The sequence below is a fragment of the Thamnophis elegans genome, chromosome 5, assembly GCF_009769535.1.
Source record: "Thamnophis elegans isolate rThaEle1 chromosome 5, rThaEle1.pri, whole genome shotgun sequence".
Taxonomy (NCBI): Eukaryota; Metazoa; Chordata; class Lepidosauria; order Squamata; family Colubridae; genus Thamnophis; species Thamnophis elegans.
In genome coordinates, this window is record NC_045545.1 from 67,161,247 (window position 1) to 67,300,051 (window position 138,805).

The 138,805-nt window shown below is 39.1% G+C and overlaps 1 protein-coding gene across 1 annotated transcript; it reads right to left on the reverse strand.

Annotated features, from left to right (window-relative positions):
- Nucleotides 1–14,036: 14,036 nt before the first annotated feature.
- Nucleotides 14,037–114,325, reverse strand: NECAB3 (N-terminal EF-hand calcium binding protein 3). Its single transcript, XM_032219119.1, has 13 exons — nucleotides 114,209–114,325; nucleotides 77,983–78,007; nucleotides 73,594–73,702; nucleotides 58,495–58,520; nucleotides 56,815–56,912; nucleotides 22,572–22,710; nucleotides 21,368–21,505; nucleotides 19,733–19,812; nucleotides 18,440–18,493; nucleotides 17,235–17,347; nucleotides 14,816–14,893; nucleotides 14,500–14,591; nucleotides 14,037–14,065 (listed from the first exon to the last, which is right to left on the reverse strand). The coding sequence occupies exons 1-13, from the start codon at nucleotides 114,323–114,325 to the stop codon at nucleotides 14,037–14,039; spliced, it is 1,098 nt and encodes a 365-aa protein (XP_032075010.1).
- Nucleotides 114,326–138,805: the final 24,480 nt, after the last annotated feature.

Genomic DNA, 138,805 nt, shown 5'->3' on the forward strand with positions numbered 1-138,805 from the left:
CAGCCACAACTTACCCACATTTCATTCCCTCAGGAGTCATGGCTACTGGATTTTGGACTCATTCTGTAAGTCAGCTCATTTGAGGTACCTTGATTCAAAAAGTGTTTCCCTATAAAGCACCATTTCACCAGTTAAAGGTCATAACAATGAGAATTTTAATGGTACACAGATGTCAGGGGAGTTGTTGGAGTAGAGCTGCAAGAAGGCAGTAAATTAGTCAGAAGTAGGAAACTACATGGGTAAGCAGTTGTAGAACTTAATGATGTGGGAAATAATAAAGGTCTAAAATAGGGAGACTGCTTAGAAGCTGAATTAATTCTTTATGTCTGATGGGAGTTGATCCAAACATAAGGGAACCAATTTGTGTTAATCTTTTTTTAGAACTTCAGACACAGACTAAAACATTTGTGAAAGATAAAAGTTTTCACATGTATATATTAATTTAATATATCAAATTTGTTATGGATACCCACTCCATTAGATTCCAGGAGGCTTACAAAATCCAAATATTAAAAATATATTACATATATTACCTTCAATTTCTGCAGTAGTATCTCTTAACAAAAATACCTGAGAAAAAGAATGGATTTGAGTCTGTATGAATGGATCACTTGATTAGTCACTGTGGACATAATTCTCAGACTAGATAGGATTTTAATCTGATTATCATGGTTTTTCTTATGATCTTCCACACTGCAGCTGGAAAGGAATGTTAGAATATCATTTCCAATAAAGAAGATGGCACAAGGCCACAATATTGTCACACATAAGTAATGCAAATTTGGCTGGCTTGGAGCTCTTTTTATCTTCCTTCCTTATTTATTTTTTAAAAACATGTAGAAGTATATATGTGAATCAGCCTGGAAGCAGGATAGAAAAAAAAAACAATCTAGAATGGTCTGTAAACTTCTTTATTATATAATCAATTGCTAGTCTATTTCCAGACTCAGTTCATAATTATGTGTTTGGCCTCTACAAGCCTAAAATGGTTTATGACCAGCCTACCTGAAGTAGCAGCTTCTCCAGGGTGTATCTACCTGGAGTTTAAGATGATTTAATGAGAGCAGTTCACAAAGAGGTTGAACCACACTAGCAGCATTTTGGTACCATGTGAAGACTTTTCTTTTTTCCCATGAAATGCAATTGCATTTTCAATTGCATTTTAGTTCATATTGCTTTAGTTTTGCAATGATTGCTTTGCAGCTGCTTAATTTTATATAATGGCTACATTTTATATCTATGAGTTCTTATTCAAATTGTATATTTTAGTGTATTATTTAATTGCCCAGGTTGTGTCAGCTATTTGGCTGTTTAAAAACTTAAATAAATAATACTTGCAACATTGCAGCTCTAAGCGGATAGGAAAAACACACTCTTTCTCTATATATTAGCTTTTAAGGAAGTAATAAAACAGCTGGTTGTCCTCCAGATGTTGCTGAATTGACTGATAAGGCTGCTGGGAACTGTGTTTCAGAAATTCTGGAGAACAGTGCCCCTATTTTTAGCAGACGGGCTCAAAATAAAAGAACTGTCAATATCATGTCTGAAATAGTTTGGCAGTCTGGAAATTGGTGCAGCTACCAAGCTATTTCTCTTTTTCACTTTCACTCCGTTCATAGTATACTTCCTCCCCCTAATTAGATGCACCTGATTTTTTTTCTTTGCAGTTTTGACGTTGTTCAAGCATCTTCCTCTGTTGGCCCTACCAATGTAAGTTTCCTTCAGTTATGTCACAGGCAAATCAAATGGTTTTACATTAAACTGCATTCATGATATAATGAACCCTGCATGACATTCTAATACCATAGTAACAGATCATGGGAATTGAGAATCTGATGAAAAGGACCTGGATACACTGACTGAAACTTTTATACTCAGTTACTAAACTCCTCACTACTTTGGTGCCACTGAGTTATTTTGGGGCTGCCAATAATATGTTGACTGAACATTGTGGGGGGGGGGGGTGTTTCCAACACAATTGCAGGACATTAGGATGCAGCAAATTGCCCTAGAAGAAGAATTATTCTACTTGCATTTTTACATATTTTCGACCTGCTAGGTTGGCAGAAGCTGGGAGAAGTAATGCCAGCTCACTCCATTATACAGCACTAGGGCTTTTAACTGCCAAACTGCCAACCTTTCTGATCGACAAACTCAGCATCTTAGCCACTGAGCCACTGCATCCCTCAGGTTCTTATACAGTTTTTTTCTTAAATATGGGATTCCTTTCTCTTTTTGATTCTAATTAGAAACTATCATACGTTCCAGGTGCAGAAGCTCCATGACTACATCAATGATGTTTACACAAACAGGTTTCTACCAGTTATGAATGGTAAGGACAGACTACAGTAAAAGATGACTTCATTTGAGCCTTTTCCTGTTGCTTTATTCTGTCTCGGGTTATCAGGATGGTGATTAGGTTTTCTATAGTTTTCTACAGACCATCAAAGGAGTCCTTTCTAGGCATGCCCTTCCTCCTTAAAAAAAAACACCAGCACTCCTTGTCAAAGGACCAATTTGGAGAAGTCATAATGTAGCCTTCAGTACAGATGATAAAAGAGCTTTTTGCACATATGGCTTTTTGCCATGGACCAGAGTAGTTCACCCAATCAGGTGTGATATAGTGTTTAATTGTTGGACTAGAACAGGAAGATCCAGGTGACATTAAAAGGAGCCCCCAACTGGGCACCCCCTCCCCCAGGCAATGATGATCTGTTGTCACTGTTCAATGTTCAATGTCACTGTTCGATCTTTTCTGACACAACTGTAGTAGTACTAGTCAGAGAGGCAATATTGGGCAATTTATTTAATACACTGTAGAAAATGGACTAAACATCAATTTATTTTATAGATTAGAGGAAAGATTTATCTTCCACCTCATACGCCTTTCCCATATGCCTCCTGACATGCTCTGCAAGATTAATCATGACCACTCATTTCATACTGTATGATTTCCCAATATAAATGAAAATAAAACCAGGATAGTTAGATGAGTTTCAGTTTAAGAAAATAATATGGCTCATCCTAACTTGGTTTAACTTGGTCCCCAATCATCTGGAGGATTTCAATATAATTTTTAACGTATTTAGAACTAGTTAGCAAAGTAAAACCCAGTTCATTCTGAAAACTGGTTATTTTATTTTTTAGGAATGCTTCGCAGAGGGATTGTATTGCCTTGTGTTCTAAATATCAAATGTACAAAACTCAATATTGCCCTTTCCGAGGTAAGTATGTACACATCCATTCTCCATTGACACAGAAGTAGTCATCTTAGTGTTGCAGATATAACATATTTCTAAGAGGAGGAAGTGATTGCTCTTGACATACATTATGTATGTCACACTTACTTCTGTTAATCAAATTCCATGTATGCCATCAGGGTGAAACAGAGTATGCCATAAAATTGCACATATACCTATGACTTTTCTTTTGTAGGGTGGCATGGTGATATCAATGTGATCAATCCAATGAAACTGCATCATCAGTAGCAGTAATCCAGTAATCAGAAGACATTAAAAGAGATCAAAATTCATGTTGATAATAATGGTAACTCATAGCATATTGTCATTTTTCAGCTTCTGATCTTTAGAAAGGTAAGGCTCTTAATGCAGACTGTTGTAATTGCATTTCCAGTATATCGTAATAGATTGTTCCTATGATTCCCAAATATTCAAAAATTGAGATCTTCACCTCTTGGTGGGAGAGTCATCTTTAAAATATCTTGTTGCTTGTATGAAATGCTATTTTATCATTGAGGTTTTGTATGTAAAGAAACAAGTCAAGTAGGCAATGTACATACCAAACTGAATACTGAAAATTACACAGTCAGGTTTAAATTACGGGTCTGAATGTTGTTGGAGTGTATCCATCTAGGGATGGCTGTGCTTTAACCATATTACCTGGTTTATGGCAACATGAAACCTGTAGGTTGAAAACATCCATGATTGTGTGATGCAAAGTACGTCCACCCATTGTTCCTGTTTGAATTGGAAACTTTTATATTCCCTTTTTCTATACATGCATCTGTATGTATAAATTTGCATATGAAATACTGTTTTTATTATGAATTATAGCAGTGATGATGATTGACAGTGATCAGTAGCCTCTAATTATAAGTCTAAAAGCAACGTCTGTTGTTATTATTACTAGATTTTAATGTCTGTCTGTCTGTCAGTCTGTCTGTCTGTCTATCTATCTATCTATCTATCTATCTATCTATCTATCTATCTCTCTATCTATCTATCTATCTATCATCTATCCATCCATCAGTCCATCTAACTATCTATCTTCTATCTATATGTCTCAAGGGTCAAACCAGAGGTGGTATTCAGCAGGTTCTGACCAGTTCTGGAGAACCCGTGCAGAATTTTTGAGTAGTTTGGAGAACCAGTAAATACCATCTCTGACTGGCCCCACCCCCTCTCTTCTCTGCCTCCCGAATCCCAGCTGATCAGAAGGAAATGTGGATTTTGCAGTAACCTTCCCCTGGAGTGGGGTGGAAATGGAGATTTTACAGTATTCTTCCCCTGCCATGCCCACCAAGCCATGCCCACAGAACCGATAGTAAAAAGTTCGAATCCCACCACTGGGGCAAACCTATCTAATATTCCTGCCTCTAGTTTACCCACAACAACAGTGAAGTGGGTCAAGCTGAGAGAGACAATGATTCACCCAAAGTCCCCTAGCTCAGTGATCCCCAACCCCCGGTCCGCGGACCGGTGCCGGGCCGTGGAGTACCTGGCACCGGGCTGCGCAGCGGCCGGGGGCCATGATCGCTGCAGCGGCCGGGGGCCATGATCCCTGCTGCCTCTTCACCCACACGCGCAGCCTGAGATCAACCCCGGGACTCGAACCTGAGAGCCGCCTCTCCGGTCCAAACCCCACTCCCACCCCGGCCGCCCGCCCGGCCGCCTTGGTAGCCCGTGGAGACGGAGCGCGTTCGGTTCGCCGCTACCTGGGGGCGCCGTCCCCATGACATCACCGCGGAGTCCTTGCCTCCTTCCCTGGCGAGGCTTTCTCCCCGCCAGCCAATCAGAGGCCAGTCCCCGGGCAAGCGGGGACAAGTTGCTGGCCGGCCGAAGCAGAAGCGGGAGATTGGAGGGAGGGGAGAGAGAGAGAGAGAGAGAGAGCGCTGGGTGGGTGGCAGCGCGTTCCACAGCGGACTAGGCGTGCCGCGGGCTGCCAACCCCCCCCCCCCACACACACGTACACACACTGCCTCTCTGGCAATTGGCTGCCCAGGAAGGGAGCGGGGAGCTTTCACAGATAGGAACGTGATGGGGTTTGTTTTCTTCCCCCACTCCTGAGCCCCCCCTTTTTTTTTGCTTGCCTTCTGGGGTCTCCGCCGTGGAGCAGCCGAGGTCAGATGGGGAGGTGGAGAGAGAGAGAGAGAGAGAGAGATGGGCGGGTGGCAGCTGTCTGTGAAACATCTTCCCCTCCCCACCTCCTGGGCAGCCAATTGCCAGAGAGGCACGGTGGGGGTGGTGGGGGTGGAAGGAAATAAAAAGAGAAGTTGCCCTTTCATTTTGCAATCTCTCTCTACGACCTTGTTTCATTCTCTTCCCTTTTGTTTCGTCCTCATTTCTCAATCTCAGCAACTTTAACACTTTTGGACTTCAACTCCCCAAATTGCCCAGCCAGCTAGAATAGATAGATAGATGGTGGATAGGTGATTGATAGATAGAGAGGGATGGATGGATGGATGGATAAATAGATAAATAGATAGATAGATGATAGATAGATAGAGGATATATACACATACATGCATACACACATACATACACAGAGAGAGACAGAGACAGACATGGATGGATAGATATCACAGAAGTGAGTACACCCCCTCACATTTTATCAATATTTAAGTATATCTTGCAGCAGTTTAGACATTAATGGCTGGGGGCCATGATCGCTGCAGAACAACGCCTCCCCACCCCTGCGCGCGCTCAGCGGGCCACGGTAAAATTATCAAAGGCTGACTGGTCCGCGGCGATAAAAAGGTTGGGGACCACTGCCCTAGCTGACCTTCTTGTCTAAGGGAGGTCTAGAATTCACAGCTTCCTGGTTTCACAGCTGGCATCTCAACCATTATACCAAACTGGGTCTCAGATCTCAATTCTGTTGCTCCATATACATAATCTCACCAACTTCCTTTATGTTTGGAATTTGAATTCAAGATTCTGTTTATCTAATACTCCGATTAGTGCCAGGGTCTAATGGCAGTGCATTACCGAGTTTCTAGAGTTGTTTGACTTCACCATGAATCAGTAACCCAGACTGATAAGCACTGTGACATGTGTTGCTTATTAAACATGCCAAATATTTTCCCCATCATCTCTGAATTGACATTTTGCCCTAATGTTAAGCTGAGAGAAAGAAGGGAGCAGCTCCCTATAGTCTCAGGTGAAGGCTTGGTTTATTTATTATTCAAAGGACATAACAAGATTTGTAGAGTGAGAGAAAAGTGTCAAGCTCACAACACAGAGAAGCAGTAAGACTTTCTTTACTTGGGTTTCCTCCCTTTCCCTGCTGTGAGCATCTGTGACCTAACTTTGTTTGGCTGTAGAGTCAGAAACCAGGGATTTAAATAAAGAGATATGTAGATTTATGTGAACATAATGCTAATAAAGGCTCAAAGAAGGAGTTGCAAAGGAATTAGCTAAATCAGTGTTTCCCAAACTTGGCAACTTTAAGACTTGTGGACTTCAACTCCCAGAGTTCTCCAGCCAGAAGAGCTAGCTGGAGAATTCTGGGAGTTGAAGTCCACAAGTCTTAAAAGTTGCCAAGTTTGGGAACCACTGAGCTAAATCATCAGATCAGAAAGCAGTCTGGCATATGAAATCCATGCTCCACTGAAATAATAATGCCAGGTACTGTTAATATAGAAACGGTAAACCTATAGGAAAGATGTTTACCTATGGATAGACCTAATTTATTAATTAGCTGAATTGCCCGGGTATGCCCAAGATATTGAACTATAAACACATGATGGGTTCACAGAAAACAATAGGCTGAAATGTGGTTCCCTAGGTTGTAATTCAATGTATAATCAGAGGTGGTAGTCAGGAGGTTCTGAGCAGTTCTGGAGAACTGGTAGTGGAAATTTTGAGTTATTCAGAGAACTGGTAAATACCATCGCTGACTGGCTCTGCCCCCATCTATTCAGTGCCTCCCGAGTCCCAGCTGATTGGGAGGGAATGGGGATTTTGCAGTATCCTTCCCCTGGAGTTGGGAGGGAATGAGATTTTACAGTATCCTCCCCCTGCCATGCCCACCAAGCCACGCCCACAGAAGTGATAGTAAAAAAATTTGAACCCCACCACTGGGGCAAACCTGTCTAATACTCCTGCCTTTAGTTTACCCACAACAAAAGTGAAGTGGGTCAGGCTGAGAGAGACAGTGTTCCCTAGCTGACCTTCTTGTCTAAGGGAGGCCTAGAATTCACAGCCTCGTGGTTTCACAGCTGGCATCTCAACCATTATTCCAAACTGGGGCTCAGATCTCAATTCTCTTGCTCCATATACATAATCTCAACAACTTCCTTTATATTGGGTACTGTATATACTCGAGTATAAGCCTAGTTTTTCAGCCCACTTTTTGGGCTGAAAAAAGCTGCCTCGGCTTATACTCGAGTCAGTGAAAAATTTGCCCGAAATGGAGGAGAAAAAGGGGCGGGGCCATGCCGCTGGGTGACACTCGTGAATGGCCCAGTGCCCCTGTGAGTTTCCCCTCCCTCTGTGTCAGTTTGCCGCGCAGCGCGCACCGCACCATCCCCCCTCCTCACGTTCTAATGTAATGCAGGGCTGTCTTACGATTCCCCTTCCTCCCCCTCCTGCCGCTCTGCAACGATGTCCCACCTCCTCCTTGTTATGGCAAGCAGCCACATAGCGATGTCCCACCTCCTCTGGTACAGTGATCCAATGATAGGAATCACTGTGCCGTGTGTCATAGGAGGCGGGACATCGCTCCCGCGGCTGCACGGGACATCATCATCACAGCGGGACATCAGCATCATGAGGTGAGTGAAGTATTTCATTGAATACACCACTAGTTTACTGTTTTTCTTTGAAATAAATATTCAAAAACATTATTGGTATCTATTTTTATTTTTGAAATTTACCGGTAGCTGCTGCATTTCCCACCCTAGGCTTATACTCGAGTCAATAACTTTTCCAGTTTTTTGTGGTAAAATTAGGTGCCTCGGCTTATATTCGGGTCGGCCTATACTCGAGTATATACGGTATTTGAATTCAAGATTCTGTTTATCTAATGCTTCGATTAGTTCTAGGGTTTAATGGCAGGGACTGGAAAAATCAGGCTCCTCGACTATGTAGGGAACTGTAGTGGACAAAGTTCTTCATCTTGGTTTTTGTTATCCATATACATGGATTATGAGCCACAAAGAACTGTATTGGAATCTTCTGGAACATACAAGATTATTTCGTGAGGGCACCCAGTCTCTCTCGTCCGCCTCTCTCCCATGGTAAGCCCTTTCCATTTGTTTTGGGACAGTATGTTAGCACATTTGTCTTTGAAATGGCTTTGTTTTGCTTTATGAAAATATTTTATTTTATTATTTTATTTCATCTTCACTCATCTTCTTTGAAAGGACACCATTTTTGCTTTGCTATGGTGTAGAGGTTAAGATGCTATATGAAACTCACTGGGTGACTTTGGACCAGTCATTCTATTTCAACCCCCGCACCCCCCACCTACCTCATAGGGATTTTCCTGAGGGAGAAAAACAGAAAGAGGGAGAACTACAACAGACCTACACAGGCTCCTATACAAAGGACACGGTATTTACCAGTAACGGTATAGTAATCAATCACATTCTGTCCTTTCTGCCTCTGAAGGGCATCGGTTCAGCTGTTCAAAAAATAGCTATCTATAAATGAAAACTGCATTTATCAACAATGGTCCTCATCAATCCCACTGAAACAACCTAGGCTTGGTTGTTATGCTTAATTTGTATGACTGTCAACTCACCAAGTGCATAATAACATTAAAAATTAATCAAATAAAAATAAAAGCCATTTTTCAAAAAAATAATAGAACAAGAAAACATGTAAACAACCTGCAGTCAAAATTTATCTCATGTATATTAATTATATATTGATTGCTCATGCAACAGCCTAACCCAATGCCTAAGGGAAGAGCCATGTGTCCTGGATCTTCCTAAAGGTCAGCAGAATCAAAGCCACTTGAGGGAATGCTGTTCCACCGGGAAGGACAGTAACAGCAAACGTGTTTGTTGAGTTCTTCAAATGGCACTGTTTCATAAATAGGACCTGGATTATGTAAAGTCTCTCTGATCTTTTAAGGTGGGCAGAGACAGTCTCTCAAATATCCTAGCCCCATGCTACAAAGGGCTTTGTAAATGACCACCAGTGCCTTGATTTCTACCTGGAAGCTCCTCAGCAACTAGTGCACACATAACTACACATTCTACTGTATTCTGGACCAGCAGGAGCTTCTGAATAGTTTTCAAGAGCAGCCCAAAATATAGTTCACTGCAGTAAATCAAATGAGATATCTTCAAAGTATGATTCAAGATGGTTCTTAGCCCTAATACAAGCTCAATCTAGTTTCCACTCTTTCCTGGTACCTAGTCACAAGTGTTTTCAGCACGTTAAGGTTAGACACACTTGGATTGCCTTTGCCACTGCTGTACCACCAATGTCATCACCATCACAATGAGCCTGGTAAGCTCACTTCCATCTCTACCAAGCGGCTGATCTTTATTGCTGCCATTGATCCACAACTGATCTGTGTACCAGATTGGCAAGATCTGCAGGCTCTTCCGCTCTGTGCAAGGAACTCCCATAATGGTTTAGAGCAGGGTTGTCATACAGAGGTGGGTTTCTATACCAGTCGGTACCAGTACGCTGCACATGCTGGCGCATGTGCAGTTGACTAAATATTGTTCTGGCATGTGCAGAAACATGCCAGCAATGGCATAAGAGATCAGGGAACCGGTTTGGGGGCATTGCAGGCCTGGGTGACTGCTAGTTCTGTGATCCAGGCCACAATTCCACTATTCTAGAGCAACCCAACTCTGGTGTCATACTCATGTCATGGAGGCCGGGCGTGGGCATGGGCAGCATGTGACACATCCAGCCTGTGGGCTGGGAGTTTGACAGCCCTGGTCTAAAGCCAGAGTCCTTGAATTCACAGATGACTGCTTGAAGAATTGCTATTCAAGATAGGTAACATGTTCTTCAGCACAATAGCTTCTCACCTTCAGATGTTTTGGGACTGTAATTCTTAGTTACTCCAACTTTATGTGCTAGTAATAGAAAGGCAATTTTAGCAGACCTGGAGGGAGTTAAACTGCAGGTCTACTTTATAAGCACTTATTATTGCCACTCTGGCATTGAGTAATACACTGGAGTTATTGAACTCCAAAGTTCCTTCCACCTGGAATTCAGAGTTTAAAAAAATTCAGAATCTAAGCTTTCACATGTGCTGCTAGATCACTGTTCAGTTTATCAACCCAAATCCATTTTCTTGCTGCAAATTTGCAAATCAATGTGGGTTGATTTTTCTTGCAATACAAAAAAAAAGTCCCTTTCTACAGTTGCCATAGGAATTCTGGAAAGATATAGGGATGTGTTGATAACTGGACAGCCTACTTCTGACTTTGTGTATAGCACTTGAGAGCTTGAGGATGAAGCATTGTTTGACGGCCTTATCTCATGAAGAATGACTGCACAGAAGCATCCTAGTCTAACCAGGCAGATCCCAGAGGACAGATGATGGATGTTAATTTAATAGCCATTGATTTTTCTACCTGTCTTAGAACCAGAACACAGAACAGACAATGCATCTCCTAAAAAGATAAAGCTCAGGTGGTATTTAATTGCAAACATTGGTGCTACTAAGTTGTAGAACCACAGATTCACTATGGTTGATAAGAAAAAATCATTTGTCAATGAGAGAATGTTTCAGGGTCAAATAGAAGGGGATATTCCTTTCTATGTTCCCTAGTAAATTTGGCATAATGTATTAATGGTATATTGTAATATGGTTTGTAAAACAATCTTTTGTAAGAGTCTTCAATTCTCCTACCTAATCCTAGGATATTGGAGAACATTTTTTTGACTGTCTTGTGGTGGAGATTTGTAATTTATTATTATTGGCGCTGTTGGAGTGTGCTACTATTGTTCCCCAATGGGAGAAAATGTGTCACAATAATTTCTCTTTGATTTAATTAGTGTGTGGGAAATCTGATAAGTGAACACAGTTTGAAGGATGTTTGCCCACAGAAACATAAAGTTCTATTAACAGAGTAGACAGCACCTATTTAATTCATCAACAAACTTAAATATTGAAGATTGGTTGGAATCAGAGGTGGTATTCAGCCAGTTCCGACAGGTTCTGGAGAACCGGTAGCAGAAATTTTGAGTAGTTTGGAGAACCAGCAAATAGGCTGGCCCCGCCCCCCGCTCTCTCCCAGCTGACCTTCTTTTGTTGCCATGAACAGGAGAACTGAGTTGGAAAGCAAGTTAGTGGGATGGGGAAGAAATGGATATTTTGCAGTAACCTTCCCCCAGGAGTAGGGAGGGAATGGGTATTTTGAAGTATCCTTTCCCTGCCACACCCACAATGCCACCCACAAAGCAATGTCATGCCCACAAAGCCATGCCCACAGAACTGGTAGTAAAAAAATTTGAATCCCACCACTGGTTGGAATGAAAATGTTTTGTGCAGATCTTAAGAAATCAAAAGCAACATGAGAAAAGCAATATGTTTTCAAGAGAAATAGTTTACAAAAATAAAATTTAAAAAAACAACCCTCAAGCACATCAGCCTTTATTACATAATATGAAACAGCATTTTTTGGGGGGGTGGGGGGAATTTCATGAGACTTTCTCTAGCTGCTATTTTCACATGAAGATATTTAGGAAGATCAATCAAAAGGAACAGACTAAAATTTAGCCAGTCTATAGCAGGAGTACAGAATTGTTTATTAAGAGACAAGAAAAATGGAGGATACAACTGTGTTTTGATCACCAATTACCTATGCACAAAAGTAAGGTTAAATAATCAGGACTTTATTATTTTTACAAAACTGTTTTATGTCCTTGAATTGCAACTTATTTTGTTTGAAAATGAACAATGTCTCTATTCTTACAGGAGAAACACGCATATGATATAAAACCATTTACAAATGGCACAGCATCCAAGTACCATATCTGAGAAAGCAAGTACTTTTTTTTTTAGATAGCGTGCACATTTCTTATGTTTAGTTCCATTTTATTTATAATAAATAAATAATATAATAAACTATTTATAATAGTACAGGTGGTGCTTGATTGCACATTTCAAAGATCAGGCAGTCTGAGATTATGAGCATATTCCACAAAATGAATCTCTCTCTCCCAACTTTACCTAGACATTAAAATTTAAAGCAGGTCCTGGATATTTTGTTGGAGACTCATAATTTCATCTCAAAAAGATGAAATCTGTTTTAATCTGTGCAAGGCTGCTTGCTTGTGAAATTCTTACCTGGTTTATTCCTTCAAATTTATAATATTCCATGTTATATTTCTTTAAATTTCCATTTATATATCTCAGCTAATATTTGGTGTACAAAAATATGTAACATAATATTATTCTGCTTATCATGCTCAGCCAGACTGCTCTGTCAGACTGTAAAATGAAAGCATTCCTACATTCAGCCTACATTTTTGTTCATTACAATTGCTTTTGTTTTTATTTTATTTATTAAATTTATTCGCTGCCCATTTCCCCAATGAGACTCTGGGAGGCTTAGAGATCATAAAAAGATAAATAGAAAAGCAGTTACCATTAAATACTATGCCAATTAAAACTTTTAAACTGGGGGGCGGGGAACCCCAGCAACCAAGAGGAGTTGCTTTTAAAGATAAACTGGAAAATGGAAAAGATTTTGAATCTAGAATTCACATCTGGACTGCAAAACTTGCAGACTAACACTGCACCAGGGGATCTACCTTCAAACATCATTACTGAAACTTATTGTTTGCTTTGCTTCTGAATTCATACACATTTCTAAATTCAAATTCTGAATTTTGGAACTTGTACCAACCCAACTATAGCATCTAGAATTCAAATCTGATAAGAGATCTGGAAAAATTCAAGTTCCAGACAGGATTATTTAGGCGCTACATTAACCAATGGCTCCATTTCTAATGAAATTCATTGACGTGAGAAGTAGATCCTGCTATATCGTCTTGTGATGCCAAAAACACAAAATGATGTATGCTCAGTAGAAGACTTCCTCCTTCAGCCTTTACAATTACCATGCCCAATATTTTCTAAGTTTGTTCCCTTTGTGCACCAGCACTTGCGGCCAATCAATTGTTGCATCACTATCATGCTTTAGGGATAAAGGTAAAAGTTCCCCTCACACATATGTGCTAGTTGTTCCTGACTCTAGGGGGTGGTGCTCATCTCCGTTTCAAAGCCAAAGAGCCAGTGCTGTCCGAAGATGTCTCTGTGGTCATGTGACTGGCATGACTAAATGCTGAAGGTGCACGGAATGCTGTTACCTTCCCACCAAAAATGGTTCATATTTTTCTACTTGCATTTTTACATACTTTCAAACTGCTAGGTTGACAGAAGTTGGGACAAGTAACAGGAGCTCATTCCGTTACACAGTGCTAGGGATTCAAACCGCTGAACTGCTGACCTTTCTGATTGACAAGCTCTGTATCTTAGCCACTGAGCCACTGCATCTCTGCTTTAGGGATAATCTCTTCTTATAGCCGAAAAGGCAAAAAGGGCTACAATACAGGTCTGAATAAAAGGGCTATAACACAGGTCTATATGTTAGAATGAAAGAAGGGTGTAAATCATGTTCAGGAAAGATGACAAGGCCATCTTGTTTGCACATCTGCAGTAGAAAGGAAGCATTCCACATTTATACAGAAAAAGAAAACAACATTGCAGAGGGTAGGACGAGAATGGGCACCTCTGGAAGGAAAGCTGTATTGGAAAGATGGTGCTTGATCCATCACATGCTGGTCCCATTGAGATAATATTATGGAGAGCTCTCAGTTGTTATTCATAATCCACCAAGAAGCTAAAGAAAGAAATGAAAACATTTACAAACTTTAAAGAGGCAAACCAGATTACACAAATGTTGTAAAACATGATTCTTGACCTCATAATCTACAGGTTTTAGATGTAAGGTAAGCCTTATTCCACATAGGTACAATGTGCTAAGCTTAACATGGCTTAATAATTATGTTTTACAATCTGGCTGTATTTTTTTTAGTTGTTACATCAAAGGTATAAAATTGCACAATTGTGACCATAGCCTGAAAATGTTGCTAATTCTTAAAATGTGGGTATCAAACTGAAAACTGTCACAGTGTCGAAACTTGTGTTTTGCTCACCAGAAGAAACAGAAAATCAGCTGTCTATTAAGCATTTCCTGGAAAAAAATCTATCTATGTGATTGCTAAGAGTTGACATGGACATGGGCACATAATCAATCACTAAGCTTTATCTTACCTGGGAACAGCATAGTAGTCAAGAGCTCTGGAGCATCCAAAACATCAGTAATGGCATGCTGGAACTTCTTACTATTATCTGACTGTAGATGGCTAGAAACAAAAAAAAAAGATTAAAAAAGAAAAATTGGAACAGAATGACGGGCACTTCTAACAGCAACAAGTAATTTTGTATATTTGAATGTCTGAATTTTGCTACACCCAACAGGAATCTTTCACACGCACATCATCCCATTTTGCTCATAAAAATGCAAATCACTTTTGTGGAATTGTACTTTTAGCCTTGATATAAGTTGTTGATAATTTTTAGGAATCACCTTCTCCAAGATGCTACATCTTGCCATAATTCATAGAGGATGAAGGAAGTATCACTTGCCAGTTTATGGGCAGACACGCTGCAAGCAAAAAAGGGAAGATATTAGGAAAAAATATTATTACTATATATCATAAACCATGCTGTGTATATAAATAGGATGGCAGTGTCTACAATCAGCTGGCTCTTCCATCTTAAAGCCTCCCCCTAAATGATTCATGAATGAATTTCTTCTACTGCCCTCAAAGAAAAGACAATTATTTTCATTTTTTATTATGCATTGTTTTTCAATTGTATTTCATTATTAATTATTTCTTTTTAAAGGAACATAAAATGGTGGTGAAGTTAGTTACCCAGTCTATATACAATGGAGCTCCCTTCCTCACCACCACCATTTCATAGCCTTCAGAATCCAGCCCATGCAAACCTGTTCTTCCTAATGCTACCATTATAAGAGCTGCTCAGGAGTATTCTTAGTAATTAGAATAGAATAGAATAGAATAACAGAGTTGGAAGGGACCTTGGAGGTCTTCTAGTCCAACCCCCTGCCTAGGCAGGAAACCTAGACCACCTCAGACAAATGGTTATCAACATCCTAAAAATTTCCAGTGTTGGAGCATTCACAACTTCTGGAGGCAAGTTGTTCCACTGATTAATTGTTCTGTCAGGAAATTTCTCCTTAGTTCTAAGTTGCTTCTCTCCTTGATTAGTTTCCACCCATTGCTTCTTGTTCTACCCTCAGGTGCTTTGGAGAATAGCTATCGTGTCTCCCCTAGTCCTTCTTTTCATTAAACTAGACATACGCAATTCCTGCAACTGTTCTTCAGATGTTTTAGCCTCCAGTCCCCTAGTCATCTTTGTTGCTCTTCTCTGCACTTTCTAGAACCTCAACATCTGTTTTACATCGTGGTGACCAAAACTGAATGCAGCATTCAATATACTGCATCAATTAATGCAGCAATTGAAACATGCTACTAACTGCCTGAAATGTAGCTGCAAATAGAGTGTGACCTTACAAAAATAAAGCAAGAAAGAATCAACCTTAATTATGCATCATTTAGTACCATTTAAACACACACACACACACACACACACACACACAATGAAGAAAATCTGATTTCAAACTGGAATAGTATCCCATCTTTATAGTTCATTCGAATATTCAGACTACAGTTAGCCACTGTAGGACAAAATACATTCTGGAACTCAGAGTCTCTATGCATTCAGAAGAAACTAAATTAAATGCTGAATTTCACTCAGTATGGAAATGGTGAATAAAAATAAAATTTATTATGCATGATGTTTGCTTTGTTGTTGGACTGCTATCTTATGATTATTTTGAGTGTTTTCTGTGCTTGTTTTTGGTTCAATTTGTGTATGCTGTGAGCCACCCAGAGACAGCTGGAGTGAAGCAGCACTCCAACTGAATAAATAAATAAAATGTATAACTTCCACGGCAGAGTTACATCTGCGCCCAACATTAAACTACTGCACAAAACACCAGCTCAGTATCATATTCTGTCCCCTCAATCTTTTCCCGTGTTGGGTACATTTGCCAGTCTCCTGGGGGCATCAAAGTAGGCATTTCTACAAATCACTCTTTGCCAGTCTCTAGGACACTATAAGAAAAATGGCTAAACATTATCAGGAGACGGGAGGCGATGGGGGCAATGTAATGGGTAGCATTTTTAGCAGCAGTCTTGGGATAAATATAACAACTGTGATCCATTTGTTTAATGGGTCATACTAAGTTAAGTTTCAGAATAATATATTACTGTTAATGAAGAATATTATTATATGTATTCATTTTCTTAGAGACCAAGTGAAGGGCAGCCTTTCAGATAAATCTTCAGATTCTGTTGCTTATCACACCTTTGTATCATGACCTGGATATCTGAGAATCTCCATAGACACACCTCTGTATCCGTTTCATGCCCCCATCATTCCATGCCATCCCATCCCACGCTGATTTCTTTCTGGTTCAGTTATGGTGAAAGGGAAACTGCTCCAGTGTGAGTTTTAAAGCAGAAGACTTGAAGTTCTATGTTCCAAAGGCAACTGCAGTGAGGACAAATTATGGGCTGGGACTGAATTCAAAGCCACATGAGCACACCCTAATGAACCATACATTTTTTTCGCCGAGTTTTTATTTCAACTCTACAGAAGAAGTAAGAGTCCATCTTTGTAAAGAGTCTGCCTCTTGTATTTCAGTATCCTTCTATTTTATGCAGCTGTTTGCTGGAAAGTGAACTTCATGATATCAGGGTTAGCATATAAAACAACACTCCATAAATAGTTTCCTTCAAACTACTGAGAGAAAAGTAAGGTTCATAATGCTGAAGAAAGGGAGCTATGCTATTTTTTTTCCTACATACACATCTCATCCAAGCAACCTATTAAAAAATCAGTGTCTTGAGACTTACTGTAGGCAACTGCTCTGTCCAGCTGTAGTTTCTGTGTAGGTTTGAAGAATTTGGCAAAATGCCACTAATCCACTTTCTGCCACCGAGATTTGTCTCTGTGCCACCAAGATGTGCTGCCAAAATGGGAAACGAGAATCAGCCAAAGGAGAAAAAATTTGCAATTTCTATTAATATGGACTTAGAAATGCTCTGTAAGTCAGAGATAACTCTAAAGACACAGCCACTAAAAGTATGTATTCGTGACCCACAATCATAGTTTACTAGTATCATCTCTGGCTGCCAATTGGCCAGTTATTTCACCCTCTCCTCAAAATTCCAGCGGAAGACTCAAAAGAGTGGAATCACACTTAGAATTCTCCCCCTTTGCCCAATCTACTGGATTACCTTAAAGGGGTGGGGGAATAGAATATATCCATGCTGGATATATCAGAACTATTAATAGAATTAATCAGGAATGTTGTGGCGGAGGGGGAGAACTAAGACAGCTAGAGCTGAGATAGGGGGAAAAAATGGCAGGCACAGTACATAGGACGAGGTGGAAACCCTAGCCAATTGGCAACCATTTGTTCTGCACTTCCAAAATAAATGCAGTGAAAAAGGCATTAGGGTCAGGAGTCAGGACTCGTGGACAAAATGGTTAGCGTTTTGAAGGTTAGGATAGAATGCATCAGTGGTGGGTTGCTAACTGGTTTACTACCAGTTCGTTTGTGCTCACACATGCGCTTGCATGCACGCACAACACTTCTGCGCATTCACAGAAGTGTCTGGGCAGTTGGGTGGTGCCTCCCGCCACCGCCACTACCAGTTCAGCCAAACCGGGCTGAACCAGGAGCAACCCACCTCTAGAATACACATTTCCCCATTTTTGTCAAACTGCTATACAACAAGTTTCAGCTTTCAAAATTCCTGCACTATGGTGAACTAATCTATAGTAGCTTTTCTTTTCTTTTATTCTCAAATGTTGCTGAATTTTTCCTTTATAGCCACTAAATACTATCTATCTATCTATCTATCTATCTATCTATCTATCTATCTATCTATCATCTATCTATCTATCTATCTATCTATCTATCTATCTATCTATCTGCTATCTCTGTCTATCATTATTTCTACTAATAGAGTTCTAATATATGAATTGGCTTGTTTCTAGTGCCACCAGCACAATGCACAATAAAATAAACACAAAGCACAGTCCAGAAACTCACGGAATCTGTTCCTTTGCAGACCATATTATATTTCAGAGGTTCCAGCCTTGGATTCTAAGTGGTCAGAAATGCAGAATTATTATAAAAGGAAATATGTTACAGAGTGGTTGAGATATATAATTGATTCAGTGGTGGGATTCAAATAATTTAACAACCAGTTGTCTGACCTAATGACCAGCTGGATAGGTGTGGCTCGGTGGTCATGTGACTGGGTGGGCATGGCCAACTCAATGTTACTCACATCGATGGGCGCTTCGCCTTAGCTGTTACAATATAATAAGGGTTAACAGGAGAGGCAGTTTCTGTAAGCATGGCAATAAAAATTAAGCTAGAAACAACACCAGAATGTTTCCTTCCTGCCTTCCTTACAGGATTAGTCCTGTAAAGGAGAAAAAAACGAAATGGAATTTCTTCCAACAACCAGTTCTTCCAACTGCTTAGAAAGTTAACAACCGGTTCTCCCGAATAGGTGTGGGCTGGCTGAATCCCACCACTGAATTGATTTCACATAACTATCCTCTTCACTAGGAATTCACAATCATTTCATTATTTCTTATTTCACACTGAATACACTGTACTGTTTATACATTACAACTGATGAAGAGCTACATAAATTATTCTGTACTCTGCAAGCAACATTTCTTCACTCATGGACAATTCTGGCAATTGAAGAAAAAGCCATTTTGATACAACCTGATTTTAAATTTTCATTCCCAGTTCTCCTTAAAACATACAGTTCTCTACCTGACTTCTTTATGTACAGTATACAATATCTCTTGCATATCTCAGAAATTATGTCTGAACATACTGAACATACTAGCCATACACAGATGTTTGAAACTCCTCTGGTTAATTTTGGTTGCTCCTGAGCCTATTTGAAAACTTGAGTTCATGAGCATTTCTTTGTAACCTAGCCTTTTGCAGGATTGAAGGTAAAAAATTGATTGAAATAGGACATTAAATTCTAGTTAAGAACAGAAACTCAGTACAAGAACTAATAAAAGTGTCAAGAATCTCTGAGGAGTTTTTAGGTTGCACAGTAGTGAGAAAATTTATAACATAAAGCTAGGCAAGTGTCACTAGAGACAATCTTACTACATTTGATGCTCAAAGGCCCCTTTGGTATATCAAGAGAAAATCAGGAGTGGAAAAATGAGAGAAGTGCACGTTAACTATGTTGTAAGTTTTTTAGTTCGTTTAGATCCAATTTCAAACACTTTAAACAATAATCAGTGTCATGGGAAAATGCTTCAAGATAAAGTTTCCATTTTATCATTTTATTTGCTGGCCCACCTTACATTCCAGTTTGCTGATGAGTTGTTGAAGCTGGGTAATTTCAGATGGCCATTGGTTATCAGTTTCCACACAAACACCTGAATGTAATGCCAACAGAAAGAAGACTCAGCCAAAATCATAGACAAGTAGCTTTCCCAGACAAGTGACATGTAGAAAAAACAACAACATTCTAGTAGGATTGAGTCAGTTTTTGTACAGTATAGCAGTTAAGGCATCAGGCTAGAAACTAGGAGACTTTGAGTTCTAATTCTGACTTAGGAACAAAACCATATTGTTAATCTCAGCTGAGTAGTTTCTCTCAGTCTTAGGAAGGAGGAAATGGCAAATTACTTTCGAAAAATCTTGCCAAGAAAGCTGCAGGGACTCCAGTCAATCTTCAAGAATCAACATGATTGAATTAGAAGAAAAAGGACTGAAAGTGAAGTATCAAACATGACAAATTGTCATTCTCTTTGTCACAGATATATCTATATTTCACTTCTCTTCAACTCTTTGACCATTCTATTCCACAAAGGAACATGATACTACATTTTATTTGTTACTACTGCATAATATTTGTTTTAACAACAAATATTAAATAATTTCCTGCTTTACATAACAGAAACCAAGACCTAGATTGGAAAGTGCTAAACTGTTATAGGCATTATATTATCATTAGTGAGCATCCTTTCCCATGTCACTCTTGTGATGAAAACAATAACATGGGAAATCCTTGGCATGTTGCTTATTCACAAATCAGAAATGCTGCTCTTTCAAACTGTTCTCAAGAACCTAGTTAAACCTGTGTAGTTAGATGTGGTGGGGAACAAATGGTTAATCAGGTGTCCCTCAGTGTGTTCCTTGATAAAGGACATCTCATTTCTTTACTTAAAAAAAATCATCCCAAACATTTTTAGGAGTAAAAGTCTAAGGGGCCTTACATTACTACAGCTGTGCAGAACTTTAAGAAAACATTTCCTTCAATAAAACCTTAGTAAAAGGGATCCCTCAAAGTGTTGAAGTGTGGCAGTCCTTCACTACATGGAGTAAAGTTGAATCAATTTTATCAGTTTCAGTATCAGTGTCTCAATGGGATGGGAAAACTTTCTAGAAGTGAATCACTTCCAATTTACAAAATATAATAAAGTCCTATATAACAAGATTAAAAATAAAATCAAGCCACGCCCATCAACGGTTAAAAGTATTAGAGCTTGAACCTTCATGCTTATACTTTTCAGAGGTCCAATATTGTTCTATGTACAATCCTTGTTTTATTGATTCCATGTAATATTCTAATATTCTGAGATGGTGAATTTGGGGTTTTCATGAGCTGTAAGCCATAATCATCACAATTATAACAAATCATGGCTTGAACTATCTTGCCTTGCATGTAATGAGTCTTATCTCATATATTAGTTTCACCTTTTAAGTTGCATTACTGAAATAAATGAACTTTTGCACGGTATTCTAATTTTTTGAGTTTCACCTGTATGTAAACTAGCTATGATGTTCATTGCATTATTTGTGTAAGTCATTAGGTTACTGTTCTCTATTCAAACATTGTTGAGCTTATTTTTTACAGTTAATTCCCTTAGCAAAGCTTACTCACATTAATGTAAATCCGGGAATCAGAATGATGAAAATTGCCAATACCTTTGGTCAGCATCCCAGAATATGGATCTGTAGGGGAATAGCAGATGTTCTTCTGAATTCTTCGAGCACATCTTTTTGTAGCGTGTTGACCAATTGAAGTTTCTGATTTGTTCATATTATTCCTAAGAAGCATAACATCAAGACAGTACATACGCTAAGAATAATCACTAGCTGGTCTGCTTCTGCTTCCATGATTCCTCAATTTTCATGATAACAATACAAAATAAGAAATAAAAGGCATGATTTAAACATATATGTAAGCTAAAATATGTGGGGCTTTCATTCATCTTCCTTTGTTTTTAACTGTTTAATTCTCCAGCCATACAAAACATTACTGCAGAAATATTGCCAGCTGAGGTTTTACTTCAGGGAGATTGATCAGGGGTATTAAGGTTCAGTTCTAATGATATTCTACTTACCTGTTTCCGCCCCCCCCCCAAGCTAAATTAACAAGTTGTACAATTAACAAGGCAGGATTCCTACTGATGATTTACAGCATTTTCTACTGCAGTGTTGGAAACCTTTCTGGCACTGAGTACCAAATTGGGAGTATGAGCATGTGCACGGGGGAGTGTCTGAAACCGAAAGAACAGTTCTCCGGTGCACATCCACCATGTGCATGTGTGCCAGTCACCTGGTCTTCCAGTTTCTGGCACAAATGTGCACACGAAGACCAGCTAGCCAGTGCGCTTGTGTGCGCCAGAGCCCGGAAGAGCACAGAGTGACGGTTGGCGTGTCCAGAGAGATAGCTCTGTGTGCCACTTGTGACACGAGTGCCATAGGTTCTCCATCACGGTTCTAGTGCATTCCAACATTATTGAGTCAATACAACTATAATGAGGACAAGCTTTATATCTTCAACTGTGCACTCATCTGGAGAATGCTTATTTTCTGATTAATAAAGAAGGCCACACAAACAAGCAACAGGCAGAAACGCTCCCCACCCTAAAATTGTAGATATGGTAGAACTGACCTTTATAGATTAGAATCAGTGGTCTCCAACCTTGGCAACTTTAAGAACAGTGGACTTCAACTTCCAGAGTTCCTCAGCCAGCTTTGCTGGGAGTTGAAGTCCACAAGTCTTAAAGTTGCCAAGGTTGGAGACCACTGGATTAGATGAAAAGACTTAGAAAATAATAAAAAAACAACCCCACTCTTAATTTTTTTGGCTTCTCTTTTGCCTCTGCTTATATTGCACAGTTTTACCTTTCCCGGCCACTCTGTTCTTCAATAGTATCTGCAGCACACTCCAGGGAGACTTGCAGCGACTGTATCTGGTTCATCGTTTCCCTCAGAAGGAAACGGGTCACAAACTGTTCCATCTTGGAGGAACTCTCATAGGCCTGTAGGAGTTAAAGAGGCAGCTGAGTACTAATATATTACTTTTCCCAGGGTTGCTAGAGTAGGGAAAGAGAATATTTTTAGGTCAGTGGGAACAATTCAGTTATTTAATAAGTATAGCTGGTACTGTCACAAAATGGCTACTGTGGTGTGGGAAGTTATCATCCAGCCCTCTCCCAGAAAAATGAAATATCCTAGGAAATATTGAAAAGGCAGAATATTTCTCTGGATGTGAAAAGAAAGAAACATGTTTTAAGAGACAGAATAGTTGCCGGTAGCTTCCTGCCCATCCCCACTTTGTCAATGGGCCATTGAGAAGGCCAGGCTAGTCACTTTACATAATAAAGCAGCTTCACCAGCAGCTACAGCAGTAGAGGCATGATAATGTTGGAACTTTACTCAACTGGCCACATGGCATCTGAGAACTCATCCATACCTGGATTCAAAACACAGCCTAGAGAGTAGCCCCTGCATGGCCCCATGGGATTGTGACAACCAATCAGAATACATTTCTTACACAGGAACAGAGAGGTGGGACTAAATGTAAAGCCTAGCAAGCCCCTCCTTCAGCCTTCTCTTCTTCTCCACCAACATTGAAGCATGTGATCACCTTTTCTGTTCAGGGCTCAAGTCATGTGGCCCTGTCCAACAATAAACCATCTTTTCAAGCAGCCTCCATATCTCCAGTGTCTTCTTCCCCACTTGGAGCTGAACTCAGAAGGACATTTCTTTCAACAATGGCAGAGGAAGGAGATGGTTTTTTTTTAAATTACAAGATAACTGCCTGTTAAAATGATGTTAATCACTCACAAAACACCCAAATTCCAGAAAGCAAACTGGTGATACTGCATCCTGCCAACTCTTCTAGGTTTCCAGTGTGTCCGCTAGATCAATTCCAGCTTGTTTTCTGGATAAACAGGCATACCTCTAAACAAGACTGGGTTGCAGCCACTACTACTTTTATTTTCTAATTTTTTTATATAAAGTTTTTTTCATTTTTTTCATTTTCATAACATATAAATCACATGTATACTATTACATAGCCAACATCGTATTGTATTATTAAATGTTTACATCAATTCATCTTACCATCAACTCCCAAAAACAGTTATTGGCTCTTCTGCTCTCCATATACCATATTAGTACTTATCCATCAATTTCTTCTCCCTCTCTCCTCCCCCTCCCTACCTCCTTTCTTCCCTCTGCCATCCTTCTCTTCTCTACTTCCCCTTCCTCTCTCCTTCTCCTCTCTCCCCTTTCCACTCCTCCTTTCTCTCCTCCTCTTCCCCCCTGCCCTCTCTCCAATCCCTCTCTTCTTCCCTTACCTCTCTCCTCTACTTCACACTCTTCATTTCATTTGCTGTATTTCAACTTCTGAGCAAACTCCATTTTATGTTGATGGTATTTATAATTCCTTTTCAAAATACATATTTAATTTTAACATATATCTTCCTCCTCCTTTTTTCAAAAAATCGAACCAAAAAAGTTACATACATAGTTGTTGTGCTTTTAAACACCACCACCACCCAGCCTAATTTTGGCCAAGATGTAGACCTGGTTGCAATTCCCAGCTATTATTTTCTAATCTTTGAGGGGGACCAACAGATATACTTGGAAATAAAGATGATGCCAGACTTTGATGTTTCACTTGGTAAAATGTTTTTTTTTTAAATATAGTCTTTTAAAGGCAACACCCAGCTCCCAACAGGCAGGTGGAACAAGGCCCTTTGGTGGTTTCCCCAGAAGTGTAAGTAGGTGTATTGGTACCCACAGGAACTATGTTGAATATCTCTGTATAGTATCTCTGACTCAGCTTCAAAATTCTAACCGTTTTTTAAAAAATAGAACACATAGGAACTCTACCCTTATGTTGACATATATTTAAATATTTCATCTATTTTTCCAAGCAAAGCAATAATGCCTTTCCGCCTCATCTTGGACAACCCTACAGCTGTCGTAGTACACAACTATCATAATCCAGAATAAGAAATAACTGTCCGTATTATAATAAATAACAAACAGGGTTTAAAAATAGTAGTCTCCTAAATGTTTGCAGCTGGGAAAAGAAGTGTGTGGTTTAAAGAGTTGAAGACAAGAATTATGTTTAGATCCTTGCATATTCAGAAATACTTATCACATATGAACTGTGGTGACGCAGTGGTTAGAATGCAGTACTGCAGGCTACTTCTGCTGCCTGCTGCTTGCCTGCAATTTGGCAGTTGAAATCTCACCAGGCTCAAGGTTCACTCAGCCTTCTATCCTTCCGAAGTGGGTAAAATGAGGATCCAGATTGTTGGGGGGCAATATGCTGACTCACTTAGAGAGGGCTGTAAAGCATTGTGAAGTGGTATATAAGTCTAAGCGCTATTGCTATTGCCTAGCCCTTGTGCACTAAGGATGCAGTCCTGTATACATCTACTTGGAAATAAGAAGAATATACTTAAACTTTTATAGGTTCTACACTTTATATAATTTAGTTCAGATCCGATTTAATGATTAAATAAAAAGATGCCTTTATATATTTATCCAGTATGGTTCTATATAGTTGAAAATAAAGGGGATTATTTTGTTTTTTAAAAATAAATTTGATCTAGATTTATTTACATACAGTTAACATGGATAATTTAAGTTCTACTTTTTCCACTCTAAATAGGGCTATTTTATTCCACTCAACAAAGGACCAACAGTGCAGGCAAGAAGGTTTTGGAGACTGAATGAAAATTTATTTAGATATGAAAACTATATTAATGATTGTAAAAAATTACTATCTGAATATTTTGTTTTGAATATGAATAAGGGTACATCTATGGAATTTGTATGGGATGCAAGCAAAGCGTATATGAGAGGAGTTTTGATGAATATAAATAAAACACATAGAAATAAGCAAGGGTTAAAACGAACAGAACTGGAAGAGGAAATTAAGAGAAAAGAGCTGGAGTTAACAAGGAAACCAGACGATACAAAGGTTAAGGAAGCTATTAACATATTAAAATCTCAATTTGACATGTTGATCTCTGACCAGGTAGCTACTAATTTATTATATGCAAAACACAATACTTTTTGTAATGCAAACAAACCTGGCAGATGGTTAGCTTATCAGATTAGGAAAAAAAGGAAAACTCGAAATATATCTAAACTGATTTACAGAGGGAAGGAGGTGTTCCAACAGGAAGAGATTCAAAAGGCTTTCTGGGAATTTTTTACAGAACTGTATAAAGGGGATAAAATTAATGGTTTAGACATAGACAAATATTTAGACAAGGAGAAAATACCTTCAGTTAGAGAAGAACACAGGCAAAAATTGAATCAACCAATAACCTCGGGGGAAATCCTGCAGGTAATTAAGCAATTAAAGCCAGGGAAAGCACCAGGTACAGATGGCTTGACAGCGGTTTACTACAAAAACTTACAGTTAGAAATGGTAGAACCTCTTAGAGAATTATTTAATATGATTCAAACGGAAGGTAAAGTCCCTCCATCTTGGAAGACAGCGTTTATATCTTTGATACCCAAAGAAGATCAAGATACTACTCAACCCAAAAATTATAGACCCATTTCATTACTGAATGTAGATTATAAAATTTTTACTAAAATATTAGCAAATAGGTTAATGTTGGTCATTCAACAATTGATACATACGGACCAAACAGGTTTTATACAAGGGAGACAGATGAAAAGTAATGTTAGATTAATTATTAATGCATTAGAATATTTGGGAAAGAACAACCAGATCCCTGCTGCGTTTATATTTTTGGATGCTGAGAAGGCCTTTGATCGAGTTAATTGGCAATTTCTGTTGAAGATACTGCAAAAAATGCAGATAGGAGATAATTTTTTACAGTCAATTAAAGCAATATACCAACAGCAAACAGCACAAATCATAGTCAATGGAAGTCTAACAGACTCTTTTCAAATTGGAAAAGGTACAAGACAGGGCTGTCCTTTGTCCCCATTATTGTTTATTATAACTTTGGAAGTATTGTTGAATAAAATACGGGGCTTGGATGGTTTAAAAGGGATCAAGATTAGGCAGCAAGAATATAGAGTCCGCGCTTTTGCGGATGATTTGGTCATAATATTGGAACAACCGCAGGAATCCAGTATGGTTTTAATGAATATGATTAATCAATATGGTCAAGTGTCGGGCTTTAAAATAAACTTAGGAAAAACCAAAATATTAGCTATAAATATGAATATTAAACAAAAGGAAGAATTAGGAGTGATGCTAGGATGTGAGGTAGTTAAAAAAGTCAAATATCTTGGAGTTAACATTTTAACTTCAAATGGGAAATTATATAAGCATAATTATGAACCACTTTGGCATAGCATACAGACAGAGATGAAAAAATGGGAGAAATTGCACTTATCTTTGCTGGGTAGGATAGCGGCAGTGAAAATGAACATTTTACCAAAATTTTTATTTCTCTTCCAAATGTTACCTATACTTAAAAAAGATGCGAACCTTTTAGAATGGCAGAAGGGTATCAACAAATTTGTGTGGGCAGGAAAGAAGCCGAGGGTAAAGATGAAAATAATGCAAGATGTACGTGAGAGAGGAGGATTGAAACTACCTAATTTAAAACTATATTATGATGCAGTGGCATTATCTGCAATTAGTGATTGGATTCATTTAACCAATGATAGAATATTGAACATTGAGGGACACGATCTGGTATTTGGTTGGCATGCTTACCTGTTATTCAACAAAAAATTGGATAAGACCTTTAAAAGTCATATTTTAAGAAATGCTTTATTGCGGGTCTGGAAGAAATATCAATATAAATTAAATGACAAGATACCCATGTGGGCAATTCCTAGACACGAAATTGAAAATATGAATACAGCACAAAGACAGGACAGAATTACTTACAGACAGCTTCTTACCTCGGAAAGGGGGGTATTACAATTAAAATGTTTAGAGGTATTAAAAGAGGAGAAGGTAGTTCAAACATGGTTCCAGTATGGGCAATTACAGGCTAGGTGGAAAATAGATCAAAAAATTGGTTTTATTCAAGTTGAGGATAATCTGTTTAAACAAATAAGAGATCAAAGCTTAATGCATATAAAGAGGATATATAATGTATTAATACAGATGGATTCGGAAACAGAATTAGTTAAAGATTGTATGATAAAATGGGCTCAAAATATTGAGGAACCAATAATGTTGGATACATGGGAAAGAATCTGGGTAAGAAATGTGAAATTTACACAAGCTCAAAATCTGAGAGAAAATTTTTACAAGATGTTCTATAGATGGCATTTAGATCCTAAAAAGTTGGCTTCTATGTATCCGAATGTACAGCCTAAATGTTGGAGGTGTGGTTCTCTCGATGCTACATATTATCATATATGGTGGACCTGCCAAAAGGTTAAGGCATTTTGGATAAAAATATGGTGGGTCATGCAAAATGTTTTTAAAAGAAGGATAAAGTTTAGTCCTCAGTTATTTTTACTAGGTATATGTACTGATTTTACAGTGGTAGAGACCAACTTGACTCTGCACCTGATAACTGCAGCAAGACTGTTGGTGGCGCAATATTGGAAGAAGGAAGACTTGCCTACAATCCAAGAATGGACATTGAAAGTAACAAACTTAGCTGAAATGGCTAAAATATCGGCATATCTCAAAGATCATTCAAATGAGAGATATAAACGAGACTGGAAAAAATGGATTGACTATATACAAAATAAATACGGGACTAAGAAATTCCAGTTAGCCTATGCTTAAGATCAGAAATGATTTAAACTGTTAAAAGTCAGTTCAGTAAGAAGAAGCTAAGGTCAATCTAGAATGTCATTAATTTCTTTATTTCTTTTTTCTCAATAGATTTTAGACTGTGTTAGTTAAAAATCCATACCGTGTACGGGTTCTGGGAAGTCGGGGGGGGGGGGGAAGGAGGAGGGGGGGTGGGGGGGTGGAGGGAGGGAGGGATACACACAACAAAAAAAAATTGTACTTTAATGTCTTAATGATTGACAAATGATGACATATTTGTGTTTTTTTTTTTTTTAAAGAAAAATAAAAATAAAAAAGTTGAACAAAGGACCAACAGTTACTGTAAAAGTACTACATTCTTTTGTTAGCTTTGTTGCAAAAGACTAACATATTCTGCCTTTGAAATTTTTTGAAAGAACTTTACAGGCAGATTTCGTGTGCTATAAACTGTGCTCATATTATGAAGTACCTAAATATCACTTGGCAATTTGTTATATTGACTTCTTCTTTTTTACTGCAGTGAGATGGTGCACATAAAAGTACTTAACACTGAGCTATGCCATAAGCAAAGAGCCATTACTTTCATGAAGATTGAAATAAAATATCTTTTTAAACAATGCAACCACAACCCAGGCAATAATATACAGGAATGGTGGGATGTTTTTCTGCTGCCCTGCTTTTCTGCACTATGAATCAGCAACAAGGATGATCTGTATAAAACAGTTGCTTCAATTTTCATCCATTCAGATAAATTACTACCGTATCATAAGTCTAGACATAATAGACTTGGCCTGATTGTATAACTATGGATCAACTTATCTAGAGTTACTATTTCTGTCCTGAAATCATCCATACAATCTAGCTGTATGTTTAATAAAATATAACAATATAAACCTTTTGTTAATAGAATCTCTTGGAAGATGCAAATTGAAATATTGCTAAAATCTGCTTCAGAACAACTTAAAATGTTAACCAAAGTTTAAAATATGGTTATATCTTCACACTTGGCCCAAAATCTGGGGATAAGTAGTGTGAAAAGCACAAAGTCTCAGTTTCAATAAAATGAGAATCTGCTTTACGAAAGATTGATGCAATTGTAGTGAAAAGGGTCAGATCTTCACATACAGGTAAAAACCTCATTTGAAGTTTAGTAGTAGTAGTAGTAGTAGTAGTAGTAGTAGTAGTAATAGTAGTGGTGGTGGTGGTATCACTACTATTTAGTGATAATTGCATGTTATATAAACATCTACATTGGCCTGGTTTCAATTTGCTTTCCCGCTCTCTCCCTCCATTTGCAAGCCAGGTAAAAGAAAATGCACACAACTTAATACTCCAGAAGATAGGCTTAAGATACAGAAGGATCGTGACAAACTTGAACATTGGGCACTATCTAATAAAATCAAATTCAGTGGTGAAAAGAGTAAGGTTCTACATTTAGGCACAAAAAACAAAATTCACAGGTACAATATAGGTGGCACCTTGCTCAATAGTAGTAACTGTGAGAGGGATCTTGGAGTCCTAGTGGACAACCATTTAAATATGAGCCAGCAGTGTGCAGCAGCTGCCAAAATAAGCAACACAGTTCTAGGCTGCATAAACAGAGGGATAGAATCAAGATCATGTATATAAAGTACTACTTTATAATGCCTTGGTAAGGCCATACTTGGAATACTGCATTCAGTTTTGATCGCCACGATGTAGAAAAGATGTGGAGACTCTAGAAAGAGTGCAGAGAAGAGCAACAAAGATAATTAGGGGACTAGAGACTAAAACATATGAAGAACGGTTGCAGGAACTGGGTTTGTCTAGTTTAATGAAAAGAAGGACTAGGGGAGACATGATAGCAGTGTTCCAATATCTCAGGGGTTGCCACAAAGAAGAGGGAGTCAAACTATTCTCCAAGGCACCTGAGGGTAGAACAAGGAGCAATGGGTGGAAACTAATCAAGGAGGGAAGCAACTTAGAACTGAGGAGAAATTTCCTGACAGAACAATTAATCAGTGGAACAGCTTGCCTCCAGAAGTTGTGAATGCCCCAACACTGGAAGTCTTTAAGAAGATGTTGGATAGCTATTTGACTGAAAAGGTATAGGATTTCCTGCCTAGGCAGGTGATTGGACTAGAAGACCTCCAAGGTCCCTTCCAACTCTGCTATTGTATTATATTAATACTAGTGGCCCATTACTAAAAACTAAATTATTTTTTGCAGCTACTGAAGGACATGCAAATTTGTTCAAAGTTTAATAAACCAAAAGTACCTCTCATTCTTAGAAGAAAAAATATCTAGAACATTTATAATAGTGTTTCCTATCCCAGGAATCTTCAGATCTGTTGAAGTCCTATCTGTCTACTTATTTGAGTGATTACACTCAGGTTAAAACTTTCCAAAACAGCAAAAATAAAATATAGCCTATGCAAGGCTAATCTCATTCAAAGGCAGTCAAAATCTTATTCACAACTTTCCTAATTCCCAGTCAGGTTGAAGAATCCTAATTATGGAAACAAACTAAAATCAAAGATAACACCCAAAATAAACAGTTGTCCTTTTAATATTTCTTGGAATTAGTTTTTTTTAGATTGAAATAAATAATAGTAGTTGATTAATCTAGAAATTGTTTACATTTCTAATTTAGGACTCTAATTCATCAAAAATCTTTTGATGACTTATCTTCCCTAATTCATGAACATTATAATAGTAATAAATAGACAACAATGTACCCAGCTATATTTTTCCTACATGATTAAACTTTTTATTTGCGGCTTCCTGGGGGCGTGGCCTGTTGCCGAGGAGGGCTCCACCGAGCTCCTCAGAGATCTGGTCTGTATATCTAAATAAAATCATAGATAGCACCCCTTTTTGGCTAAGAAAGGGGCAGGGAGGATAGCTCTGTAGACTAGGGTCTATTCGTAAGCCACAGCCTTCTTCTTTTTTTGGCTGTGGAAGAGATTAGATCCAGCCGAAGCGGAGCTTTTATCTCCGGCCATTTCTTCTCAGCTGCCTTTTTTTTTTTTTGGCAGCCCCAGACAGGCTAGCCCCCCCCAGGACAAAACAAAGTTTTTTCAAGCTAGATTTGATACGGGAGGGTACCACCCCTGTGAGATTTATGCTTTTATTACTATCTTAAATACCAGCACCATTTGTCTTAAAGACTTCTTTGTTTAAATAGACTTCAAAATGGCGATTTCTCTCCGTGGATGATTACTGGATGTACTTAGCCGGGTTTATCTTCCTGCAGACCGCTCCTTAACAAAATAAACTCTTTATCTTTGGAAATAGAGGGGAGTGAAGCGCTGCTTACTTGTTTATTTATTATGGCACCCAGATCAAACTTTTTATTTGCTATTTTCTATTCATGAAGATATAATATAAATCTTAATGTCTAATTAAATAGGAAGAGCAATTTTTTCAGTTATTAAATGGAATACATATTAATGTAATAGAAATTTGCCATATGCTCAGAATTTTAAGGAGTTATATTATGTAAGTCACAGAACATGGGAAAAACCATAAATCACAGGATCGGTTCTTAACAATTAAATTAATTCATCTAAACAAGACCACAATGCATTCATCTCCTAAACTGATATTAATAACTGTGTTCTGTAAAAAGATACTGAGATAATAATGAGTTCTTACAACTCAATTGAGAAAGAATGAGAATGTCATCCAGGAGACTCAGTTTTTAATTTTATCTCTGCCAAAGTATGTGTTTTGCTTTGGATTAATCATGAACTATGAGGCACATTTTGCATTTGTAATTTGGTCAGGATCCATAAAGCTACTTAGTGTCTACAACAAAATTACAAAATGGTTGTTGCTTGCCCTTACAGTAAGTCAACTATACAATAATAACAATAAGGATTGATTGTAATTAATAAAAAATAATAGAAAAAAGGACATGGTCCATTATCATAATATTGTGAATATATTATTAGTTCTACTAATTTTCATCACTGAAGCAAAAGGAGGAAGAAAAAGTCCAGTCAATGAACATAGTATATTAACTGAAATTATAACAAACAAGGCAATTAATGACCATGACTCATGTTTTTCATCTAAGAAGTGATGTTGACTGGCTCTGCTTTGTACAAAAAAAGGGAAGGGGGCTACTTTGAGTAAATCAAAATGTAGAAGAAGAGAAATATAAATTGAATTATTATATCAGGCAAAGTATGGAATCACTGCTGGTGCATGTTGCAAAGAAAATGTAATAAAGAACCAAGAGTTTACAAAACAGAAGCAACTGAAAACTGAATTAATGCCAGAAACTCAGACCAAAATATACATATGGAAAAGCACCTAGAACACTGCTAGATATCCTGATATCCAATGGTTGACATCTATCTTGGTGAAAAATATTATAATACAACCTGGACAAGAGCTGGCAGAGTTTGGAGGAGAGCATTTTGGAAAGGGAAGGCAACAGTGTGAAGTGAGTAATACTGTGGTTGTCACATGCAAACTGAGATGTGATGTGAAAGAGGAACTAAAGTTACTGAATCTTGGGAGAAAATGTTCTTCCAAAGGATAGAAGCAGCAACAGAGGGATCATGATTTTTCAGTTTTTATCAAGACTTTTCACCACTGTACTATTTCAGCTCTCAATCATGTCAGACTAAAATATATTGATCATGCCATCAGCCTATGCAAATGTCTAGAATAAAAGTAGTTGGCTATGTAAACTGGCTGCCCTCTAATTTCACGGCTGCCATTCATGATTGACAATCAGTATCTTTAGAAAATACTACAGTTAAGGATGATAATAATAAAATGGAAATAACAATTGGACCTAATAGAAATTAAGGAGGTTCCAAATGCTCCCACATAACTGCTGGTGAGGAAGTTAAACTCTATGATTTTATTTATGCAACATAGCAATTCTACCATTGTTGTCTTTCTTTTTGCCACAATAGCCATTCTTAATTTTTTAAGATGCTATAAAACAAGAGCTTTGCTGTATATTAAGCTTAAGAATGAATAAGTGGCAAGACAGCAACAATGAATGTAATATAGACAGCATGCTGTAATTAGAATTAAACATTCCCTAAATATCAGCCACCTAGTCAAAGTTTTAGAATACTTATTAGCAAAAGTTAATTGATTACTTTACTTTTCAGAGTATAAGATGCACCTTCCCCCCCATGGAAATATTGGTGTGTCTTATACACTGAATTTAGACAATTTTGGCCTCCTGAAACTCCGCCCCCACCTCTCATTTTTGCGAAAACTGACTCATTTTTCACAAAAACTGAGGCATTTTTGTCTTCCCACAACCCCCAGAAGCACTCTGCAGGCTTCAGCAGGGCTGGGGAAAGACAAAAATGCCCCCATTTTCTGCCTGTTTTTCACAAAAATGGGGGCGTATTTGCCTTCTCCCAGCCCTGCTGAAGCCTGCAGAGTGCTCCTGGGAGCCAGGGAGGACAAAAACATTTTTTTCTTAACTTACCTCTTCAAAAACTTGGTGAGGCTTATATACCAGTGCGCTTTATAGTCTGAAAAATAGGGTAACTAGAAGCAACCGCAAGACCTGAAACCAAATCTAAATCAAGTGTATGTATGTGTGGGTGTGGGTATTTGTTTGTTTGTATTCCACTAGTATTACTCTTACAGGTAACTCAAGGGATGAACATATTCAACATATTTCCTTCCTTCCTGTGGTCCCCACAACAACTGTGTGAGCTGAATTGTGCTGACAGAGAGTGACTGGTCCAAGGTCACCCAGCTGGCTTTCATGTGTAATAAGCGACTTGAACTCATGCACTCTCTTTTTATTCTGTGTACTGAAAACAAACGTTGATTGCAGGAATAATCGGGAAGTCCAAACATAGGAGGTAACATACCTGCATGAAAGGTGTGTGTGTGTGCATGTGTGTATAAATATGAATATGAATAAAGAAGATAAGGACCAGATGAATTATGAGATACCAAAAAGTATTCTGAGTTAACGAATGGAGAAATTGTCAAAGCATTCACAATGAATTTTAAGAAGGAGAAAGGGAGGCATTTCCACAAAGGAATTTTGCCCCATGTAATTTCTTTGAAGATCTTCATCAATCATTAGCCTTTACCTGTTAATTGTTCTGAACTCCTTTATATTCAGTGGAAAAGGAGAGCTAGAGAAGGAAGATACCTCTTGATTTATTTAAAGGCAATGCACTGCCAAGCAGCAAACGGCTAGCTCCAGCATACTTCAACTGTGACCACAGGAGCTTTCCGTCCTGCTATTTTTAGCCTTATAAATATGCTAATTGATCCTTTCTTCCACCTTCTCTCTGCTTTCAGAATTCTATTTGTTGGAAATATGATAAACATACATTCCAGCAATGGATACATAATCCTAAATCACAGAAGCAGTTATGAAATTGCTGCTTATTTTTCTCATTGCTGGTGGTTAAGAAATGGAGAAAGCCAGGGAAGTTAATAAAAAAATCAAGAAACACAGAAAATGTTATGTGAATACATATGACAGAATGTGGGTGTCTGGAAAAGTGGTATTTTACATAGATATTGAATAGGCTGGGGGTAGGTGCTGTGGGCAGACACCGTGGAGTAAGGAGGGCAAAGTAAACGAGTGGAAGAAGCAATTTCCAATTTTCTTGTGGTTTTCCAATTGGCTTGGCTTTATTGGAAATCACAATCACGTGACCTCATCTCACTGTGGTGTTGTAATTGCGAACCAGGCAGCAAATGCCAAGTTCGTAATCACATGATCCTGGGAATGCTGTGATGGCTGGAATTCCAAGCCTGATCATAACCCCCCCCCCCCGGTTCCATGCTGTTGAAACTTTGAATGGTTCTGAATAACTGGTCATAACCCAAGGACAATCTGCACCATATATTTTAGTAGGTGGTGTATAATATCCTAAATCAACTTTTTAAATTTTAACACACAGTTTTGTATGGTGGGTACCACTGAAAAATGAAAATTGAAGACAAATGTCTAAAAAAATCTCACTTTTAAATATTTGACAGGCAACAGACCCATTTGGAGATGTCAAAGTGCCACATTACAAAATTATGTACCGTATTTTTCGCAGTATAAGATGCACCAAACTATAAGATGCATCAAGGTTTTGAAGAGGCTAATTTTAAAAAAAAAGTTTTTTCATTCTGCAAACCTCCCAAAAATGGCCCGTTTTTCATGAAAATGGGCCCCCCTTTTTTAAAAAAAGGGCATGAATAGCCCTTAGAAGGCTTGTAGCGTGTTCCTGGGGGGGGGAGCAAAAAAGGGCATTAGGAAGCTTATAGAGTGCTCCTGGGGGCTGGAGGGGCAAAACTTAGCAAAAATGGCCCATTTGTTTGCTCATTTCTGCCTTCCCCAGCCCCTAGGAGCTCTCTAAAAGCCTCTTACAAGCAATACACGGCCATTTTGGTGAAGGGGCAAGGCTTCGGGAGGCAAAAAAATGCTGTCTTCAGTGTATAAGACGCACCCAGCTTTTCAGCCTCTTTTTTGAGAGGAAAAGGTGCGTTGTACTCCCCAAAATACAGTATATCGTTAAAATGCAAGAGACCCCCCCCTCTCTCTGTATGTATGTGTGTGTGTGTGTGTATGTGTTTGTGTGTGTGTGTGCGCGCTCCTTAATAACGGCCAGGTTGACTGGAATGGCTAAGAACTGAAATGTAGCAATATTTTTAGGTTTATAGCGTATCCATTTCTAGTGTGTGATCCATAACATTAAGCCCAGAACTGATACTCACCCTCAGGGTGTTTTCTGCTATTAGTTATAATTAGCAATATTTCTATCAAATCCAGCTTGCAAAAATCCAGATGACTATTAGATCAATTGCTTTATTTGTGAATGTATCCATTAAGACATTTGATTTATTAACCACTACATAACCTATGACCATTGGGTCATGCTTTCAGACATATTTCCTTGCTAGATTCTTCGATGCCTTCAAACGATGACAGAAATTCTAATTTACTGCATTAACTGGAAAAGTTAGGATACATTCAGAGATGCATCTGCCTTGAATATAGCTCATGTTGCACTGCACAGCACACTCAAACATCAACACAGGGAATGTTTTATGACATTTTGTATTATGTCATAAACTGGTTTATGATAACTTTTACGTCATAAAATATTTTTTTATGTAAAAATTGCCAAAATTTCAATTCCAGGACTCATTCTGTAAGTTAGCCCATTTGAGGTACCTTGGTTCAAAAATGGTTTCCCTATGATGCACCATTTTGCCAAGTTAAAGTTTATGGGAACAAGATTTTTAGTAGTTACAGATTAATAAATTGGATTATGAGGGTGAAGGTTCATTCTCTGAGCTCATGGGTTGGTTTCTGAATATTTCATTACCAGGCTAGGTAACATCTTTGGTGCAGTTTAGGGGGTGTCGGTGTCCCTGTTCTTCTGTTTATAAGCGTTTCATGTGCCCTTCTAAATATCCAATAAAACTTTTAAATCATCTTAACTAACTGTGTAAAGTGTGATATTTTCTACACATCAGCAATTGATGTATATTGAAGACTTAAATATTCTGATAGGAATAGCTTTCCTCAACTCTAAACTTAACAATACATCAAAATGTCATCATAGTATTAGCCTTTTAAATTAGTGGAGCCAGGCTATCACAGAACATCAAATAAAAACATCATATAGGAATAGAGCTTTCAGTTGCTGGGAATATGAAGGTTAGAAATGGAATGAAACACTGTTCCTTATTTTAATTTGTAAAATGTGGAGGATTGGCTTGATATTGTTGTTGTTTCTTTCTAAATTATCCAGCTTTTTGCTGCTGTTCAACAAAAAGGAACTTTCCCCAGCTTCCAGATACTTGGGACTCTAGGTTTATTATTTATAGGCCGCCCTTTTCCCTGAGGGGACTCAGGGCGGCTTACAGTTCATAGGGAGGGGAATACCAGACAGCGAGACATAAAACACTACATAATTAAAAATAGAACACAACATTCATCATTCGGGTGGGGGCGGATTGCAATCTTTAACCCCAGGCCTGACGGGATAGCCAGGTCTTGAGGGGTCTGCGGAAGGTCTGGACGGTGGTGAGGGTACGAATCTCCACGGGGAGATCGTTCCAAAGGGTCGGAGCTACTACTGAAAAGGCTCTCCTCCGCGTAGTTGCCAGTCGGCACTGACTGGTGGATGGAACTCGGAGGAGGCCTAATCTGTGCGATCTAATAGGTCGCGAGGAGGTAATTGGCAGGAGGCGGTCTCTCAACTATCATGTTGGGAAGGCCATTTAGCATAGTTTACCTATGATTACAGCCTTAAAAGTGCTTGGTAATATATACCTCAACCATTGTAAGATCATCTAGTGAAGTTGCATGACATCATAATTGTTCCTGGTGTTAGAGCATCTGGTTCAGATAGAGCTGCTAGCAACATTGCTACAATTGCTTCCCAAGGAGGAAAGACCACTATTTGGTGGTAGGATGGGAAATAACACCTCCCACAGGAATTTTAAAAGACCTAAGACTGAAAAGAACACAGACCAAGAAAAAAACAAAGAAAAAAGAGGGCTTCTAGTTTTCCTTAAAAAAGACCAGGCCACTGTAAGTACTAGCTGACCTATTTATTTAGTGTTCTTTGGACTTGTTATTTCTAGGTTCCCATAACTTCCTCACAAGTCAGCCTTACCTGTATGCCCTACATTTTAGATACATGGATCTCAATTCCCAGAACTCCCCAACCAAAGATGTCTGTACTGAGAATTCTGAAAGGTGAAGTCTTTAGTTCTAGTCCTGCACCTTGAGAAAGCATTGTAATATTGGCCTAATCAGAGCAGAGAATTATTACTACTGTCGGAGGTGATGTGGGTGGGTACTGTGGCTGACAACTTCTTAGTAATGACCAAAAATCTCCATCAGACATATACTTAGTTGGATAGGAAAGTACATTTTTCCAAGCTATTTAGACTGTGCCTAAAGATTTGGGCCTATGACTGATTGATGCAACAGAAATACAGAAAACTCTATGCTGCCATCTAGCCATTGTCCAGAATGTTACAGCCATGTTTTGTGGCCCTAGTCTGGATTGATTTTTAATCTTTCTAATTATTTGCACTTGGCTTGTAAGTTTTGTTGCCTTTTGCATTTCATGACTCTTATCTATACTTAATTTTTTTGAGACTGACCTTTCTCTTGGAAGTTTCAGTAGAATAGGATATGCAAAATAAACAATTGCCGTGTTTCCCTGAAAATAAGACAGGGTCCTATTTTCTTTTGGCCCTCGAAATAAATGCTTGGCCTTATTTTCGGGGAGGTCATTATTTTTGAGGTGCAGGAGATGGTGAGCATGGTCACCTCATGGCTGTTGCTGTGTTGCAATATTTTGGGGGAGAGCTTATTTTCAGGGGAGGGCTCATTTTAGCACATGAGCTCAAAAGCCTGATTGGGCTTATTATCCGGGGAGGTTGTTATTTTCAGGGAAATAGGGTAAGATGTGCATTTGTGCTGTTCAGATAATGAGATAAGCGCAGATCATTTTTGACTCAACAAAGCATCCATACTGTAACTTCTGCAAAACAACTTATCTTTGTCTTGATCAAGGCACTTGTGATGTGGAAGCCATTCAATTCATCCTTCCTAAGTGAAGGAGGTGTAAGATTGAACAAAGAAGCAATATTGTTGTTTATGTTACCTTTACACCATGCCTGGCATTTCCAGTAATTGGAAGCAACAGAGGATTCTTCTCTGCTTTTATAAGTACATATGGAGAAGTCTCTTTGGGCTACTGGAACTGCTAGAGAAAGGCCTCAAGCGAAGCAGTGTAGCCACTTTGCTTTTAAACAAAGAAGCACATTGCTTTTGAAACATCTTCAAAATAGAGGGTTTTGCCAGAGCAATGCAGCATATTTTACAATGCAAGCCTTCCCCAAGTGCAACAAGCTTATTCCTTTAATGAAAGCCCAAAAAGAAACACTGTAATAGCACAGAAAGACCTTGCAATATTTAGCATTCTCTTTTGCCTAGGTCTCTTCCAACATGTAAAAAAAGGCAGTTTCTAAATAGCAGTTGTTAATAATATATTTCAATGTTCAATATCATTTTAGTTTGTAAGCATTACCTAAGATTTCATACTCTGTTTCCAAAACACAAAACAAAACATTTATAAATCAGAAGAAAAAAGAATAAACTTTGAAACAGCATCACTAGTACATCATGTAGCAAAGGAATAGCTATCAATTTGAATATTTAAAAAAAACTATGAAACACAATCTAGACAAGATTAAGTAAGAATGAAAATACTGAAGATGAAAAAATATTGATTATTGGAAGGCAACACAGAATGAGGCAGCTGTATTTATTTATATGAAAATGTATAGAAAAATAGTATTTAGGCAGGGCTGGGCTTGAAAAATTTTAGCAAGGGGTTCTCTACTTGATTGCTGGGTGTGTGTGGCCATGGTGGGTGTGGCCTAGTCAGCCTCCTGCATAATGGGGGTGGTGGTTTTGCCCACCTCAGGCTCCGGAGGCCTTCCTCAAGCCTCTGGGAGGGCGAAAACGGCCTCCCCAGACTCCGGAGGCTCTCTGGAGACTGGAAATGGGCCCGTTTCTGGCCTTTCTGAACTTCCAGTAGGCCCATTTATTGCCCTCCCTGAGCCTCCACACGCACCCTGCACTTACCTGCATCCAAAATGGGCTGTGTGGGGACTCCTGGACCAGGCAGGATGGGCTAGGCCAGCCAGAAGTGGGATTTTGAGTTCCTCCAAACTGCACAGAATGTTAGCTAAAGGTTCTCCTGAATCCCTGCGAACCCTAATGGTGAATTGGCCCCCAAAAGTATGCAATGATGTTTCTGGCTTGAAAATTAGTATTGCATAAAATACAATGCTTAACCTACTTAAAACATTACAATGATCACAACAGGACTTTTACGTGTCTTGTTCACTGGCACAATTTTCATGGATAGTGAGTGAGTAGCTCAAATGATCTTACAAAAGTAGCTGCAAAGTTTCTGGCAGGATTAGAGAAAAGTGTTTGAAAGCCTACAATATTCTAAAATCTGGCGGCTCAGCAAACAATATACAACACAAACTATATCTGTAGCATGATATAGTTAAGGCGTATGTTTCATATGTATCGACAAAACCAAAGATGCCTGAAAGGCCACATGGTATGGTAATCAAATAGCAGTGAAACACTATTCAGTTGTTTGTTTTTTCTGCCTGATTTTAGTTGTTTGCATAAAGAAGCTTTTTCTGTTCACCAATACGGTAGAGAAAGATTAGCTCAAGTGCTCCACTTTTACATCAATCTTTCATACTTTCCCTGCTTTTGTCAATTTCATACACAAATTAATAATCTTAATAGAAAACTCTCCAGATTGATTCAATATGCATCTTTCTGTAGAGGTTTTCCAAATTATAGAAGTGCTTGGAATAGTATTTGCTCAGAGCAACCCAAGATCACAAACACGCTCCTTTCAAGTCATACTAAAAGTAAGAAAGGAGACAAGTAGAGGTTGAATAGAAAATACTGTCTGGAGAATGGGCTAAAGCATGAGTTCTGTTCTATGGGTGCAACTCTTTAATATAATGTCCATCTAGATTTTTATATCTAGGAACAGTTAAATGGCATCTTAATACTTTATACTCATACTATGGAGACCTAAAAGAATAGGTTAGGGATAGATTATATATCCATCCATCCATCCATCCATCCATCTACCCATCCATCCATTGGTTAGGTCTAGTGGTTAAGACATCTGGCTAGAAAACAGGAGACTATGAGGTCAAGTTCTTCCTTAGCATGAAAGCCTGCTAGGTCGCTTTGGATCAATCATTCTTTCTCAGCCCAACCCACCTCACAGGGTTATTGTTGGGGAAATATGAGGAGGAAGGTACTTTGGTTATGTCTGCTGCCTTGAGTTATTTGTAAAAATAGGAAAGATGAGATATAAATAAAATAAAAATAAAATAAAAAATTGCTAGGAATTAAAAACTTTATCGCATATAATCAATCAAACTCATGCTATCAAATCATATCTTACCAATTGCTTAAACCTGTTTTCTTGTGTTACATTCCTGATTTCCTGCAATAGAGATCTATAGGCTCTTTACCTAGACTCCCCCATTATAACAAAAAGTTTGTCCAGATTTGCATTACAGATTCTGTCATCCTATATCTGCACTGCTTTATTCTTCCTATACATTATTTTATACTTCCTTTATAAAGCCATTCTAAACATTCTCTACAAATTCCTACCTCAACACTCCCTAATTTTCTCTGAATCACAGTAGCATTTAGCTTACCTTAGTTAATTCCCAAAAAGTTAAATAGGGTTGGATCTGGATTACAGAGATCCCATGGCTGCAAACTAATTGGGAAGTAAAAAATATCCAAGAAAAAGCAATGATAAAACATTTCCATAAATCTAACAATAAATCCAGCTGAAACACCAAGTCATCAAGATTAAAGCTCAATTTAAGGAATCATTTGTTCTGAGTCAGCCTTAGCAGAAACAAGAAATAGACTCCTTGTCCCCAAAAAACCCTCTTTATTTATCTCCTGTGAATTAGTGACATTTACATACCGAAAAGTCCAGGAAATAATCCTTCAGTCTCTGAGGCACAAAACACGATGAGCCAAATCTTCCGAAATCCAAATGATTGTCTTCTACAACCACCACTCTCCTTTCCTTCTATTTATTCTCCAGACAGGGAGGGGCCATTCAGCATCTACATGTGCTTTGCTTTCAAATCGATCCCTTGTCCTCAGTTGTCTCCTAATAGCTCTGCATATACATGCATCTGGAACAGGCCCCAGCTGTTCTTCCTCCCCACTTATCCCAGCCTCCAGAGGAAGCTGCCTCTCGAGGAGCTGGGAAATGTTGGACGGCCCTGGCTCTATCTCTGCTTTCAATGCTGAGCATCCATCAGATTCCAGAACTGGCCCAAGTTCTTCCCCAACCTCCTCATCATCTGACTCTGCCACCAACTCCGATGGCAGCTGGCGGGCCACAACATCCTTATCTTTTTACTGTATGTATGACCAGTAACTAGAACTAAATTACTGGTTTTTTTAAAAAATGCAGATGAGATATAAAAATGCCTCCCAATTTCTAGGATCAGATTATAGTGCAAACTAGTGATTTAAAGAAGGAATTAAATATTGTATGGAATTTCATGCAGCAGAAACAATTTATTGCTTCACCAAGTCATCTTTTGGAGATGAGCCATGTATATGCATAAATCCACACCTGTGATCCTGCCGATTACAGATTAATCCGATGCATGTGTAAATAAAGGTCTGTTGGTAAAACAACCATAAATCAGACTGTAGATTATAATGTACCTTCTGCCTACCTCTGTCCTAAATCTTCTAATTATTTCAGATAATTTTAATTATCTGAATTATTAATCAGAGCAACCAGATGTTAATCAGAGTATTTTCCCCTTCAAAAAATGTTAAAGTAGTATGTTAGGAAAAAAAAAGTTAGACCGGATGTGTGTGTGTGTGTGTGTGTCAAACTTGATTTCAATGAAGGCCTCATTAGGGTTGTATTTGTCCTCAGGGGGGCCAGGGTGGGCATGGCCAGCTTGACATCATTTGTGTCATGAGCTCCTGTGGTACCCTGAATGCTCTGCCAGTGAAAAAGGTCTCCCGAGTTCTGTTTTCAGCTGTGATAGCTTCCTCTGTCAGCAAAAATGGAGCTTGAGAGGGCCATCTGCAGCTCTCCTGAGCTCTGTTTTTGCTGGAAGAGGCACCACGGGCAAGTCTTTCACTGTCTCCAGGGCAGCCCCGCTTGCTAGATCTAAGCACCCTCCACCCTCAAGGGCCTTGAGTTTGAGACCCTGGGTTAGACTCTACCTACAGCAAAAAAAGTGCCCAGTCCAAGCTGTAGCAAAGGATCAGAGAGGCTCATGACATCTGGGAAAAGAAGGCCACCATTTATTAGGAAGATTCTGTTTTGTTTACAGGTCAAGGTAGTGCTGCTGCCTCCTCTTGGAAAACTGGCTCATGGTTCAAAAGTCCTCCCCCTGTTCTCCTTTCCCCTGGGAAACAGGGTAAATATTTACAGCCGACCAGAGCTGAGGGGCTGCCGTGGAGACAAAACCAGCCCCTCATTGCCATTTCCTTCAGCAGCCCGACGAGGAGGAGGAGACTGTGAAATGCGGAAGATGCAGAAACTTCTTACTTTGTTCTTCTTGGTTGAAGCGGAGAAATCAACCGCAGATGGAGATTCGGCGATTGCCAAGAATAAAATCAAACATTGGTACACCATACATCCAATAGGCATGAGGGGACAACCTGGCCTGTGAATGAACATCTGATGTTGCCGAATCAATGGCTGGAAATGAAAACCTCCAAAACATGGGAAGGCAATAAACCATCTTGAGCAACTCAAAACTTTTGTCATATTTTGTATGGTCTTAAAGGGGTGCATAGATTTTTTTAAAAAGCATGGGATTTTTTTCCCCTCACATGCATAAATTCCTGTATTTTGTTAACAGTTAATAGTAAGGTGACATAACATTCATTGTGGTCACTGGTGCACTGCAATATAACAAACAAAAACTGAAAGGGAAGAAAACTGAATCTCTTACTGCAACTACGTAGTCATATATTAGAGATATTAAAGATACTAAAGGTTAAATTGATAGCGCACTGATTGAGGTTATGGTTCAAAGGGGTACATTTTGTAGGTTCCTCTTTGTTGCAGTGAAAAGGCCTCAGTTCAGTTAACACTCTTAGAGATAAACAGCTGGTGACAAAAGCTGGAAAATTCTTGAGAATTATATTTCCTTTAGGTCCCTTCATATTGGATTTTATATTGAGAGGTCCTTGGTGCTCTCTGAGCTGGGTTGTTTTCTTGCAGATATTTTATTATCGAACTAGGTAGCATCATGAGCGCTAAAAGGGTGTGTAATTTGCTCTCATGTACTTCTGGCTTGTCCTGTCACTGTTGGTGGGAGTGGTCTTGGTGGTTCTTTGTTAGTCTGTTGTTTACTATTAGCTTGTTTGCCTGCATTGGTAGCTTTTTTGTTGAGGTATTGAGGACTTCTCTTCGCAACTTGTTGCTTTTTACATATCTTGTAAAATCTCAAGATCCTCCATCAAATTCTTTAATCAGCTTATCTTTTGTTATCAGTAGTGCTTTTGTCAAAGTTTCTCTCCTTGAATCCATCAATTCTTCTCTTTCTTCTTCTTCTATACCTTGAAATCTGGGGTAGAGTTCCTTTCCATCTATCTTCCCTTTCCATGTTCCACTCTTTCCATCTCCAACCACACTCAGTTCACTGTCAGTATCCACAATTATCTTGCCTCATTGTTCATTTCTCCCCTGGATTTTAGGACTCTAACCTCCACTTTTTCCATTTGCTGAATATCTTCAACTCTTCCATCGAATTTCACTGCATTACAATCTAAATTTTCCAATCTCTTCTCAATTCTCTCTGTTGTTTCTATTAATTTTTGAATTTTAAACATAATCTGTTGTAATGTTATGGTTTCTTTTTGGAGCTGTGCCATTCATCCAACTAGTAAACACTGCCACTCTAGTTTCAAAACAAGGTTTTGTTTTCACTTCTTTCCAGCTGCCAAAGAAGCATCCAAAAAGCACCAGCATAAACAACTCATGCTCTTCTCATCTCTTCTGTAAACAAGCTGAAGCCTTTGAAGCTGAAACAAGCTGAAGCCTTCTCTGAGTGCTGTCGACCGGACAATGCCGGCTGGCGGCCCCTCGGGGGAGGTCCGTCTCTGTAGCTACTCCGGCCCTGTGGAATGATCTACCCATAGAGATCTGGACCCTTCCCACTCTCTCGGCCTTCCGAAAACCCACTAAAACCTGGCTGTTCCGGCAGGCCTGGGGCTGTTGAACAAGCCCCTCTTAAAAGGAATGTATGGTGTGTTGTTTTTTTAAATTGTATCTCTCTGTATTTTTAATTTTTATTTTTATCTTTCTGTAAGCCGCCCAGAGTCCTACGGGATTGGGCGGCATACAAATTTATTAAATTGCTAAAATTGCTAAATTTGAAGTGCAAAGTCAAAATCATCAAAGAGAAAAAAAAAGAAAGCAATATTTCCAGGACTCAACCTCCAACCTCCAAGTGGCAGGGCAACTTCTTTTCCCTCTGATACCACTACCCTCTTTATATTACTTTTATATCTTCTTTTATTCCAGACTTAAAAGAAATAAAATTCTTAAATGGAGCAAAATAAAGAGGGGAAAAAAAACCCATCCAAACCAATATTATAAAAATAAAGAAAATGATTTAATCCATAGATAAAAAAAGAAATAGAAGAAAAACCAATTTTTTGATATATTTTTTTATTGTTCTTTTATAACAATAAAATTTCCTCACCAGATGGACACACGTTCTCTTTCTGCTTTCTTCCCATTGCGGAGCTATCCCAACTTCAGCACCTTTTGGCTGCGCTTTTGTTGTCAGCAAGAAGAGCGTCTCTTGGATCAATCAGGGACTTTGCAATGTCCCAGAGAGGTACTCTTCCCTGTCAATGTCTCTTCAGGGCAGTTTAGGTCCAAAAGGACCATCCAGCGGCAAAAAAACCCAACTGCAATCTCAGAGCTCCGAGATCACACATCGTACGGTTGCGATGTCAGCTCCTGTCTCCTGTCCTGTTCTCACACTTATGACCATTGCAGAATCCCTATGGTCACATGATTTATATTCGGATGCTTGACAACTGACTCATATTTATGATGGTTGCAGTGTCCTGGGGTCATGTGATCACCTTTTGCAAACTTCTGACAAGCAAAGTCAATGGGGAAAACCAGATTCACTTAACAACCATGTTACTAATTTAACAACTGCAGTGATTCCCTTAACAAATATGATAAGAAAAGTTATAAAATGGGGCAAAACTCACTTAACAAATTTCCCACTTAACAATGTACATTTGGGGCTCAATGTGGCCGTAAGTCAAGGACTACCTGTACAGAGATTTAACATTTCAATAAATATCTAAACTATCTAACACACAAATTCACATTTCAAACCACTTTGTGCAGAGGTGGGTTTCTGCCGGTTCACCCCGAATCGGGTGAATCAGTAGTGGCGGTGGCAGGAGGCTCCACTCACCCACCTAGATGCTCCTGTACACGAGCGAACCAGTAGTAAAATAAATTGAAACCCACCACTGACTTTGTGACTGGAGGATTCTTACATTTTATTTCAGTTTTTGTAAGAACAGCTAAGCAATTTGAAATTGATTTGTAAATTTATATATTCTAGATATATAATTTGTAGTTGTTAGGTACAAAGAACAGGGGATGATTAAGAGATTGTGCCTTACTTGAAATTTTGGAATCCGGAGCATTTTATACCTACCTGGATTAATCCATCTCAGATATATTGTGTTGAGCACAATTCTTTTACAATAGTTTTTATATAAAACTCTCAATTTTATGCAGTAGGAGGTGAATCTGAAGATGCCAGCATGTGTTTTATAATCTAGACCCTGAGCAGAGAATTGGACTAGAAGACCTCCAAGGTCCCTTCTGACTTTGTTATACTGTTACTACCACTGAGAGATTTCCCGTGGCCTAAACAATAGCCAATAGATTCCATCAACTGATGAAGGTCTTTTCTGTGGTTAAGGCTCAGCTGAGACATTTTGCTGCCTGAGGCACAGTAGAAAATGTTATCTTGTTCTCCCCCAAGTTAAGATGCTCATGATCCTAAATTAGGCACACATGGGAACCCTACCTCAAAATATAATTTTCTATTTCTATCAGCAAAAACCTAGCACTAAAAATATTGTAGATAACAATTTGTTGTCCTTCCATGACATTCAATATCTGCCTTTCTAGGCAACTGTCTCGCTCGCTTAATTGTAACACCAGGCCTGATCAATGCATGAGCGTCTCTATTCATTTTTAACTGTTTTTGCATCTAATGCCAATTTTACAAGCACCACCTTTTTTTCTAGAAATCTCCTCACATCTGCAGTGAAAGGACAGACCAGAAATAATGATTGTGAGGAAACCATTCTGCAGAAATTATGTGACAAAGAGAAGACAGGGGGAAATTGTTTATACAGACGGATGTACTTATCTATGTGCATTTTTGTGAAAAAGAGAGAAAGATAGGCAGGTATATGCTGAGGGAAAAAGACATCAGTATCTCTTCCAGAAGGGAAAGTATATATTTCAAAATGGCAATGCGTATATGTGTAATATGTATAAAGGGTAACAGTATACTTGCCTGACTCAATGTACTGCTGAACCTATTTGTGCCTTCCTTTTTCCCATACATTTTATTAGCCAACCATCAACAAGGATCCTCAGCCCAAAAAAATATGCCTACCTATGCCATAAACTTCTCAAGATTCATGGCTATAGCTACATAGCTATACACACTGTACATCTGACATTAACATGATTGAGTGGCTTCAGGGGTATTTCTCCTCTACTCACAATAGAATTCCCTATGCCACCAGACTTGAAACTTTGGGCTTGGACAATCTGGAACTGCACCACCTGTGCTCCAATCTAAGCTTAGTACACAGAAGTGTCTGCTATAACATCTTGCCTGTCAACGACATCTTTAGCTTCAACCACAATAATACACGGGCAAACAATTGATACAAACGGAAGGTAAACCACTTCAAACTCGATTGCAGAAAATACGATTTCAGCAACAGAGTGGTCAATGCCTGGAATGCTTTACCCAACTCTATTGTTACAGCCTCAAACCCTCACAGCTTCAATCTCATACTGTCTATCATAGATCTCACCTCATTCTTAAGAGGTCCATAAAGGGACCATGCATAAGCACACTAGCATGCCTACCGTCTCTGTCTTACTGTTCCCACCTATCTGTATTTACTTCCTTTGTCCATGTTTATGTTCATACCTATACTTGTTATCCTGTACATGTTTGACAAACAAACAAACAAACAAACAATATACTTTGATCTCACCTAGGACTTTGCAAGAACTGGTACATGGAGGCTGGGCCACTAAAAATTTTCATAAGGCCTCTGATGATATTTTTGTGTGGATAACATGAGCTAAAGAGTACTGTGGTCCAGAATATTTGCAAGTGTTTGAAAATTGTGCTTGTTAAAGATGCTGCATCATCTTAGAGTGAAGTATCAATTAAAGTCCTGCAGGGCTCCATTGGCAGCCTGTGCTAGTCAACAAGTTTATAAATTATAAAGATAGAATGGGATGGGATGGGATGGAATGGATACTTATTATATTTGCAAGTTGATATTAAAACAAGGTGATCAGCTAGCAATTTAGAGGGTAAAATCTTGATTTCAAATGATCTGGCAGGTTTGAATGCTGGGCCAAGTTCAGCAGGATGATGTTCAATGGTGACCATGGTGACAATACACTGTCTTGACCTATAAGATTCCTTTCCAACTCATACATCTATCTCCCTCCCTCTCTTCTGCCCTGCCTCCCTCTCTCTCTAACACAATTGTCAAGCTTTTCCTTCTGACTGAAGTTCACTGCATTATGGGCTGCTCCTATACAATTTATAAGGGGATGGAAATAAATAAGGAAGTAGTGGGGACCAGTTTATGGAATGCCAACTATGACACAAGGAAGCCTTTTTTCTTACTTGCTGAGACATTTCATTATTTGTAACCAGTTTCATGCTAATATTTAGATTATACTGTTAATATTGCCACCTTCTATTTACAATATGATTGAATATATTATATTTGATTTGATTTGATTTGTTTATTATTTATAGGCCGCCCTTTTCCCTGAGGGGACTCAGGGCGGCTTACAATTTGTGGGGAGGGGAATACAAGACAAGACATGAGACAATACATAAGTAAAAATAGAACACAACATTCATTCATCATTCGGGTGGGGACGGATTAGAATCTTTATCCCCAGGCCTGACGGGATAGCCAGGCCTTGAGGGCTGTGCGGAAGGTCTGGACGGTGGTGAGGGTGCGAATCTCCACGGGCAGATCGTTCCAAAGGGTCGGAGCTACTACTGAAAAGGCTCTCCTCCGCGTAGTTGCCAGTCGACACTGACTGGCGGATGGAACTCGGAGGAGGCCTAATCTGTGTGATCTAATAGGTCGTAGGGAGGTAATTGGCAGGAGGCGGTCTCTATTATACCTGGCTTTTTAAACATAAAAAATCTGAATACACATTATGAAATATTAAGATGTTTGAATGTTTGTTTGAATGTTTATTAACATTTGTAGGCCGCCCTTTTCCCTGAGGGGACTCAGGGCGGCTCACATAAAAGTCAGGAAGGGGAATACAAACAATGACGTAGACACATATAGTAAAAAATAATAAGCAACATTCATTCATCATTCGGGAGGGGCGGCTATCTTTGTCCCCAGGCCTGACGGGCTAGCCAGTTCTTAAGGGCTGTGCGGAAGGCCTGGACGGTGGTGAGGGTACGAATCTCCACGGGGAGCTCGTTCCAAAGGGTCGGGGCTACTACTGAGAAGGCCCTCCTCCTTGTAGTTGCCAGCCGGCACTGGCTGGCCGATGGAATTCGGAGGAGGCCCAATCTATGAGATCTAATTGGTCGCAGGGAGGTAATTGGCAGAAGGCGGTCTCTCAAGTACGCAGATCCACTACCATGCAGGGCTTTATGGGTGACTAGTAGCACCTTGAAGCGCATCCGGAGATCGACAGGTAGCCAGCGCAGCTCGCGGAGGATAGGTGTTATGTGGGTGAACCGAGGTGCACCCACAATCACTCGCGCGGCCCCGTTCTGGACTAGCTGAAGTCGCCGGATGCTCTTCAAGGGCAGCCCCATGTAGAGCACATTGCAGTATTCCAGCCTAGAGGTCACAAGGGCCCGAGTGACTGTTGTGAGAGCCTCCCGATTCAGGTAGGGTCGCAACTGGCGCACCAGGCGAACCTGGGCGAATGCCCCCCTGGTCACAGCCGTCAGGTGGTGGTCAAAAGATAGCTGTGGATCCAGGAGGGCTCCCAAGTTGCGAACCCTCTCTGAGGGGTGTAAAATTTGACCCCCCAGCCTGAGTGATGGAATATTGGTCGAATCTTTGGGAGGGAAGCACAACAGCCACTCGGTCTTTTCTGGGTTGAGTACAAGCTTGTTAGCCCTCATCCAGTCCATAACGGCCTCAAGGCCTCGGTTCATCACGTCTGCCGCTTCATTGAGTTGGCACGGGGCGGACAGATACAACTGGGTATCGTCCGCATATTGATGGTATCTTATCCCGTGCCTTCGGATGATCTCTCCCAGCGGTTTCATGTAGATGTTGAATAGTAGGGGGGATAAGACCGAACCCTGAGGCACCCCATATGTTAGGGGCCTAGGGGACGATCTCTGCCCCCCCACTAACACCGACTGCGACCTGTCCGAGAGGTAGGAGGAGAACCACCACAACACGGTGCCTCCCACTCCCACCTCCCGCAGTCGTCGCAGAAGGATACCATGGTCGATGGTATCGAACGCCGCTGAGAGGTCAAGGAGAACCAGGATGGAGGGATGTCCTCCATCTCTGGCTCTCCAAAGATTGGAACTAAAAATTGGATATATTTTATATCCAAACTTTCCATTAAAAACTCAAGTTTGCATAGATACCAAACTTCTGCATTTTTCCCCATAACAAGAAATCTGTGGAATAAGTTGGGCTGAGATAGAGAAACTGGCCAAGGATTCACTCACTGAATTCTTGACTGAGGATGAATTTGAATCTAAATCTCTGCTTTCCTAGTCTAGCTACTTCATCACTTGGTTCGTGCTAGTTTCTGAATAGGAGTCTACCTGGAAATCCCAAGAAAAACGTTCTTTGGAGAGAAAAGATAGGGAGCAAACTAGTTGGATAAAAATAAAAAACACTGTTGAGCCAGATATCAAACAGAATTAATACTTTTGAAATATATATGAAGAGAGGGGAAAGAAGGCATTATAGAATCTGATGACATCATAAAAGTGAATTCTTCTTGGGTGAAAAATTCAGTGGAATCTGAGAATTCCTAGCAAGCTTGAATATCTTCATCCATCAACTACTGATTCTCAATTTGGCCAACATCTCTCCTAAGGTTCTTTTACTTAGAGGTTTCCAGAAGTGTTGTTAAAGGTTAGTGAACAGATTTCATGGGTCAGAACAGATTCCATCCCTTATCAATCACTACATTATAATTGCAGTGAAAATAATTGAGGTTGTTGGATATTAAGAGATAATAATATTAACAATATTAAGAAAGAGAATGAGAGTAAAGAGATTGGCTGAGAGTGTGAATATATAAATCTGTTCAAACAAGGATGCTCTAGATTCTAGAAAGATACAATAAAACTCTGTTCATGTATCAAAGGTATAATACAATACAACAGATGTAAACAAGTTTTGTGGAATCTCAAGGAAAAAGATTCCTTGTAAGAAATTAACGCTGAGAGTTCTGGAGGTCAGGTAGGATGAAAAATTGTTTCCAGAAATCCTAGTTACCTGTTATGTCTACTTGTATATTCCAGTGGTTAAATCTCTCCTAAACTTAGATGCTTCTAATCAGACCTTCCCTGGCTTGAAGAACGTATCAGTCCCAAACAATCTGGCTTCATAATCTAGATCTCCTGAACTGTATATGCTTGCCCCTCCTCTACATGGTGCCAATAACCTCCATGTGGATTTAGAGGTAAATCTGAGGTAAGTTTGTTTAAGCCCCACATTAAACCTCAGAAAAACCTCAGAACCTCAGAAAAAGAGGCCTCATAGACTCCACTTTCTCAGATTCTGATTGTGACAAAACAGTGCAAATAGGATGGCATGCTGTTAGAGTGCCATAGGAGACTTTACTTTTCCACAAATAACACAAGAGTTGTTTATCTCACAAAAATATCTGGATGGAAATTCAGGATGCAAGACACATAATGTGTGAGATGCCATCTGCATTTTTGCAGATCTCCTGGGCATCTGGGAAGTAGTATGCAGGATTCTTGACATGAGTTTCCCTACATATTCTCTGCAAACCATAAAACATTCTAAGTGTATTAAGGACTATGTCATGGAGTATAGTGATATTACAGTATATCATTAATATAAAATGAGAGCACATTTCTCTGGATTCCTTGCAGTGTTAGAAAGGCTTCTGTGGCATGTCCAGGGGTGAAATCCAGCAGGTTCTGGCAGGTTCTGGGGAACCGGTAGCAGAAATTTTGAGTAGTTTGGAGAACCGGCAAATACCACCTCTGGCTGGCCCCAGAGTGTGTGTGTGTGGAGATTTTACTATATCCTTCCCCCAGGAGTGGGGTGGGAATGCAAGTTTTGCAGTATCTTTCGCCTGCCATGCTCACCAAGTCACACCCACAGAACCAGTAGTAAAAAAATTTGAATTTCACCACTGGACATATCCCTCACACATAAAGCATTAGGTGTTGAATCAATAACTTATAAAAATTGTATTATAGCTGTAATTTATTCCAAAGGTAAATTTACCTGAAAACTTGAAATATGAACTATATTTTCAACTAGTGATTTGAATAAACATCCCATTTTGTGAAAAAAAACCTAACATAAAGGACCAAAAAATCCTCATAATTTTGCTAAGAATTATCAATCTCTAAACTCTGATGGGGATATTACACATTATGAACAATGCTGACAAATATTATGTCAGTTAATGTTTCTTTGGTCCATACAGAAGCATATCACTTTACATTAAAAAAACTTTTGTGCTGTTATATTTGAAATGACAATTTACTATTCTTTTATTTATATCATTTTACCTCACTTTCCAGCAAAAGTATTTCCAAAGCAGGTTCTGCTTTATTTATCTACCACATAAAAACAATCCCAATCTGGGGAGGGGGAGGTTAAAAACAATTTCCCTCTTTTTCTTCAACACTGAATGTTGAGTATTTCTTCTGTAGGATTGATCTCTTAGTCAACTATACTTAGTCTTTTTCTCAATCAAATAGTGATTAAAAGCACAGCAGTTTCCAGATAATAAATGCATTTTTATTTGAGACAACAAATGCATTTTTAAAAGTTTGACTTCTTTTCTCTTTCTTTTATTTTCCAGTTATTTTCTCATCTGGGAAATCAAGAAAGAGGCATAGTGCAAGATTATGGAGAAAGTCGCCCTTGTAATAGACAACGGCAGCAGTTTCTGTCGATCAGGCTTTGCAGGTGAAGAAAAGCCAAGAATTGTGATGAAAACTGCATCTCTTCCTCCTATCTATCATCCTGCCTGTTCTCTCAGTGGTGAAAAATTGCAAACTCAACCGCTAAAGCATGGCATTATAATAGATTGGCAAGCCATGGAAAATTTATGGAGCCATCTCTTCTACTGTGGGTTGCAAGTTTCCACTGAGGACCACCCCATATTGACAAGTGATTCCCCTTCCTGTCCAACCACAAACAGAGAGAAGATGGCAGAGGTGTTTTTTGAAGGGTTTAGTGTCCCTGCTTTGTATGTGGCCAATACAGGGTTCCTCTCACTCTGTTATTGTGGTAGAGTTACTGGACTGGCTGTAGAAGCTGGGGCAGGGATTTCCCATGTTACTCCGATATACTCCGGACAAACATGTATGGAAGGGATCTATCGATTGGATGTGGCTGGAAATGGTCTCTGCAAATACATGCATAACTTGCTGCTCAGTAGCTCTAACAATGTATATCTTCTTAGCACCTTGAACAAAAAGATGGTTACACAACTTAAAAAAAAATACTGCTATCTGTCCATGGACTACAAAAGGGATCTGCAAGAAAAAACTTGCCATAAATCTGTGAGCATTGAGACCCCTGATGGGCACTTGTTAACAATAGACAAAGAACGTTTTTGCTGCCCAGAGCCCTTGTTCAAACCCCATCTGCTCAGCCAAAGCTCTCCAGGGCTTCATCATTTGGTTTTCCAAAGTCTACAGAAGGTTCCAGATGAGATCAAAGGAGAAATCATTAATAATGTTGTGTTATCCGGAGGTTCTTCGTTGTTTCCTGGTTTTCCGGAGAGGATGTGCTTGGAATTGAATGCTTTATTCCATGGGAGAGAGTATTTTATTAAAATTCTCACTTCCCCCAAAAGAAGTACAGCAGTCTGGCTTGGGGGTTCCTTGGCAGCTTCGCTCAGCTCTTTTCAAAGCTTGTGGATGAGAAAACAAGACTATCAAGAGCATGGAGCAGCATATGTGCACAAGAAATTTAAATAGGTTAAGATAGGTTCAGTGATATTCAGACTATCATCCCATTCATTAAAATGGAGCTATAGCAAGACATGAATGGGGAAGAGAAAAAGACCAGAGTTTGTTTTCTGCTTGTGATTGTTTTTTCTATTCAACCAAAATTCTGTTGATTATAATTCTAAATATGAAATTGAGAAGAGAGAAATCTATGGACAAAAGTAACTTCTATGATATTAATATTCAGAGAAGTACAATTTATTACAATATTACTGTGTTAATAAATTCTAAAGTCAAGGTAGAGCCATACATTATATTTTCATAACTGTTTTCTGAAAGTTGAAGAAGTATCCTGCAAGAAACAAACTATTAACCCAAAAGCTACCTAAACATAATTATCTTTTATAAAAGCTGGGAAGATCTGTAGTCCTTCAAGAGAAGACTCTTAGCTAGCTTCATATTTGAATGGAGATTCCTCAGATACAAAGTGTAAATATTAAATATATAAAGTTATAGCCCATTCTCATTATTTCAAAAAGAAAAAAAATCAATAAAATTATGTGAAATCATATATTGACACAGAACTAATGTAAACATAGGATATAGATTTAGCTTCATTTAAACATTTCTTATTATATGGTAGTTTAAGTTCCAGAGCAACAATATTCAGCTACTGCAATCAAGATACATTGGATAACAATTCAAACAATATCTAGCTATTCTTTAGGCCACTGAATATCAGGGTTTGGGAAACACTGTTTTAGCCTTCATTCTGTTTATAGTCTATTTAAAAGTTTGTTTTCAAAACAACAGGATATTACTTCATACATGTAGTCCTTAATTAGATCAAATAAACAAATATCCTACTCAAATAGAAAGGACTTTATTCAGATATGACTTTTGTGTCATGCTTATTTTATAGAGGAATTTTATCAGAAAAAACTTCAAGAATTATTATGTATTATTCTTTCCTCTCCAATATATTTTGAGACTATCTGAAACAATATTATTGGAATTGTATCATCTTCCTTTTGAGTTGATCTGTGATCCAGAGAAGAGAAGGAATGTTAAACAATCAGATAATCAGACAAAATAATCTTCCGTCAAAGTTTGAATATATATCACTGTCATTTTTAGAGCATAATACAATGGTTATTTAATTGGTCCTTTAAAGCAGGCCCACCATAACATTTTTCAATTCCCAGAAGCTTCTCTGAGAAGACAGCTTCTGAACTCTTAAGATGCCTAGGAAAATAGAAACCTAGAAAATTGAAATTTTGGCCCCATCTTCTTTGGAAACACAACCTTCAGCTCACTGTGCAAAATCTAGTGTGATCCATTAGCAACAAATGCAATGTATGTGCTGTAAATTATGAACATTTTTCCTACTCCATTTACCAAATAAAACTGCTGTTGGCAATGGATAAAAAGTGAGACCATTAATATTCCACAGTTTTCTTTCTTTTTTTCTTTCATTATGACTGGTTTCTGTTTTTCGTGGTCAAGACTTTATTTGGACTTTGAATCATGCGTCAGTATCTGCAGCAAAAACGTGGCAAGGCCCAAGGAAAAAAAAATTGTATGGGACTCAAACCTAAAACTGATTTAATTTGAACAACTGAAAACTGCCAACATAATTGCTCTTCATTTATGAAAAAAATTCATTTTTCCATTACATTATAAATTAAGACTCAGTGGCAACATTTAGAGGAATTGTGGAATTTATACCAACAGATTTGGAAACCACATAGAGTTCTGAATTCATAGGTGGTACATTCTTGTTCCAGGTCCATCTGAAAGATCAAATTTGTGGTAAGCTAACATTCTACAATAACTCTCCATTTGGATTCCATAACTATTCAGTATGTGTTATTGCTGTCTTATTGAGCCAGGTTATTTTTTTCATTGAATAGAAACTATCTGGAACCCACACACCTATCTTTTTCTATTATTAGTAACCCCCTACAAGCATTCTGAATGCCATTCTCTCTCTTCTGCTGTCCAATTCATGTTTCTGAAATAAGACTATACCTTAGTAGTTATGCTTAGGATTACAAAAAGAAACCTGGGCATTATGTGTATGAGAGAAATATAAAATTGAAACATTATCCATTTTATATACTTATAAAACTATAGATATTGTAAATGACCCAAAGTGGTTTAGCTAATTGCTTTTGTGAAGCCCTGTCCCAGGCTGGAACTGATTAAACTAATTTTCCCTTGATTGATTTCTGGAATACACATTCCCATGAATGCAATGAAGACTTGGAATATATCTTAGTTTGATGTCCATTACATTGCACCAAGTATATTCAAAAGAAGGTAAAGGAAGCTAAGGAAAGCGATCTATAAGAATAATAAATGAACACACACTTACCAGTTTGGTTTTATCCATAGCTGATAAGACAGCGATGTTGAGTTGCTCCAGGGCAGACAAAACATTTCTGTATTCTCCAAGATGTTCTGTGAAATAATCTGCAGCCGAAAGGAGGAAAGTGCTTTTGTTACTGTATTCTACCACACAACCCTCCATTCCACTTGCAAGTCCTTCTCAAAATATTTTAAATACAACCTATAGTTTTCTTACTCCATCCTCCCAGCTCAGGAAAATTTGGAACTTCCAGGGAGCACCTTCAGGCAATCAGTGCAATGCTGAGTTTAGCCAATAGCTGAGCACTGAGAAATGACAGCCAAGGCTCCCTTCATTTTCCTCTTGGGAGATTTTCCCAGGGTCCTGTGCATTAACAAACAATCCAGCTCACTTCATGAAAAAAGAAGCAAGAAGTTTCTCTTCAGCATAGCATAAATTTAGCCCACTCTATGACAGGGGTATCAAACTCAAGGCCCAGGAGCCGGAGCCGGCCCACAGGGTACTTAGATCTGGCCCATGGGGCCATCCTGGAAACAGCAAAGGACCGGCCCGTGGTGCTTGTGCTAATGAAAATGGGCTCCCAAGCTCTGTTTTCAGCTGCCATGGCCTCCTGCAACCCTTTGCTAATGAAAATGGAGCTCCATTTTCACTGGCAGAGGGTTGCAGGAGGCCGTGTGAGCCAAAAACGGAACTCCAGGAGCCTGTTTTCTCTGGCAGAGTGCTTGGGCCACCACAGGCACCCCCGACAGGAGTGACGTCAAGCTGGCCATGCCACCATGCCTGTATTGCATTCCTGGGTATTTTATGGCCTACAGGCCACATTCTTGAGCTGTCCCAGAGTGTTGTTGTCCCATGGTGTTGGTATTGGTGTTGGCAGGGAGTAGGATGTTGAGTGCAGGGCTATGGCAGCAGCCCTCCATAACAGTCCCAGTTTCTCATGTGGCCCATGAGATTTTCTCATTGGGAACATCAATTTCCCACCTCTGCTCTATTATCCTATAATCTGTGTTTCGTGATCACAATCAATTTCTGTGGCATTAGAGAATAGCTCAGGTCAGGGTCATAAATATGGCACTTTTTAAATATCTAGAACCATGATGTGGCATGTGGCGTGCCAGAGGTGGCACGCAGAACCCTCTCTGCTGGCACATGACCAGTGGCTCCAGTTCAGCTCCAATGTGCATGCGTGCATACCTCCCACTGGCCAGCTGGCCTTCGAGTCTCTACCGTGCATGTGTGTGTGTATGTGTGTGTATGTGTGTGTGTGGGAGGGGTTACGTGCACATGCATGGGGGTGGGGCACATGTACGGTGGTTGCCATGCATGCATGTGGAGGTCATGTATGCATGCACATAGTGGGGTGCATGTGGGGGGTTGTGCGTGCATACACAGCAGGTGGGGCACATGCACAGGGGTGCATTGCATTTTGGGAGGTTCAGGTGCACTTTGAGCACTTGGTCCGGAAAAGGTTCGCCATCACTGATCTAGAATAACTTGACAATTTTGACAGCAATGGTCCAAGCACATCTCTAGAGCACCATGCTGGAGGAAAGAGCAAGCTTTTGTCCAATGTGGTATTCTGGGAAGAAAAATAGATCACATCCAAGAAGGGGGCAAAAAACCCCACCCCCAAATATATCAAGGAAAGTATATATTCCACAGCAAGAGTAGTTATTGAGTACTTACCACACAACTTTTCCGTCTCTAAATTGCTGCAGAAACACACATAAAAAGGGAAAAATATTTGTATGAGATGATTAATAAGAACTTGAGGGAGACAGTTGCAGAAGGAAGCAAAATGGAAATGATCAATTGCTGACTTACCTTCATTTCAAGATTATAGTTACTAGCATTATTTGAGGCTTTTCAAAACATATCATGTTTTAGGCTTAGGTATTGTTTAAATCTATAAAAATCTGCTCTATATAATTTTAAACATTGGTCTTATGGAGGTGCTATTCAGACAATGTATCTTGCAATTATTATATTGCACTACAAAATATGATAACTCTGAATAGGCCATATGGAAGCCCTGTTGTTATGTTATCTGACTCAACTTTTTCTCTGCCAATCAGAATTGTGGTCCAGAGTTCTGAGGTGAGAAGTGACAGGGGAACATATGAGCAGAGGTCCTGCTTTTATAAGGGAGATGGGTATTAAAAAATATGAATGAGAAAGAGACAAGAGAGGGGGGAGAGGGGGAGAAAGAGAGGGGAGGGGGAGAGGAGAGAGAGACAGAGAGAAAGAGATAGTAGAAGGAGAGCATCTGCAGGTATTGCTTGGCACACAGTCTTTAGGCCATGTTGCTCTAATGTTAATGATTTTCCATCACCAGATTCTAGTATTTCTGTGTAAATAAGATGGGATCAGTAGATAGAAGGGAGATAGGAAGGAAGCCAAACAAATGAGGCTTGCTGTCATGTTGGAATTCCTTTTTCTAAACACATAGGACAGGTTTTCCTCAGCCTTCTCATGATAGGGAAACTTTGCCTGTAAAACACATGCTCTGTTGGGGAACTATGTACTCAAAGGAAAGTTCATTGAGTTCTCTGAGGGGTGGGTTTTTGGGGGGTCTGTAAGTAAATAGAGGATTCCATACGATATTCTCTTTTTCTTATTTTGCATACTGTTTTCAGAGTTCTCTAAGTTTTCAGTGGCCACATTGTAAGTTTCCCACAGCGTCACATTTGGCTTTCTGTCCCAGTAATAACCATGTGCCATCTGTTTCACTGAAAATAGATGCTTCTCATGCTTTAAAAAAAGGAAAATGGTTAAAAAGAATATGAGACAGGAATTATATTTCAGTGCCTTTGGCAAAAAAAAACCAAGAAATAATGGGCAAACCAAGATGGCAACTACTTCTAGCTCAACCTGACACCCCAAAATATACTCAAGGACAAGAAAAGAACCCAGATCAGCCCCCTGCAACATTACTGGAACCTAATTTTAAATCTAATAAGGCACAAAAACAGATGAGAATCGACTCTTACTTCCCCATCACCGAAACAACTAAAATGTGAGCAAAGGATCCACAGTCCCAGGAACCCTTTCACCTCCAAAGACCGTAATAATGCAGCACCCATATATTCAAATACATTTCACTTCCTCAACTCTCCAAAGACTCTGCCTGGAACAGGGAGATAACCTCCTGGAGCAAGCTCCTGGTGTCCCCCCAAAATAATTATATCACTAAACCTTCCCAGGAGGATTGCCTTCTGCCTGCTGAAACGTTAATTTTTATAGTATAATAATTAAATAAAATTGCAGCCAAGGTAGACAGCCTCCAGCAAGCCTTGAATCTACAAATCCCCCACAGCAATCTGGGGATTGACATGACATGGGGATGTCATGATGAAGTCAGCCACACCAGCACTTGACAAGTCATATCTCCAGATATCTGGAAACAGTTAACTAACCACCATTGTGTTCTCCAACCACAATTGTACCCTAATAAAAAGTCTTTACCTGATATACACTGAAAATAGGTTAATTGCAGGCCATGGCTACAATCTAATGCACAGTCACCTGAGAGTAAGTTCCCTTGAATAATGTGGTTATTGCAAAGAAGGATCAATTCAGTTGTGCTGTTATGCTTAGTTTGATTGCATTAGAACATGGAAAGCCACTATGATTAAGGAAATTAGCTGGTTTAAAGCAGGTAGTGATAGACAGAGACTGAAGTGAGATCTAGTAATTAGTTTCTGGATGGTTTTTCATGTGGCTTTTGAATACACTATTATTTTTTTAACATTAGATGCTAAGCTTTCAGGATTTATGACACCATTTTAATAAAAGCAATTAAGATATTTGATGTCTACAGCTAAAGATCTGTATGTGTGTGAATAAGCACACTGCATAAAAACATATTGCTTCCTGTTTCCACAAGGAAGCCAACTGCATTTTTGTACTTAGTGAGCCCTTTTTATCTTCTGAATTTGTAACAAACATTAACCAATTAATAATTAAAATGCTGAATAATTTATTGCAAAAGCAAACCTCAAGAAAACCCAAGCTGCTAAGATGCTGTAAAACAGAATGCTGACTGCGTAGATTGCAGAAAAGAAATATTATGCTTTAATTGTTCTTTGAGTAATAAATTACAGTGGTATGCTGCTTATGCAAAGTGCTTTATGGTGTATTAACTCTCCTCAGCCAAATTTTCACTGGACAACTCTGAGAGCAAATACAAAAAGAATGTAAAGGCACTAGTCATTTTCAAGCATCAAATTGTGCTTCTTTTAACCTCTCGAAGACATGGCAGTACACAGTGGGATAATGGTACTAGTCATCATTATGATGCTTATGATACTTTAGCAGTCATACAAAATACTGTTCAAAATTCTTCAAGAAAATGTTATTCCTTGCTTTTTATTCTTGCATTTCCAATGAAAGGCTGTAAGACTGAATGGCATTGACTGGATAAGATCACTGTGAACTGGGGCAAGATGTGAATCATGGACCTTGTGAATTGTAGGATTAGCAGCAATATATTTACCCCCTGCCATCTGCCCTATACCATCAGGTGCCCTGGAAGGATTCCAGAACAGGGGCAGGAGGTAAGCAAAAGTAACACTCACATCAGTCCACAACAGAGGGTCTCCTCCTGGCCCTTGTGTTGTGTAAGTCCCTCCCTCCCCCCCCCCGCCTCGGGCTTGCTTTTTTATAGGAAAACTGGCAGGTCAGACAAAATGGGCATTTCCCATGAAGTTAAATGGTCTTTTGAGCTGAGGTTTGCAGAAATACATTTTAGTGTTTAAAGGTAATTTGGAACATTTTCCAAAGAAAATGTACAATACTTTCATTAAATGTTCCAATAGTTGCATTTATTTTTGTCTGCTACAGAGTGATAATCAGAAAAAGAGAGCAGGATTAAGAAATTCAATTAGTGTATTTTGCGATGTGTGCATTGAATTAGTAACACATGAATCTTTGTTGTATTGATTCCATTTATCTCCCATGCTTCCTCTATGGAACCAAAGAAGGTATAATTGTTTCTCCTTGCGGTTTACCTTCTCACTCAGCATAGGATAATGAGAATGTATACTGTAAATAATCTCAGAAAGTTGTGACCATGGTATAGAACCATCTTGTTCATGAATTACCATGGTGTCTGTGGATAACTACAAAACATATATTTTCCAACAAATTGCCCAAAAGGCAGAGATGTAATTACTGGTCAAGTGGACACATTTCTAAAAGAAAATATTGCTTAAAACGAATGCATATAAAACACAAATGAGCCCTAGAGATTCTTATAAATAAAAATGATGCTAGAAGCTGATAGTTTGCTCTGCAGGATACTATCTTCCTATATATTTATTTTTAGTTAAAAATATTTAAAAATTAAGTCAGGTGAGAAAATGTGGTGCATATTAATGACGACTCAGTGGGCTTTCAGTGAGAGCTTGGGATATTTTCTGAAGATCTAATGGGCAGTTCAGTTGAGGGGTTAGTCACTGCCAGGAATGGGTAGATGTATGGGGCCTTTGCTCATATTGCCCTTGTATGTGCATGGATTGGGGGCACCATTTTATGATGCTTATCTTCCTTTCCTTAGAGCTGGTTTTCCGTTGATGTTGGTTGAGGGGTAGGTAGCTCCCTAGCCCCCCCCCCTCTGTGGGTGCTACGTCATTCTACTCTGTCTCACAAATTTTCAACTTCTACAATAAATCCTTGGATGAAGTTATCTGCTGGTTTGATGATACTCTGTTATATATTTCTACAGTGGGCTAGTCAAGTTAGACAATTGCCTGGAGCCTGTGTGGCTTTGGATGGGAAGGAATCATCTCCAGCTCACTCCTAAGAAAACTGAATGGCTCAAAACTGAACAAAAATGAACAACTTCATCTGGTACATCTGTTGCTCCCTCTCCTAGATGGAGGGGCCTTTCAGACAGAATGTTCATGTAACACCTCTGCTTTGCAAGCTGCACTAGTTGCCAGTTTCTGAATGTAATTCAAGGTTTAGATCAGTGGTGGGATTCAAATAATGTAACAGCCGGATCTCTGTCCTAATGACCAGCTGGGTAGGCATGGCTCAGTGGTCATGTGACCATGTGAGTGTGGTCAACTCAACATCCCTCACGTTGATGGGCGCTTCGCCTTAGCTGTCACAATGTCATAAGGGTTAACCAGAGAGGCAGTTTCTGTAAGGAGGGAAATAAAGATTAGGCTAGAAACAACACCAGAATGTTTCCTTCCTGCCTTCCTTACAGGATTAGCCCTGTAAAGTGGTGGGGGGGGGGGACAAAATAAAATTTCTTCCAACAACCGGTTGTCCAAACTGCTTAGAAAGTTAACAACCAGTTCTCCCGAATAGGTGCGAACTGGCTGAATCCTACCACTGGTTTAGATATTACTTATTAATCCCTACATGACATATGGCTGGGTTATTTGAGGGATACCCTATTTCCTGTAGCATCTGAGTGATTTGATCCTGCAAACTTGGTACATTCTGTTATGTATTAGAACTCTGGAAGCATGCCCTCCCTATAGCAGCCTCTCACCTCTCAAATGATGTTTCACATGTTGATTGGATGTTCCCCATCCTGCTGTTTAGAATGGCCTTCGAAAGCCTGGTTTTTCACTCAGTCCTTTGGCAAGGAGAGTGAAATCCCTTTGCTTTCTTCTTGTCAGGTGTGTTGTTCTTATCATGCATTATTATTTAAAACTAGTTATTATTGTATTTTCATTGTTTCAGTTATGGGGGGCAGCTCAAAACCATTGAAATTTCATCAGTGCAAAAACTACATTTAATAACATCATCAATAATAATAATAATAATAATAATAATAATAATAATACTCAGCTGCTGTAAAAAAATTGTGCAGACTGATTATAAATTGCAGCACAATTTAGTAGCACAAATGATCCATTGGAATTTGTGCAAAAATTATAATATTAAAACAGCAACAAATTGGTGGGAACATCAGCCTGAAAAAGTCACCGAAAATCAGATGGTCAAGATCTTGTGGGATTTTTGCATACAAAAGGACAAAATACTGGCGCATAATACATCAGACATCACACTGGTTGAGAAAAACAAGGTCACAATCATAGACATTGCAATACCAGGTGATAGCAGGGTCGATGAGAAGGAACATGAAAAAAATCGCAAAATACCAGGACTTAAAAATCAAAATTCAACGATTATGGCACAAAACAGCAGTGGTAATTCCAGTGATAATTGGCACACTGGGTGCTATTCCAAAAGCACTGGAATTACATTTAAAACAATTAAAAATTGACAAAATCACTATCAGACAAATGCAAAAAGCCGCACTGCTTGGATCTGCATGCATATTACGAAAATAAGTTACGATGTCCTAGGCCCCTGGGTGGGGCCCGACTAGTAATCAATGCCAAATCCAGTGAAACAACTGGCCGCTGTGATACAATTCTGTTGTTGCGATAATAATAATAATGGATAGTAGATGTGGCAGTGCCTGAGACAGCAGAATAGAAGAGAAAGAACTGGAGAAACTAACAAAATACAAAGACCTACAAATAAAAATAGAATGACTACAGCAAAGGCAAGAAAGGCTAGTACCAATAGTAATATTAGCAATGGGTGCAATCTCAAAACAACTGGAGCACCCTTGAAAACCACAGGCATTGACAAATTTGTCCTCAGTCAATTGCAGAAGGCAGCTTTACTTGGAACAGCTTCCATTTGCGATGATATCTGTAATACCGTCAAACATCCAGGTTTGATTATCCCAAGTCCTTTGTATGGGCTCGATAGGTAGACAAAAATGCCAAACCAGTCTGAACATCTGGCTGACTGTGCAACAATTAACAAGGACAACAACAATAATAATAGGAAATGATGCATACAAACATTGGTGGCCCTGGTATCATGTTTCACTATTGAGTAAAATTAAAGAGTATATCTCTTCAGCTCTGATCAAGGGCATTCTTTCTAGGACACACTTTAATAACAAATCAGAAATATATTCTGGGGGCAGATTCAGAATATAAATTGGCATATTTTTCTACTTGATAAAATCTATTTACTTAGAATATTCAGTCAGCAATCATCACTGTGGGATTAAAGCAAAGATGGAAGGTGTATGTCTCTGCGGGGGCGTGAATGAAGGAAATATTATGAATAGGCAGTCTAAAATATTTATCTTCCCAGATGTCAGCCTTTTCCCCAAAGAATTGGAGACACACTGGAAAGTATGAGACTCAGCCTTTCCATAATAATCTCAATGTCACAATTTACTCTTTGTGTCCCATTGTTTAGCCAAAGTTCTTGCTATGTCTCAAAACAAATCAGCAGTTGGCATTTCTTGAAAGCCAATCTCCTACTGAAAATGAAACCAGCATGCTATTTTTCTTATTTTTCATTCATATTACAAACATCATACTAAATTAGAATGTATTCTATTTGGAGACACTGCTTTTATTTATTTATGTATTTTTCAAATTTATATGTTCACCTATTTTACCAGATGTAACTCTCACTGGTGTACAACAATCAAATAAAACAACAGTATAACAATCATTATAAAAGCAATAAATTATGGGTAATCATTATTAAAAATTACAATATTAATAACCAATTTTGTTGTATTTATTTTGTACAATCAATAAAGACTATACTATATTATTTAAAAAATTAGAATACCGTATGAACACTACAAATTGAGAGAGTAAACATAGCAACCACTATAGAGGAGGCACCTTAAAATATCATCGGTTCCCTGGGACTCCCAGGCCTGGTGTTATAACCAGATCTTGAGGCACTTCCTAATCTGATTAACAGAGATGGAACTAACTTTTGGAGGGAGAGGGTGACAAGTGCCATGAAAATCAGGAGATCCAGGCAATTCAAAAAGTATAAAGATTTATTATAAGCTTGAGCTCTCTACAAGAATTCATAGCAATCAAGGAAAATCAGCAGGAGATAAGAGTAGAAGGAATTCAAGGTGGGCTGGACCTAGATCCCTTGTGGGTGCAAAGGAACTCATGACGGATGATGTGTTTGGCCCCACCCTCAGGCTCAGCCTGGCAATTTCCTACAGCGGGTCACAGAATGTCTCCTCAGGTAGGCTTCATGGCAGAGAAGAGACAATGCTTGGGACCCATCAATAGCAGTAGACTTATATACCGCTTCATAGGGCTTTCAGCCCTCTCTAAGCGGTTTACAGAGTGTCAGCATATTGCCCCCAACAATCTGGGTCCTCATTTTACCCACCTCGGAAGGATGGAAGGCTGAGTCAACCCTGAGCCGGTGGGATTTGAACCGCTGAACTGCTGATCTAGCAGTAGCCTGCAGTGCTGCATTTAACCACTGCGCCACCTCGGCTCTTGTACACCATTCACAGATGGTGCATAGCATGTTTCCTGTGCCAGATCTTTTTGAGTTAAAATCATTTTCTTAATATGATAAATGAGACATAAAAATATATAATCTATCCTTTTTTCGGGGTAAGCTATGTAATGTAGAATACAGAAAAGGAATAAGAAACAAATAAGCAAAGGAATGGAAGCCATGAAATGAGACAATCATCCCTAAAGTCTCACTTCTCTTTTTCAGGATTTCATCAATTCCATTCAGCCATGACTTCCTCAGTCTTACACTTCCTCTCAGCCTATTCATTCTCCCTTCATATATGGGTAGTCCTTGACTTATGACCACAACTGAGACCAGAATTTCCATTTCTAAGCAAGGTTGTTGTGAGTGAGTATGCACAAATACTTTAATTAATCAAGTAGACATTTTATATCCACAGCTTATAGTACGCTTGGGGTTGAATGCTCAGCTATGCTTTTCACTTATTTTGAATGGATGATTTACATCATCATAAACAGCTATCACATTTAGCAATTAACCTTCAAGACTACATTTATACAAAATATTCCATAATGCAAGCCTATTTCTTTCATAATATGCATTATCCATATTATTAAATATTATCAAATATTATATAGGAAACATGTATATGTTCAGTGTCTAGCAACAGAGCAAAAATTTGGTCTGTATGCCCTTGTCCAGCATAAAACACACACTTTCCAACTCTATTTCCACCTCTTATACCTCTTCAGTTAGAATTCAGTTCCTAATCACTAGGTAAAGCTCCCTTGATCTTTTGGCAGGGATGAAATTCAGCAGGTTCTGACAGGTTCTGGAGAACCGGTAATGGAAATTTTGAGTAGTTCAGAGAGCCAGCAAATACAACCTCTGTCTGGCCCCAGAGTGGGGTGGGAATAGAGATTTTGCAGTGTCCTTCCCCTGCCATGTCCACCAAGCCACGCCCACAGAACCGGTAGTAAAAAAATAGAATTTCCCCACTGTCTTTCAGTCACCTGGAGAATTAAGAGGCTCTTGAACCAATAGTTTGAATGCTCAGGAATTGTATGCATATGCTCATATATTCATACACATAATATCCAATATTAATATCCAAGGTGAGACAGCAGCTCCCAATTCTAGACAGTAAAGTGACTAACCGTGAGAGACATGAATGAAAGAATGAAAATTCTCCTTCGTTCAGTTCTCCATAGGCAACAACAGTAAAAAGTCACTCAGTCACAATAGCTTGTTTTTCTAGGGACATCTGCACCCTGTCAGCACCAAGATTGGGAACAATCTTATTACGCTAATATAAGTGAATGCTCTTTAACTCTCAGACTGGCAACAACTCTAACCTGGAGTCAGCATAATACCTTTATTTGTTTTTCAGATGATCACTGCTTGTTGCAAGAGATTGAGGTTAATTTAATCGCTTTTGTAGAAGTTTCATCAAGCCAAGATTAAAGAATCATTAAGGGAAAGCTATGCTACTGCTCAGTGGGATGTGATGTTTCATAAGATAAAGCACATTATATTGGAGTTGACACCATTGACAGAAAAATCCAGCTCTCAGGTATGCATGGAAGATATACTGTTTTGAAAAGCCACATCCCTATGAACTATTAAATAGATGCTGAATTTTTAGAGATGTCTATTTTCTTTTTCCATTCACCAGAAAAAGTACATTGCTCCTAGGTGCTGCTATGACACCTAAATTTAGATCTGTATTATGACAGGCAAGTATATTTTTGCCCCATCATTCAACTTCTCTCAAGTTCCTCTGTCATTCCGTTTCATCATATATATTTTTTTACTTTTCTGAGGTCAGGCTATTCTAGGATGCTTCCAGATTGGTGGGGAGGATTAAGAAGGAGGGGATAGATATGTTATCTTTGACCTATAATAATATTGGGTTTTTAAAAAATTCTTTCTTCTTATCACATATACATTCAAAAGCCATCAGAAAGAGAAAGATGCAATAGCTGCAAAATTATTTCTGAGTGTAACCTTATAAATTGCCTCACTAGTAAACAGAAATGTTGTCTTTGCACAATGCTGTATGTGTTGTGGGAGGAGGGGGCAGTGAGTTGTAGATGACACAAGCTAAGGTTCAGATATATTTTTTAAAAAGCCCTGAATTGTGTTGAGTTAATCTTATTTTGGAATTTGTTATAGAATTTATAGCTTTCCCAATTCAAAATGGTAGGAAACAATGTTATCAATGTTATGTTACCCAAAAAGGCTGTTACCGCAATCTCTGCAGTGCCCACATCACCTGCCCTTTCTCGGGCAGTTCCAGGCAGCAGAGATTGCAGTAACAGAATTTTCGGGTGGCAGTGCAGTGATCTTGGCTACCTGGAACCGTCTGAGAAATGGCAGGTGAAGCGGGTGCTATATGAGAGGTGTAAGGTCTCCCCCTTCTCAGGCAACCCAGTCAGAGGGCAGTCGGCTTCTGCTCCTAGCCCGGAAGACGGATTTGGCCAGGAGGAATGCACACTCCATTTTTGCAATTGGGGAGGAAAAAGTGTGTTTCAGGCGGCGGGCGGTTCCAGGCTGCAGGGATCACCCGCTGCCTGAAACGCTCTTTTTTCATCCCCGATTGCAAAAATGGGGCATGCATTTCTCCTGGCCAGATCTGTCTCCCAGGCCAGGAGCAGAAGTTGACCACCTCCGACTGGGTTGTCTGGAGAAGCAGGAGTCCGAGCGGTGAGCCACCGTGTATTACATCTCCTGCGCAGTGCCCGCTTCACCTGCGCCTTCTCCAGACAACACAGGCAGCTACATTTGGAGTATAAGATGCACCCAGATTTTCACCCTCTTTTTGGAGGAAAAAAGGTGCATCTTATACTCCAAAAAATATGATAATTTACATCTGACACCCAGGAAAGTAGCCATTCCTTCTAATGACTTTCCTGCTAATTATTGCATGATTGAAATAGAGAGTGAATATTTGGTAAACTGACTTGCCAGGGCCTGCCTCATTGTTTTCAAAGTATAGGTGGTTTGAAATCCCTTGATAGCAATCTCCCTTATATTGCTGGCTGGGGTTGATAGGACTTATACAGCACAAGAGTGCTTGAATCCTTAATTCAAATTGAATTCAGACATGACATGGATTGTTCATTTCTGGAATAACAGAACAAAAGTTTTCAAATGGCAAACTTAGAGAGTTCTCAAACTTAGAGAGCTTTCATATTACCAACATTCTAAAAGACTAAAATAGTGTCTGTAATTCAATAATTCGGCAGATTTTAAAGCATTGAAATACCTTTTGATTATTTATTTTCTACATTTCACACACTTTAGTATCTAAATGTTGCTCCCCTAAACATGAATGATCTATAAAACCACATATGATATAACCTCCTCCTAATGTTTCATTTTTAAAAAAATAACAAGGGAAGCAAACAATAATGCATCAAATATCACTATAAGTTGTTTTTAGGCCACTTGTTTAAATATAGAGCAGTTGGCCAATACCATCTTAAAAGAGGCATTCCTTTAAGTGAGAAACCAAGAATGCATCTTTTCTCATATTTTTAGTCAAACATCAACAAATATATTTACTTTTTTATTTTGGAAAACAAAACTGTTCCTCCACATTTACAAACATCTGCCTGCAGTTGATACATGGATCAACCTATCATTGAAATTCCACTATGTTAGAACTATACAATTAGCCGATGAACATATATTTAATTGAAGAAGAAGGTTGCTATGTTTTCTAGAATTGACTCCTTGATAGGCTAATAGAACTGAACTGCTCTAATTCTTGTGATCATTGTGATCATCTGGATTTTTGCAGCCAGGATCTATTAGCCCTGCCACTTAATAAAGAGAAAAGTCACTGGAACTTAGAGAGAGAATTCCAGCCTTAATGTTACAATTCCCAAACACAGGAATGCTGCTGCCAGCCAATATAGAGAAGACAGTATTGGACTTTCAATGGCTACTAGACATAATGGCTTAATATGTACTCTGGAATGAAAGTCATGTTGCTGGGAATATGAATATATGAAGGAGAATTCTAATGTCCTGGTTTTCTACAGATGAGCATCTGGCTGACCATGCAGTTACAGTACTATATTGGCCTGATCAAATATGGTTTTCCTTATTTGATATTGACTTGGAATGGGCAGTGTTTACTGATTCTTACTTCCCAGCTGAATTTTAGTATGATTCAGTGAGAAAGGATAAATAAATTTTCTGATGTGAATTGAATAAAGGAAACTCAAAAAAAACCACCCTTCTGTTTCCTAAGTCAAAAGGGAAGGTTTAAATTGCAAACCACTGTGTTTACAGGCATTAATGAAGGTCATATATGATTGTTCAGCAAAACAATTGCTCTCTTCAGAAGTATTAGCAATGTCTTCCCTCAAGGCAGTAACAACTAACCGAATGATTTCAAATAATGTTTGCAATGTATAGACACCAAAGTTAAACAAGTCAGTTCTGTGGATGGGCTTTCCACAACAACAGATACCCAAGAGACAAAACTGCTTGTTATTACAGTATAGCAGCCAGTAAGGTTGATATCAAGGAGATGGCTGAATTCACCCTGAATCTGAGAATTTACCAGAAACCTATATGGAGCTATATAGGTTTCAGGTAAAATGATATATCTTTATATACTCTAAAGGCCAGCTTTATATTAACTCTGCAGGATGTAATAATTTTGGAGAAGCTGTTTGATAAGTGATAAAAATTTTAAAAAAATCTTTTGAGTTGTGCACCTTAAAAATCCAATGAATAAATAAAATGTGAGAGGGGAAGGGGGAAAATTCTTTACATATTGAAAACAGTCTTTTGTATTCTAGTCAGGCTGTAATTTTTCAGATCTTTGAATCTGAGACATCTCTGATTTTGGTAATTATACATGTCTCCTTCTTTTTTCTTTTCAGACAGAAGGATTTGAAAGCTTTAAAAAAATTAAACTGATCAGATCAGAGACAACAAAAGTGTGCAGTTGCAGCTTGAGAGTTTTTGTAAAAAATAATGGAATAACATGCAATAGAATATTTAAGGTTATCCTAAACCAGTTTTTTTCAACTTTTTCTCAACTCACAAAATTCCTCAAAGTGTATGGCCAGCTGGGGAATTCTGGGAGTTGAAGCCCACATAGCATAAAGTGGCCAAGGTTGACAAACATTGCCCTAAACCAACCTGTGTTCTCCAGATTTGTTGGATTACAGGCCCCTCATTCCCAACAATTTTATAACAGGCCATAAGAAGGAGTGGGAGTGGAGCAAGCATCTCTCTCACCCATGCAAAAAAGAGCAAGAAGGCATGGTTTTTCACTTTGTTTCAATACTAACAAATGGAAGATTGCTATATCATTAAACAAATATATAATCTGGCTGTTAACTGCTACACTAGTATGAGATGTAAGTTTGGTACAGCAACTGCTTTTCTTTTGAAATGATGATGGTGGTAATACACCCAATCATAAATGAACCATACCAAACAAACAGCAAGAAAAGAAATGAAAAGAGAGAAGCATACAAGACAAGGCAATGCCCTTGTTGAGAACTTGACTGTTTATTAATTATGTAAATATACATTTCATATTGAAAATGTGTTTTCCCCTCTAAATGTGGCTACTGTTTTGCTGCCTTGGGCATCCTACTTCCCTTTTCTTTCTTTATTGGTGATGCTTTTTCAGGAGGCAACTGGACTTTCTTGTTTTTTTCTTTTGAAGATATTTTGCTTCTCATACAAGAAGCTTCTTCAGCTCTAACCGCATAGTGGGAAATGGGAGGATTTATATTCCTTGCAGACAGGTGGCAATGTGCATCTTTTTAGAGGGTCCTTGAAACACTTGGAGCTTAATCTCTGTCCTTAGGGTCACCTGAGTGGTGCTCTTGGTTCCTGTAGTCTGCAATTTTTCCTCTGGAAATCCATTCCTATTGGGAATTCTAATACCAAGTTAAAGCTAAACTATAATCTATCTATAGAGTTTGGGATGGGAGATGAGACTCTGTTTCTTTTCCCCCTTCTATCTATTAAGCATGCTCAGTCATTTGCAGAGGTTTATTTGCACCCAGGCTACCCAGATAAATAACTGCATTTATAGTTGTTGTATATAATAATCAACCAACAGAAGCTCATATTATTTTCCATTCGGCTTTGCAAATATAAGATGTTGTTTAATGCAGGCCTTTGATCTATGTGGCTGAGTATTGTTGACTTTATGCTGACTGACATTAGCTTTCCTCTTTCCTTTTCTGATATATGTCAAAAAGATCTTCTGGGTGTGTGTACATAAAATTTTAAAAGATAAAAATAGGAATACATTGCCAAAATCAAATTGAAATAAAAAAAACCAGAAAAATTTTCCAGAAAAGAATAAAGAGACTACATAGATGGAGAAACAAGGCATAAGAAAACAATCACCATTGAGAAGGATCAAAACACAATTTTAAAAAACCAACTCTAAGAATGGGTTAATTTACCTTCAATCTCTTGATCTGCCAGAGAAATGCCTTTAATTTTCTCAATTATTGTCTACAATAAAAGTAAATATATATTGCTGGAAAGCCTAGTGGCTAGGCTACTGTGAATTAGACAGTTCTTAATTCAGGTCTTACTTCTGCTCTGAACTCAGTAGATGTTACTGGCTCTCCGTTTTATCTTAAAATCCTCATATGCAATATGGGACATACTGAGGTTGATTAAATCATTTGTTATGCGATAGCTGTGATAGGTAGAATTACATTGCTTGTGTATCCCATAGATAATTTACATATTATTTTAATGTGCCCTTGGACTAAAATAGCAAATCTGATTTTGATTCATGGAATTCAGCCATACTGCTGTGGAGTTAACATACTATTTTACTTATGATCAGCTTGGACTATTCTTAAAACAGCATTAATTTTCAAGTCCACCTTCCTCAAAATCAGTAGTGCTTCTTTTTTCACATAGAGCAGCCATATAAATTCTTTAGACAAAATATATTGCAGGTTTGTTGAATTATTAAATCGTACCATTATAAATTTGATGGAAAGAGAAGGTCATTGAGCATAAAACTTGAGTCCAAACTAAAAGCATATTTTGGTGAATATATACTGTATTTTGGAATTTTAAAAAGGCAAGATGAAATAAAACCATACCAACTAAAATACAACGAAAACATTGTGTGAAGCATGAGATGCAAAACCATCAGTTCATCATAAAATACTTGCATTTCTGCTAACTACATACATTGTTTGCTTAAGGATTCTTCTAGCAACCAAAAGCAATCCAGGGAAAAATTCTATCCATAAAATTTACATCCTCTTTCTTTTTCGTAAATGGCAGCTGCTTTTTAGAATTTCAAATAGGTATCTTTGCAATCCTTCTGGGAATGCAAATGATTAAGGCAAGACTTTTTTGCATGAAAAAATATGTGATCTGCTATAAAGCTATGGCTGTTTCCAAGGAGGAGATTGGTTAAGTACACATGTCATTTTTTAAAGCTTCTAGATTATCCATCCCATTACTTACCCTGAATGATGCCTGTCAATATCATTGAACAGTTTCCACAATTCCTCAGAGTTGAGGATGCCATCAGCACAACAGTTCTTAAACTCTTCAAATGACAGCTTCCCATCATCTACGTTTAAATAAAGATGTGGAATAATTACATTTTTCTGAAAAGACAACAGGATGGCCTTTCTACCTAGTATGCTTTATATGATTTAATACAACATATTCTATATCAGGAAAACATTATGAAACCCTGGGTAAGGTAAGAATTGATAAGACTCTGTTCAGCAACAATGATTGGGGCGTAGTATCTTTACTTCAGGGTGACTGAGGGGTCCCAAGTCAAACTGCAGATCACATCATGACCAGCTATAAACTGAGGACATACAGTATATCAGTCTAGTGTCTGATTTCTTTTAATACAGGTAGTCCTCAACCTATGACCATAATTGAGCCCAAAATTTCTCTTGCTAAGTGAGACATTTGTTAAGTGAATTTTGCCCCATTCTACAACCATTCTTGTTACAGTTGCTAAGTGAGTCACTGCAATTGTTAATTTAATAACCCAATTGTTAGGGGAATCTGGTTTCTCCATTGACTTTGCTAGTCAGAAAGTCACAAAAGGAGATCAAATGACCCCGAGATCCTGTGATGGTCATAAATATGAGCCAGTTGTTCAGCATCCAAATTTTGATCACATGACCATGGGGATACTGCAACAGTCATAAGTGTGAAAAAAGATCATAATTTACTTCAGTGGTGATGTAACTCTGAATGGCCACTAAATTAAATGATCTGAGTCAAGGGCTACATGTATAAGCAATACTACACTTCAGCTATTAGATGGCACACCAAGACATTGGTATTGGATCATAAATCTTTTAAATATTTATATATATTTTTAGGTTCTACTGATCTAGTTGAAATGTTAATATATATTGCTAGTCCAGTGGTAGTCAACCTGGTCCCTACTGCCCACTAGTGGGCGTTCCAGCTTTCATGGTGGGCAGTAGGGGTTTGCTGGAACTCTGCTTTATAAATTTTATAAAGTAAAGTTACTTCCCTACTTTATAAATCACCATTACTGTGGAACCAGTGGGCGGTTAGAAAATTTTACTACTAACAGAGATACAAAAGTGGGCGGTAGGTATAAAAAGGTTGACTACCCCTGTGCTAGTCCATGTATGATATGCCATACACTAAATAAATAATAAATAGCAACAAAGATCCATTTGGAAATGTCAGTGATTCTACATCATAATGTATGAGAGTGGAAATCATTCATACCGCAGCTGTCAAACTTGTGCCCTGGGGGCCGAATGTGTCACACACTGGCCAGGCCCATGCCCGGTTTAGCAAAGGGGGAAAAAGTCACAATATGTTACATGACACTGCTGTGACGCTGTGAGTTTGACACCCCTGATTCATGCCAACAATGGCAGTAGCACATTTGGTGATTCAGGAAGAGCAAAATCAATTAGATTGCTATTCTGAAGCACTACTCTGGAAAGAGTCTTGAATCGGGAGAAAAATTCATTTGGTTTGTGCTTTGGGACTACTCCGTGAACTTGAGCATAGTTGAGGTTCTCTTTCGATGTTTACATTTCTGAAAATGTTGCTGCATTGCTTACAACAAATGCAGATAAAATGTACCGTAAATGTAAGCTACCATCTGCTTTATATGTGCATTTCAGTTTACAACAAAAGAACATTCTGAACAAGAGTACTTGACAGAATTTTTTTAAATACTTATATTATAATATAATACTTATATTATATTATTTTTGCTTACAAAAATGAACCACATTTTTTGTACAAACTGGTGCAGGAATAACAAGAAACACTGTTAACTTTAGTTTACTTTGAGGTGCATACTTGTTTAATGTAGCTAGAAACTTGCATTTAAAAGCTAGTACTTTTAAATTTTCTAACTGAGCTAAACTTGGAAGGTGGGGAGGAGTATGCATGTACATTTCCCATGTATTGGTGCCTATTCGCAATCACACATTCAAACTGTACAATCTAGAAAGGGATTGTTAATACATTAACTAAACCTGCTTATACAATTCCTGCAAGAGATCATTAACGAAGCCAAGTTCTGATAGAAATACTCTGTAAGGGCACTGAGACCAGTTTACAGAATTATCCTCATTTCATGACCATAATTGGGACCTAACTCTAACCCTAACCTATTAATCTACTCACATTTGCATGCTTTCAAACTGCTAGGTGGACAGATGCAAAAATAAAAAATCAGTGTAAACCAGTGGTGGGATTCAGCCAGTTCTCACCTATTCGGGAGAACCAGTTGTTAACTTTCTAAGCAGTTTAGAGAACCAGTTGTTGGAAGAAATCTCCTTTTGTTTTTTCCCACTTTCCAGGGCTAATCTTGTAAGGAAAGCAGGAAGGAAACATTCTGGTGTTGTTTCTAGACTAATCTGTATTGCTCTGCTTACAGAAACTGCCTCTCCGGTTAACCCTTATTACTTTGTAACAGCTCAGGCGAAGTGCCCATCGACCTGAGTAATATTGAGTTGGTCACGCCCACACAGTCACATGACCACCGAACCACACCTACCCAGCTGGTCATTAGGGCAGAGAACCGGTTGTTAAATTATTTGAATCCCACCACTGGTGTAAACACTACTTTTTAAAAATACATCTTGGTAATAGGCTGATTACAGTGCATCCAGAGGTGTCTATAGAGAGGTGAGTTGGAGCAAATGTCGATATGTACATCATGATATCATCACAACAATCATGGGACTTATGTACTTGCATCAGACATCATGTCACATGTACTAATGTCATTTTGAGTTCCTTGTAGCTTATTACTGATTTTCTTGAGTTTGGTCTGCTGTCTTCTTAAGGTGGAACTTCTTGTTTATAAACAAGTAGGTCCAACACAGGATCATGAACCATAGGTTAAAATTCACTCCTGAACATGTTAAATAAGGTTGGCTTCAGTTTTTCATTTTAAAATTGGGGATATCAAGACAAGTGTTGTGTGAAACAGAATGGAAAAGGAAACTAAATTTAAAATGAAGCAAGCAAGAATTGTGAAATGTATTTCATCAAAATCAACTTTACATAAAACAACATATAAGTCATAAAGTTCTGAGCAATTTCTTGGAAGTGAGAGGGATGAAAATATAGGGAGTCTAAAGACTAGAGAAGAAACCTAATGCCAGCAGAAGATAAATGTAATGAGTGGATTGACTGAAGTAGAAAGAATGATTGACAGACAAGACATCATATTCTTATGAATAAGTGATATGATACGAGCAAGTGCCATTGTGATAAGCAGTAGAGAAATGCATGAAAAAAATCTAGGAATTAAAAGTCCACCACGGGTTACCCATCCCATAGGCTGGAGTTTGTTTATTATTAACAAATTTAGGCACCTGTGAAACTTAGTTTTCATATATGACAAAGCTTCTAGCCTTGAACACTGGAGAGAAAACTTTGGAAGTTGTAAGGATTAGTGTAAGACATAATTCTGGGATCTTAAAAAAAGAAATATTCAGATCCCCATAAAACTACATCTAGTCTTATGACCATTTGTTTATGACAGCACTGGACTGACTGGTTCTCACACTAACCTATATGGTCACAAGATCAAATTTCAGGGGCTTGGTATTTACGACAGATGTACCATCCCAAAGTCATGTGATCATCATTTGCGACCTTCCCAGGAGCCTTCCCACAAATCAATGGGGAAAGACTGATTTCCTTAATGGCCACATGACTCACTTAACAACCATGGCAAAAAGTCCACAAAATTGGTCATGACTCATTTAATGACTTCATTGCTGAGCGATGAACGTTGCATTCCCCATTGTGATCGTAAATCAAGCGCTACCCGTGTTGCATTTTCTGGATCATTTTCAGCCACTTACTGTCTCTCAGCCTAATCTTGGGATGAGAGAAAATTGGGGTGTGAAGGAGAATTGTATCTGTCAGCTTGAGTTTCTTAGAGGAGACTTGAAATAGAACTGTGGATTTTTTTTCCTATTCTGTTTTTAACAGGATATTTTAGAGATCCCAGCATTCTATTAGATGACTTGATTGCCCATCTCTAGTCTTTGAAATAGGAAAGGCTGCATCCCGGAGTCCCCGGGGGGTCTCTGAGCTTAGTTGTTTGCTTGCTGACATTTCATTACTTATCCTCACCAACCCCTCCCCTCCCCACCAATACTGGCAGTACAAGTTACTTATATAAATAGGCGGCAAACCCAACACGCATAGCACTTGTTGGGTAATAAAACTTTTGCAAGCAAATAACCAAGCTCAGAGAGCACAAATACTTTACTATTCTAACCTGAGCTATATATATTCTCTCCTATTCAAAAGGCTGTATAAACAAGTGGCATTGTTTAAAAAACAGTCACGTACTCATTCACTTACCGTTCTTGTCAGCTCTTCGAAAAATCTGAAAAGAAAAACATGTTTTCAAAACAAGCTTTATGGGTAATCCTTCGTCTGTATATTCATATCACTGTGTGCATGTCTGTGAATCAAAATCCATCCATATTCAAGATACAATAGCATGTGCAGAGTAGACCAATTCCATCAATGTGAACAGTACATATAAAGCCAAGAGACCATGTGTCCTTTTTAAAGAAGACACCCCCCTATTTAAACCTGCTCTGTAGATTAACGACTGTCTAATCTGAGTCTAATTTAGAGGTAAGATCTTGAAGTTGCCCATTAGTGCTTAGCCAACAGAACTGGAAACACTCATATCATTTCATCACACTCTTTTCTGTTCCTTTGATCAGTTTGGCACCTAAATATCTCCAGATTAAATATCCCTAACAAGACCATTTAGAAGACTTAATTTCAATGGAGTGGATAATTCTGAATCTGATATCTCCATGAAAGGAAACGGAGCACTATTTGTTGGCTCACAATCCCAGATGTACATCAAAGGTCTCATAGTTTTATTACAGTTCAGTTAATATGTAACAGTTTTCATTTGTGCTCAAAATCTCAAAGTCATTAAAATGAAAATGTAAATGAAGACAAGTTAATATAATTTTTTAAAAATCAAAATGATAGCATATTATTACTCTATACAGTCATTAAAAGTAGTTCATAGTAAAAGAAATGCTGAACATACAATGCTTTTGTCATCTCTTGTAATCCATGGATTACTGAAATTCATTTTACACAGGTCAGCCCTTGATAACGTTTGTAATTTACAGTTGATCCAGATTGCAGCAACTTGATTAGTACCAGATTCAGCTTGCCTTGCCCCTGTGACACTGATACTTTATAAGTTTTCATGCCTTAGGACCTGGGCATTTTCAAAACCATCTTCTCCAAGTAGAACCTGCCTATCTAGTTAGGTCTAGCTAGAAAAGCTTGTCATGGGCCCTGAACTCTTGGGAAATCTGCTACCAGGTAGCCATGGATGAACCATTTCTGGGGCAGACCCTTCCTTCAGAATAGCATATACACAGAGATCAAGGTAGCCAATTCTTGCTTGTGTCCCACACAGTAGTTAAGAACTTGCAGTTCAGCTTTTCAAGATAATGGGAATTTTTGATTCACTGCTGAAAAAGTAGCACTACATTATTCAGTCTATGATAAGGATTTTTTTTTTGTCTTGGTCATTGTTATGTTTTTGATTATTATTTATTTTAATCTGAGTACAGTACTGTAATGTGGAGTATAAGGCACAGAATCAGTTTCAATTGGAATGGCATATAAATCCTAGAAAATAAACAAACAATTCATTGGAAGGAATACTCATATTGTGAACCTATCATGCTAAGATATAATAACAAGAAATGGTGCTATCTCTATTTATCCAAATTAAGATGGATTTTCCTGACTTTGTTTCCCTTCTATCAGACTAAATATCAGCAGCTGGTAGAAAATATCACTAATCACTTTCCTTGACATGGATTGGGCAGGGGCTGGGATGGAAGAGATTTTGTCATATAGCTACACTATATAGCCACCTATATACTCAGTCTGATTTTAAACAAATGTTTTACTGAGTTCAAATTCTAAATAACTTTAAACAAAGAAGAGTTAGTTTCAAATATATCATAATAAAAGTTGACCTGCACTAACAGCTATATTTTTCTACCAACTGGGGAAAAAATCCTTGAATCTGACAGTAGAAATGCAATTTCACTTCTACGTAAATTCATTGACTACAAACAAATCAGGAAAACCTTCTTACTCCATTTTAAAAATCAACAATTCTATAATGGCATAGTTTTGCAGAGAGATCTGCAGATGTGTGTTAACCCTCCCCCTCCAAGATGACACCTTATTATACAGTTCTGTATAAGGTTGTGACTTTTTATGACATCCCTTTGTGGAAATACCTACAGTTTTCTTTCCCAGATGGAAAAAAGAGGCAAGCTTCTAGCATCCAAATTTTCACAATTGACAGTCAATGCCAAACATTGAATTTTCTCTGCAATTACCCATTCTTTGTTACCAAGAACCAAATTCTTTTGAGTAAAGATACTACATATTTGAATTATATACAGTGCTGGCAATGCAATTGTTATAGTGTTAATCTCATCAGTGTGCAAAAGGATTAGGATTATAATCTCTGGCACCATAGAGTTCATGAATGTGTGTTTCATTTCACTGTACTGAATTAAAGGCTAGCAATGCCTTTAATTCAGTACAGCACAGGATTGTCTTCTGGAAATAAGGGAAGCTGAATGCTGATAACAGTTAAGCATGATATACTGTAAGAACTTACATACATAGCTGTTGTGGCCCAGCAGGAGCCATTGGAGCTGCAAACAGACTCCGATAGCGAGGGACCCTATGAGTCAGCTCTGAAAGATGTGGAGGACCCTGGACAGGATTCAGACTTCGAGCAGGGACCAGAGAGGCTGGTTGGCCACCAGGAGGCACCTGAGGCATAGAGCAGCAGTGAAAGCCAAAGGGGGTTCATCCCTGACGTCAGGACCTGGAGCAGTGAAGATGTCAGCCCGTGGAGCAGTGGGAAGGAGCTAAGGGAGTTGGTCCCGGACGCCAGGCAAAGACGAGCAGATAAGCGCCCGCAGCAACTACGGAGATATAGAAGATAATTGGGGCCAGGTGGTTGTGATTAGGCTCCCCCCAAGAGAGTATATAAGAAGAGACTTTGGGAGGAGACCTTTTGCAGGACACAACCGTTATACTAAAGCTGGAGAAGCTCTTGTGTGTATTTCTTATCTGTGGAAGTCTGGGTTGCTGCCAAAGACTTGTCTGTATGTTAATTACTGTAAATAAATTGGCTAGCAGTAATCTTGTGTCAGTGTGACTCACCGTACGGGGGGGTAAGAACACGTAGCCATCATATATACATTTTTCTGCACAAACAGTGGCATGTACAATGAAGGCAAGGAATAGGAAATAGCAAAACAAGGACATGAAATACATGATATAAGAAAAGGCAAGAAACTTAACCAGGGATGGTGAACCTTTTTGGCACAAAGTGCCCAAACCAAAACATGTGTACATGTGCATGCGCCGCAGCACCAAAAACCCAAAGATTAGCTGGCCAGCACGCACATGCCTGTTTTTTGGCTGTTTTTCTGGCTGTTTTCAGGGTCATTTCAGATTGTTTTTCTGGCTGGTTTTGGGGTCATATTCAGGCCCCAAACAGCTCTAAAACAGACTGTTTTTTTGGCTATTTTGAGGGCCATTTTCAGGCCATTTTCCAGCGCTCCAGCACCCGTGAAGACCAGCTGTGCATATGCGCACTGGAAATCAGAAGAGCATCTGGCAATGGCATGCGTGTCCACAGAGAGGGCTCTGCGTGCCACCTCTGGCACGCGTGACATAGGTTCGCCATCACGGTGTCAGGCCTGCAGTCATATTCCTTTTCGGATGTTTGGCCTGCCACACTCTCTATTATTTTACTATGCTGTTTCATTAGTGGGGTAATTGGTAGGGGGAATAGTAAGGAGGAGAATGTGTTGTTGTCAAAATAAAACATTCCTTTCTAGAAGCCCAAGATCATTCTTTGTCTCTGCACCTCTGCACCTGACCGGAAGTGGATGGGTGGAGATGGCAGCATGGAAATGGAAGATTGGACCATGTGATGGACTTGTGGGTGTGGGGGCAAGATCATTAACTTTCAACTGGGTGGAAACCCGAGGAAGTTTTCAGATTCGGGTTTCCACAGATGTGCCAACATGTCTCTCTTATTAAATTGGAACTTTGAAGAAAACTCTCCCTGGATTCTGATTTAATTTTGGATGATATTTGGAATGCTGACACACGGAACTAGACTATTGGTAAGTCTAGTTCTTACCAATCCCATTCCCAATGCCTTTCCGTGCTTTTCTATCCCTGCATATCATCCTTGCAAATATCCATATATACCACTTCTCACTTCTTTCTTTTGGAGAATAGTTTAACTCTCTTGTTTAACCTACTTCATCCACTTCAAAAATGCTGTATTTCTCTCTCTCTCTCTCTCTCTCTCTCTCTCTCACACACACACACACACACACACACACACACACACACACACACACACATACACATATACACACACACACACACACACACACACACATATATATATATATATATATATATGTTTTCTGAGGTTTTCGCGGGTGTTAGTATGTAGGTCTCTAGTTGTTCGGGTTTTCTCCCGCGTAGAATTGGAGATGTCTTGGCGACGTTTCGACGAAGTCACATTCGTCATCTTCAGGCTGCTGCTGACTACTTCAGGTTTGGTGTTTCCAGGAAACTACTTCCACTACTCCTGGAAACACCAAACCTGAAGTAGTCAGCAGCAGCCTGAAGATGACGAATGTGACTTCGTCGAAACGTCGCCAAGACATCTCCAATTCTACGCGGGAGAAAACCCGAACAACTAGAGACCTACATATATATATATATATATATATATATATATATATATATATATGCATTTCCTTTGTCTCTTTTAACAGTTCCTTGCTATCTTTGGTTACATTCTTTGCAGCAATCTTTTTATCTGTATAAGCATTGCACAATGCCTTTCTCTCTTTTTCACTTCTGGAACAGTCGCTTTCTTACCTGCATTATCCAGAGCCTTTTTTATTTCAGTGTTCTACAAAAATCAGATTTCATAATTTCCGTAGGGCAACTCTGCACACTTCTGTGCATAATTCTTTCAATCTGGTGCAAGCAGTTTTCCTAGCCTCTTTCCATACATCCACTTTCTACTTATTCTGTTGAGCAATCAATCTATTTTTATGCTGTTCCATATAAAACTCCTATTTTCTATTTCTGTGGTAGTTGTATTTTAATTTCTTTCAGTGTTTTCCTTTTTTCTACATAATTGCTGCACAAATCTACCCTTTCCACTACCCAATCATGATTTACTCCACATTCAAAGCTCTTTGTATCCTGCACTTAACATTCTCACGTTTTGCTTCCTTGAATGTTTGTACTTATGAATAAATTAATACTTAAGAAAAAAGCATCTTTGAGACAACTATGACCTGGATGATTCAGAATCTCCACAGGCATTATCAGTGTTAGTAAGAAGTGGAGTTTGTTCTCAGTTTATATTCGACAGTAGTTGCTTGCCCTACCCGTATTGGTGGGGGTGATCTTAGAGATTCTTTGGTTGGGCTGTTTACTGTTGGCATGTTAGGTCATTCCTTGATCAGGATATTGTTTGTTTCTGGACTTTTGGTCTGATATTAATCTTGGAGTTAATCTATGCTCATTGGGTGTTGATTGTAGTGGGGAGCTGCTTTGGGTTTTTTTGTTCCCCTTTTCAACCCTGAGCTACAAATAGGCTGTTTTGCTGGAAGTAATGGCTACTACTGAGTGATATATGAATATGGTAATCTTAACAGGTAGGGGGAAACGAATAATCCTTTCTTCTCCTGCTTATCGCTATAGACTCCAGGAGGGGAAAAAGTAAATTTTCCCATCCCTGTCTACCAAATAAGATTCTGTGTGCTTTATTCAATATGCATACTGCATACTTACTCCAACCAACCCTGGAGGGGTGACAGAAGTATATAATATAAACCCAGCATTAACCCAAAACAGTGCATAAAACCCTACAATATAATCACCTAACAATCCAATAATATAACAAAACAAACCTAAAATGCGGTAAATGGGGGTGGGGTGTCCCATCTACTCTGCACCCAAGAGCTGGGCAAAGAGCTAAGCCTTTAAGGAGTATCATCAGGATGGGAACCACATGAATCTTGGGACAACTCATTCCAGAAGGCAAGCACCTGCTTCGAATAGGACAGTTGAGTAGAACTTATCTCCCTATGTGGGAAAGTGGCACCACCACGCAATCAGACAATGATCTGGTGCCACTGTCCATGCAGGGGTGGGCTGCTGCCAAAATTACTGCCAGTTTGGCACACAAAAAAAGTTGCACCTAAAAAGGTCTGCAGATGCACACAAAATTAGAAAAGAAAAAATAATATTTTTGCAATGAAGATTGTTCTGCGCATGCTCAGAACCAAAAATCAAGATGGCGCTGCTGTCGATAGAACAGGTTTGGGGCGTGGCAGGCTGAATTACTATCTACTCGGCCGAACTGGTCTGAACCGGTAGGAACCCACCTCTGTGTCCATGGCAATGGACTGATATTAACATTTTCCAATATTAGATTATAGCAATAGCAGTTAGACTTATATACCGCTTCATAGGGCTTTCAGCCATCTCTAAGCGGTTTACAGAGTCAGCATATTGCTCCCAACAACAATCCGGGTCCTCATTTTACCCACCTTGGAAGGATGGAAGGCTGAGTCAACTCTGAGCCGGTGAGATTTGAATAGCCGAACTGCAGTCAGCTGAAGTAGCCTGCAGTGCTGCATTTAACCACTGCGCCACATTGGCTCTTATTAGATTATATCACGAGTGCCCCAAGACTAAAAGCAAATGTAGCCACACGCTGCCACTGGTATATAATAGCCAAGAGATGACTTGAGGCAGGCCAGGGTTGCCATGGTGGCCATGAATTCAAGAGTTACCCTGGATTCAATATCACCAGGTGACAAATTGAAGTTTCCAAACACCAGAAATCAGTTCATGCGAATTGTACTCTCTTTTTTTTCTAATGTCCAAAAAAGCGTCATAGTTTTAGGTTGGGATGGGAGGTCAAAGTGTTCCCAAAATTTTACCTCCCTTCATCCAATTCTATAACATAATGACTGTTTCTGATACAGAGGAACGATACACATGAATCTGCCTTGGCCTCCTTAAGGTTGATTTGTTCATTTGTTTGCTTTAGATATATTGTCACAATGAATGCACTTGAAAAATGCTTCTCATTGAATATCTTCTGTTTTGGCATCTCTGACTTATAGAGTTCATGGGCAATTACAAAATTTCCCACTGAAACAGAACACCTCTGTGTAATTGCTAGGGTTGCTGTAAGAAATTAATCTAGTTGTTTTACTAATACAAGGTTATGGGTACCTGTAGGAGCAGACTGTAAATCATGCAACAATGTTTTATCATAGTATTAAAATGTAATTGTGCATTTTTGAAATGTCAATTAGAAAGAGTTCAGAAAGTTCTACATTTAATTAAAGAATCATCAATTGAGGTTTTTTTTAGGTTAAGTCAAAATCTCTCTCACTACAGAAAGGACTTCTTAATGTTCTTCCCCCAACAGTTTTTTTCCCCCAGAATACTTTCTCCTTGAAAAATATTGTGGTATGCAATATTTCCTTGTTAGCTGAGCACACAACATCACTGTCAGAATTGAACTCCTCTCAGTGAACAGTGAGTTAGCCTGTAATGCTGCATTCTAACCATTGGGCCACCATGGCTCCTATACAATGTGTATAATAATTTATAAGAGATATATATAAGAGAGAGAGATAAGTAGAAAAAGAACAACTGCAGGTATTGCTTGGCACACAGTCTTTAGGCCATCTTGCTCCAATGTTATCGGTTTTCCATCGCCAGATCCTAATATTTCTGTGTAAATAAGATGGGATCAATATAGAGATATGATTGTGTGGCTATTGGCAAAAATATGGAGATGGAATAACCATATTGAAGCATAGCAAAGGGTTTTTTAAAAAGGCAACAGCTGAGGAATTTATTTTATTTTGTCCTTTCTTTTTTTCCCCTCTTGCCTTCCTTCCATCATCAGCAACTCTGAATGGCTTACAGTATTTAAAAACAATGCAAAACATAGTAAACACAGTAACATGGGCAGCAGCTGTATTAGGAGCAGGAGCCAAGGGATTTATAGCTTAAGAAAATTGGTTCACTCCATCCAATAGAAAGACAATGAGCCTAAATGTCTGAGTAAATTAAAAGAGCATAAAAAACATCAGAAGAACATAACAGGGCTGTTAGATTAGATAACCATCTGATTTAGCCATTCCAAGCTGCAAAATTTAGGAAGCTCACAAACAGTATTTGAGGGCAATAAGCATAGTCCATTGCTGCTTCCTAGCAAATGGCATTTGAGATAAGTTGCTTGTGATGGAATATAGCCATCTGACTAGATACATCAATGAAAACTTTGTCTTTTTTTTTGAAACCCAATTAAATCAGAAGCCACAAGCAGAACATAAATTAGTGCTCTTGATACTCTGTGATATACAGCGCTTAAATTTTATTCTTTGAAATGTTTCATGATTCTATTTCTATTTATGATGGAGTATTTTAGCAGTAGATTTCCTTTCCATTGCAAAGAAACAAGTATGTTTTTTCATGCCCATCCAGAATGGCTATGCCCTAGTTCCTCAGGTTTATTATGATGTTCTTACGCAGCATGACTCTCGAGGGGATGAAACCTTTTTTTCATTGTTAATTAATCTTGATAAACACTATGTCCAAACAACAGCTCTATACATGTGCTAGTAAAAAACGGATGATGCAAGGAATCATCTTCTCTTTTCTCGTTTCTTGCAATCAACCCAACATATAGCTGTCTCCAACCTTGTGCTCCTTCTCCAGGTTCATTTCCATTCTACTGATCTTCTGATATCTGGTTTCTTGCCAACAATTATTATTCAGCATACACCAGCACCTAGCGATGCACTTAATAGCCATTTTTATACTAGCTTTTAACAATATAGTACTGAAAGGATGATAGAATTGCTCAGAGGTTCCCTGTTTATTTCTGTGAACAAAAGAATTATAGTGGATTTTTGTCTTCTCTACTGTTGAGCTCAAGATAAATGGAAACAGCTCTAGTGTTAAAAAAAAATCAGGCTGTATAAAGCAGGGGTAAGAGAATAACATGGATACAGCACACGTTCTTCTCATTGAGTTTGATCTTTTCAAAACATTCCTCCCTTTTTTGAAAAGCTATGTAAAGACTCAGCTGTGCTTCGCCATTTCACATGTGCCTGGTATGTGTGTGGGTGAGTGGGTAGATAATAAATGTGTCTACTAACTATTCCATAGCTTTTAAGGGTTATTGTTTGCCTGGGAATTTCTACGTAACAGTTTTCTCCCTACCAACTGAAAATGTTAATGTCAACAAACATCTTCCCCGGCGTTTATGTTCCTTACAGTTTTATACTCTCTTACATACACACATTCATTTAAATATACTTTATATTCTTCTAAAATTGTCTGTTGGGTAGCATCTTTTCTGGACAATTAACTATTTCCTGCTTAGCTCATATTGATCTAAATGCAATCTATAGAGCCAAATGTTTCTGTGTGTTCATGTATATAACTAATTCTATGAGAGGTACCATGGCTTCTACATTAATCAATTGTAAAAAATATAGAAAATCTAGCTGGTAAATAGTTGAATAAATTATGGACAATTTCACAGTACCTGTCTGTAAATAGCTGCTGGTGTTGTTTTGCATTTTGCTTCCCAAGAGAAATATTGGATTAATTATAAATGTATAGAATTATTAAAGCAGCTCTGCAGTACAGAATATTTCTTCAGAGTAAGTCCCTGAAAACAGAAAAGATTCTTATGGCACCTTAAAAACAAACAAATTTATTTTCCCATGAGCCTGTATGGATTTCTTCTATTTAATTAATCCATAAACCCTCATATGAAAATACGTATGCTAGTCACTAATGTTCTGTAAGAATCTTCTCTGGTATTTTTTTTCAAAGGTCTAATATGAAAACATGGCTTGATATCCTTTGAGAGTCTTTTTACAATCTTAGCAAATTAGGTTAATTTCAGATTCTGACATTAGTGGCCTTACAATAAGCTCTTCTTTCAATTGCTTTCAAGTGGAACCTACTCATATACATTATGCTAAATGAATATTCTGGCGTTCTATCCTAATGCTTGCTGTGAATGTGCCAGTTTTTACAATTGTTGAACGCCAACTAAAACCACTGATATGTGGTTATCATATAGACCACCTACTGCCACACACCTCCCAATGGCCAATAAGATCCCACAGGGTGGGCCTCCTTTGGATGCCATCAGCCAGACAGTGTCGGCTGGCGGGCCCCCGGAGGAGAGCCTTCTCTGTGGCTGCTCCGACCCTGTGGAATCAGCTACCCCGAGAGGTCCGGACCTTACCCATTCTCATGGCCTTCAGGAAAGCTGTTAAAACCTGGCTGTTCCGGCAGGCCTGGGGCTGTTGACCTTATTGTTAAGGTCCAGCCCCGATTAGAACGTATGCGTGGTGGGAATTTTTAAACTATTCTTTTATTTTGCTTTTCTTTTCTCTTTCTTTGTAAGCTGCCCGGAGTCCTCCGGGATTGGGCGGCCTATAAATCTAATAAATAATAATAAAAAATAATAATAATAGACCATACCATATGGCTGCTTAGTAGGAGATAAACCCCTACAGGCTACTGTGGGCCTTAATCCTGCTTTAGGATACACATACAAAACTACAGTCTTAGAAGTCACCCAACGCCCTTCTAATAAGCTCTTATATTATTGATTACTCACAGATCATGTTTTCCCTTTGCTGACATATTTCTACAAGGTAGGAAGTTGAAGTCACCCAAAGTTCAAGGTAATGTAATTGAAGGGCTCTTTAGAAAGACATCTCCAAATACAGAAATTCAATAACTATACAATGAGACTTCCAGGCTGCTATATATACAGTATGTGTGTGTGTACATACATACATACATACATACATACATACATACATACATACATGTGTGTGTGTGTGTGTGCGAACAAAAGCACAAAGCCAAAGGCACCAGCCTGAAGATGGCGAGTGGGATTTGGTCAAAATGTTACCAAGATACTCTCAATCTTAAACGGGAAAAGACCCAAATACGCCAAGACCTGAATACCTGTACCCGTGAAAATCTACGAAAACAAATATAGATATAGATATAGATATAGACATAGACATAGATACACACACACACACACACACACACACACCTTCAGGTTAGTGTTTTCAGCTTCGTGCTTGTGCGAGTAAGACGTGGTCGGAGCTGTCATCCTTCTATAAATCTTGGTAGGGGTGTGTGGAGTGCTGGCTTTGTTGCTGTAAGTGGGTTGATTGGTTGTGTAATTGCATCCTGATTGGTAGACGGAGTTGATGTTTGCAGATTGGTCGGCTGTTTCGTATCATCCTGTGTGGCTGAGGTGCTGGCTGTGTGTCCGTTGTTCTTTTGTGTTGTAATGATGTGGATGGGGTTAGTTTGTTTATTAGTTTGTTGACACAAGCAGGAAGCTGAAGGCACCAGCCTGAAGATGGCGAGTGGGACCTCGCTGAAAAGTTGCCAAAACAATCTCAATCTTACATGGGAAAAGACCCGAATACGCCAAGATCTGCATACACCTGTGAAAATCTACGAAAACACACACACACACACACACACACACACACACACACACACACACACATATACTCATACATAAATAATAGAATTCCACATGGTAGAAAACAGGAGATGAGGAGGGAGCAATAATTATTCCTGACAAAAATGTTTCAGGTTCTTGAATTTTTGTTTTCTTGTGATGCACAATTACTGCTCATCTTTTTTCCCACTCTCCTGCAAGAACAGCTGTTGGTAGGTCTATAATAGCATCTCACAGTGTGCTGGCATTTTGAGTCCCCACTGTGAGAATAGGTAGGGTGCAAGCTGCAGGGCGGATGTATTTGTCCCTCCTTTTCTAACAAAAACTTCAGTATTGTACATTGTCTTGTCTAGCTGCAATGATTAAGAGCTGGACTGCTGCACAAAAAGGATGCATTTCAATTGTCTGGGCCAGAAAGACTGTTTCCCTAACAAATGTGTCATGTACAGACAATTATTTTATCATATTTTATTAAATACAAATTGGTTTGACAGTTGTTCTTTCTTCTGATCCACAGTCTTCGAAATAGTGAGGCTATAAATTGTGTTCCATTATCAGCATCTGAATACCTCATGTCAAGAGCCTAGGTAACTTTCTTTTCCATTTCTGAAAAAATCACGGACTATCTAACTACAGGGATTCTAATTCTTCCACAAAGGGACTATACAGAGAATGATTCCAATACTCATTCACAGGTTGCAAAGAACAAAGTAAAAAGAAATGGGTAAGTGACTAAAAGCTAGTCTTCCTATCTAAAGAAAACTGGATTCATTCATTTCACTAAGCATAATGTCATATCTTCAGTTTCAGTCTAGTGTGATATGTGAATCTATTTTGTGGTTTGCAATTCATGATTTATGGATTTATACCAGAAATGCCTAGCCTCAAAGCCCTGAACCAGTCCATCCCAAGGAGAGATGCTAAGGGTGGCTTAACAACTACAAGGGGCAAAGGGTCCCGGAATTTTCGGAAGGAGATAGGGAATTGCCCGCAACCCAGGATGGGGATGGCATTCCCTTGGTAGTCATGGAGGAAGCAGTCAGCGGGACCCAGTTGGGTAAGCTTGAGGGTCAGTATAAGTGACCTCAAGGTGTCCCAGGACATGATGGTTTGGGCAGAGCCCGTGTCGAGCTCCATCTTGCAGGGGCAGCCTGCGAGTAAGATGCAAAGGTGCATCTTACCCTGGCTGCCATAGGAGGACGAGGCAGCTGAATTGGCCTGCCAATCGGGCAGGGGTGGCTCCGGAGTGGACACAGCGTAGCTGCTCATGCGGCTTGAAGACTATCCAGGCGGTTGACGGCAATTGACAGGAGGCTGGGCCGGCGAAGGAAGAGGAGGAGGTCTCGGGTTCCGAGCGTTCCCAGCAGCTGAACGGCAGACGGTGGAAATATGGCCCTTCTTTCCGCAGCGGTGGCAGACGGCCATACGGAAATGGCAGGAAGCCTTGGAATGGCGGCCGCCACAACTCAGGCAACCGCCGCCATCGCGTGGAGGCTGGGTCCTCATGCGATCAACTGAGGAGACGGCATCGGCACAAGGGTCAAGTGCCAACATTTGGCTGTGAACGGCCGAGTTGGGCAACGCCTGCAGGGCGGACGGCGGCAAACGGCGGACATTGGGGGTCGACTGCCCGGCCATTTCATAAGCCTGGGCAGCATCAACAGCTATCTTCATGGACAGCACTGACCTTTCCAGGATTTTTCTGTGAAGATTTATGTCGAGGAGCCCATATATAAACTGTTCAAGGAGGGCGTCCTCTAAATCGGGGAATTCACAGTTAATTGCAGCTGATCACAATTCGGCGACGTATTGGGCAATTGACTGGCCCTGCCGTTGGATACACCACCGGAAATATTGCCGGCAGGTATACTTGGAGGGAGAAGGCTCGTAGTGAAGCTTGAGCCGCTCCATCAAGACATCGAGAGGCAAGGAATGTACCGTTGCCGGTGCAGCTAGAGCCCGGGCTGTGGCGAACATTTCGGGTCCGCAATAGTGGAGAAATGTGCCCCATCGCCTCCCCTCAGGGAGTTCTGAGAGGTCGTGCGCCATGAGGAAAACCTCAAACCTCTCGAGGAATGTGTCCTATGATTCGGCCTCTGGTCGAAAAGCAGCAAAAACGGAGGAAGGAGACAGGGCAGGGACGACAGGGTCCGTGTCCGACATCCTTGTCGCCAGTATTAAATATCAAGCGTGAGGCGTGAGGTAAACGGAATGGCTTTTATTCGAACAGTTAACAACAGTAGGATTTTAGAACGCGGACAGCGCCAGCCCAACTGACAGCTCTTTATATACACGAGCTGTCAATTGGCTGGCCAATGGGTGGCCGGTGATTCTCCCGCCAGCCGGCAGGTGGGCCCCAGCCAATCAGGTATCGGCTGCTTCGGCCCCACCTGTCGGCTGCGTCGGGAGGACGCAACAATTTTGTGGTTTGCAATTCATGATTTATGGCTTTACATGCATATATCAAACCAACTTGGTTTGTTCAGATTAAGTGTAAAAGAAGGATGTGTATCTACATTGTGTTTGTTTCAGTTATATTTAACCTTAAGTAATGTAAGTAGTCATAAATCATCTATTCTACATGTTGTTTTTTAATCACATTAACTTCTTTGGTAAAAACCTATGGAGAACTTGAATGACCACAGCTAAAGCTAATGGGGATGCGAGGATGGGATGAAAGTATGCAGTTGTGGGCCAGAAAAAAACCCTATGGCCTGGCACATACACAGGCAGCCTTTTTGCTGCCAAGATTTCTTTCTGAATCAGAGATTTATCATATTTTTCAGAGTATAAGACAACTTTTCTCCCCTAAAAGAGGGTGAAAATTTGGGTGCATCTTATAAACCGAATGTAGCCCCACCCACCCAATAGCAGTAGACTTATATACCGCTTCATAGGCCTTTCAGGCCTCTCTAAGCGGTTTACAGAGAGTCAGCATATTGCCCCCAACAATCTGGGTCCTCATTTTACCCACCTCGGAAGGATGGAAGGCTGAGTCAACCCTGAGCCGGTGAGATTTGAACCGCTGACCTGCTGATCTAGCAGTAGCCTGCAGTGCTGCATTTAACCACTGCGCCACCTTGGGCCTCTGCCTCCCAGCAATTTGTCTCCTTGCAGCAAACAGCAAACAGCCTGTTTCAATTTCAGCTTCAGCATAGCCTGATTAGCACAAGCAGTTGATTGTTGGTTGGATTGGCCTCCCAACCATCAGCTGTTTCAGGCTGCAGGGATTGCCATTGCATATTGCTGCATCCGTACACCTCATTTTTGGCATCTGCATCTCATTTTTGGCCTTTGCGCGCCTCATTTTCAGCCTCTGCATGCCCCATTTTCTTCCCATTCCAATTCCCGCTGCCTGGAACAGGTGGAAAATGGAGCACATGGGGGTCAAAAATGGGGTGTGCGGAGGCTGAAAAACAGGATGCGGAGGTCGAAAATGGGATACGTGGAGGTAGGCAATAGGCTATGGCAATCCCTGCAGCCTGAAACCGCTGATCACTGGAAGGCCCAACAATCAGCTGCTTGTGCTAATCAGGCTGTGTTGAAACTGAAACGGGCTGCTTGCTGTTTGCTGCAAGGAGGCAAACTGCTGGGAGACAGGGAGATTTTTTTTTCTTATTTTCCTCCCCGAAAGTTAGGTGTGTCTTATACTTCAGAGTGTCTTATACTCCTAAAAATATGGTAGTTCTTTTGGAAAAAGAAGGGCAACTCTAGAATCAGAGGCATTTCAGGGAACCAGTGACAGCTAACATTAGGTAAAATATCCTGACTCTTTCAAGGAAGGAGGGTAATGTGTGGCATTGAAACATGCTGTGATAAGTGGCCCAACTGGGCCTAAACATAAAGAAGTTGAAGTTGTTGTTGTTATATTTTTGAAACTGTGCTCAAGAGCCAGAATGTTTTTTTTTGGGGGGGGGGGAGGATTAGCATGTCATTTTATTGCTACTGTGTAAGAATAAGGGCTGAGTTCAGCAGAATCAGAGCATAATCCTTCTATACCCCCAAGGATCATCTCTAGAACCACAAATACTTAGTGGATGCACATTACTGCCTGCTGAGCTTCATTAGACCACAAACAATGAGCTGTGCTCTTGTTTGTGGACTAATTTCTATGTTACTTTCTTTCTGACTGATTTTCAGTAGATAACGGGCTGGATGTCACAAGGAGTAGAAAAATCAACAAAAAGGAAGCTGTCATTGCATTTCTTAATGTAGGCATAAATTCTGACTAGAAAATTATAACTTGTCATTCTGCTACCTTCCTTAGAACAAAGTCTACTTAATAATAGTTATCTCAACTTAGAATTGATGTGTAAGAATGGATCACTAAATGGGTCATTAAGGGACAGCTGAAATCCTCCCTTTAGGAATCAGTATTAGCCTCCCAGCTAAACAACTGAGCATTTCCAGAGAGTGGCAATATCTGCTAAGAATCAAGTTTTTACAGAACACTTTTTAAATTATTTTCATTGCATAAAGCTGCAAGTCTTTATTATAAAAATTAACTTTCATTTTTGGAACTTTTTAATTTTCTATTTTAAATTTAAGTATGAATGACATGGAGAAAAAGCAAAAATTAATTACCGATATTCACAATTATGTGAAAGTCTGCATAATCATCTTCAAGATCAGCATTTCCATGTTTAAAAAAATTTGAAGAAAGAGGAAATTGGCCATGAAAGGTAAAGCAATATAAATAAAAACTGTATACGGAATGCAGCTAGAATAATCTCTGATTTCTTTGTTATACATATCCTCCATCTTCTAGGATTTTGTGAGATAAATATAGTTGACTGAGATAGGGATGAGACTGGAGGTGGAGAGAGGGAGGGGAGATGAAGAGAGGAGGGAGAGAAAGAAAAAAGAGAGTGCAAGAGAGAAAGATCACTGGCACACACCACTAGCTAGCAAGCACCAGCCATAATGCTACTGGTAAGAATGGAAATGTGATTTTCCCCAACTGTGTACAAGAGCTTTGCAATTTAATTTGTTCAGTGCAGCTAAAGTGCACTTATCTTTGGCCAAACAATTGTTTGAGTTTCCGTAGTGGCAGGATTGAACCTGTAGGATGAAAAATAAGGGTGGGAGGTCTCAAGCAACCTATCCTACAATTCAAGGTTTTCCTGTTTCTTGCAGTGTTCTAATCTTTAATTAGAGGATCAGAAACAATATCACGTTAGTACCTTTTCTGATCACAGTCTCCATTTCCCCACTTGGATTTTAAAAGGTTAAAAAAATGATCTCCATAAGGGGAAGGGCAGGAGCATCTTTGGCCACATCATTAATCCATACTTCATCAAGAAGATTCGGCTTGAAAGAGAAGTTTGTTGATTTCAGGTCTAGGAAATACCTGCCAATCTTATTTTTGCTGGAGGGTGGAGGGCATCGCAGCAGTTTTATTAATAATGGAGCCCCACAGGTTGGGAAAGGAAGGTGACTAGAGGTGCTGCACAGGTTGGGAAGGGTGCATTGGGGTGTGTGAGAGGTGCTGCACAGGTAATGGACAGCATGCATTGATGCAGCATGAATCAAGAGTGGGGTCCACCTTGAAGGCATGAGAGGCACTGTACAATTATGGAAGAATGTGTGCAAAAGGTGCTGACTGATCAGGGAGGTAATGCGTGGGTGCAGCACTGATCAGGAAGAGTGCATGAGTGGCTATGCTGCATGGGAGCAGATGGGCTGGGAAGTGTTGCACAAGTAGGAGAGAAATACCTGAGCAATTTGCAACCTTCTCTCCCAGCTTTTCCATTGTCAATGCTTCCTGCCAGCTTCCCACAAACCAAGGCTTGGCTTGTGGGAAACTGGCAGAGAGCATCAGCAACCACATTTCCTGCCAGCTTTCCCATTGACATTTTTGCTTATTGAGTTATTAAGCTCTCAGGGACAAGTGGAAATGACGATCACATGATCATGGCTAGTCACCATGTGGTGGTGGTGATACAGCTACACCTTCTTCCAATTTCATTCTTGCTGTAAGTTAGCCCATTTGAGGTACCATTTCAATATTTGTTCAATATTTGTTACTCCCATAACACACCGTTTTGCCCAATTGAAGATTATAAACAAGCAAACATATTGTTTTAGTAATATATGGGTACAGATTCCTCTCCTCACTGCAATACTGAAAACATCTCTTCCTTTTTTTAGCACATAATTGTAAATATGATGAGCTGAAGACACTATATAAAAAAATAAATGGACAGCTTACATGTAAAAGGCTACATTTTACATATGGGGTAAAATGGGGGAATAACACCCTCCTAATTCAGCATAGAATGCATTTGCCTACCAAAGATTCCATTTTAAAACTCCAGAGATGATTGGAAGGGTGTTTTTGCCTGAAACATTCATATCAAAGTATGTTGCTGGGGTAAATTAGTGTAGCCCATCTTTTGGTGACTGCTTAGCTTTTGGGAGAACAAGGCAGGGATGGGTTCTGGCAGGCAGTACTGCCAGTTTGCTCATGGGCATGCTGCGTGCACACTTAATGCATGCACTTGTGCTTGATGCGTGCTGCACACAAATGCACAGTGCAGTTAAAATTGTTCTGGGCATGCGCAAACTAAAAAACAAGATGGCGGCATCATAGGCACGACCTGGAAAACTGGTTCAGGGGCGTGACAGGCCTCCGGTTTGGCCAAACCCATCACTGGAACAAGGGTAATATGGAAGAAGCAATAATGCAAAATGACAACGCTTTTATAGGGTTTCCTGTCTAGGCAGTGGGTTGGACTAGAAAACCTCCAAGGTCCCTTCCAACTCAGTTATTCTATTCTATTCAATTCTTTTATCAAGAACATGAGCAGAGCCAGGTTTTTCTACTTTTTTTCTGGGATTGGGGAAAAAGAAATTTGGCTTTTTTCCTTTGTAAATGGTAAGCCTACCAATTTCCCATCCGCAAATGTTACGAAATTATTCTGTTAATTTTCAGCAATTGTGCCACTGAATTTTAGCAGCAGAGGGTAAAAGTTGATAAGTCAGGGATCTAATATTGACCACTCCTGGTTTAGATGGAATCACTGACCATGATTCTAAGAGCAGGGACATACAGATGCCCAGTAATGATGACTCCATCAAATTAAATTCAATGTTTGTCAAATGAACTCAACAGTGCTGGTCCCATTTTTATTTTCCCATAATGAGTTACATAAGAGGTTGAGACACTTCCTAATTCTTCCTAGAATTACTTCTGTTCATTAGTAGTAAGAGCCCATCAGTCTTAATAAAGAAGAAAAGAATTAGCTTAAGTAGATGATGGGCTTTTGGTTCATCATGTCAAAATGAAGTTTCCTCCTAAAACAATTCAAGATAAAATATTTATTCTTGCTTTGTTATTTTATGAGGAAGAAAGCAATTATTTTCTTCAGCAGACCCTCACTGGTGGAAGCCTCTGCAAAATGGATGTTCTCAAAGTCAAAGGAACAGAATAAATATAAGTAGTTGTTTTGCAGTAAAATAGCTGGTCCAAACAATTTTGCTTGAGACTGAATAGCAACCGTTTTTCAAGTGTTCAGACAGGGTTTCTTCTCAACCATATTGAAAGTGGCAGGGATTAAATTTGCAACCTTCTGCTTGCTGAAGGGTCCACCAGTGGGTTCCTGCTTTCTTTTTTTTAAACAACAGCATATTTGAGGAGAGCAGTGGCAAGGAGAAGGCACACTGAACTGTTTTCCCTGGTGCATATTTTCCTACTCCAATGTTTTCTTCAATCTGTTTTGACCCATCAGGACTTTGCAATATGAGTCTACTTAAAAACATGCATCTAGAACCGCAGGAAGAAGGAAGCAATTGATATGAACAATTTGAAGGAACAACAGAAAAGCAGAAGCAGGACTTAAGCATTTTTTTTTTGCTGTTGCTTCTGAATTTTAAAAGCACTTTTGTTGTCCCCACTGCCCGAGCATGAATAGATGTTTTAGCCAATGATATTATTTTAATTTGTTGTTATATTTTAGAATGCCTGCGTTATCCCGGGGCTAATCTTTTGCTCACAAGCTAAGGAGGACAGCTTGACATGCCTGTAAAAGTGATTCTTGTTTAGCCTTCTCTTGGCCTCTATCCATTCTCTCCTTCCCCATGGAGCCAACACTACATCTCTGTGATGATGAACAGGATTTTATTCAAGAACTTTCATCACCACTAGAGTGGCTCAAAAGGCAGAATTATTGCTTCAGATAATACTGAGTGAGTCAGCATCAACCCAGCATGACTCTTGGTTCCTAGCTTGAACTTGCCAACAAGACAATCTCTATATACTGTCGCCTTATCATCACAGAGATGGGAGTAGGGAGAATCTTAGGAGCATGAGGTGCAAAGTGGCATAAGCTTGAACCATTGAGGAAAAGAACAGTGTTTCCTGAGAAATAAGTTCCTCAAAAACTTTTGAGTGATTTTGGATCAGTCACTCTCTCTCATACTTAAAAAGAGGGCAATGATAAACTATTTGTTGCCAAGAAAACTGCAGGGAGTAATTCAGGAAGCCATCAAGGGATAAAACTGATCCAAAATCATATCTGCCTGCCTGCCTTGCCTGCCTGCCCACCCTCCTGATCTCTCTCTCTCTCTCTCTCTCTCTCTCTCTATCTATCTATCTATCTATCTATCTATCTATCTATCTATCTATATATATATATATATATATATATATATATATTTGTTTTCTGAGGTTTTCGCGGGTGTTAGTATGTAGGTGTCTAGTTGTTCGGGTTTTCTCCCGCGTAGAATTGGAGATGTCTTGGCGACGTTTCGACGAAGTCTCATTCGTCATCTTCAGGCGGCTTCAGACTACTTCAGGTTTGGTGTTTCCAGGAGTTTGGAAAGACCTACATATATATATACATATACATATATATATTTAGTGTCACAACCCCTGGTAAGCCCCAATTATGGGAGGAAGCTAACTGCTTCCATCATCTGTCAATCGGCTCGTCACAAGAGTCCATCACGACAGAAACCCAATATTTTTACTGTTGCCTTTGTTATCAGCACAAATAAACACACACACACACACACACACACACACACATATATATATATATATATATATAATCTATCTATCATCTTATCTACCTACCTAACCTATTTTCTATGTTGCCTGTCCATCCAGCTATCCAGTTATCCCTTTCTATCTCCTGAAAAGTATACAGTTTTTCAAAAGTTGCTAAGTTGAATAATGTGATTGATTTCTGGTCAGTTATATATGTAAGATGATACTATAGCAGTCTAACACAATAACTAAAATTAAGCTTTTATTCTAAGAAAGATTCATTTGTAGTGATAGCTTATATAAAGGGCAGTGTTACTTTCACAGTATCATCATCAATTTTTAAAAAAGATTATCTCAACTAAATAGCTAAATCTGTTCATGAGGCACCAGTGAGACTGATCCTGTTGTCAGTTTCCTGAATATCCTCCATAGACGTTTTAATTACAAATAGCCAAAGTTCTGTAAGTACCAAGTCTCCTAAGAGCGATCATTATATCTTAAATATTCATTTATATTCACAGAAATCAAGGCAAAGACAAAGGAAAATAAATGAGAAAGGTTGCTTGCAAAAAACATAAAGCTATCTAGAAATGTCCAAGATCAGTGTGCATGAAATAAACTGCCAACCTAATTTATTGGTGTTCAAGCAAGAAATAAATATAAATACCTCTTTTTTTCCTTAAGGTTTGGGCATGTTAGATGAAAATTACATGAATATTATCAGACAGCTTTTCAGACAAAGAGATTTGTTTCTATACTCATTAATTTCCCTAAATCTGTCCATCTGGGACAGGTGATTCTGGATAAGGGAAAAAAGCAAAACATTGATCAAAGGTTTTGAAGCTTTACTTGGCCCACTTTCTCAGCCCCCAAGGTCCTGCCTTAAGTGTAACACCCATTTTACTTGAATGAAACTTTCAGAAATTCAACTTCTTGTATCAGATTCATAATGACGATTTTTCATCAGTGCATCTCCGTTCTCCATTGCTGAAAGATATTTATTTCCATTCTTATTTTCAGTTATAAATCTCTGCCTGAAGTTCAAAACACTTCAGAAAAACCTAAAAGCCTTAAGAGAAAGTGGCAGCGTATTCATTCTAATGGAAATGCTCATATCTTTTTAGTATAAACTCAAGATATTCAGAACTTCAAAACAAAGCCCATGGGCATCTAAAGCTGGCCTTACAATGTAACAATGATTAGAATATCAATTCCATGCAAAATCATACACCCAAACATTGTTTCTCTTAAGTTTTAAAGATTTAAAGTGATAGCTTGAGAAATTTCAGCATTCTTACACAAAATTGTATGATTCTCAGGAGCAAGACCCTGAGATCTCATAGGATTGCTTGAACTATGTGTGAACCTCAACCATGAAAAAGAGAGTAAAGTATGAAATCAGAATATGAAATCAGAAAACTTACACTTCTACATGTTCCTCATTTTCTCACCAAATGAATCTTTTATTACCATGATGGCAAACCTATGGCACGTGTGCCCAAAGTGGCATGCAGAGCCATGTCGCCTGGCACATGAGCTGTCACTCCAGCTCAGCTCCACTGTTCATGCGTGAGCGCCTCCTGTCAGCCAGCTGATTTTCTGGTCTCTGCTTTGCATGCGGTGGACGGAGGGAATGCGGGAGACACACAAGCATGCACGGGATGTGGGGAGTGGAGAGTGGTTGCATGCACATGCTCAGGGTGGGCGGGACTCAGGGGGGTGGTCATGCATGCATTGCATTATGGTTTTCGGCATGCGACGACAAGCAGGTTACCATCACTGTTTTAGTATTTATGTTCCATCTGTACCAGCAAAAAAACAAAGTTTATCTTCTACAATTTTTAAAAATCTGTTTAGCACCTGGATAGGAAAGCTCCAGGGAAAGCAAGAATTCTAGATTAAACTGAGAAACTTCAACAACATCCAAGAAGACAGCCACATAGCACTTCTGTGGTGTTACTAGGATATTGAACTTAATTTGAAGCAGGCTTTGCTTTACGTATTTCCTTAATGACCCAGCTAATACCCAAATTGAGTAATGTTAATAAGGCAAATATCATGAGAAAATAAGACATACAACCAGCTTGGAAAGTAATAACAAATTGGCCTGTGTTGTGAATCTATCAAATTCAAACAACAGGCCAATTCATTATGAAGTCAGATTGCTAAAATCTGGAATGAATTCATTTCATTCTTGGCTGAAATGGCACTTGATCTCCAGTGTGAATACTGAATTCTTATGTAATGTTGCAATTCTTACTTTATACTTTTAATATTTTTAATTAAAACTAAACTTTATATTACAGGGCGGGGCATAACCTTTTCCTAGGGGGTCACAGCAACACTTGTAATAACAACACAAATAATTCATACACCATTCGAAAGCCCATCAAAAACTGAGTTTATTGACATGATTTAATAGTCAGTATGACCACCATTAGCCCTTCGAACAGCATTCAAACGAGGTGGATAAGAACACAACAAATCTTCAAACAGTTCCGTTCGATTTTCCAGATTTTTCAACACAGTTTCCAAATTCATTCTCAAAGTTTCAACCGAATATCGATTTTGACCTTGCTCCTGAATCATCAGAGCTTCCACTTCATCCTTAATTATGGCCCCAATGTTCTCTGCCGGATTGAGATCTGGCGAATTTCCCGGCCAGACGTCATTGCCCCAAAATTCGACATTGTTTTCCTTTAACAATTGCTGAGTCGCATTTGCACGCATGCAAGGAGCTTTGTCATGAAGAAAGACAGCCTCACCAACCACCAAGACATTGTCTGGATCACTGAGAAATGGAATGACATTCTCCAATAAAATTTTCTCACGGAAATAACTGCCATCCCAGGATTCCCCTTTATCCTTCAAAACCCAATGCAGTTTCTTGGCTGTGAAAATGACGAAAATCCCGATGCAAGTCGGATTGCGAACGATTTGTCGATATCGTTCATGTTTGGTGATGTCGTCGACGTCTTTAGCCCAAATTCGATCGTTCTGGAAATTTGGTTTTCGAATGGCATAAACGAAGAATTCGTCAGATGGCGCCAAATGAAGAAAATCTTCCTCGGTCCATTCAGACAACCAATCGCACAACCAAAGCCGATCTTGAACGTGTGTTTGAGTTTTCAATGGTTTGCAAATGACGTGGAATGGCTTCAAACCTTCTCGTTCTCGATATCGGCCGATTGTCCTTTGATCAACTCGTTTTCCACGAATTTGAAGGATTTCTTGGGCCACTTTTCGGTTTCCTTTTCGTTGTTTGCGACTGCCAGTTGCAATGATGGCTTTGCTTTCTTGGGACAGTTGCAGAGGACGCCCTTCTCCAAATTTTGTGAAACATTCTTGGGCTGTTTTGTTCCAATTATCAGTAACCCAATCCGGATGACGTTTCAATTTGTTTGCAATCCATTTTCGATTGATAAACGTCGCTCCAGCATCGCGAGCCTCTCGAAAGGCAATGCATTTTATTCTGTCAATGATCCTTTGTTCTTCCGAATCGAATTTTCCAGCCATTCTTAAAGCAAATTTAACATTTAATAGCTCATTCAATTCAGTTTTTTATGGGCTTTAAAATGAGGTGTCGCGGAAGTTGTAAACTGCTGTCGATCTTGCTGTGACCCCCTAGGAAAAGGTTATGCCCCACCCTGTACAGGATCCATAGAGACCATCTTTAGTGTCACAGATGTTGTAAGATTCATTGGCACTATGATAATGATTCCCATCCTATAATTTGGACTTCTAAAACTATCTCCATATTTTGGTTCCCATAAAAAAAATAGTCTTCCTCTCTCTTCTCCCATTCCTAGTAGGTTTCCATTTCCTCGGATGTCTATTGACACTGTCTTTCAATTTTTGTGTCCTTTAACGGCAAAGCCTCTGAACTTTGCATAATTCAATTGCTAAATAGAATGCGTTCATTGTATAATGATATACAGTTTTTTACCAAAGCATCAGCGTCAAACTACCAGATTAAATCAACTGTGTCTCATTGTTATGAAGAACAGGAAGTTGCGACGTCTGGCTTTTCCCCACTAATAGTATGTTTTAAGAGCAGAATATGAAACTGTAAAAAGAAGTAATTCTTCTATAGAACTCTTGTAACATTTGATTTAGCTGTCCCCAACCTGCCCCCATTCATTACATAAAGAACAGGATGCATTTTATATTCTGGTAATAATAGGAATAGAAACATCAGATAGAACAGGTCTGCCAATTCCTTTATCCCCTGGCAACCCTACTGCCTCCTCTAAAACTTCCTGCTGCTTAGCAATAACACCTGCTGCCTGCTATAAGCCTGTTTTCTTTTCCAATGTTCGTAGTTCTTTGCAAAGAAACAAAATACATCTAGAGATAACAAACATGTCCTTCTGGGCACAGTAAGCATCATGTTCACAGTTACGGGAAAGAGTAGAAGAAGTTGCCATAGAAGTAGCCAAATCACATAGGTTCAAAAAATCAACGCCGGCAGATTTCAACACTTTATAGATAGCAATAGCAGTAGACTTATATACCGCTTCATAGGGCTTTCAGCCCTCTCTAAGCGGTTTACAGAGAGTCAGCATATTGCCCCCAACAATCTGGGTCCTCATTTTACCCACCTCGGAAGGATGGAAGGCTGAGTCAACCCTGAGCCGGTAAGATTTGAACCGCTGAACTGCTGATCTAGCAGTAGCCTGCAGTGCTGCATTTAACCACTGCGCCAACTTGGCTCTTACCACTGCGCCACCTTGGCTCTTGAAGAAGATGAAGAAGCCTCTCTGTGTGCAAGTGTGTATGTGAGTTTCTTCTATACAAATCTTCTCTGCAGATCTTAAAAATGAACACTGTGCCAGCTCTATTGCTATTCTGCCAAGTTGTGAATGAAAAGAATTATTTTTTAGTTATTAACTTATTAATGAAAAGATGGACTAGGGGTGACATGCAGTGGTGGGTTCCTAACCAGTTTACTACCAGTTCACTAAGAGGGCATTTTGCGCGCACACTGCTCGATTCGCTTGTGCGCCCGCCGCATGTTGCTGTCCATGCACAGTTGACTGAAAGCTGTTCTGTGCATGCACAGAAACATGCCGGCTATGGCAGAAGAGACCGGGGAACCAGTTCAGGAGTGTAGAAAGGCTCGGTCGCTGCTGGTTCTGAAATGGTACAGGATTCCCCTGCTCCAGTAGAGGGTTGACCTAGAAGATCTCCAAGGTCCCTTTCAATTCTATTATTCTGTTAAGTCTGTTATGTAGTCCACAGGTAAAGTATATGTTTTCAGTGTCAATACCTTGAATGTAGATACAGTTCAAAATCAAGTCACTTCTAGTCATCTGGAATCTTCTAGTATCTAATGCAATGTGAAAAGTTCTGCATCTGGAAGTTCTTAAAAATTTGAGATTGTTTTATTTGAATATGCTAGCCCAATTTCTTACCAGATAGATCATAATGTCCTAATCACATTAAACATATGCTTAGTTATTTCTCAGCAACACTGGCCGAATCGTTGATAGAGTGAGGTAACTGTCTCAGATAATTGATCTGGATATTTTGAGAAGTTAAATGATTATTTATTTTTGGGATTTCTGCTTTGAGATTTTCCTCTCAATGCCCTCAATAATTTGGTTGACTTAAGCTACAGAGCACCCTGCCTTAGATTGGTGAGAAGTTCCTTTTGCTCTTTTACCTTAACTAAGAAAATGTTTTGCTCTGGCTCTGATTACCAGGGCCCTTTGGGGGGGGAGGAAATCGTGGTTCTTTGGACTTTAAAATAGTTTAGCAAAACAACAGTTGTGAGATTCATTCTTTTATGTGAATCTTTTCAGGGCTAACAGCATGTGTTTCCAACGTTTTTGAGCTGGTGAGCACAGTTAAAAATTTAAGAATATCTTATAGGCGATGTTCAATGCCCCATCATCCTTTCAGCTAGCAAATTATTTTCTACCAATCTTTATTTTTATTTTTTCTTTCTTTTGTTTGTTTGCTTTGGGGGGTGAGAACAGGTGGGACTATTTTTAAATTATCAATCATTTTAAACTGTTATCTGAAAATGGTTTTGTGCTTCTTAAGAACATATCAAAATTCCTATTTCACAAGGTCTGTTTTCAGGAAAAGAATGAAAATGATACTTTAAGCAGGTATGCAGAAATATATGATTTATTTTTCTGTGCAAGTATTATTTTTAAGGTAAGTACCTTGTATCTAAATAATACTATTTGAATCAATAACTGTCACAATAATGCTGACATTGTTTTTTCCCTCTACCCAAACTGACTTTGCAGCAATCCAAAATTTATTTATCACTTACAAGAATTAATATGAGTATTACAAATAGCTACATTTCTTTCAAATCCGACTCAGCTATATAACTATTATTTGTGTTCTTCCATTTCAGTATACCATAAATGTGGTTTCTCATTAGTATACATAAAATAGATGCAAATTTTGCATCTATCATTATTATAGATAGAATCAAATGTAAATATTGTAACAGCAAAAATGGGAAAATTCTATTTTCATATTAGTCTCCTGACTGCTCTACTAGAGTCTTCTAAAGCACTGATTTACTGCCCCACATTAAGAATTTCATGAATACAGTAGCAGGCAAAGGGCTTTCATTCATTCCAGAACCTTAGTGGAGCTCTCTGGCTTTGATATTGCACAGAGGTACTCTTTCAATCACATATTTTTTGTTATAAAGCACTGCATATAGCAAAATCATACAATTAATTATGAGATGTATGTGTCTGGTGTGTTTATGTATACACATGTGCATAAACATGTACACAAGCATGTATATTTGTATGTTTGTATGTGTGCAATGGGTTGGGTATGCGCTTCCCCCATCTTCATTTAATCTAAAAAGCAGAGTTTACTTTTCCAGAATCTGTCTGCTTAAGAAATAAACATAATTTGCATTATGGCGGGGATGTTAGCCAAAATTCAAGATGTTCAGCGTTAATTAGCAAGATAATCATGTAGGATGATTAATTGCAACAAAGTAATGTGCTTCCTTTGTACAAGCTTCATTAACTAGGCCTGAGTCAAGCTGATGTACACTGGTGCAATTGGATAGTAGCACTGGCATTCATCTTCCTGTCATCTCTTCCACCTTCCCCTCTCCTGCTTCACCTAGACATGCTGTGCCAATGTCCTGTTGTATCACATGCTGTGCAATATGGGCAAACAGGTCATTCCCTTAAAGTTGGCACTTACTCAATGATTACCTGTCCCCTTTTCTTTTACCCTTCCCCCCATGTAGATTATTCTTAACGGATAAAACTCAAGTTGAGCACTGATAGCAAAGGCCATGGCCTGTCTTGGAAGAAAGTGCACACAACCGTTAGGTGTATAGCTCCTTTTTCCTACAAACCCCATAGGATTGTTCCTTGCCAGCTTCAACTCTACTACCTTTAGCATTTCCCCCTACTCACAGGTATATATATATGAGCCACGGTGGTGCAGTGGTTAGAGTGCAGTACTGCAGGCTACTTCTGCTGACTGCCAGCCGTTTGCAATTTGGCAGTTCAAATCTCACCAGGCTCAAGGTTGATTCAGCCTTCCATCCTTCCAAGGTGGGTAAAATGAGGGCCCAAATTGTTGGGGGCAATATGCTGACTTTGTAAATCGCTTAGAGAAGGCTGTAAAGCAGTATACAAGTCTAAGTGCTATTGTTATTGCTATAGAGATAGATATTAGCTGTAATCTGATACATCCTCACAATAATTTCTTTCCAAAATCTGCTCTCGTGAACTACTCTTGGCTCCAAATTTATATGCATTAAGAATGTGACTTGGAACACATTTTAAAAGAAAAAGATGCATGCATTAAAGCATGAAGATGACCATATGGCCAATATGTTTATGTTAAACAAAACACGGCCCCAAACTTATTGTCACAGAGCACTCAATTGATGAAGGACATATTATATGTGCATGTAAAACTATTGGACTTCAGTTTAAAAATAAGTCTGCCCTCATTCTGAGTCTGTAAAAGGAAAGTAAAAATATGTACAGATGACTATCTGTATTCTAAAAGGCAAGAGCTGTGCATTCTGCAAGGAGTATCATCCTCTAATCTTGATTTTGGCTGATATTTTAAAATATTTTTTCAGCAATGGTTTATTTGGGTTGAATACGTGTGCATGACAGGGTCCTGATTCTACCAGATCATCTTCCTCAGTATAAGTGAGCATGTATTAAGTTGATCAAAAGTGTAATATATAGTTAATGAGTCGGTCAATTTCCTCTAGCTAATACTGTTTCCCCCAACACTGACATAATTATTCTAGAGCATTATTTTGGTGGACTGAAGCCAGTCAATCTGTGCTGCAATTTGCTGTGAGTTCTATAACTGCAGTCACTCAAGGCCAGCAATTTGTACAACCATCCACTGATTCTCTTTGAGCAAATCCATCTTCTTAGACAAGCAGAAATGGATGCCTCAGAGATCAAAGCTCTGTTTTATATTTTCTTCCAGCTTCCCAGACAAAGATGCCACAAAAATGCCCTTCTATGGAAGCCTTAATAATTTCACAGACTGCAGAGAGCCAGATAGTGCTCCAAGAAGCTGATTGAACAGGATCCTTAGGAAAACTAATCTTTTGAACCATCTCTTCTATCTCAAGAGAAATTTGTGCCTCTGAAGCTTCCCTATGCATTCAGACCAATTTCCTTGTCAAGTAGGAGTGGGTGCATTTTATCTCTTTGTATCTGCTACTGACTCTTTTCCTCCAATTGTTGTATACAGGAAATAAATCTCCACAGTCTTCAAGAATCCTTTTAGAGCTCTTTCTCTGCTTTAATTTAAAAACCTTTTATGTTCCCACATTCACCTTGCACAAATCTAGTCTTTATCTAGCAAATTCTTCTCTTCGTTCATGATAGCTATGCAAAACAAAACCAAAAATTAAAAACCCACTAAAAACACCAGAACTCTAGCCAGGTCTTAAATGTTTTCTTCAATTTTGTCTTTTCTATATTCAATTTCTACAGTGTAATTTGATTTTACATGTTATTCTAAAATGATTGATCTTTCCAGTTTAAAAGAAAATTTTTCCTAAAGAAATTACTTGAATATATTTGTTCAATATACTAAAAATCATAAAATCTTTATTATTTTGAATATACCCAACACATCCTCCTCCCCATATTTTCCCCCACAACAACAACCCTGTGAGGCCAGTAAGACTCAGAGAGAGTGACTAGCCCAAGGCCACCCAGCTGGCTTTCATGGCTAAGGCAAAACTTGAACTCATGCTCTCTTCCTTTCTAGCCTGGTGTCTTAACCACTAGACCAGTGATGGCTAACCTTTTTGTCATCGTGTGCCAAAAGCGTTTGCACACCCATAATGCAATGCATGTGCAGCAACCCCCCATGTGCACCCCACCCTCCATGCATGACTCCTGTGCATGTGTGTGCACCAGTGGTGGGTTGCAGGTGGTACACCCTGGTACGGGTGTACTGGAGCCTACCTGGAGCAGAGGGCCCACCTGCCCTCTCGAGCTCCTTACCTGTCTTCAAAGTCTTCGGCACTTCCACTCACGTGCATGGCAGCTGGAGCAGCTGGAGCATCTCAGAGGCTAGCGGAGGCGTCGCTGGACAGCAAGACCCATGTGCGTGCTATGCGTGTGTGCCAACATCAACGTGGACGAAACTGGGCCCGTTCCAACCATACCAGTTGGAACGGGATCCGGAACCCACAACTGGTGTGCACCCTCCTGTGCATGCGCGGCAGAAACCAGAAAACCAGCTGGCCAGCAGGAGGCACACGTGCATGCCTGGTGGAGTCCAGCTGGGGCAATGGGTCACGGGCCTGCAGAGTGGGCTCTGTGTGCCACCTGTGGCATGCGTGCCATAGGTTCACCATCATGGCACTAGACCAAACTGGTTTTGTTTTATATTATAATATTTTAGCTATTGATAATAGCTAAAATAGTTTAATAAAGCTACCTGTTGGGAGAGTCTGTCATCTTTGAAGAATATTCCCATCTACTTTGTAGCATCTAACTGATCTCAGTGAATCCCCCCAAAATTAAATGTGTTTGAACTTGTTTTAAATTTAGATGATCACTATCAGAGCTATAGATTAGAATTAAGAAGACACCCTGGAAAGAAGCACAGTATTTTTGTCTTACTGCCAAGAAAACATCATAGAAATGGACATGAATTCACAAACATTTGAGTTTTCCTTGTGATACTATACAGTAACCACTGAAATAGCTTCTGGACCTTTCCAAAAAGAAATTGTCCACAAAACAAAGTTTTCCCATTCCAAGGAAAATTCATATATACAACTAATGAATTTCCCTTCTCCATAACCTCTATGTAGGAGAGTGCAAACGTTTGGAAGCACACTTCTTATATGCCCTAAGATCATCACAGACTCTGTGCTATTCTGTTAATTTTCATCCCCCTTATACTTTTGCCTCAAAAAGGGGCTATGTATAACCCCATTATCATTAATTATCTTGTTATCTTGCAAACATTTCCATGGAGAGAATGGATTAATTAGTCCTACTCCAAGAGACAATAAGCCTCTGGTAGCCATTGCTATATCTTCAGTTTTAGATAATAAAGTAGCCTAACCCTCTGTTGATATACTGTATCGGACTAGATCTCCCAAAAGACCCAACCCAAAATAAATCTAATGATGGCTAAGTACAAAGCATTCTCACAGTCACTATGACAATAAAAGTTAAACGGCCAGTTAACCTATTTTCCTGCCCATCTGTAGGCACCCTAATTTAAATCCTTCATTGGTCTAGCCACACTGTTTCTGATTAAGTGAACTGCTCATTAAAAAGAGGAAAGAAAAAGAAAGAAAAAAAAACAGAAAGAAAAAAAAGAAAATAACTTTTAATAACATTCGTTAGTCTGAAATGATACAGCCAGACTCTTTCAGTTTTTTTTAACCCACCATAGACTTACATGGTTCCCCTTCCTTTATGTTGATGAAGATCATTCTTTCTCATAGATAATTTAAAGAGCTTTCTATAGAAATTATCTTCCATTTTTTTAAAAAAACTTGTTATTTACATTTGACTCAATAGCATGCCTTTATTCATCACTGATGTTTCAATGTGTTTTGTTAATTTTATTTATTAATGGTTTGTTATTATTTTAATGTGTATATGAACTTTTTGTTAGTTTATTTATATTATGTTTTTGCAAGCTCTATCTATACCATAGAAAATATACCTTTGAGATATTGAAATTTTGTATTTGAGATAATACTTAAATTTATTTGATCTTTAAATGCCATATATCTTTAAATTCCTTTAAATCTCTTTAAATGGCTTCTTTTCCTAAATGCTACAGCAACTACTATATCAACTGCTACTAATAACCATTACTTTACTTCTGCTTCAAGCCAAGTAAGTTAATTTAATGTATTTTACAGGAATATATCTATGTATTCAGATGACTTACTTCTATTTAAATTTGTACAGAATTATAAGCTCATTTTCCAATCCTAACATTTCTAAAATATGAAATTGCTCAAGAAGGACCATCTGCTATACATCTAAAATGTTTAACTTAAATTTTGTTGTAATGGGATACTACTTGGTGAAATAATAATAATTTATTAAGTAGCTTATTGTACTGTTGCCTCTTTTGTCTGTGGGTGCATATAGTTCCTAATAGTTTGTTATTATGCTTCCTTAAAATTATTTTCTTTTTAAAACTGAGCCATTTCTTAAGTTCTTTCCAATATATATTCACCAGTATTTATTGTCATAGACAACTTTTAAATCATTTGTATGAAAGAAGAAACTATTCTATGCATTTTCTCAAAGAGAAATCTGTGTTTAATTTTCTCCAAATACCAAAATCTGATAAACTTGCTACATATTTGTAACTGATATCTCTTGATTATAAAGTTAAACCCATTTCTAAAAGAGAGATTCTAAAATAAAACTGGTAATTCTTCACAGCATTGATGCAACTAAAGTAAAATGTCTGACTTCTCAAAATTTTATGAGCTTCGCATTTGTGTGGTTAGACACAAGGCTTTAAGCTATTACCTGTACCTATGGAATCAAACACAAAAAACTGATTCCTCGGTGTACTCACAAGTGAGGAAGATACTGTACTAATAAAAGTATGGAACAGTCAGAATCACTATATTCTTGTAATTCTTAAACGTATAATGCTAGATCTTAGCCCTTGGAAAGCAATGTTAGTTGTGTACAGGAAGAGTAACTCCAAGGTAAATATGCACCAAATTTCAAGCCTACATTTATTTATATAGAAAAATGCATGTCTTAAGTGTTTGAAACATAATGATTTAATAATACATTGATAAATTGAAAAACGTAGCTGCAATTGTATTTGTCAAATGTTCACCATATAGTTATTTTAAATATGAATGCAGAAGAATTTTAAAGCTTACCTCTTTTATCTTATTTTATTTGCAGCTTAAAATTAAACACCTAGCCAAAAGTGTTTTTTCACCCTAGGCAAAGCTCCCCAGGAGTCCAGCTAGTAATTATCACTAACTGATGAAAGAATGAGCTCTTATTTTAACATGTTAACTCCCATCTAAACTTATATTATGACATATTAAAGGAAGAGAAAATGGAGGGTGTCACCATCTAATTTGTGATACTTTCCCATTAAGGTTCTCTGGTGAAATTTTTACCAGGTTTGGCCAAACATCCACACAATTAGAGAATTCTGATTCTGGATGGAATTGTAAATGAATTCATGCAAATTTTAATAAAAGTTGGCCTTTTCAGAATCATGAATGTCAAGGATAAAACAGGCTAGGAGAAAAATTTGGGTAAATACAGACACTCTTCTATATCTGGGCTAGGAAAAAAACCATCCTTACACTATATCAACTGAATAAAACATCATTCTTCATTTGATCATACATGACAACTATAGGTAGCCCTCAATTTACAACCACAATTGAGCCCAAGATGGTTGTTAAGTAAGTTTCACTGCATTTTATGACCTTTCTTGCCACAGTTAAGTGAATTACTGCAGTTATTAAGGTAAATGCATGTCAGTTGCCATGTGTCCAAATTTTGATCACATGACTGTGGCGATGCTGTAATGGTCGTAAGTATGAAAAATGGTCATAAGTCACTTTCTTCATTGCCATTTTAACTTTGAATGGTACTAAATGAATGATAGTAAGTTGAGGACTACCTGTATTATTTCTGTATGTATCTTACAGTTTTGTAACTTGCAGATTCTAAGCAACACACACGCATAGAAATATCACTGATGATGATGATGATGATGATGATGATGATGATGATGATGATGATATAAAGAGCACATAACTAAAACACATTCCATTATTTTCCCAAATAGTATTTCAGACTTGACAGCATCATACAGGACAACCATTGTTATGACTTGGTGATTTGTAGTTGTTCAGAGTTTACGTTTATCATAATGCACATTTTCATTCTTTCCAAACTATTGGATTATTGGAAAGAAATTGTGTAAAAGAGGTTGTCCATCTGTCTGCCTGTCACAGGAGTTAAGCCACCAAAAGAAAGGCAGTCTCTGAAAATGGCAAGGAGAGGTGGGTGGGAATCAGATTGGCAGCTGTGAGAAAAACATGATTCTGCATTCCTTGGGAGTGGAGCTGCAACTTAAGATTGCTGCTGCTATTTCTCCTCCTCCTCTTAGTCAAATGATCTAGATTAGGGTATCCAACCTTGGGCACTTTAAGACTTTGGACTTCAACTCCCAGATATCCCCACTCAGCTTTTGTACATGCCACCATCTTCATGCTAAATTTGTCATCTTATGGACCTCAATTCCCCAAATTCCCTAGCCACCCTTGCCATGCCATGCCATGCCATGCTGGCTGGGGAATTCTGGAAATTGAAGTCCACAGATCTTAAAGTGGCCAAGATTAGACACTCTTGATCTAGAGAAGTGGTTCCCAACCATTTTTTGGCCATGACCCACCTAAGCATCTCTAAAATCCTGGTTCTCCCCCCCCCATTACATATAATTCTTACTTTACTAGAAAAGTGAACTCTACTCACGCGAGGATGCCTAAAAGGCCATTTACTTCATTTAAAAAAGGTTCTAATTGTCCCCATTAAAAATCAAATTGCCCCCCTGTGGGGCTTGGGCCACATGTTGGGAACCACTGATCTAGAGCATAGACAACCTGCTCTATCCTTCCCAGTGCACGCCTACCCACAGCTTGCACAGATACAGTATAAGAATAGAGTAAGAACAAATATATTCTAACACTTTGCATGACCACTGCAGGTAAATATGTTGGAAAGAATTCAGAAGCCATATTTTGCAGGCTTGCCCTAGTTTGGTATTATAAACCTAGATTAGCATTGGTAACCAAAAAGCGATCTACAAATACTAGGGATACAGCATCTCAGTTATTTCGCATAAAGCACTTTGAACATTTGCAAAGCTTTACGAAGTCTTTATTGCCTTTTCTGTGCCAGCAGTTCTAGGGATGAAAGAGCTCACAAAAATGAGCATAAAATGGGCAGTGGGGGGAAACTGGGCAATATCTGAGATAGAACCTCAAGGCAACACAGATTTGTGTGCCAGAAACCTCCAGAAAGAAAGGAATTTTAATGTATTAATTATTTGCAGTGGTTGAAGTAATTCTAGTCTTGGAAATCACAACCTTATAGGCCCTTCTCTCTCTTAAATGGTCTAAAACCTGGTATGTCAGCCCTTAGAAAGTCCATTCTTTCACTGACAATGAAATTGTCTATTCTTAAATGAAGACAGGAAACTTTGTGGAGTGGCCCTTAGACCTTTGCAGTTTCCTTGCTCACTTCTAATAGTCTGAATCCTATAAGTCTCTTTCTTCATCCTTCATTCATATAATATATAATTTACTCCTTGGGTACATTCAGTGACTTATCAATACAATACAATTTGCTACTGATAATTGTATAACTTTATAGTTATAAAGTTTATAATAAAGTTTATAGAGAAACTAGTGTTTCCTCTTGTTTATTTCCTGAAAAAAAGTTCTTATTTAGCTGATTAAAAACTACTAGGTTAAAAAAAAATGCATCTCAATCTATTGCAGTTTATATCAGGTGGCCATGCCATGATTTCTTTGGATATACATCACCTATAATGTTGATAACCTGGTGGAAACCTGATATCCTTGACAGATTTTGGATTTCAACTCATCATCTCCAGCCAACCTGGCCATTGCAAACAGATGTTGGGAGTTCTCCAAAACATCTGGATTTTCTAGCATTTATATAAGCAGATATAATGCTTTATTCATTTACAGATTTTGGTTATTGAAATTGCAATCCCACTTGTCAAAAATGAAACCTGAATACTTCGTGACTTTCTATCATCATCCATACATTTTCTCTTATTAATCACATTTACTAATATTGGGCTAAAGTATAAAAGAACATGCATAAATTTGATTTTATTTAGCATTTCTATTTAAAAACTAGAGTCAGAAAGAAATATAAATTAGTTTCAGGACAATGAGGGGCAAAAATGAATGGAACTGAAATATTTCAGGAGGACAGACCTAAAAGACACAGTGCACTCACAGTCCCCTTTTAGGAAGGAAAGCACTTCTTATCAACTTCCAGTTACTCATAATCATAGACTATATTTATAGGAAAGATGGGAACTGAGTTCTTTTACCTCCCTAGTATTCCATTTTTGACTTTCCTGGCTTGTAATCTCTGTGCTATGTATACAGATACACATTTCACTGCAAAAGTATAGAATGGAGAGTTTCTAAGCAGAAATGTTAGAGTTTTGTTTGCTTTCTTTCTCAATGCTTAATAAGTTCTTTTTTTACATATATCTATGCTACAACATTTCAGAAAGCTTTAAAGGGAACTACTGGAGAAAAGAATTGCAGGTCAAATATACATATATACAAATACTGTTGACAGTCGAAGCTAAAACCACTCTATGCACAAAATATAGAAAGCATGCAGTATGCAACTACTTACATCGTGAAAAATTGCTAATCCCTTGTCATAGTGCTGCGGGGTCTCTGTGGCTTTCATGCGGTAAGCATGTTTGGCAGAGAGCAAACACATTGTCAGCATCTCTGTACATGCCATCATCTTCGTGCTTCAGATTTGTCAACTCTTTCACACTGACACTGATCTTTCTGATCTCTCTCCTCCTCCAGAAAGTTGCTTGGCCCCACTGGTTGCCCTGGATTCAGTGATGCTTAGCTGCTGAAGCTGCTGTGCAAGAGCTGGAAACAGCAAGTAACTGAGCACTGAAGAGATGCTCTTGCCAGCCTCCAGGCAACTTTCAGTGTATGCTTAAAACCCCTCCCCTAGACTGCCCTGATTGGTCAGGATTTCTGACGGGCAAGTTTCCTCTTAGAATCTCATCATCACTCTGGAGCAGCAGACTCAGCAAGAGATTCCTCCTCAGAGAAAGGAGAATTTAGTGTAAGGATTTACAGCCCAAGCTTTCTGTTTGCTGCAATGGACCTATGCCCATATACACCACTCAGCTGGAAAAGTATTGAAGAAGAAAAGATTAGGAGAAGAACAATTTATGCAGCAGATATAAATACACCAGATAAAAGAGGAAAGACTGAATAATCTGAGCATGAAAGAAAATTAAGGGTGCTGCACCAAGAGATTCATAGATACAAAAGGATGACAAAGGCAAGAAGTGGGAAGGGGGAAATAACAGATGTGCAACCAACTTGTGTTGATGATGCTAATTACTATGTCCTAAACAGATACTTCCTAATATGTCTGATAAGGCTATTTGTGCAAAGATCAGTTTATGCAGCTGGATAATGTGTTCTATTGGCCAAAATGTGCCAAACTTGAGGCAGGGAATGCCACCTTCCATTGAGAACCTGTATACTGCACAAGTCAAAAAGAGGGCTGTGAAAATATCTACAGACTCCTTACATCCTGGACATAAATTGTTTCAATTTCTACCCTCAAAATGACACTATACGACACCGCACAACAAAACAACTAGATGCAAGGACAGTTCCCCCCCCCCCCAATGCCATCAATCTGTTTAACAACTAATTCCCACAACACTGTCAATCATTGACTAAGATTGTTTATACTATTATTATTCTCTTGTTTCCTAGTATCCAACTCCCCTCACTTATGATTATAACCATGTTGCTTGTATCTTTACCATTTACATTGTTTTTATTTGTTTCCTAGTATGATTTAATAGCTTATTAGTAACCTTGACTATCACTATGTATTGTCTCTTTTTATTCTTGATGAAAGTATTTTATTCTCTTTATGTACACTGAGACCATATACACCAAAGACAAATTCCTTGTGTGTCCAATCACACTTGGCCAATAAAGAATTCTATTCTAATGCAAGTAACCTAAATGTATCTTTTCTATCCAACAAAGCATCATGTGAACTCTTCCACTCACCAAGCCCATGAAGAGCAATGGGATGCGCATGTGTTCAGTATTGATATCCATCTGATGTTTTCTTTTTCTTTTCTTCTATCTCATAAGTTAATTTTCATTAGTTTATTATAGCTTTAGATCTTTTTTTTTACTGTTTGACGTTGTTGTTGTTGTTTTTACCCTGAATGAAATGAATAGTAATGTGTATACCAGGGGTGGGTTTCGACCAGTTCGCACCGGTCCCTGCGATCCGGTTGGTCGCCGAACCCAGAAGTAAGTAACTTCCGGGAACGGCGAAGCCCCCCCCCCCACGCCCGCACGCGCCCGCACACCCGCGCCCGCTCCTTACCCGGTTTTTACGAATTCTGCGCTTCCACGCATGCGCAGAACGCATACAGCGCCTGCGCGATCCTCCAGGAGCAGCTGGAGCATCGCGCAGGCGCTAGTACACATGCGCATGCCGCGTGCGTGCGCGAGGACGCCGCGTGCGTGTGCGAGGACGCCGCCGGCCTCGTTCCAACCGAACCGGTTGGAACGGGGCGAGAAACCCACCCCTGGTGTATACACATATACACACATCCTATTTTAATCACAAAAATAGTAAGGAAGGGATTTCCTACTCAGGGGATAACCCACAAATGGTTACACTACCTTTTTTTAATAAAGTTTTTTTTTTCAAAACTAACATCCTTCTTTACATGCTGTAGAAAGTGTTGGTTACAAAAAGACTTCCGTGCATCTCTTCCACAGTCAACAAACATAATTCATATTAACTCAAGTATTTTAACTCAGATATTTATACATATTACCATCATCATACCTCCATTTTCATTTGACTATAATTATTTAAACGTCCATCATCATAAAATATAGCAAGATTTTAATACATAACCACATACTGGCCTTTCATTTACTATTTCTAAAATCCTCCACTGACACTGAATCCTTATGTCCTATTCTAGCTAAACATCCATAATATTTAATAACAAACTTTTCTAATCCTCCTTTCCAAATCACTGTTTACAATTTATATCCAGTTTCCTTATGTTATACCCATATCTATATGTACACTGTTATCCTTATCCCTCCTTTATTTAGCTATATAGAATAGAATAGAATAGAATAGAATAGAATAGAATAGAATAGAATAGAATTTTACTATTTGTATGCCGCCCTCTCCGGGAGGACTCAGGGCGGTGAACAATTCAAGGGGGAAAAAGGGGAAAATAAAAAACAAAATACAAATAATAAAAGTAAACAACAGTCGCACAACCATACATGTCGAGAGGGGAGGGAACTCATCACCCCCAGGCCTGCCGGCAAAGCCAGGTTTTGACGGCTTTTCGGAAGGCCTGAAGAGAGGTGAGGGTCCGAATCCCTGCGGGGAGTTCATTCCAGAGGGCCGGAGCTGCCACAGAGAAGGCCCTCCCCCGGGTAATAGCCAGGTGGCATTGGCTGGTAGATGGCACCCAGAGGAGGCCAACCCTGTGAGATCTAATGGGTCTGTGGGAGGTAATTGGCAGCAGGCGGTCTCTCAAGTACCCAGATCCTGTATCATAACATTTTCCTCCTAATAATCAAAGCTTTAACTCTATCTAACTTAGTTCTTTTTTATTATTATTAAAATGGTTACACTATCTTGATTCCCCAGATCAGAACTATAGATAAAATAAAATCAGTCCTTCAAGTCTGCTTAGAAGTATGAAATCCTTTTATTTTGCATTATACAATACAGTCCTTCTGGGATAATTGTACCTAACATGGAAAGAAAGGAAGATAAAATGCTTTACTAGGTGGACTTTTTTTTTTAACTCTATAGCAGAGAATCTGCATCAACACTTCACATTTTTCACAGTACATTTTGTCACCACAGCAAGTCTCTGGACTGGGTTCAGACTTTCATGGGGATGGTTTCCCTAAGGCTGTGATGACAAAACTAAGGCACACGTGTGCCTTAGATGTGGCACGCAGAGCCCTTTCTGTGGGCACACACCGCATTGCCAGCTGCATTTCTGGATTCCAGCACACACATGTGTGCCGGCCAGCTGATCTTTATGCATGCTGGAGCCCCAGAAACCCGAAAACCAGCTGGCTGGCGTGCATGCATGTGCTGGAAACAAAAAAAACCAGGTGGCCGGTGAGCCTATGTGCACCAGCCAGCTCGTCTTTGGGTTTCTGGGGCTCCATCATGCGCAAAGACCAGGTAGCTGGTGCAATATATGCACATGCCAGAAACCAGAAGACCAGGTGGCCGGTGCGTGTATGTGCATGCCAGAAACCAGAAAAGCAGCTGGCAATGGCGCGAGTGCCCACCGAAAGGGCTCTGCGTGCCACCTTTGCACGTGTGCCATAGGCACTTGGGAAACCATCCCTATGAATGTCTGAACCCAGTCACACACGTTCCGGTTTGGGCACTCAGTGCCAAAAATGTTTGCCCTCACTGTCCTAAGGTTGCTTTATCTCACAACAGAATAAAGCCCTTATTTTTATTATGACAATAGTCCCAACTCTTCCAGTCACTTACTCAGTCCTGTCAATCTTTGAAGGGTTAGTAAGTATCACTTAACAAAGAATTTGTCAAACTTCACTTTATGTTGCAGTTGCAATCAATAATGCCAGGCGGGGAAAACAGCCTAAAAAATTATAGCCTGCGAAGATGCAAAACCTTTAGGGGCTATAAGCCTCTGTGTTTTCCAGGAAGTTGCCCTTATAAGCAAAGATTTGCTTTTGGGTGAGCTTTGAAGTGCATTCTCGGAGACAATTCCTTCTGAAATACAGTCCAAGTTCTTTTGGTCGTCTAAGACAGTGTTTTTCAACCTTTTTTGTGCAAAGGCACACTTTTTTCATGAAAAAAATCACAAGGCACACCACCATTAGAAAATGTTAAAAAAAATTAACTCTGTGCCTATATTGACTATATATAAAGTAATTCTCCCACGGCACACCTTACACTATGTCACGGCACACTAGTGTGCCACGGCACAGTGGTTGAAAAACACTGGTCTAAGAGTATGAGATAAGTGTGCTGTTTTTATATTCTTTCATTGCTGAGACTACCAATAATATATCAAACCAACATAGCATGTCTGAGTGAGCAGGAGTTTTATTCTTTCTCCAGAATTGTAGATGAGAATAAATATTTTTATTACATAAAATTGGGGTAGCAGTCCAGTGGTGGGTTCCGGATCCCGGTGCAACCGATATGGTGCAATGGGACCTGGCGTCCACCACATGAACGCACGCAGCACACGGGCGTCCTTACCTCCTGCAATGCTCCGCTACGCCTCTGCAACACCTCCGCGTTGCTCCAGCTGCTTGGCAGAGCATCATGCAGGCGCCGTATGCTCCGTGCGCATGCGCGGAAGCACCAAAGAGCTCAAATGCAGGTAAGGAGGGCGGGCAGGCGGATGGGCCTTCCAGAGCACCATACCAGAATGATACCCGGTGCTTCCAGCAGGCACCGGTACGCCCATATTGGAGCGTACTGCCTGAAACCCACCACTGTAGCAGTTGGTAGTGATCAAGAATGCAGATTTGATTCCAGTGAACTGTAAATGGAATTCCAGGGCTGAACCAAGTTCCTAGTGAGATGGCGTGCTGCCCAATGAAAAGTGTAGGCTTAATAACCATGAATAAGGACTACTTTATTTTGATTCATTTAGGGAAACATGAGTTGGACTCAGTTATATGACCTCTTGCAACTGCATGATTCTGTGATGCTACAGTTACCTTTAAAAAACTCCTATCTTAACTCAAGGTGGCAAACATATATAATACTCCTTTCTCATCCTCTTTTTCCCCACAACAGCCCTGTGAGGTGGCTTGGAATGAGAGAGAGAGAGAGTGACTGGCCCAAAGTCACCCAGCCAGCTTTCATGCCTAAAGTGGGACTAGAACTCAGTCACCTGCTTCTAGACTAGCACCTTAACCACTACCATAAACTTGGACTCAAATTACATTCATTTCTCTCCCAGCCTTTTTACAATGCATCAATTAGTCAAATTCTGGCAGGTTCCTTATGATGTAAATCAAAGTAATGAAGGTGATTTAAACAACTTTAAATACATTTCTGACTGAACAGCTAGTGAATGCAGTGACATCAGAGAGCGTGATTATTTAACCAATACTGTAGAGAAAACAAAAACATTTCACCACCAGGGGGCCTGCTGTTACTTACAATTTCCAATGAAACTGGAATAGTCAATATTTTGTATTTCTGGAAGCATCTAACCAGATTTATGTGAGGTCTCTACAGTACTACCTTATTTCTTTGTGCATGCTTTGATACTCAAACATTTAAAAAACTAAACTAGCTAAAAATTGAAAAACTAAATTAGCTAAATTAACCTGGCATTACTGATTTTTAGTTGTAAGCATGCATTCTGTTGCTTTATCCTTTTAAAATATTTTTAAATGCAAATATTAACTCCACGTGTTATAAATTTATATAATAAATTTATAAAAAGTATATAAATAGTAACTCTGAAATTTCTCATTAAAATTTGCATTTATGTTGCATTATGTCTTTCGTGTTTGAATAGTTCATAAAGTTTTGTGAAGTTCTATGTTCTGTAAACTTAAGGGATATGAGCTTACTATCTACTAGTTCTGCAGCTGTGCTGAACCAAGAGGTCTTTGCAGAAGGCTGCAGAAGCTCTCCCCAAAAGCTAGATCTTAATATCACTCTTTTAGTAGTATCTGTCAGGCCTGCAGCACATTCCTTTTACGATCTTTGGCCTGCCACACTAATATTCTTTTCTACTATGCTGTTTCATTAGTGGAGAATTGGGAGGGGGAATAGTAAGGAGTAGAATGTGTTGTTGTCAAAATAAAAAAAATCATTCTAGAAACCAAGGTCATCTTTTGTGCCAGTGTGGCAGTGGAATATTGGACCATGTGATGGACTTGTGGGTGTGGGGCCAAGATCATGAACTTTCAACTGGGTGGGAAACCCCGGGAAACTTTCAGATTCAGGTTTTCCACAGATGTACCAACATGTCTCTCTTAATAAATTGGAACTTTGAGGAAAGCTCTGCCTTAGACTCTGATTTAATTTTGAATGATATTTGGAAAGCTGACAGTATCCATGTTTAAGTTCAATCAGATCCTTCCCCAAACTGATATTCTGGAAATAGTCAAAACTGCCTGAAAGGAACAAGTGATGTCTAGGATTTCCTCTTCCATAGTTTATTTATTTACCTTATCAAGAAATATTTAGATACAATCCATATGTTCAACTTTTTGCAGTGACGGTATATTATTGTTAGATTCTTTGCAGTTACCTGAAACAAAAGTTTTCTGTGCATCATAATCACAGAGTTTGCTTTAGCAACATTCTTTGAGGTGGATGGATCAAGTCTACAAGAATTCTAGTAGCTCCATTATTTCCAGTTAGGAACATGTTTGGTCTAGTAATTAAGATGCCAGACTAGAAACCCAGAGATCATGAGTTCCAGTCCTATCTTAGGCAAAAAAAAAAAAAAAATCAGCTGTGCAATTTAGACTTAGTCTCTTTTCTCAGTACTGGAAGAAAACAAGAGCTAACCACTTCAAAAAATGTATTTTGCATGCCTACAGGAATCCTAGGTAGAAATGTTCTGGTTGTCATTCTCATGGTCTTCACTGATAACCAACTTAGAACTGAGGAGAAGTTTCCTGACAGTTAGAACAATTAATCAATGGAACAACTTGCCAGTTGCGAATGCTCCAACACTGGAAATTTTTAGGATGTTTGATAACCATTTGTCTGAAGTGGTGTAGTTGTTTCCTACCTAGGCAGGCGGTTGGACTAGAAGGTTGGCCTTCTAGTCTAGCTCTTTCTAGTCACTGGTAGGATTTCCCAATTTCTGACACCTTAGCTATCTGTTGATGGTACATCCCATGGAAGGTTTTGTCCTGCCTTGGGACTTCCTCTGCTTGAACTTCCTCTCATATGTGCTGCTGCCTCAAGCATTCTCTCAGAAGCTCATCTTTGGGTGCCATCTTAGTGCTGTGCTCCTGGATACTCTGGGTTTCATCCAGGACAATAGCTTTGAACTCACTGACATTATACAAATAATTTAACTGCCACTGGGAGTTAGGTCATTGTCAGGATAAAATTATATTGACCACTGTCATTATAAAATGACCTTGCAAGTCTGAAAGTGTAATTCTTCCTCTCTACCCCCTCCACCGGCCTTGACAGCCTTGAAAAGTAAGAGAGGGTCCCTTCTGAGCCTCTTACCATGTCCACTATCCAGTTTCAGGCTATGCTGCCTCCTATCTGGCCATTCTCTTGCCAACATTTCTGGGCCTGGTCTCCCAAGGTCTTTCCATCATTCCATCACAGCTTCAGATGTTTAAAATTTCTTAATTGCTTGGAATTAAGCATGTGCAAGGAAAGGCTTTAGCAAAGTTTAACTACTCAGGGACAGCGGTGGTAGTCACTTACTTTCCCTACTTATTCGCAAATGTGAGAATGCTCCCATCCACATATGTGCTCGGCTTTCCATGCATGCACTTTCATCACGCGTGTGGCTTGCACACATGCATGCGGCTTGAAAATGTGCCTAAATAGGATGGCATAGAGCCAGAGTGGGCTCCCGCCTGCAATTTCCAGAGTGGGCCTCCCCCCCGCAATTCCCTCCGCAATTTCCACAATTTCGGAAAAACTGGTCCAAACCAGCTGAGTACCACCTCTGCTCAGGGATGAATTATATCTCCAAAATGTCTTTGTTAATTGTTTGCCACGTTACGTGTGGTAAAGGAAAGCCATAATATGTAGGGATAGCCAGATTCAAGTCCATCCTCAGGCACAGAAGCTCTGTAGGTTACTTTGGGTCTGTGACTTTCAGTACAATGTACCAAATGTTTCTTATGTGGGGGAAAAAAGGTGGAAGGAATACTAGGAATGCTACCTATAATTCCTAGAAGATAGGTAGGAACCCAAGTAAATCTTTTTTTCATTAAGGTTTCATAGGTCACCAAAGCAACTTATCTCATCTCTAGGCCATGATTGAAACACTGTGATCTTGTTCTTTTCTTCATTACAAAACACAAAAGAGGGTGTGAAGAAAATCAGGACAATTCATCATTATGCTGGCAGCTCCTCTTGCAAAAGAAAGAGCAAGTTCTGCTAAGGATCAACAGTAAAGAAAAATTCCGGCACCTAAGTAGACGTTATGTGGTAAGTTGCTACAGAGCCCCTGGGAACTGCTGAAATAGATTTTGACCAGGTGGTAGCTTATTTTAGGACAGTAATATATTTTCTACTGTTTTTTTAACAATAAGGAACAGATTATGCAGTGATGGGTTTCAAATTTTTTTAGAATCTCTTCTGTCGGTGTGGCTTTGTGGGCATGGCTTGCCGGCCATGTGACAGAGTGGGAGTGGCTTGGCAGTCATGTGACTGGGTGGGCATGGCCAACTTTTAAATGTGGTGAAACTCTCTTAACAATGCTCTTGCTTAGCAACTAAAATGTTGGCTCAGAAACTCTGGCATTTGAAGCAGGCAAGTCTTAAAGCTGTCAAGTTATAAGACCCTTGCACCCCTAACCCTTTAGAGAAAAAATCCCAGGGGTGTTCAAACTTGACAGCTTTAAGACTTGTGGACTTCAACTCCAGAATTCCTCCTCTCGCTCTACATCTTGATGATGTCCGGACGGGCGGGGGGAGGGAGCTGGAACCGGTTCTAAACAGCACTTAGATTTGTGGAACCTCTTCTATAGAAGAGGTTAGAACTGGTAGGAACCCACCCCTGAGATTATGGAGCACAATTGATTAAACAAATTGGCTGTTAGGAATGAAATTCGGGGCAAAGCAATTATTATGGTGCTTCACCATCTTTAATAGCAGATTTGTGTTCATTACGAAACTTGGATGTGCACAACACATTCTCATTTTCTTACCTGCACAAAATGGAGAGAAAGCTTTGTGCAGTTGTGACTGTCACCTTGAGGTTTTTGACTTCTTGCAGTCATGGCTTAGCTTTCTCTTTTTAAAAAAACATTTTATTAAGTTATTAAGTATTATAAAATACAAAAGTAAATAAAAGAATAGTGAAGTGGGAGGGGAGAGGGAAAAGAGAAGTGAGGAAAAGTAGGGAAAAGGAAAAAAAAGCATTGACTTCCGACTCTCTCTGTGGCAATAGAATAAAGCATTAGCATCAAATTACAGCTTTTTGTTTTTCCATAATAATATGAACAAGTCATTTCTATAAAGATCTACCAATCTAATCTGTAAAACCCAAAGTCAAAGTTTTCCACATCAAGCACGAAATCCAGAAGTGGTTTCCATGTTTTACCTTTACTTTAAGTGATATGTGAGTGGCTCCTGAATGTACAAGTCACCGATCTCAATCCAACTACTCTGACTTACTCTGAATATCCTGGAAACAATTCACTAAAAAAAGCCCTGCTTCCTTATGTAAAACCGTGCTAAAAATACTTGGAGCACAAGAAATGGCAGTATCCCCTTCATCAGTTGCAGTCTTGCCAGGAGAGCTGAGCTGAGCTGACCCATTTCCACCCCCCACAGTCACTTATCTAGGGAAACAACTGGCTCTGAGGAGCTTTGCTGATTGCCATAACTTTTTAATAAAACACCAACTGGTAACCATTAGTGATTACTTCCAGAAGAATCAAAGCATATTGCTGACAAGAGCTCTCTTTGGGAGAGCAATCAGAGTCCACCACATCGAGTTTATTTAGGTGAAGTCTGCTGGGCAGCTCCAGGAGCAGATTGCTCAATGCTCACTGAGAATATCTAATTGACTTTCCATTTTGCTGCAGTGCATTATCTTGGCACAACTTTTTTGAAAGGTGTCTTTGAATTACTGGAAACTTCTTTGGTTGGTTCTCTTTATATCATTCCCAGGGAATTCCCAGAGCCGTAGTGGTTAAAATGCAGTACTGCAGGCTACTTCTGCTGATGGCCAGCTGCCAGCAGTTCGAGTCTCCCTGGCTCAAGGTTGACTCAGCCTTCCATCATTCAAAGGTAAAATGAGGACCCAGATTGTTTGGGGCAATAGGCTTACACTGTAAACCGCTTAGAGTGGACTGTAGAGCATTGTGAAGCAGTATATAAGTCAAAGTGCTATTGCTATTGCTACACCAGCCCATCATGCAAACAGTGTAATAACAAGAACAGTTGCATCCAGAAAACAATATTCCAGACAAACTGCCTGATCCTGTTAGTACCTATGTCCACCTAACTAAAGGCTATCTACTCATATAACTGGAGAAATCAGATGTTCTGCACTGAGCTACTTTTTAATTAACCCATCTTAACTTTATCCTAAGAAGGGTCAAATAATAGGAAATACCTACTGTACACAATATTTTCAGTATGTACCAGGTTCTTATCACTTTTTGCAAGCCTCTACTTCTCTAAATTCTTTACTGATGTGAGGAATGTAGAATAACAACCTGGAACTCACAGGAATGTGAAAGATTTCCTGTGAAGATAATATGAGCTCAAATGCACACATACTGTATGCCTCGGCCACAGTCTTGGGTGGGAGGTGAGTTACCTGCATTACAAAAATATTTCTTTACAGTGTTATTTTCATAAAGTACATATTGCCCATGAATTGTTATATTCCATGGGTCTGTGTACCAAACAATAACAAAATGTGATAATTTAAAACAATCATCCCCCACAGTTAAAAACTTGCTTCATGCAAATGAGAGGTTTGTAGGCGCTGTTACATGCACAAACCAGAGTGAGAAAATGTATAAATAAATGGCTCCTGGTTAATATTCATAATCATCCTGACAATATCCATCAGTATAAATAGTACTTTGCAAGGTAATTTTTAAAACTGTCATCCCAAAGAGGTTAGAATCATATCGAAGTTATAAGGAACAAGTTCTAGTCATCCAAGTTCTTCAATTGCTGCAGCCTGAATAAGTCAATAAGAGAAACTTAATATATAAATAAGACTTTGTGTAGATAGTTTATGATGCATAAATGAAATCCTTTCACTTAAAGGTCTGTTCAGAATCTCAAAAAGTGCTATCATTCACCATAGATGCCAGGTTTTTTTTTTTTTTTACTAAAGCACAATTTTGCAGTTACAAAAAATATTAATATATTTGATTTGTGATCCAGAAGAATCTGCAAGGATGATCCAATATACAGAGAAGGGGAAAAATGCTTCATTGCCTTTTGCCCCTTATATCTTTTAAGATAAGGGTGTCCAAACTTGGGAACTTTAAGACTTGTGGACTTCAACTCCCAGAATTCCCCAGGCAGCTGGCTGGGGAATTCTGGGAGTTGAAGTCCACAAGTCTTAAAGTTCCCAGGTTTGGACACCCTTGTCTTAAGGGATTAAGATCTCCTGCTGTTGAAAAATAGCTGTGACACAGGGAGGTATTGAAAAGAATCCCAAGATTGGAGAAAGATGATTCATTCTCTTATTGACTAATTTTCTTCGGTGACCTCCACCCAACTTCTATATTCCTCATGGGTGATGACAAGTTGGATAGTTTTGATGGGTCCCGCAAGCAGGCCTGTTGGACCCCTGATCACATGTGTAGTGAAGTGTTGCAGTTTGGTTGTTGTGACAGCAAAGTTCTGAGGACAAGAACTCCGCGTTCTGAAGATTTTAGGCGAACAGAAGGTAAAGCGAAATGGCAGCTAAAAGTGGCAGAATAAAAAAAAACAAGTGAAGAAAGAACAAGAGAACAGAAACTCTATTTTAAGGAAGGCGGTGCGTGTACTTTAACCCATCATAGAGTACTGTGCTGTGTGACATTGCTCTATTATTCAGTGAAATCCAATCACCACTTTGATTGCTATGACTAACAGCATTTGCTGTGGCATTAGGCAAAGCATATCTCAATGGAAGGTATCTCGGGTCTTTCAAATGTGATGCATTGGCAGTGCAAACTTATCTGTAAGAGGTATAAGGGCTGCTCAGCCTGAAACTGCATACATTCTAATTTTCCTGGAAAATTTTCCCAGAATTGATCCTGAAAGGAAAAAAAATTAAAAATGCTTCTTGCCAAGGAAAAGGACATTATCTTAGATTTGTTTCATTTTCAGTTATCTTTATAACATGTTCACTAAAATGTAATCAGCCTGGCATGTTTATTGCTTTTGTAAAGACCTGATTCTGCCTTAGCACTGGAGTGGACCATAAAATCTATTTCTAACCACAGAACCTACAGGTGGATTTGAGGAAGAGCAAGATCACAAAAATGGAAGGAGGATTAAAGGAGAAGTTCTCGCAATATAGTTTTTCAGAAGCTGGGAGAGAAACTGGCCATTCATCCTCACCAGATCAAGTGCTGTGACTCTCCTCCCACTCCCACAACCAAACACCCAATCATATTTGTAGGGTAAGATCTTTATAAAAAGCTTCCATTATGCTAATAAAAGCTTTTTAACAACTTTTATTATTGCATCATAGGGGAGGGTTTAGCTGATATGAGAAAGTACTCAGAGAAAAGAAAGAACGAAGGAGATTAAATGTAGAAAGAGAAACAAAAGAAGCAATGGAGAAAGCCTAACTGAACTATGGTTTTATGAGCTAGGAACACATGGACAAATTTTCTTTTGCATTTAGCCTGGGTGTGGAAACCCTAAATACCTTTGTATACTGTGCAGAAAATTGTTTGTCCGACAAGGAAGGGTCTAAGTGCTGCATATAAAATATATTACACTAAATAAATAATACAAATGCTAGATATTTTCAATTCTCTCACCTAATGAAAACAAGAATCTGTTGCACATTTGCTGGGATTTTCCAGTATAGGAAAATGAGGGATTGCATGTGTAAAATAGTCCTAAAGAGATATGTGTACAGAAGAACTGCAAGCTGCTGTTCAACTTCTTCCACTTAAGTTTAAGTATTTCCTGCCTGCCTGCCTGCCTGCCTATCTATTTTTCCAATTTATATGTCAACAATTCAAATTCATGAGCCTAAGTGCCTAAGAGTTAGTATCATACATAAAGAAAACTCTGAAATGTGGCAATTTCAGGAAGAAGAAAGGAGGAATTATTTGAGTGTCATTTCACAAAGTTTTCAATTTGTATAAGAAAGGAAGGGGATAATTTTTATAGTCATGCCCCCCCCCCTTAAATGAGATGATGTTTTTTTTTTCTGAGAAAGTTAATGCAGAAAAAAAGCAGTGAGACACTCCATCCCTTATCTATGCCTAACTTTCAGGAGCTGGGTCAACGGAGATGGTCCTCACTCCTTATGTCCAGATATTGTAGGGCTTCTAAGGGACTTAGAAAGCAGAGCTGATTAACAGTTTGACAATATTTCTTGCGGAGCTGCAACCACAGGGAAAAGATTTTCCCATGAGTGAAAATCCCTCCCCCCCCACAGCCCTCCAAGAGACACAATGCCATTATGACTTCCCTCCCTTTATCACATCACACACCAAAGAGTAGCTTTGCCACTCACCTTAGACAATGGCTGGGCAGATTTTATTTATTTATTTATTTTGCCAGAGAAGGAAATGATGATTTGGGAAAAAAATTGTCTGGCTGCCAGGTTTTCAAGCTTCCATTAGGCAGCTGGAAGAACAATACCTGGTAAGATAGGATGGGGGCGGGGCTTGTCAATGAAGGCTATTGATCCCAAGACTGTGAAGCTGTGGAAGTATCCAAAGAAAGAATGAACAGCTTGCATATCTTTCTAAACCATGGCTTATTTAAGCACTATTGTTGGGTTCCTTTTGCCTAATTTGCTAAACTGCAAAGCACATCAATGAAATAAAAGAAGCAAAAGATGCTTCTTTTTGTTGTTATCATAACAAGTTAGTGTAACACAGTGGTTAAATTTCTGGATGGAATCAGAAAGACTTCCTGAAGTTGCCCCTTGTCCCAAGTGATTTTTGAAACATTGACTACCATTGCTCCAAACTTCTTTAGCCTTAAACACTCAAAGAGCCACAAAGGTCCTAATCGGAAGCCCTCCACCCCTTCCCTTCGGGAGCCAACCGGAAGTCCGGTTCCCCCACCATAGAGTCTCCTCCTAGCGCAACATCCTTTTTCCTTTTACCAACTGGCAACAGGGAGCTGCAGCAGAGGGATGAAAGAGCCACATGCGGCTCCAGAGCAGCAGGTTGCTGACCCCTGAGCGTGAGGATAAAATAAGGAGCTGCTCCAAGTGTTCCATCTTGAATTTCCAAAAGAAAGGGAGATTATAACAGGATATGACAGCCAGTTTAGTGTAATGTTGAGGTGTTGGCTTAAAAACCAAGAGATTGTAAATTCTAGTCCACATGAAAGATGGTTGGGTGACTGGGCCAATCAATTTCTCTCAGTCCAACCTGCCTAGTTGTTGTTGTGGAGAAAACAGCAGTAGGAGGGAGGATTAGGTATGTTCACTGCCTTGAGTTACCTATAAAGTAATAAAGCGAGGTTTAAAGTCTAATAAATAAAATAAAAATATAAACAAAGCACTGACTCCTCGGGTCATATATTTTCATGCTGTAACATGAGAATTGGATTCCAGATTTTATACTGTTGCAGTGTTGTTGCCCAATTGTATCCCAGAAGGTCTGCCCAGGATGAAGTCAACAGATTAAAGAGATTAATGGGACAGGAGGAAACCTATTTAAATGCTGAGCATCAAGTGGTGATTAGGCAATAGAACTGCTGCTATCTATGATTTGCATTCAGGCATTTTTGCACAGGTCATGATAAATAATTTTCCCTCCAAACAGAAGAAGATGAATGCCATTGCATTAATTTAAATATCCTTGGTTGTTTTGAAAGTATCAGCAGGGAATGGAAGTTAGCAGATTTCAATCATTTTCTTAGCCTCTGACAATACTGGGTCCATTCGTTAGTTTCTTTGATCCTATTTTTCATCTATCTGAGAGCTTTAAGAAAAAGCCCAAATATCGAATTATTTTAAAATCACATTTTAGCTGCCCCAAATAGATATATATATATATATTGTGATACTGAGCGGTGCATTGCAAAAATCATAAAAAGGCAAAGAATCTGGAGAGAGAAAATCATTTTGGTTTGCTGTTCCAGATGGCTAATTTACATTTTAAAAGCATCCCTAGCAGGAAAATCTCTAGAAGTTAAAAGTACACTTTTCCTGTCCTGACCTTTTCAGTGACACGGTGACCTGAGGTCTCAGAACCACCTGGGCATTTAGAGACAGAAGAACCACATCCTTCCACCTTGTTGACATTTGCACTCCCCTCCTCTCATTCCCCTTTCTAAAAATATTCCACCAACCATGAGAACAGTGTTGCTGGAACAGTGCAGAAATGCAAGACCTTGGAAAAAATAAGTTTTTGAGACAGATTTTATTCTAAGCAGACCTTCCTGAAAAGTTTGCGTAGGAAGTTAGCACCCACCCCTCTTCTAGAAAAATGAAATATTTTAGGAAATATTAAAAAGGCAGAATATTATATTTCCCTGGATGAGAAAAGGAGAAGTGTGTTTTAAAGACAAAGCAGCTCCCTGCTGCTTCCTGCCCCCCACCTTTGTCAATGGGACATTAAGGCCAGTCTATTCTACCTAATAACGTTCTATCTCCTTCAGGCAGAGCCTTACATGAATCCCAAAGCCCTTTCATTACATCATCATCCAGCAACAGCTTAACCAAGCTTGGGAATTAAAAGGCAAACAGCCTACAAAGTTAGCTAAGACCCCCATCCTCTGGGAGTCTGACTACCAATCAGAATACATTTCTTACACAGGAACAGCTTCAAGACAGGGCCCAAGAGGGTATAAAACTCAGGCTCTCAGCATCTCTTCTCTTTTTATTTCAAGATCTTCAAGACGTGTGTTTTCCCCCAGGACCTCAAACCATGTGGTCCTGTCCACCATTAAAAACCATCTTTCCAGTGTCTTTTTCCCCACTTGGAACTGAACCCAGAAGGACATTTCTTCCAACATTTGAAAATATGGATGAAGCTGAGATAGAATCAGCAGCAGCCTTTTCTTTAAAAACTTGAGATTGAAGCGTTTCAGATAGTAGAAACAACACAGCTAGTTCGGGAATACACCACTTGGAGGAAGAAAGAATGAAGAAATTCCAAGGCTCGTATCTGTCTAAGCTGCCTTGCTATGAGCAGGACAGACACAAAAGGGGAACTCCACTTATTAAAAGATTTAAAAAGTGGTCCACAGAATTTGATCTTCATCTATTGCTGAAGGATACAAACCCAATTATTTCCGCACAAGTTGGGAGATTTTCCTCTGAAGCCATACAAAAGCTTAAGGTTTTATGGATAAGAAAAAAATCATCAGGCTCACCAAGACTTTCTACATTTAATCCCCCTTAATATTGCATGCCATAAAATTATTTACTTCCTGCACTTAATTTTAACTCGTTCTTATGGGCACCCAATTAAGGATCATAAAGTAGCAAATAAAATAGATATTTTTTCAGAGAATAGTTTTATAGGCTTATTTAACTGTATCAGTTCAACAGATTTACAGGTTTTATGCCTATTTTTATGCTATTTTAAATTTACCTACTTTTCATTTATGTGTATATAATTATTTTGCTGCATTTTCTCTCTTTGTTTGCCCAGATGACCAACTGTAATGAAATTTGTTCTGAACTGAAATTCCAGGGAGATGCTAGGATGTGCATTTTGTAGAATATTCTTCAGCATTAAAAATTTAGCAATTTTCAAATGAAGAACTTTTGGGCTGAGAAGATGGATACGCAATGGATGAACTAATGAAGGGAAGGAGGCAAATACACACAATTTGAGTGGGTTGTTCAAGGGCAAGCATTTTACAGAGTGACTCATATTAAAGAGAGGCAGGTCTTTTATTATAAGAGAATAACAGCTGGAAGGGACTTTACAGGCCTTCTAGTCTAACCCCCTGCTTCAGCAGGAAATGCTATACCATTTCAAACAAATGCTTTTCCAATTTCTTCTTAAAAACCTGAGGATTGGAGTACCCATAACTTCTGGAGGCAAGTCGTTCCACTGATTAATTGTCCTCACTGTCAGGAAATTTCTCTTTAGTTCTAGGTTGTTTTTTCTCCTGAATTAGTTTCTATCCATTGCTTCTTGTTCTACTTTTATCTCTTATGGAGAATAGATTGAGTGCCTCTTCTTTGTGGCAGCCCCTTAAATATTCTATAACTTTTATCACTAAGAAGAAATGTTCTGACTATGAGAACAATTAACCAGTGGAATGGCTTGCCTCCAGAAGTTGTGGGTACTCCATCGCTGCAGGTTTTTAAGAAGAGATTGGACAGCCATTTGCCACCTATAGGAATATACAGTATGTATAGGATCTTCTGCTTGAGCAGGAGATTGGACTAGAAGACCTCCAAGGTCCCTTCTAACTCTGCTATTTTGTTAAATGAATATTGAATAGAGAGGCATGAGAGTTTCAAAGAACTTGGGAATCTCTGAGCTAGTGTTTTTCTTGCCACCCAGACTCTGATCTAGCTTGCTCACCTGGACCTCAGATTGTCCTTCGATGCCCTGTGTGTTTGCTCCTCTGACTGTGCAGGTGCTATTTTTGATGTTCACTCTGGACCTTAATTATTCTCATTGCTTTTCTTCTATTCTGAGTTGGCCTTATTTTCTTGATCCTTGGGGATCAAGTATGAGAATGTTGTTTCAGGCTTAATGTAGCCTAAATGACAAGAATTAAAAAGATCATGGCAAGTTTTTGAATGATCTTCAAGTACATCAGGACAATGCACTTTCCTTACAACAACCCCGTTGGGCAGATATGGCTAGAAAGGAAGATCAATTATTTCCATGGCAGACAATAGATTTCAACTTCTGTACACCTAGTTAATTTTAGCAAACTCTCCATTGTTTGACTCCTGTCTGTTCTTAATGCTGGTGCAGAGCCACGAACTGTAGAGCAGGTGAATCCGAGGGAACTTTGCTACACTAATGAAGTTCATGTGAACTAAACTATGTAGCCTAAGGAAGAAGAGGCATATTCTCTATTCAAAGCAGAGATTGGACCATACCTGTGGGGGGATGAGCTAGCTCAGGATTGCACATAGGTAAGACTTGATGACCTCCAAACATCTCACAGAACGTCAACATCCTATTTGCATTTAGTCAGGAATAAGCCCTGAATATTAGAATGGGAGCTATTTTCTTTCTCAGTAGTCATTCTCGTGTTTATGCATATTTGCAGGGAAATTTGAAGGATTAATTTTATTACACATTTCATTGAATGTTTTATCTTTCCATTAAACTCTGATCTAGAATAAATTGTGGTTGATTCGCTCATGAAAGCTTGAAGGGAAGCCACAAATGATTTGTGAAAGAATGAATTATCCTGCTCTGAAAAAAGGGAAGTCTTACACCTTTTTTCCCCAGGGCAGGATAATCTATTCTTTCATGAATAATTTGAAGGCTTCTCTTCCAGCCATTCATGAACTCATGAAGTGTAGTCTTAAAAACACAGAATGAGTGACAATTAACAGGGGGGTTGAGTGATGATCTGTAATATCTTTAGTTTAAAAAAGTGTATATTATTAAGGCATAGGTGGTTAAATAGCTTGTTGAATAAAGTATTCTTTATAACTTGGCAGAACACAGACTGCCCAAAAGATATACAATACACAATACATTTGAAACTGAAATAAGGCACCTTCGGTCTGAATTCTCCTTTGGTCAAAGTACAGCATGCATATAAGGATGCAACATCCTATTGTATGAAAGCTAATACCTGTGATAAATTAATAATTGATGCAACATATGCCTTGCTATATGTAATAGCAGGCCATTTTCACATCATAGATATAGAGAGCTGCCGGACAGAGCTTGCAACACAACCAGATGACCACTGGATGGAAGAAAATAAATAAATAAATAAGAAAATAACAGCTCTTTGTTGTCATCTGGTGGCTGTCCAGATATTCATAGTCTTTTTCTGATAGCCTTCTACAGAATAAAGTTTACCACTTATAAAACCAATTAGAAAAATATCCTGTAACAAATATTAATTCATATACTAATCAAATAATAGGTATTTTATCTTTCTTCTATTTTGGACTTCTCAACTGGGCATTGACTGGACCCAAGCCTACTTACCTGAGCAAAGGTCTGCACTTTGCAGTGACATCTGGAAACTTCCGTGAGTCTTTTGGAATATAAGGTGATTTGGTGTGACAATCAGTTCACTAGGCCAAAAACACCCCAAACCAACTGTAAAGAGCTTCACAGTGCTTTGCATCCCTCTCTAAGCGGTTTTACAGAGTCAGCACATTTCCCCCAACAATCTAGCTTCTCATTTTACCCACCTCAGAAGAATGAAAGGCTGAATCAACCTTGAGCCTGGTAGGTTTTGAACTGCCAAATTGCAGGCAACTGGCAGTCAGCAGAAGTAGCTTGCAGCACTGTACTCTAATCACTGTGCCACCAAGACTCATTATATGAGTCAGTTATTATGACAATAACTGGGACTGGAATTTCCATCACTAAGCATGTATCAGGAAAGGAAGAATATGGGTTACTTTATTAAGTGGAGATGCTTGATTTCTAACTGTTTGTGTGCGGTATGAATTAATATATATTGGTATATATAACAACATATTCAAGCTTTATAACCTTGAGTTTATGTTCCAGAATTACTTATGAATTAGATCACTATAGCATACTTAATAAACCATGCTTACTGCAGTGTATGAACCCAACCACTTTGTGTGTGTGCCAGGACAAATCACAAATGTCTTTCATTCTAAATAATGCATTTAGTAAAATGAGCCCATTCCTATGCAAAGTTAAATATTTCCAAAGGCTTTGGAACTATCTACATGCTTACAAGAGAGAACTCTTTCTCTTTCCCTCCCAATTCTGCATATCAGACAGAGCAGTGAAGCAAAGAATGTACATCACAAAGTACTTGTTGTTTATTCATCATCTCATCTGTCTCTTAGTATTCATTATTTATGGTTGCATTTCATAGTGCATCTTTTGAACATACCACAGGATCTGTCTTTAAAAATCACTGCACAAAACATAGGGAACTACTTCCCCACAGGCCTAGGTTTGTTGAGGAAGAGGAAGGGGAATGTAAAATTAGAGTCAATCTTGGAAGATATTGCCACTATAAGAATTAATTTATGCAGGCAAACTGTTTTCCTTCTAATTATGTGACAAAAGGTGTGTCTGGGTCCAGAATTTCATGGGATGGTTTATTTCAATAAACCGGAATATAAATATGAGATATAAGGGGCAAAAGGCAATGAAGCATTTTTCCTCTTCTCTGTATATTGGATCATCCTTGCAGATTCTTCTGGATAACAAATAAAAATATTAAACAAATTTAATACAAGAGAAGGAAGTCTTAAGAAGTACATGAGAAATACAGAACTTAGGAAATTTGAATGAATTAATGTCAAAATATATTTCATTGTTCTGGCCATATTCTGTTATTTGTACCTGCCAATCAAAGACTAATGTGGCTTTTAGCTTCAAACAAGTATGTACTACAAAATAAGATGTGTTAGTTCCAAAAGTTATAAAAATGGCTAAATAAAGCCACCAAGTTATTTCTCATTGTTTTTCTCTGAGTATCTCATCATCACCACCCAAGGAAAAAAAAATTTTCTCTTGACCCACACTTCCTTTCTACATTGGTTTCACAGGTTGTTATTCAATCTCTCGACATAACCGAACTATCACAAACTCTTCTTTCATACTGATTGCTCACTTTCTGATTGCTCATTTTTGTATTCAATCCACATCCATTCAGCATCTATTCATTCTTAAATTTACCTCTTCTTGTTTTACCACATATATTTCTAAGTATCCAATCTTACTCTATTCAACTCTCTTTGATGTTTTGTTTGACCTACCCAACTCTCTTTACATATAACAATATGGACAGAAGTGGGCCTTTATGCAGTAATTTTTGCTTCTTTCAAAACCACTTTTCCTCACAACATATCATGTCCTACTTTCCCCCTTTATACCAGCATTTCCATATCTTAAAATTTCCCCTTCTGATATTTTTTAGTAAACAGAAGAATGAATTCATGCTCCATGAATGTATGCCAGAAGATAGCAACAAAACGGATTTGCCAAATAATACAATAACAATAATGACCAATTGCATTGACAGCTAAGGGATAAAAGAAAGCTGTATTCATCTCTGCATCTCTACACTAAGCAATATTGTACGAATTGGTTTTTCTTTATTTTGAAGTTCCCAAGAAATGGGGAGGGATTAATTGAGAAGGCCATAATATAATAACTGGATATGCTACTAAAGGGTTGCATGGCTGCAAGTGTAGGCAAAGAAGAACTATAACTTGGTGGTAAAATGTATGTTTTGCAGCCTTTTCAATCTCTAGCATGTCTAGATCAAAGAACTCAGGGCAATATTACAATCAACTAAAATTACACAGAGGATCTTATGAATCTTTTGAGTTCTCTAGAAGAGGGGTTCCAAACCTCCAGGCCGTGGCCCACTGTGGCCTTTTCAGAAACGGGCTGCTCAAGCAATGGACGAGCCAATATGCATCTGTGAAACTCCCGCATGCAAGTGGTGGCTGCCTGCATGAGTGCGCAACACTTCCCTCCTGTGACCAGTGGCCACTTACAAGACAGTGTGACACTCCCCTCATGCGAGCTGCAGCTGCTTGCCTCATACGCAAAGCTCCCTTTGTGCGAGCCGTGGACGCGCAGGACCACAGGTTACACAAATTGAGTTGTGTGTGCTTGCGCGCACCCACCTACCACTCACAGGGAACTATCCCCTCTCCCTCCCCTGCCAGGCCACCAAGCCAGAAAAGTATGATTTTCCAAACAGCAGGAAATGGGAAAGAAAACAATACAAAAATGAATTTGATGTTGTATAGCTATGTGCTCTCTAATTTAGATTCATTCTAAAGGTGTTCACAAACTGAATGGATTTGTTGCCATTAGATGCAACTGTTGCCAGGTTTCACTTATTGTAGGGCCAATCACATGATAATTCCCCCTAGCTCTGAAGACATAAAACCTAGCAGCCTCCAATCTTTTTCTTACCAGTAGCTAAGCTCACCAGCTTTTGACTTGGCAAAGGCAAAAAGAAGGAAATGTTAAAAGTCTTACAATCACAATGCTAAAGAATAATTCTGGTATGCATGCTCTTTCCTTGGCAGAGATTTAACAACAAGAAACTTCATTAATTCGTTGTCTGGCACTATCAAAAAGCTATAAAACCAACAGAGGGAAAACAGTAGGTAATATTGGTAATAAATCATTACTCCAATAGCAATAGCACTTAGACTTATATACCACTTCACAGTGCTTTACAGCCCTCTCTAAGCGGTTTACAGAGTCAGCATATCGCCCCCAACAATCTGGGTCCTCATTTTACCCACCTTGGAAGGATGGAAGGCAACCTTGAACCTGGTGAGATTCAAAGTGGCAAATTGCAGTCAGCTGGCAGTCAGCAGAAGTAGCTTGCAGTACTTCATTCTAACCAGTGCGCCACCATGACTCTTTCAATTGTTAAACCTATTCTGTTCTACTTCTTTAAAATGGCATTTTATATAAACACAAAAGCCTTATTTATTTACATTATATGTTACTTGCTGGTGATAAGCAGGTAGCATGATGGCTCAGTAGTTAAAGATGCTGAGCTTATCAACTGGGAAGCTGACGGCCCGTGTTCAAGTCCCAAGCACTGTGCGATGGGGTGAGCTCCCGTCACTCACCCTAGCTCCTGCTCACCTAGCATTTCAAAAGCATGCAAATGCAAGTAGATAGATAGGTACCACTTCAGTGGGAAGGTAACTGCATTCCATGCACCTCGGTGTGTAACCATGCTGGCCACATGACCAAGAAAATGTCTTCAGACAACACTGGAACTCTTGGCTAAGAAACGGAGATCAGCATTGACCCCGAGACTTGGACTGGACAGAGGAAACCTTTACTTTACTTTTAGTGATAGGTTCATTTCCTGCAGAGATTCAATAGAGCTAAATTATGTTGGGATTTCAAATGGAGGTAGGCACTGAACCCTCAAAGCCCCAGTCCCTATTAGAATCACAGAAAATTCTCACTTTCTACAGGCAAACTCCCATCCTGAATGGTTGATGCATTTTCTAGTGCACATGAAAAGTACTAGATCAAAGTATTCCCTAACCCTGATCCCAATATTTGCAAAGTGGATTCAAAGCTCTAGTTTAATGTTTTGGTTCTTTTAACTTAATCCCCTAATGCAAGCTTCCTGTGTTATTTTTGAAATGTAAGTCCTGTTATACATTTTTCTCTGTTTTATAGTTTTACTGTAGTAGTCTGGGCATCTGACTTAGAAATCGTTCCTCTCTCCAGCCCACTAATTTGTCGATCTGCGCACATAAAAGCAATATAAACTAGTGAGTTGTTTTTCCAAATTTGGCAACTTTAAGATTTGTGGACTTTATGCTGACTGGGGAATTCTGGGAGTTGAAGCTCACACATTTTAAAGTTGCCAAGTATGAAAAATACTGTTCTCTTTCTTCAGAAACTTTTCCTTGCTTCCTTCTTCTGCCACCTGCTGGAATTATGCCTATCCCGCATTTCTTTTCTTTGAATAAATAAACCCTGCACTTTCCTGAGCAGAAAAAAAAATCTATTGTTGATCCTTCTAAAAAGAAAAAAGAAAAAAACCCACAGTCACTTAGTCAACATTATGACTATTGGTTTGCTGTGTGTGTTTTCCCCCTTCTCCTCTTTTTCTGATACGTGCATTATAATGTTCAAACATAAAAAGAACACAAGCTCTAACCTTTAGTTCCATGACAAATGAATTGCTTGTTGCATTTTTCCTCAAACGATCCCTCTGGAACAGGGGTGGGAAACGATGGCCCTTTTATGACTTGTGAACTTCAACTCCCAGAATTCCTGAGCCAGTCAGGTTCACAAGTCATAAAGGGGTCATTGTTGTTCACCTCTGCTCTAGAAGACAGTGCTCTCTGGCTTTCCTTTGATCAATATAATACCACCATTAGGATACTAGAGGGGAGAAACTGATTAGGCAATACAGTATATGAAAAACCTCCCTTGCTATAATATGTCTGCTTTCTTATAATGCAAAACTAAGCAACCTAATGAGATCTCTTCATTTTTTTGAGCCATCCTCCCTGCGGACACCCACACCTCCCATAATCCTTAAAGGTTGACCATAATGTCTGGGTTTTAGGGAAATTATTGTGCAACTCCAAGGTGGGATTCAGTTGATTCTCTCAGGTTCGGGTGAACCGGTAGCGGCGGCTGCAGGAGGGTCTGCCCACCTGCCCCGACATAATGTGGCAGCA

Coding starts and splice junctions, on each gene's coding strand:
- NECAB3 (XM_032219119.1), bottom strand. CDS start 114,325: ATGATGGCATGTACAGAGATGCTGACAATGTGTTTGCTCTCTGCCAAA. Junction 21,506..22,571: donor ACAGAGTGGCCGGGAAAGGT/AAAACTGTGCAA, acceptor TGTACTGTCTTG/ATGTTATGCTTCTTAGGAAT. Junction 14,066..14,499: donor GACTACTATGCTGTTCCCAG/GTAAGATAAAGC, acceptor TTCTTTCTTTAG/CTTCTTGGTGGATTATGAAT.